We start from the raw sequence: 125,370 nt of genomic DNA on the forward strand, positions 1-125,370 counted from the left end.
ATGGCAAAGCTATTGAGGTTGCAATTTTTTACTTTGAATATTTATAGTGCCTGAGAGTAAAAACTAAAAAGAAAGGAAATTATTTACTTCCCCTATTATGTATTACATGCTTTGAGCTTAAAATAGTGGGCCGAATGGCAAAACTTCCACCCATAATTTTTTTTTCTTCAAATAATACAATTACACAAACTGTATAAGCAAACATCCTACATTTTTTGGTTTAATACTGTCAATTTTACATGAAAACAAAGGGAGCTTAAGTATCAATCTTACTAGACCATGTGTCAGGACTCAACCTCATCTCTTAGGATGAAATTAGGCTGATTGTAGAATGTAGAATCTTCAAACATTACACCTGATTCCAAAGAAAGGTAGTAGAAACAACTGAATGAGCTTAAACAATGGGGCGGAGGGGGCGGAGGGGGAGGAGAGAAGTGTTAGATTACAAGCATATTTACATGAATGACAGTACAACCCTATACTGCAATAGTTGTCAAAGCTGTGGCCTGAGTCTTCAGAATGTAATGATGTTGAATCATCCGAACATGATCTGACGGTGCATCTTGTCTTTGACAGATTAAAGAAGCTGATGTAGCAACCTAAGTCCTCCATATGAAGCAGGGCTATTCATATTGGGCAAGAGAATAGGACCAACAGGATCTGAGTCTGCTTTCTATTAAAATTACAGTGTGTGCATCCCCATAGAAAAACAAATGTTCTCATACACCAAAACCCAGGAAAGAATGAACTTGATTATGAGGAAGCAATTTGAGTTCATTTGAATTGGTAAAAACCACATCACTGCAGACAACAATTTGCGAATTGTCACAGAATATGTCAGCATTTTGAAGAGTGAAACCACGAATGATGGGTAATGGGAATCCTTTCTTGAGCTGTACATTGACATATGGAAAGAACACCGTTTTGAGGAGAGTTCGCATCACTGACTGCAAACATTTAAAATACTTGGTAAGCTTCATAGAAGAATTCAGAGAGAGAGAGAGAGAAAGAGAGAGAGAGAGAGAAAGTTACTAGATCAAAAGAGAGAAATCTACCAGGAGAGAGGGCCACTTAGACTGTCTATTCATTTTAGAGAATCCGATTCAGAAATAAAATAATCTGTTGGTTCAAACAGCAGCTTACACCAGTTTTTAGTGAACTGTCTAGTTTGAATCAATTCCTAGAAAACTGAACTGGTTCCAAAATTGCACTGATGCTTTACAGTGGGAAAAAAAAACATAAAAATCTAAATATGAAACAGATGATTCAAGTGAATATACTTGTGCCAGGGTATCCATCATCTACATCAGATCATGTCAGAAACATACTAATGGGCAGGCAGATTGAGGATACTGCCTACCCCTGTGCACACACTATACTGAGAGGAGGTAGGGAGGGATACAGATTACAAATTGTGCTTTCTACTTGCTACAAACGCTTCCCCCCCCCCCTCCCCCCCAACACACACACACACACAAAAAAAAAAGAAATGTTTTCATAAAATAGATTGGTATTTACTGGTAAAATCTTACGAAAATGCTTATCTTTTGTATGCACGTATTCCCATCTTTCTTTCCCTTCATCATTTTTACCCCATTTCCATTTTTCCTGCAAGCATGCACTTAGGTGTTGGGGAGGGGAGGTATTAACTAAGCATGAGCACATCAAGCATACCTGAATTAGGTACATGTGGAAGTTGCCGATTTTGCTCCATTTCAATGACATGGTGAAATCAACTAATCCAACATAACCAACAAGGTAATTCCCTGAGATGTCCACCGAACCTGAGGCACTAACTACCTGTTCCAAGAAACAACCTCTGTTCATTATGAACCACATTCATTTACATCCCTTTTTTTAAAAAACAAATTTCACAGCGTGAAAAGTTGCAGAAGATGATAAATACAGTGAAGAACATAAACAGACTCCTTGTTTGGCAAGAAGTAACATTAGTGCAAAAGATAGGGTTCTTGAACATGCATAAGTTGAGGCACCAAGTACAACAGTGTGCTTCAGTTTAACGGGGATCCTATATATTTGGAGTTACTATTGGATTTTAAAATAATTATTCTTTTCCAATGCCCAAACCACAAAGGTAGATTTGACATGGGAAGTAGGGGCAATTTAATGCAAGACCAACAGGATCTCAAGATAACAGTTAAATCAATCCAAGTCAATAAAGTCAACAGAAAAGTCAGCACTCTCAGATGAAGGTCAAACTCTAGGATTCAACCACAAACAAGTTGAATAGGTGTCCTTCAGATGATGGGAGAGATTCAATGGCCATATTAAGAGTAATCGAAGAAATTAAACTGAAAACAGAATTCCAGCAAAAAGAAAATACCCAGGTTGAGTTTTTGTATAGAATCAGATCTGCAGAGCAGATCAGACTAATACCCAGGTTGAGTTTCTCTTTTGGGTGCCTCTATGATATCCCAAACCCTGCCCTAAGTTGATGGACAGATCCCTCTCAGATGGGGATCAATTCAGGTCAGAAAACAGCCCTAAAACAGAGCTACCGCAGGGTGTTAAATCGGCCAAATTCTGCTGGAATCAAATCAGCACATTATTTCAGAAAGATGGATAAGGCAAGGTTGTGCCCGTTAATTAAAGAGATCGGGACCACTTGGAATAGAAGATCAAATAGAGCACAGCAGTAACAATCGATAAAGAATCTCAGGTCAGTAAAAGATGCAGAAAACAGAACATAATAAGAAGAGAGGGAATAAGAACCTATCTCAGGCTCAGGTATCACACCCACACTGTTTCTCAGAGTCTGACCAAAAGGCAACTAAGCTTCATTCAATCTTCAATTTGTCCCTGGCCATTGAACCTTCCAATGTATTTATAGCAACTAAAAACAAAGTCCTACTCTGAATAGTAGTCTTCCTTAGCTAAGGGTCTCTTTGGTATGATTTGTATTTGTATTCTTACCTATTTTCAAGAAATCATTTGTGATAATAAATTATGGGGTCTACAAATTATAATATCTTGGTTACTATTTGTACAATATATTATACAATTAGAAATAGGTTTGGTTATTCCTATTTATAGAACATATGCTCTAAATCTGTAACTTCTACTATTGTACATCATGGGATTCCTTCATTCTGACATTCATTCAAACACTCTATGGGCACTACCGAATTTCCCACATTGACCACAGTTGTACCGTCATACGCTTCTCCAACCACTCTCCAAATATTTCTTATTGTGGGAGGATGCTCATCCATCATGCCATCCTCTGTGGAAATGTTCGAGCACTTTCCCCACCTAATTTTTATTTTCATTTTGAGGTGGAAAGGATCACCAAAGGCACAATTCTGCCTCTATTTATTCTCATGATCAACACATTTTTAGTCAAAGCGGCTAACTGCTACTACCATTCTGGAGCTTTGTTCTGCAAGGCAACCTTGTGATGCAGATTCAATCTCAAAATAAAAGAAGAGGGGGAGGCTCGGTCTTAACCCCATTTGGGTAGAGGTGGGTTTAGGAGACAGTGTTAAGAGTTCCTCAATCTATGCTTCAATGATGGAAGCACAATGGAGGGACTCAGCACGATCTCCTTGGCAGAAGGTTCTTCAATTCAACTCTCATCACAGAGAGAGAGAGAGAGAGAGAGAGAGAGAGAGTAGCAAAAGAAGAACCAATGTTCTCTGGATTGATCTCTTTTTTTTATCCTTCCATCAGCATCCAACATACTGTTCCCATCTATTGCATTAACTGCCATAAGTATCTGTCTAACTGGGGATGATGCAAACCCGAGAGGGTAAGCAAGCCAAGCTTGAATCTGGAAGAGAATAATAGGTATGCAAATAGATAGCTATGTTGTAGAGCTGGAGTCCCACCAGTCTACCAGCCATAGGAGTCCCACCTGGGTTGCTGAGTCTCACAGCTCTTGTTTCTCACAAGGGTTCTCAAAAGAGGAATTTTTTCTTCAAAAGTCTGGGTGCTGAAACAGCAACCCACCATTCCATTATATAGCTTACGAGGAGGCTTAATAGCCTCTTGGATTACATCAAAAAGGCTGTTAGAATTCCATGACTAATTGGGGTACTCACACCTAGAAACTAAAACCCATAAATAGATAACATAAACCCAATACATTGTACCAATCCCCAAAACATTGAGACTAACCCCAAGAAAATTAGAGACTTGTTCCAAGACTTTGGAACTACAAACAAAGAAAATAATAAATCTGCCTAGGAATATGAAAAGACACTTAACTACCTAGATATATGAAATGAAATAAAAATAAGAGACTAAATAAAAACTGGGCCACAAAATGAAATCAGTCCATGTTTGAACTGAGCTTGAACTTGGGCTGGACTGTGGGCTGGTTGAATGCCCAACATCAACAACCCATCCAATATCCCACATACGTACAACCCATCTCTCCTTCCATGGTTGCTTCACACTTAGGGTTTAGCCAATCCAGAGAAAGGCCATGGAAGCATATGTAAGCTTCTGATCTCATGCAGAGCTTGAGATTGTCTCTGATCTCCCGCAGCAGTTGAGACACCAGGGAGACAAGATGTTGAAGTTAATTGCAAGCAAAATTGCAGACGAAGCAAAGGGTTTTTATAAAAAAAATAAAATTTACCAATTTAACCTTGATTTTGAATTGTTATAGCACGTGTTAATTAAACTCTAGCACACAAATCACAAATAGCTCTTTAGTTATCTGTGATTTTTAATTTATTTTAATTTGTAATAAATAGAACTAAGGTTCATAAACTATACCAAACACCTGTAAAAATAGAAATAGGTCAAATAAATACAAATAGAGATCATACCAAAGAGAGCCTAAGTAGCTATTACAACTTAGACTGAAATAAAATAAGACTTAAATAGACTTTCCTAATTGAACTAGGAATAAAATAAAGCACTAGACTCCCACGAGCTGGCTGGTCCAGCCAAGACTGGCTGCCTCAAAACTCCATGAATCTGGTCCACTTTAGACCTTGATTCTTGCTGCTTATGATAGACAACGATTGGACAAGTTTTGATCCTCTTTTGAAGCCCATTCGAGTGTCCCAGTCTACAACACAATTAAAAAAAAAACGAAAAAAAAAAACTACATACTACTTTCTTCTATGAGATCTCCCACAATGGGCAACACTCCTGTCCTGGAACCTTGGTTCTGTAGTTTGGAAATCCTAGATACTACTTCCTTCTATGAATGCCTGGGATCTCCCATATGGGGCAATACATAATGCAGAATTGGTTTGGTTAAACTCATATGGCTCAAACCAACTCTTGCGGTTCAAGAATTGGTTCAGATCTGGTTTTTCTAGATACCAGATTTCGTGGAGCTGTTTGGAGAAGTTTATTATGGCCTGCGGTAATAGGTTTCCTGAATTTCAGGAACCTAATCTCTTGGGGCCTAATTTGAACAGCTTGCGGCTTCAAGATCTTCTCCATATCATGGGTTATCTTAACTTTTATTGATAATTAGTCTAGTTGTTATTTCAGTTTAGGACTCTCCTTTTTTTTAGGAGGTTATTTTATCTATTAAGTTGTTATTAGATGGTTGAGCCAAGATAAAATATCTTCCAAAGCAGCTGGTTGATGGGAAAGAATTAAGGGTCAATTTTTGAGTCAATAAAGGACTGCCAACTCAGCCCTTCGATAGGTAGTTTAAAGTCTAGTTTTATTTTCTGTTTGCTTTTATTTATAGATACATTGTTAAGGGCTTAAGGCTCACAACCCCCACAACTTGATTGAATGGATTGAATTAGTTTATTTTGTTACTGACTTACTGAGGTTGTTGCCTCCTATATTCTCGCTCTTGTCTCTCCCTTCCCTATCCCCACATTTCCCCTCTCTTCTTCTTCCTTGCAACTTCTCTGTTACCAGTTCTGAAACTATTCTATCAGATATTGCCCGTATCAACCATCAAATCAGAATCTTTCCCTTCTATCTTTGAAGCAAGCCCATCACTAGCAGATCATCTCTCCGATCTGCATCAACACTCCTATCCCGAAACCTTGGTTCTGTACTTCGAAAGCCAATCCTTCTCCAAATCTTGCTCTCTAAAGTTAAAAAGAAGAGTTTCAACTAAGTCTCATCCCAAATAAATAAGGCCATTCAACTCAAATTAGAGTAATATTGGCATTAACCAAAAGTCATCAATACCTTTTCTCACCACTTCTCCCCTACTCATTTTAGATCTACCACTTGAGATTTGAGAAGCTCAAAATCTCTGCAATTCATGGTCTCGTCATAGTCCCAACCTTATGAAAATGTTAAGGGTTTTCCACGATTAGAAAACATGTCCTTTTATCTGGGTGAATGATATATATATATTACAAATTTTCTTCTGTAGTATATAACAAATATCATTAATATACCCCTTCTATCAAAACAAAGAAAATAATAGGGTAAATGGCACCCAAGGTACCTAAGGCTTTGACAAATTGTAATTTAGGTACCCAACGTTTCACATATTGCGTTTGGGATACCTAAATTGGGTTATAATTAACCGACTTACTCAGTTTTTTTTTTTTTTTCTATTTCCAATTTTACCCTTGCAAATAACCTTTTTTTAAATATTTTTTATATAAAATCTAATGGGACCCATATCACCCTCTCCTCTTCTTCTTCTTCTTCCTGCAACCCCACCGTTCTTCCGTTGCTGTTTCAGAAACCTGGATTTCGGATAAAGTTCTCACTTCTTCCTCTTTAAAACTCCAATCTCAGTAGTAAATTTCATTTTAGTTTCACCACATTTCGATTTCATTTCGCCTCTTCTTTCAAAAACTATGAACATCCCTTCCACAAGCTTCACTTCGTTTAACTTTAACCTCTGTTTTGATCAGATGCCCTCCTGATGGAACCCTTGAGCATAAAGTTGAAACAGAGAATTGGCGTTGTTACAGAAAGTACAATTGAGAGTTCTATTGCTTTCCTCCAAAGCAGTGAAGTGGACGGATTTCCTCTTCTGGGTCATCTCTCAACTGGTTCTATGCAAACCAGGGACAACCCACCATGGACAATTGAACGGTTGAATAGGGAGAAGCTCAGAAACCCAGTAGGAATCAGTAAGATGCAAAATCTACCTCAAAAAGAATCCATTATAGTTAGAACAATTAATTCCTCTGTCAAGAAATAAATCTCAGAAATTTAATGAATTTGCCTATTTTAGAGCAAGCAGCAAAGACCCGTTTTGATTCTTTTCTCCACAGAATGTTTAAAACTTTCCCCAGTCTTGGGAAAAAGATTTAAATAAAGGAGTACAGGTGAAGAGCAGCAATGGATGTGCATTTGTTGTTGTTTGCTTGTTTACTTGCCACTTCCAAATTGTTTTTGCTGCAGAAACGCCACAATCTTATAAGTTTTGCATATAAATGTTACTCTCTAGCCTCTACTAAAGGGCAATTAATAAATAAATTGAGTAAATCGGTTAGTAATGACTACTAATGACACAGGTAGTCAGGTACGACATCGTGCAGTGGGATTGGGTTGGGTTGCAGTAGGTGGAGGGGGCTGGTGGGTTTGCAAGAGGAGGAAGAAGAAGAAGAAGAGACAGTGATGTGGTGGATCCCATTAGGTTTTATATTAAAAAATAAAAAGTCATTTGCAAGGGTAAAATTGGAAATAGAAAAAATTGAGTAAATCGGTCAATTATAATCCAATTTAGGTATCCCAAACGCAATATGTGAAACGTTGGGTACCTAACCTACAATTTGTCAAAACCTTAGGTACCATGGGTGTCATTTACCCAAAATAATATAAAATTAGAGGGGAAAAAGGAGTTGCAAGTTTTGAACAGATTCAGAATGTTTTGTACAAATCAACAAAAATAATGAACTCAAGTGCCCTTAAAATCAAATTGCTACGTAGAACTAAAATAATTCCACATGTTGGCATAGTAGAGTGGAGCACCATCATCATCAATATGCAAAAATACCTCTTGCACATATGCATACATAAAGACCTTCAGGACACGACTTGGAATTTAGGGTGGGGTGCACATATGTGCATGTTTATCAGTTTTGTGTGTGGTGTCTGTGTTTCCTTGTTTTCATCTCTTTTTTTCCTGGGATCCTTCATTCTTGCTCCAGCTTCCAATTATCAGTACTTTAATTTAACATAAAACTGAGTAAAACAAATTTATATCAAAATGGGCTTCTGAAAAGGCATACTATCACAGAAAGTACATCTGTATAACTATAATTAAAATTAGACTGTCCCAGTATATTACTTGTCACTTGAAGAGCATCAAACTTTATATTCATGAATGGATTGATCGGATTAGATTGTTTTATCTACACAGGAACTGTTGCATTCTGGAAGCACCAAATGCTGTTAGTTTGTCTGTTGACTAGAATCTAAAGCTCAGTTCAAAGCACTGAAAACCATTATTTGGTCTATTGAAGTCTTATAAATGACTTCTAGTACCAAAGAAAATGAAAAAAAATGTAAATTATTTCAAATTGAATGAATTTTGATTTGCCAAATTTGGTGACATTGGGGTGTATAAGAAGAATGAAGAATAAGAAAGCGAGCTACCTCAAATGAATGCATGAAAACTATGTTCTGGGTTCCTGTCAATCAGCATAATAGTTTAAAGGATGCAATAAAATATCATCCAGACTGTTATGGGAGATGTAGTTTCATATAGAGCTGCAGGTCAAACAAGATGAGGAGGCATGATAAAGAGATACATACCACCTATTGGACAACTTTTTCCTAATAACTAAAACAAGTTATATTTCCCAACAACAAAGATAGAATGAGGTCACACTTGCTTCAGCCTAGAATAGAAAAGAACAGGGAAACAATGCAAAAGAATCAGGAATGTTTTGCATAAAGATCAACTCTTATCAAGCTTACCAGTGAGATGCAAGCAACTGGTATGGTTTCGTTGTTATTCAAAACATCAATTGTCATGTCTGAGTAAACGGTAGAATCAATATTATCGGATGAAATCTTTATAACTGGAGGAGAAGAGAAAGAAACATTCAGTATCATGTCATCGTTTGGGTACATCTTGTACAGTTGAGGAATAATATATTTCCAACTAGCGGTGTTCAAAAGGGACTGATTCGGTACTTTGTCCACAATCCAGTGCATCAATTCTGCCTGTTCACCATGAAGAATTATTAGTCCAAAGGTTCCAAATGCAATCTGTCTTAGACATGAATATACAAAGGTTGACATGGTCAAGTCATAGACCGGAAACCTAAACCTTGATTGATGCACAAATAAGACTCCTTCAGAGTATATTAGTAATTGAATACTAGATACTTATTAAGAAAATATTGTCTGTATACCAGCACGTATTAATCATAAACTAGCTTCATGACTCAAAGAAGTACTCGATAAACCAGTAACTATACTCCAGCAAGTACACAGGAATAGTTTAAGATTCGTAAACTTAAAAACTCACATTGTAGTATACGTTGGATACAGAGTTAAATACAGCTTCATCCAAGGAAATCTCAAGCATCTTAGTAGGACATTTACAGAAAGCTGGAAGTTGTGAATTCATAGAGTACTTTCCAGGACTGACAACCTTATCTGCTGCAGTGAATAGCCCATCAATCTCAAACCCAACAGAAGAATTACTAAATACAGGCTCATTAACAAAGGTGACATTCAAAGCAGCAGTTTCATCCACATGGATTTCTTTTGGAAGCGTTTTTAATAAGGAATCAAGCTTCATAATCCCTTCTTTAATCTTCTTAGTAATAGCAGTTTCCACTGAGGACCTTATTTGTTCTTCAAAAGCATCCACAAACCTGGGAAAAAGAAAAGACAATCAACCAACAAAAACAAAAAAAACAAAAAGTCAAAACATCATCAAATTTCTAAATAAGGAAATACAAAAACCAAAGGCAGAAAATGAAATCAACATTAGGCAAGAAATATATTGAATGGTAATAAGAGAGTAAACACCTTCTGATATCAAATTGGTAATTCAACAAGAACATAGGAAATACCATTTGACAAATTAAATTACCCTATCAATCACAAACCTTGTACTAACAATCCAGTCACCTTTAAGAAAAAAAGGAATAGCTTGTTGGATAATCTGTTCAAGCATCATTTGGGTGCCAAAGCTGTTTCAAAAAAAAACAAAATCCAGCACTAAGCTAACTTTAATGCTTCCTTTCATCCGATAGCTTAAATATTCAATCCAAGCTATCTCCATAAATTCCCTTTCCAGATCTACTTCAGACAATGCAACTACTTTATTCTTCTATGACTTCATGTGCAACTCTATGTTAGCATAAAAATATCAACTCTATGTAATGTAGATGAGGTTCAACTAAGAACCACTCTACAGGAGGATCGTTAATTGTTGCAGCAGATCATCAATAATGGAAGCAATTCAGAATTTGAAGGTAAACACCCAAAATAGAAAGAAACATGCTTGTTGGTCCAATTCTGATGGACAGAAGTGGAGATCAGGGTTGATCTGGAAAATAGAAGGTAAAACTCAAAATTAGAGGGTAAAGGCTGCAGAGCAATCCAGCCAGCAGTAGGGGCTGGAACTAGGATCGAGTGGAGGTCCAGTAGCAGTGAGAAACTCCTCCAAATCTTGGCCTATTCTGATCAGTGGATGTGGAGATATGAGACACAGAAGCTGCAGCACTAAATCAGATCACAGGGAGTATCAGCAGTCTTCAATCGATGGGTAATAGCAACAGCAGCCTTTGGATTGATTGGAATAAGAAGAGAAGATAGGAGACGGGAAAAGGGATAAGGAGATTCGGCTCTCACCAGCCAGGCCTGCCATAAATATGTAATGCCCTTAGAGGCCCCCCGACCAACAATCGGATAATAACACTTTGCACAAAAGGCATATCCTCATTCATCATAATCGTTGGTCGGGGGGGCCTCTAAGGGCATTACATATTTATGGCAGCTATGCTTGCCTTACAAGTAAGAGAAAATTAGAAACTTGCAAGAAAAAGAAACAAACTAAAAATAGAAAATTCTAAATGAAAGCTAAGCCTACTTTCTAAATCTGGAATTAGAAACTAACGAGCTAAAGTCGCTTAACCACAATATATCTAAGAGAATAATTCTAAAAATAGGAACTAAACTAAACTCCTAGTTGCCCCACACATAGACAAAATTGAGTCTTCTAGTAAAGTCTTCACATGATCTGGTCTTGGGCCCCACCAGATCTTCTAGTTGCATTCATACAAAGGTAAAATAGGTGTCTGTGACACTATTCACGTGAACAGTTTTTTGGCCTCCTCTTCTTCATGTTTTGATCTACATCACTATGTTAGCATACAGATATGTGGTTAAAGCACCCTGGATTCTCTATGAGTTGGTTGCAGATCAGATGAGTGGTACTTAGGTGGAGGTTGAGAACTTCAGTGCTGGACCTGCTGGAGCAATTTTCATGCTAAAATTGAAGGCACTGACAGTAGAGCTAGAGGAGAGGAATAGAACAGAATTCAGAAAAACATATATTCAAAAACGCTATTCTATTATCAGAAATAACTCTACTTAAAAGAAAGAGGAGAAAATGGGATGAATGATGAAGAAAGAACTGCAAGGCATATTTACCAAAGAATAGCTGGAATGGGCAATGCTAATGGAGGCAATCCTGACTGCTACATGCTATTTATTCAGCAAATTCCTTCCCGTAGAAGGACTTGAATCAGGCAATCCTGACTGCTACACGCGATTTATTCAGCAAATTCCTTCCCGTAGAAGGACTTGAATCACATCGAAGAGCTGAGAATTGATGAAGTTGAGTATGGAGACAAAGAAGCTATTGCATCCATGAGGTTCAGTTCTATAAAAAACAAATGTACCAAGTGTTATGCTTGGTACAAGGAAAAGAAATAAATATTTATTGCGAACAAATGATAGATGGAAGGGTGACAATGGTATTTTAGATTTGATGTCCCATAACTAACGCAAGATAATACAAATATCCTGATTTACTGAAAGGAGACCACTATTAGTGTCAATTTTCAACTTTTTGTGTGGCATATTGTACCTTAAGTACATGAAGCACTCATTATCATTCTCCTACAAAATTTATCTGTTTATCAACTCTCCTTATCAATCAATCTCAAGCCTTATCCCAGGCTCCCAGCTACTTGGAGTATGCTACATAAGCAAAACGTTGTTCCATCCTGTCTAAGCCCATATCATTAGTTAAAGGGTAATTTACACATACCACCCCTGAGGTTTGACGAAAGGATAATTTTACCCCCCAGTTTTGAAAAATTCTGCGTACCCCCCTGAGGTTTGCAAACAGTAACAAATAAGCCCATTCCGTCAGTTCATGACTAACAGTGTTAAAAATAAGAGGTGAACTGACAAAATTACCCTTGCAAGAAAAGAAAAGAAAAAAAAAACCTGCAACTCATCTTCCCCAAATCGATTGGGGAAGATGAGTTGCAGGTATCCTTAGTAGGGAACAACATGGATGCCGAGATGAGTTGCTGAAAGAACACCTGGGAGAGAGACTGGTTAAGGAGAGTTACAGGAATGATAGAAGAGGGGAAAGGATGGAAGGACATGCTGATCATGAAGTTGAGATTAGGGTTTCGGATCAGTTGATAGAAGAGGGGAAAGGGGAAAAACTAAGAATGAATCTTCCACTCCCATACCCGAAATCAATAATAACCTCTCTCCACTCCAACCTTCTTCTACCCATAATTTAATTCAATCCCTTCCCGTTCTGCCTGGGGTTTAATGCTTGGACATGTGCAGTTGTCTAATAGTACCTTTTTGGGGCGGACAAGTGGATCGTCAAGGCGAGCAGCTGTTTCTAGCAGTTGTGATGCAGTGATGGTGGGAAGTGAGTCTGATCCTTCTCATCCTCGAACAACAGAAGCAAGCCCACGAGCTTTCAGCAAGGTAGCAAGTGAAGTTCGCCAGTTGCATCCGCGGAGCATAAGCGCACATCTTCTAGCAGAAATCGTTCTAACATAAAGAACTATGAATCAACTCTGAAGGGTATTGAGGGCCTGAATCTTGACAATGATGAGAGGTTGCAAAGGAAGACGGAAGAAGAGGGAATTTTGACATAAAGATGTTTTTGAATTTTGGTGCCATTAATTGATCGATTAGGGTTGTGTGATTAGAAAAGTTGCAGAGGAAGAAAGATGGAAGAAAGGGGAAGGAAGATGGAAGAAGAGGGAAATTCTTCATCCACTGCTTTTCCCAACTTATTTCATGAAGATTAACTCATTTATCCATGAACAATAGATCTTTTTAAACTTATTCTGCATAAAACCTGCAACTCATCTTCCCCAATCGATTTGGGGAAGATGAGTTGCAGGTTTTTTTTTTCTTTCTTGCAAGGGTAATTTTGTCAGTTCACCTCTTATTTTTAACACTGCTAGTCATGAACTGACGGAATGGGCTTATTTGTTACTGTTTGCAAACCTTAGGGGGGTACGTAAAATTTTTCAAAACTGAGGGGTAAAATTATCCTTTCGTCAAACCTCAGGGGTGGTATGTGTAAAGTACGCTTAGTTAGACCATAAGAAAATTATATATATGCTATTATGGATATGATATGTGTGCTAGTGTGTGTGCTTGTATGCAAGTATTTTATGGATCATTCACCATAATTTTAGATTTTCCAAAACAACAGGCAATAAGAACATTCAATTGGGTTAATTTTGGTCTGACAGACATACTTAATAAGATACATCAAATTTGTGGACTCCAAACCCCTCAATGCGTACCACATGTAAATGCAAAGTTAGCCAGGACACCTTACCCTCCCATTTCGATGAAAATTTCCCCCTTATTAAAATTTGTTTCATGATTTTAACAGTCAAAGCAATCAATAGACAGGAAAAATCTTCATTTGGCTGCCACTCTAATGAAACATCAAGCAGAGTTCTTCCCAATTAAAGGGGGAAAAAAAAGGTAAAAGGAAATCAAACAAGATAAAACACCCATCTGTGGATAAAATCACACATTCCAAATGAGCATTATTTACCCTTGATAAAGCCAAGAAGCTCCACCATCCAAGGTGATAGAAATATCTTTCACATAAAATCCACATTCCATATTGGACAGCTCCAGAGTTCCTTGCCGATTTTCCAGGCCTAGAGTAAGCCCCACTTCTATGCCTTCAACCTTACCTAGAAGCATGACTCATCAATTCTCTTTATCGAAAGATTATTGAATATAAGCAAAGCACTCTATAAGAGGAAAGAGAAAAGCAAGCTTTAAAAAACGATTGACAGCATCATTACATGATCATCAGCCAAAAGAAATTCCATACTACACCAAATTAGAAAAGCAGAAATATTTCAGTACACGTCAAGGTGTTAACTTTAGATCCTTCTTGTTTAAACTCCAACAGCATTAATAGAGGACAACGAAATAAACATGATCATTCAACTAATATTCTGGCAAACTGGACTACACCAAGTCAAGCATACCGATTACGCTACCATCTAAATGTATAGAAAATGGATTTAGGCTAGGAAAGTTCAAGAGCCTTCAAATCAAATCTGAAGGGGCTAGATAATATCAACTTTCAAGTTTCAACATAAATACTGATTCGAGATAAGTAGATATGAGCCAATTACCATGCAACGGTCTAAGTTTTCAAGTTAGATTTTTCCACTTCGAAGGAAACACTAGTATTGCAATCACTTATGGCTTGATTAGGGAGCCTACAAAGCCCTCAATCTATATGTACAAGTCCATAAAAAGAAGGTAGTATAATATAAGGTTCAATCTAGTAGAAAGTTTCCAATTTTTTTCAGAACTCATTGTAGGTTTGAATCATTTGATGACGGACAATTCAGTATCTAGGGTCATTAACATTATGGGCAGGTGATGTTTTACCTAGTTCAATAGGTTTCATTGGGCTGTAAATACATGTTTTTGGGGAAAATATAGAACAACTAAGAAAAGTGTCAATGCCTTGCTAAGTAAGCTGTTTCTTTTTAATCATATAAGTCTCTCTATAAATACCGAGCAATAACAGGCAGCTCCTTTTTTTTTATTAAATGAAATGGTAAACTTGCTACATTTTCTCATTACTCAGAATTCTTCCACTACAGCTGTCCTTGAAAGATGACTACTTTTAGTGAAGTATCTTGAGCTATCTTCCATCTGCAATCGCTCTTCGCATCAAGCCCACATCAGTATTGGGAGGTCAAGACATAGCAAGATACTTGCAGTTCTAAGAATTCTATTGCTTACCCAGTGCTTTGATTCTCTCTCCCCCCCCCCCCCCCTATCTGTGTATTTTCAGTACAAAGCCAACTTGAAGGTTTAGTAGAGAATTTTTTGCACCATATCTGACAAGACAGAGGAGCACATTTAGTATTATCTCTAGAGAAATTTTAACAAGGGTGGGCAAATAATAGAAACGGTTGAAATTCTGTGAACACCTATAAGAATTCACATTAGAAAGAACACATTAAAAATTGGAACCAGTACATGCAGTCTAGCATCTAGAAATCTACTTTATGTAGAAAACTTTTAGTAACAATTCCAGTTGTATACCTGAACAGAGGCATGGCCGTTATCCGAAATAGTCACAGGATAAAGCCAGGTGCTGTAGGAAAAAAACCAATTCATACTCAAATTCGCAGTGGCACCAGAAGCAACAATTGACATACCAGTATCACCAGGCTTAACATCCGAATAAGGAACATCCACCCTATAAATCGTGATATTAGATAGACCAAAATGGACACTTCCCAAGAACGGAACTTTCACGAACTCCTCGATTTGAGGCAACTTGAGAGGCGTTAGAGAAGAAATCGCTTTCTCTATCAGTATATCCTTGGCAAAAGCAAGACCCTTTTCAGTGATGACTGTAGAAATCAAGCCCTCTTCAGTGGATTGCAAATGTGTACTTGCAGAAACGAAAAAGAAGGGCATAAGAAGGAAGAAGAAAGCGGTTGCCATGGAAAACCTCAAGAGAGAAACATAAAATACTCAGAGAAGAGTCGTCGCCATTAAATTCAGGAAGATACCCTTAATGATTGTAAGAGGAAAACCTAAGACTCAGTTGGAAATGAGAGCAGTAGCATTCAAATCAGATTATCAAATCGGTTAGTCAGCCTCAGATTTGCCGATTTCAGAGGAAAGGGCAGCTGATTATCCTTGCAAGGTATTGATTCCTATGACTGGTTTCCTTGGGTTTTAGTTCATAATAATGGTTTAGATTATTCATTATTTGCTTGCGCATTAGGACTTTTACCAGAGGAACACGTCACTTGACTGGAGAGACTGGATGGAGTTTTGGAGAGAGAGAGAGATAGAGAGAGGAACACGTCACTTGTCTGGAGAGAAAGAGAGACGGGATATCCAATGAGTGATTCTCGCATAACCGGAAAGTCCGATATGGCGAGGCAGCCAAACACCACCTTTACCATTTTCTTTCTGAACAAGGGCATTTTAGGTATTCCACATAGAATTTTAACTTCGCTTTTCAGACAGAAGGGAAGAAAGAAAAGGGAAAGTCGTCGGGAAAGGCCGCGGAAATGGCGATGCAGACTGGGGTTTCAACTTCTAAAGTTCTTGTTCTCGTTGGAGCAGGTTATAGGCTTTTCTCTCTCGCTCTCTCTGATTCATTTTCTCTTCATTGTTTTTCATTGATTTCAGCTACTTATTGGAATTTGATTTGGTCTTGCTTTTCTTGTTTGATTTGTTCTTCTATGCTGAATTAACTTGGAGTTTCACACTTCACTTCGAATTTAATTTGGAGTTCATTGAGAGCGGTGGGAGAATTTTTAGTAAACCATAATAAATGAACTTAAGGGCAAAAGTTCCAAAAAGTTCCCTTTTTTTCTTTTTCATCCGTTGGATTGAATCTCAACTATCAAGAACCTAAGAAATTTTATTTGTAAATACGACATGAAATACGAGAATTGAATAAGAATTAATATTGATTGACTGGATTTAGACACCACCCAGTTCAATTTGACGTATTGTTATCCTGCTTAGTTATCCTAATTATGGCCTATTATTGGGTATTCCTTGGTAAAGTTTTGATCTTTAGTTTTACCTTTTTGTGTTTAAATTTTTTATTTAAAGAACCAGGCATAATCTGAATGTGCTTAGTGCTTACAAAGGTTTTTCGACTTGATGCAAAATGTCTGATGGATCTCAGGTTAGGATTGTGGGGGTATCGAGAATTCAGCAGAAAATGAAAATGAATAGAGACTAAAAATAAATAAATAAAGAAGACACAATCAATTGGCAGGTGTTGTTTGTTGATATACATTGTTGTGGCCATTACTTAACAACTCAAGCTTTTAGGATAAGCCATAAGCGATTGTAACATGGTATCAGAGCCAGGAGGTTGGGTGTTTGACCCTTGGTAAATGCGAGGGGTTTGTGTTATGTGTTGTTGTGCCCCCTATGTGCCACGTGTAGAGCCTTGTTTGGGCGTTTGGGCCTGCATGTGTGGAGGGGTGTTCTGTGTTGATGTACATTTTTGTGTCCAGTACTTAATAGCTCGAGCTTTCAAGATAAACGGTTGTAACTGCTGGAATTAGTATAAGCAGACTTTAGGAATCATCACCCAGGTTATTAAATGTATCAGGCTATTAGGTATTGGTTCTGAAGCCAGATCATCAAGAAACCTTTATTTCTCAAACCTAATAGGAAAGAAAAAGAAGGTTTCATATAGAGCTTCACACTACCACACTCTATAACCTAAGAGAGTTGACTCCACTATGAAAAATAGAACTCTGACGTATTAAAACTAAAGTCAGACAAGCCCAATTAGAAGTGTGAAATAAATCTGAAATCAAACTAACTAGAAAAACTAATAATTATGATATGGCATTCAAACACTCAGGAAAGTATATTACACATGTTAAAAACAAATGCACAAATCCATACCCTTCTTTTGCACTCCCGTTGTCTGTATTTTAATGTATATTTATTTCTAAATAATCCAACTAATCAATTATGATTTGTAGAATTGCTAACTCAGTAACTCATTTGGTTTGAAAGTCATTTGGTATTTAGTTGTTAACATTAAATTAATATTAATTTTAGCATGCATGTTTGGAGGAACTCATTTACGTCAAGATGTTTTCATGAATTTGGATTCTTTGGTAGTTAGTCTCAATTTTTGTATTTGATGAATTCCAAGCTATACATATTTCAATGCTCCAGTGAAATCCACTATGCCATTGTAGAAGTTTTTTTAGGTAGGCCCCAAGGAGTGTTGAGCTCATGACCTCTTAATTGTGCAGTGTTGTTCGTTGCCAACTGAGCTACCCCCTTGGGTTTGCAATTATATAATTTAGTCTGTTATCAAAGTGAAACTTATCATAGAGTTCTCAAGAGCAACTGTATGACTGAGTTACTTTTTAAAGTTCGTCCGCGGAGTTTTTTTTTTCCTAGGTACTCGTAGAAAGACCAACCGTTGAGCATTAAACACAACCTACTTCTTATGGCTCGGGATAAATATATCTTCACCATATCCTAATAAGAAAATAAGAAGTGCTTCCCAACACTCTGGACTATTGATGCTCTCAATCCAAGCCTCCCCCCCCCCCCCTCTTAACTAAATCATTTATTGGCATCCAATCATGTGAAGTCATGTTTTCCTAACATTTACATTGCTGCCTTGTTGCACAACAAATGGAAGGAACTTCACAGTTAGTGGGCAAGAATTTCTTCCCTCGTTTTCTAAAGAAAATAATAATGAGTAGTCATGATCCTTGGATTAATCTCTAAAAAGAAAATACAACAACGACAACAACTGAGCTTTATCCCAACTAAATGGGGTCGGCTACATGGATCCTTGAAAAGACACAAAAAAGAAGTAAAACAGGAAGAGCACAACGACATCAACAACAACAACTCAGTGATAACCCACCTAAATGAGGTCGGCTACATGGATCCTAGCCCTCCAATCCGCTCTATTTGATGTCATACTTGAAACAAGGCCTAAACAAGGCATGTCTTTCCTTACTACTTCTCCTATGGTCATTTTAGGTCTGCCCCTAGCTCTTTTAGATCTGTCTTTCTAATCTCTAAAAATAAAATACCCTGCAAATTTGTGTAGTTGCCTGTAGGAACACATGTCAACGACTTTCTACTCATATTATTGTTTATTTTGTTATGTTTTTGTTTCTTTGCCTTCGTGTTCTCTATGATATATTTTTCTCTTTGTTGGTTTTTTTGTAGCTTCAGTTATTGGAATTGGTAAAAAGAAATGGCACATCCACACACCTTTTCTTTTTTATTATTCACATACATTTCTCTTTGAAAGCTGCCGTTGGCTAACTTCATTGATCTTGTTCTGTAATTTAGGGTTGACTGGTTCTGTTATTTTGAGGAGTGGTCGGTTGTCCGATGTAATTTTGCAACTTCAGGTAATTGATTCATTTCTGTCAATATTGGAGAGTCTCAACCATGGCAGGGAAGAACTACTGTTTTCATACTTTCCATTGTGTTATTTGTCCTCTGAAAAATATTAACTTCTCATTAAAAAAAAAAAGGATAATGGGAAGTACTTATATTATTTTAACATTTCCTTCTCAATCTGCTATGCTCCCATTAGGATTATATTACATAATTGTTAAGAATGTATTTATTCTGTTTAGTATAACCACTAGGGGTATTTTGGGTATTCAGTTGTTTAGTTAAGGGCTTATTTGTAATAGTTGTTATATCAGGGGTATACTTGTCCCTGATATTATTTTCATTAATATAAATACATTCTGTAGCCCATGGTTGGTGCATCCAGTCCAATTGTGAGCTACTATTCTCCTCTCTTAGCTTGTGGCACTTCCTTTTCTCTCGATCTTCTTCTTCTCTCTCTCTGTCTCTCTCTTCTACATTGTTAGCACTGATTTCCTATATTGATATTTTTCACAGACCATGGTGTAGAAATATGGATTGTTATCTGTGTGGAGTACTTGTACAGGATTGATGGATTTTTACCAGTGCTATCTGGTTATTACTTAGAAATATAATGCTTTTCTTAAAATTATTGTCTTCTTTACTAAGGCATGTTTTGGATTGGTTGCAAATGTCTTAACATTACACAGCCATCAGCCCTCCAAAGTAACACCAGTCAACCTCGTTTACCTGGATTCTTTTGTTATATGCAAAAGAATAAATTTTTTCATTTCACGTGAAATGTTAAGGGCACAATCAAGCTTCCTGCAGAAAGCATAAGTAATAAATACATTCAGAAGATGCTTCAAAAAACATGTTGCTTCTGGCATTTGATATTTTCAGATAATTGTTGAAGAAATGGAGAGCTTGTGTGAAATAGTTTAATGGCCAATTTTTCTAGCTTTATTTGACTGTCACATAGCTTCCTGCACCGTAGCCTGTTCAAGCCCTAATTAACTTGATATGTCCAGTGAGGCTATTGTTGTCTGTCTCTCTGTCTCTCTGTCTCTCTCTCTCTCTTTCTATCCTCAAAAGCTAGCCGTTAAGGAGAAGGTGCCTAAGTACCTATTAACCAACCCACATCCTCTTTCATATCCGATGTGGGACTATTCTTTTGCCGTATGCATGGATATCCCAACATATATATATATATATATATATATATTGTGGGGGGGGGGGGAGTGTTATGGTTTTCTTTAATGCGCTTTTCTATGAGTTTGTTGTGTTGTGGTGAACTTGGCTTCATAAGCGGTGAAAATTCTTATTTCTTTTCTTCTTTTTTGGATACTCAAAGATTCTTAACAGATTTGGCTGCATTCAGTAATATCTTGTTGTATTTGGATATGTCTGTTATCCTAATGAGTGGAGTGTTATTTCTTTCTCAGGAATTAATTAAGGGTGTGAATGAAGTAGAGATTTCACCTAACCGGTACGATACTGTTCTTCTTGCATCTCAGGTATTAATTAGATTCTTAATCCTTTGGGATCCAAACTTTTTCCCCCTCCTTTGGAACTTGTATTTTGAATCTACAACAGCCTATGGCATCTAATATGCTATTTTCTAACTTCATTGTTGCAATGCTTGTTCTATGATATATATATAGTTGATGATCTAAGTTTGTTTACCAACCAATAATTGATTATCATCAGTCTCCTGGTTGGACCAGATTTTCCGTGTTGCAATAATGGCAGTGGCATCATGATATAACTTTTATGATTTCTGAATCTCTTGTAGTATGAACACAGGCATGCATCCTCGAGTTTCCATAAGATCTCATATTTGGATAACAGTGAGAAAGTAAGATTTAGTGGTGTCCAACTGTGGGTGTAAATGTTTTGGTGAAGGTCATTACTATGTGAGATGGAACATTGATTTTAGGAGCTATTCCAGGCATTAGTACTGTAATTAAATGTTTCTTTGGGAGGAAATGCTAGCTATCAATAACTAAATGGGTGAATGTTTGTCATCTGTCTTCTGTTTATTGTATTTTGGTAATATTGCTGTACTCTGATGTGTATCTTATCTATATTTTCTTCCTTCAAATGCTAGATCTTGGATAGATATCAGAGCATATATGGATCCCAAGGGAGCTTCACTTGCTGATTTTAGTGCTTGGGGGGTGGGGGGGGGGGGTTGGGGGTGGTGGTGTTGCACAGATTCAAATGGGAAGAGTTCTCAAAAATTTCTCTAAAGTTTGGTAATAAATGAGAACAGTTACAAATCTGATACTCAAATTGTGATGGAAGCTTGTTTCTGGCTAAGATCTATTTTTTTTTGTTGGTTTGTTTGTTTGTTTCCAATATACCAGATCAACCTCTGTTTTGGAGAGTTTTTATGGTAATTGGGTCAGTTTTAAGTAACCATTGCTTGGTTTATAGATCCATATTTTTTTCCTCTCAATTATGCCTCTTCCATTTTGTTGCGTTTCTGCTGCTAGTTGTTGTGGATTGTTGAGTAGCGTGAGAGGTTTGTTGCTATTGGGTTTTTTCCCATGTCAGTGACATTTTGGTGTCTGACATTCCTGGTCATGGTGATTGCAGTTAAGTCTACTTATAATGACCTGGCCCCTTCTTCACAGGTGGTCCAATGTAACTTGTTTCTTTCTGTCCCCAAAGACTGCTGACGCAACCTAGATACAGTTGTGCATGCATATCTCAAATATCATATGCAGTGCATCTCACAGTTGAGGCAAGAATATAATCTGCTACCTATGTTTCTGAGTTAATGAGCTGTTCAGCCAATTCTGATGGCTGAAAACCAGAATTAGTAACTTAGGAGGTAGAGATCAAACCGGCCAACAGATGGCTACCAAACTTAAGTTGAGTGGAGGTGATGCTGATCAGGTCCTTTGCTCCAAATTACAGCCAATTCTGATGGCTATTGCAACCGCGGGTTCAAAACTTGTAAACAGTGTCTCCTGCGAAGCAGGGGGTAAGGCTGCGTACATTCGCCCCTCCCAGACCCTGCAGTATGAGGAGCCTCATGCACGTGGATGCTCTTTTTGTTGAGAATATAATATATGTTTGAGGGATTAAATGTCTTCCTTTAACTCCATCGTGTTCATATCTCGTATTGTCAGGAGTTTTATAGCAAACCCTAACCTGTTGTACAAATAGAATGTGAAAGAGGATAGCTTCTCCATGAGCTCTCTATCCTTATGCCTTTTTTATTCTACCTCTTTCTTTTCTTTTCTTTTCTTTTCTTTTTTTTTTTTTTTGTTGGGGGGGAGGGGACACAGTTACATTGTTTCTAACTTTAATGACTTTAGTAATGCAATCCCAAGTCCAGATAGCATTTGTCCAAGTTTTCAGAATATTTAATTTTGTTTACTCTTTCTTAACTAGTTATTGAGTTTTCTCAGTTTCCATGAGATATAAAAAATATTGTCTGTTCTATTAAAAAAACTGAATGACACTTTTCAGGTTTTATAATTAACATGCATAGTATTTAAAACTATTTTTTCCATAGCATGATTTGTAGACCATAAAAGTAGAAAATTAATGCTTACCAATTTTAAACTAAAACACATGCAAGCTATCCTTTGTTTTCTTTCTTATTTCTTAGTTATTTACACATGAAATAGGTGAAGGGAATTACTTTGTCTCATCTTGCAGAAATGTAGACCAAATGAAGAAGAGTTGGATTTGATGGGCGATAGTTTCATACCAAGTTACCTGTAACTGTAGCGGTACTAGGAATTGTTGTGGTTAATATCAGTGACGTGGTTAAAAGGGTTGCCTCCAGATTCTGTTGAATTGTGATCTTAATCTTGTGGTTGAGAGTTTGGTTCATGTTTTCATATCTCCCCCTTTCCCCTCGGTTCCAATAGAAAGAAACATGCGTGTCTGGTGCATATGAGAGAGAGAGAGAGAGAGAGAGAGATTTACCTTGATTCATCTTTGGTGTGTTGATATTTCTTTCGATTTTCTCTTTTTTATATCCTGTGATTGGAGAGGTTATTGTACAGCCTTGCCAGCAAGGTTTAAAGTATCCTTCCGTATCCTCCGATACTAACCGATATGTATCCTATTTTTAAGGTACCGATATGATACCTAAAAAATATTGGTATTAGTACATGTAAGAAACCGCATTCTTTATATATAATCAATTGAATGCACTTGTAGTGTCATACTTTGTTCTACTTTTTATACATTATATGTATATATTTTACATTTACATATTACTTATCCATAGTGTTTTATGCTTTAAAACTGCATTTTGCATGCATCCTAAGCATTTCCATACTATCTAGCATATCTTGTATCTCTCTGATACAATACAATACTTCTCTTAAAATCACCCTCCCAATTCGATACCCGATACCAATACTTTAAACCTTGCTTGCCAGTTCATTTCTATAACATGTGAAGGTTCAAGTTAAATTTTAAGTTCCCCTGTCTTCATCAAGTTATCTTGTTTCTGTTACATGGTGTCTGTTTTCTGTTACTTTCAGATTCGACAGTTGGCTCAGGAGATCAAGGAATTGGCATTGTCCAATCCTGTGACCATTTTCAATGGAAATACCGATTCTAGTGGTACTGGTATGTATGTTGATTATTTTACACATTTCATTGCCTGCTAGCAGTACCTCAGCAAACTCCTGGAATTTTGTGTGCAAACTTCTAGTGAAGACAGGCAGTCATGGTGTTTATGCAGTGAGTTGGGACCCACCACTCTATGGGCTGCACCCAGGGATAACTCAAGACATTAATCAGTTTTGATTGGATGACAGTAGCTTTCCAAATTATGCATTCTTGCTTTACCCCCTTAAACAAGTCTGGTTGACTAAAGAAAATGATTGGATTGGACTCTATGATCATCTGATGGTGCAGTTCTGTCAGACATCTTGTCAATGAAACACGAGGAATGAGGGGTCCCACTTCTTTCAGTGCATAATTTTAGAGGTGTGCAGCTACTAGGCTTCCCACGAGGTCTGTGCTGCAGAGGTCTGCCCACGGGTGCACTATATTTGCTCAATTAAAAATTCATGTTTCAGTCAGCCTTAGTTAGGATCATTAGAAGAGTTAGCTCGGGATGGCAACATGGCGAGCTAAAACTGGGGCTCCCCTCCCTAGCCCCTAATTTGTTGTGGCCTCATGAAGGTAGGGTTGGGTTTCATATTAGGAAAAACTCCAGGACCCCTGCCTGGCTTCAACCTGCAAGATTCTGCTCTAGTTAATCGTAAGAAGGTAGTCCCATGCATGCTTTACTGGATGGTGCAGTTGGGATTGACCAATATTTAATAGGGTCATGTTTTCTATTGAAAAAAACCCACTCGGTACCCAATCTGTTTCCATCCCTATGTTGGGTAGTGTGCATGATTCGTGTTGATGTGCATTTGAGATGTGTTTTGCAATCTTCATGTCCTCACAGCTTCTTTTCAGTCCATCAAAAATTGTATCAGACATTGATAACAGAAGTTTTCATGTTTGTCTTCTTCTCTTCTGCTCAGGGAAATTTGCATCTTACATTATGCCGGCTGCTGCACTTGGGGCAATGGGATATTGCTATATGTGGTGGAAGGCAAGATTCTATTATTGATGATCTTATGGACTTAAAGAGGCTGTTTTTTGGTATTTTAAGGTTCGGATATGAGTGCTACTTCCTTTTCTTCTTTAAATATGTCTATGTTTTTTCTTCTTCTCTGCAGGGATGGTCATTTTCTGATGTCATGTTTGTTACAAAACATAATATGGCCAATGCTGTTGCAAATGTGTCTAAGCAGTTGGAGCAAGTATCTGCAGCTTTAGCTGTATGTCTAGGAAACTGATAGTCCTACTAACTGAAGAATCATTACTCCCTTTTATATGAATTATTCTTTTATTTTCTTGATGAAGTTTCATTACTAACTTTACAGTCAACAAAACGGCATCTGACCCAGAAGCTTGAGATCTTGGATGTAAAGATGGATGAGGAGAAGGAAACGTCAAAGCTTATCATGAATGAGGTAGATTATACATAATTTTTCTGTTTCAAGGTAGAAACATGTTCACACCCATGTGTTTCTTATTTACAGGTATAATTATTTTATGCTGATTATGATATTTTAAGGGGCTTGATAACTTTTAATTAATCTGGTTCATACTACACGTCTCCAAGAAGCGATAAATATCTCCTACAGCTATAGTGGAAAACTCCCAAGAATTATCGGTGAAGGAAACTTTTGGATTCATTGGAAGCTCTTACTAACATGTTGCTCAATCTAAACAGAAAGGACAGTATAGACAGGGTCATGGAGGGTTTTTTTTTTTTGGGGGGGGGAGGGGGGCTGTGCCTCACTGAGAGGAGTTGGGATGGAATTTGAGAGGAATGGAGTTCGTCCATTAACTTTTTCAGTTTCTCATAAATAATTAACTTCAGGGGGAGCAGAAGATTTTTCGTCGAAAGTTGAAGTGTATGCTCACAGAAACTTTCATTTTAAAAGACATGGATTTATGTTGGTGCCTGACATGGAAATGAGGTGTCTGATATACCAATGGTAAAAAATTGACGACACATATAGTCGGCCCCTATTTGCAGCTATTCTATGTTTTGTTTCTATAGAAAATCTACCCCTTCTCCCCTCCCTTAATCTCATTTTCCTTTTTGGAAGACAAAATATATACATGAACTGTCCAGTTAGAATTGATATGCATGCTGGTGTCCGATACATAAATGGCTTTGAAATGACAAATAGGCGTCCTTAACACATGGATGTGAAATAGACATATTATAGAGTATCATATCATGAAAAGGTAAGTGAATATACTTATGTTTGCTCTTACCCTTTGAGAAGTGAAATGTGATTATACACTCTTCTCTGATTAGGTTTTGCAAGTGTGTGTTTGTGTGCCTTTGGGAGGGTGGGGATTTGGACCTACAAGTCTTAGTGCATGACTGATTGGGTCCTACCTTTGAGATTGAGAGTTGAATATGAATGGAAGGTTTGCACTGTTTCTGTTCTCGTGTTATTCAAATTAGGGTTGATTTTAATGCATTTACAACTTGTCTGTTAGGTAAATGAAGTGAAGTCAGATCTTTCTCTAATTGGATTTGATATTGAAACAATCCAGAAAATGGTATCCGGACTGGTAAGTTGAATACAAAAAAATTTGAGCATGCTAAAGGTAGAGTAGGCCAACAAGATGAGTGTCGGGCTGATGTTCTAGTTTTTGTTACACTGAGCAGGAAGGAAAGATTGGACTACTGGAAAGCAAACAGGTTGGTTATACATCCGTGAGATTGCAGTCATTGTGAATATTTCTCCTTTCAGTTTGCTTTACCCACTGAGAGTTTACGAAGTGTGATTGATTTCCCTTCTCTGAATATTGTGCAGGATGTTACTAATTCTGGTCTCTGGTATCTATGTCAATATGCTGGAGGCATTAAAGAAGGCCTCGGTGCTAAACCTTTGCAGGTTGGACATTTTATTTTGTTTGCATTTTTGTCACATTTTGAAATGGGATTGTTTTCGTCATCATTATTATTTTAAAATCAGATATAGGTTGCATGCACTGGGTACACCCTTTTTTATATAGGTTGCATGCCTTCTCTTATAACCTCAGAACTTCAGGACATGGCAGTAATGACAGATTCGTTAGTCAAATAAGGAAGATCCAAGTACAGAGGTGGAACCCTTTAAGACACAAATATGATGGGTGCATAGTGCATTAATTTCCAAACAAGAATCCAATAGAAAAAAACTAAATACTGATAAAGATAAGGTTGTAATCAAACAAAGGTAGCCTAACAGGCCTAGGCAAACCAAATCTGTGCGGAAGGAACCGCATACATGATACTAGAGTCTTCTCTTTGTTAATAAAGTTCAGGCCCTCACAAGAGCATTCAGTTCAGCAAATTTTTGGAACCCTATCCATGGTAAAGAAAGAAACAAGAAATGAGAGTACTTAATCAACAACAACAACAATATAGCCTTATCCCAATTATATGGGGTTGGCCACATGGATCCTTGCTCTCCAATCAGCTTTATTCGAAGTCATACATGATATGAGGTCTAAGCTAAGCATGTCTTTCCTCACCACTTCTCCTATATGATTACTTTAGGTCTGCTCCTTGCTCTTTTAGAGTTAAAAGAATAAGGGGCAAGCTAAATGAGAGGACTTATTCAAAAAAATAAAAAAAGACGGAAAGAAAAAAATGAGAGACCTGGTGGAGCATCTGATGAATATCACCATTACCAACACCCGACTCACCAGGGTTACCACAACTCAAATCATCAGGTTAGAGTTACAATTGCAGAATCGCAGGTTGCTTTAATTGTAGGCTCTAGTAGTGGATAGGAGAGATGTACACTTTAGCTTATGGAATGATAATTAAATCCAAGCTTTGACATTGACTCAATTTTTTGGTAGCTAACTTTGTATTAAGTGGTGTTAGAAGTTCTCATAAGGTTGGTAGTTGAGTTAAAGCTGCTTCTTTTTTTCTTAAGCATCTTTTAAGAAAGGTATTCTAAATTAATCCATTTGTAGATTAAGTCACTGCCTTTGCCCAATCATTGGGTACCTATATACTTAGAAGTTCACATAAGTTGTTAGTTTACTAAATCAAAGTTACTATCTTGACTCAATCATTTGGTAGCTAACATCCTGTAAGTAGTGTTAGTTCTCTAAGTTGTTAGTTGAGTTGAAAAAACTACTTCATCCCTTAAGCATCTTATAAGCAAGCTATTCTAAGTCAATCAATTGCTGGATGGCATCTTTCTGTTGGTGTTACAAGTTCCCATAAAATTTAATTAGTTGACAAACTTCTCACTACATTGGATCTTTTCTGAAACATAACCTAGAATCAGATCTTCATCCCCTATGCATCTTTTTTTTTTTTGTGTTTGGTAAACATCCCCTATGCATCTTATAGGCAAGCTAATTACTAGAGTCAATTACTTAATTTCAGGAATGAAATAGACATTTAGAAATAAGCCAATCAGAATGTTCATTCCTTCTAAATTAAGAACAAGAATCAAAATCCCCATACTGGAGAACATATTTGTCACTCAAAACTGATACATGTAGAATCAGATCGTACTACTTTGATTCTTCTGCTTAGTTGGTGATGTGTTATTATTTTTGAATGTGGCAGGATGGTAGTGTTAGACCTCCACCAGAACGTGCACCGTTGACCTATGAAGAGAAAACATCGCTCAAGGTACGCTGCAAAAGGAGTTTTTTCTTTTTCATTTTTTGTCCCATATCCATTTTTCTTCTTTATTCTTCTTAGTGGGGGCTCTTTTGTTCCCTAATCTATATTTATGTGCCTCAATTATTTTCTTCCAGGGACTGCAATTCATTGTTGAAACTACCGAGGCAGGCGAGGTAAAAAATTCAAAGACAAGCAAAGTATTACAAAATGATTGTGAAAACAAGCCTGTCAAAAACATCTCGATGACAAAAACAAGAATACACAGGCCAATTGGGATTTCTTTGGCAAGGGAAATATGAATTCTGCTTCTCAAATTCATAATATTTGATTGCTTTTGTGAATGAACCTGGTTGCTTCATATTTGATCCTATGGACTTGCTTGGCTCACAGGGATGCTCCATATTGACCGGGGCTCAATGATACCATGAGGTCAAGTTCTTTGACCTTGTTTCTGTGTGCTCTCCAATTTAAAAATGGGAATAACGTTTATTGATCCCAGGATTGTGATAAATACATGTTGAGAGAACTGGCCATAATGGCCTCAATTCTTGTTGTAAACTTATAGGAGTGGTGGTGTGTGTAACTTTAGAGGGGGGGGGGGGGGGGGGGGCGGGGGAGATCCATAGAATTTTAAAGAAATTTCATTGTTCGTCACTGATTGATTTCAAAGAGCTAGGGTTTAAAAAATTGTTTTGGAGGCCGATCTTGATCCTGATTCTGTCCAATCCAAATCGGACTGACCCTGTAAGGCACTGTTTGTTAAGCATTTTATGTCAATTTTGCATTCTCATATGATAAAAATAGTTGTTTATACTGTTCGTGAATGCACAATCGACCTAGAAAGCATTCCGAGAATGAATGCCAAACACAGCAGAGCAGGGTTGGGACATTGAACAGTCTATGGATTTAAAAACTGAAATTGGATTGGAGGAATCTGTGTATTCGAATCAGAATCGGCCAAGCCCAATCTCGATCCTGCTTTGGGAGAGCGGGTGATCCATACAAGGTTTTTAGGGTTCGGGTGTAATCTGGCCGATTCTAACCCATTTTGGAACGATCAGAATCTATTAGACCGATTCAGATACCAATTCCTTGTTTCAGAACTTTCATCTGATCTCTATTGATGTTGATCGAATCGGTTAAAAGCGGTCAGAAAAGTCAAAAAAGATACATGGAAGGGGGAAAGGAAGGACCCGGATCCTCTACGGTGCAGGACAGAAACAGGACTATGTGCAATGATTGTCTTACTCCCATTTGAGCAAGATGTTTGGACAGGGGTTTGGCTGTCATTCCGCATGGTCTGTGTTTGCGTATAACGATGCAGGACAGCCAGTACGCCGCAGAGAAATAATTATTATAGGCAACTTTAATTCCTCTAATAGGGAGAGGGGGAAGCGAATTGAAGGAGATAACGATTCCGCCGTAGAGGATCCAACTTGGGAAAAGGTATAGATTTCTCTGGTTCTCAGACTTTTGGAGTCCATTGGTTTGTCAAAAGGGTGTGGGTCCCTCTCCATCTTCTGTTTCCCTGCACAAGTACAATTTTGATACATGTGGCTCTCTCCATTAACTTTGCTCGGACACACACCACAACGGTCCACAGACTCCACCCATCATATCTCGTCGACGTCTCATTCAAAGTCGGCAGTGGAGAGTGGAGAGTGGAGAGTGGAGAGCCTTTCCAGACTTCCCGTTACCATCTCCACTGAAGCTAAGATCCTAAAAGCCTGCCATGAAATCCTCCCAGAAATCTCGATTCTTCTCCACCTCCTCATATGCCAGTGTCACTTACACGATCATCAACAAGAAGGATGACCAAAATACCCCTCCATCACAGGTCAAAACCGCCGAGATTCCCGTCGAGTGCTTTTCCGATGAAGTTCCAGTTCCGATCGATGTCCATCTCCCGGCCTCTCTCCAACCCTCGGAATCTTCAGCTGCCGTGAAGATACAATCGGCCTATCGGGCACACATGATCCGAACACTGGTCAAGAGGATCAGGGCCGTCAATAAGGAGGCGGACCGGTTGCAGAAGCTCATACAACGGCAGGAGACCGTCGATGCCATCCGAAGCGACGAACGGGAGAAGGTGAGGATGAACGAGGCACTCATGGCTTTGCTGCTGAGGCTTGATTCGGTGCCGGGAATATATCCGGCGGTGCGTGAGATACGGAGAGCGGCGAGCCGTCGGGTAGTGGGGTTGCAGGAGATTCTGGATGCAGTGGCGGACGCCAGAGTCCACGATGCCGACGGGTTCCTCACCAACTGGGATCAGATGATTGCAGATATGGAAGAAGACGTATGTCTGAGGAGAGGAGGGGAGGAAATGGAGAGATTTTGCGCGGAGAAGTTAGGGTTCCGATGCTTTGAGAGGTTTCTTCGTGGGGTTTAATTATTTCTTTCCTCTCTTCTCCTCTCCTCAGTCCTCCGCCGGACTCGTCGCAGATATGAAGAAAGCGTGTTCTAGTGGAAGAAGGAAATCCTGAACAAAACTACGAGTTTTTGATCTTCTTTCCCTTAATGCTGTTACCATCTACAAATATGAAATTACGACTCTCAAGTCTCATTAGGTCTCTCTCTCTCTCTCTCTCTAATGTCTTGGCTGAGGTTGTAAATTGTAAATCTAATGTCTTGGCTGAAGTTGTAAATTGTAAAATAATGGGAATTTAAATTTAAGGATAATTTACACATACCACCCCTGAGGTTTAACGAAAGTATAATTTTAACCCCCAGTTTGGATAAATCTACGTACCCTTTGAGGTTTACAAATGTTAATAGATACACTCATTCCGTCAGGTCATGACTAACAACGTTAAAAATATACTGTGAACTAATAGAATTACCCTTACAAGAAGTAAAAAAAAAAAAAAAAAAAAACTTACAACTCATCTTCCCCAAAATCGATTGGGGAGGGCATAGATGGGAAATCAATTTACACCTAATCGGCCCTAAGCACCACTTCAAGCTGATCAGTCTCAGCTTCTTGCACCCAATCGCAATACATCCAATACCCAAATTGGAAATCAATTTACACCTAACCAGCCATAACTTCTCCAAATTCCTTGCCTCTACTATAGTCGCTACAGTAGAATCGGTGAGCTCAGTACCATTAGATAGATCAAGCTCGACCAAAGACGAGCAGTTAAGAACCAAATTAGACAGACCAACGTGGGAGAAACACTTAGATCTAGATAGGTCAATGGAACGTAAGATCTAGTAGAGGCTTTAAAGAGAAGAATCGAATGGAGTTTGAATCCGATAATAAAGATCTTATCTCATTCGTTTAGGGACAGCAAGACAGAGCCCCTCTGCTTGTTAGGCCAATCCTTAGTGATATCACCCACCTATCCTCCTTTTTCATTTCCTGTTCTTTTGAGTTTATTCCAAGAGACAACAACATGTTAGCTGACTAATTGGCAAGGAAGGCCCTTTCCTTATCATGTAGGAAGGACTGGCCTATCTCTACTCCGTGGATTCAGTCTTCTTGTATTTCTAAGTTCATGTGCTCAACACGTTCTAATGAATAGTCTCTTCTTTACCCAAAAAAAAAAAAAAAAAAAAGAGAAGAATCGAATTTGGGATCTTCAAAAGAAGAAATGGGCCAACAGAGGTTTCAGATTTTTCATGGCCTCAAATCCAATCTCTTGTTGTTATTGTTGTTGGATTGATGATTGAAGAAGATCTAGCGGAGGCTTTAAAGAGAGGAATCTTGGGATCTTCAGAAGAAGAAATGGGCCATGGAGTTATTACCTAACGTGTCTGTGTGTGCTTTTCAGGGGGAGGCCATGGAGGAAGGAAGGAAGGACTAAGGAGGCTTTGGCGGTGCCATGGTCGCCGATCAGAAATAAATAAATAGTGTAGGTTTTTGGGTTCTCATTCCCGTATTCCCATGATCGCATCTCAAGTATTCGATTAATTTACTCGATTGTGTTTTTATTAGGTTTGTGGTGAAGATACCAGAAGGGATGGCGGCTAAACAAGCGACACTGCTTTTGTGTGCAGGGTTGATAGCTTACAGTCCATTGAGGCATTTTGGGTACAATCGGAGTGGAGTGAGAGGAGGAATTCTAGGCCTCGGGGGGGTTGGGCATATGGTGGTGATGATAGCTAGGCGATGGGTCACCATGTCACTGTGATTAGCTCCTCTAATAAGAAACGAGAGGACTGAATGATTTTGGGGAAGATGTCACAGGGCTTGGTAGACTCTGGTCCAAATCGCTTTCGGATCCTTCACTCGTTGTGCCACCGTCTCAATTTTGGGGAAGATGTCACGATTTTGGTAATTCTGTCAGTTCACAACATATTTTTAACGTTGTTAGTCATGAACTGACAGAATAGGTGTATTTGTTAACTAACGCTTGTAAACCTCTGAGGGTACGTAGAATTATCTAAAACTGGGGGTAAAATTATACTTTCGTTAAACCTCAAGAATGGTATGTGTAAATTACCCTAAATTTAATGAAGAAAATTACAAGATTATCTAAAATTAGGTTTCATCTTACCAAATTATCTATTCAATCCTTTATTTGACAAAATTATTCAAAATAAAGAAGGGTATTACAAAACGAACCAAAATAGTGCTCTTCCCTTACTTTCATATATATTTTTTGGGAGAAAGTTCTCTAACCGGGAGTGTGGTTGATGCTAGCACTCCCATGAGTCTATCTCTCTACTTCCCATTTGAAAAGACACCTCTGCACCCTTGTTTTGAGGAAGACAAATAGAGACATGGGAGTGCTGGTGTAGGCCACACTCCCGGACATAAAACTACTTCCCATTTTTTTGTTTTTTACTTTTTTGTACCTGAACTACTCTCTCCTCCTTCGGACTTGAGTTCCAACAGAGAAAATTTATCTCCCACAACCCTACTGTTGTTTCTCGTAGTGGCATTGCTACTGTGACCTTGCATAGAGTTTATTGGAGGGCAATGATCCATGTAGCAGACCCCATTTAACTGAGTTTCTCATGTCTTGTTGGTTCGCTTTTCTCTTACTTTCATTTTTCTCTTTTCATTTCTCTTCTCATTTCCTATCCCTCTTTTATCCATTTTTCATCCCCCCTTTTTTGTTTAGACCTTAGTTTCCCCTACTTTGTTTTGTTTGGATGTATGTAGTTGACCACATTAAGTTGGTATAAAGCTGAGTTTGTTGTTGTTGTTGTATTGAAAAATCAAGGTGAAGAGTCTCATACATGGTGGCCACGCTTATCAAAGAGATTTACTATCTTGATTCCCTTTAAAGTTATGTTTGCTACTAGTGTATACGACGTGTGTTTGACACTGAGCATACATGCATGTACAAGCAACCAAACCAAACTCCATGCATGTTGAAGGTTTTAGTACGATATTTGTTACCAACCTTGATGCATTAAACTTCCAATTTTTATGGAACATTAAACATTCAATTTACATAGTTTTTTTTTTGGTAAAACAATTTACATGATTGGAGACCCCCAATACCAATGATGATTGGTAGCCTATCTGGTCCCCATGTTCTCAGATGCTGGCCTGAAAGACAAAGCCCAATGTGTTCCCATAGCCTATTGTCGGTAGCACTGGTGTTGGAGAGCCAGGTGTGGGTAGCAGAGTCCTGGAGCAGGCCTGGCATGAGCTCACACTCCTCCCATCTTCGGGATCCGGTGTCGTACATCTCGACAGCGAGTGGGTTGTCCACAAAGTTACACATGCCACCAGCAACGAGGATACGGAAGCCGATGAGAGCGACGATGAGGACCTGAGGCCACACGCGTGGCGCTTTTTCCTAGTGCCCAGTGAAATGGTGGGCGTCAAAGGAGAAGAGACTAGTGAAAAGCTTGCAAACAAGGTGTTGGAAATGGGAGGATCAGAGTGCTGGGGAGGCGGAGGTGGAGCGTTGGTGTTGGTGGTGTATGTCACCGATGGAGATGCTAAGCCAAAAGTGAGAGGAAGGGTCGAAAGCACATGCTGAAATGATGTACCAGGGCTTAATACCTTCGGTGTGTGCAACGGTAGATTCCCCATCAGCATCGGCTCCATCCCCCTGTGAGACCTCTAACGCCTCCCACTGAGGAATATCTTTGAAGGCCCGACATCAGTTTCCGATCAAGATTTGAACAGAGCTAAGATGAGAGTAGGAGGCCGAACATTGATTTGGACGAGATCGGAGATGAGGCTAGTGTGAGGAGAAGAAAAACAAAAAGGAAAAAGGAAAAAAAAACATGCCACTAGGCAAAGGATATCACACCGCTGTGGCAGAGAGGCTACATCTTGAGTCGGAGATCATACAAACGTCGTGAATGCAAAGAAAGAAAGGGAAAAAAAGGGAGTCATACATACTCATGGAAGAGAGAGAGAGAGATAGAGAGCCGAATACATTGCCAATTTCCCTTTTTTTCCCTCCATGTGCCAAAGCTATAGCATGGTTTGAGGAAGTGGATGATTCAGGTACTGATTCCAGCCAGTTCAAATCAACCAATTTGTACTAAAATTTTAAGGCTCCATTCGTTTTCGATCAATTCCAATTGATTTAGGATGAATTAGAGCCGAATACATTACCAATTTTGTTTACTTGGACCATGGCTTTTATTCCTTACCTATAACCCTGTTATTGCATGGGAAAGAAGCATTTTGTTTATGGGAGAGGGAGAGGGATGAATATGCTAGCACCATATGCACATCTCTCTCTCTTCCACTCTTTGAAATGACTCCCTTACCCCTCAAAGGGAGGAAGAGAAAGATAGACACATAGGGTGCTAGCATGAGGTATACTGCTAGCATACCCAACATTTTTTTTCCTTTGTGGTTTATTTATACCTTATAACTGAAGGTTATTGTTGTTTTTTCATGCTCAAAGGGTCCATACTGACAGGTTTCAAAATATTGTGCTACTACAAAAGCACAAATTAAAGATCGATATTTCTCTTGATAAAAAAACCAATTTTCTTGAAGAAGGATGGAATCCATGGGCCGATTAACATTCTTTTTTCCATAAAAGTTCTAAATTAAAATTGAATCATTTAGTAAATGGTTCCAATATCCCAAATTGAAACCAATAAATGGATTTTATTATTATGCTTTTGATATTGGTTCGAGTTATTGATTTACGAGTTCTATACCTAAGAGAGAATGAACATATTTTTTGAAGCCAAATAATGATGTTAAGTTGAACCACAACATCTAATCTCAAATTACCTAAAATAAAAAATATTTTAAATACTAATCAGTTTTTTTTTTTTTAATCCATTTTGTTTGTATATTTTTTTTGATGGAACAGAAGAACATATATTTCTTAAAGAGAACAAAAAGTTTGTACATCATACAAAAAAGGGGAGATGGGGGTTCTACTAGTGAATGTAAAGAGAGCCAAAGAACGTAGGGTTCTAAATCAGAGATTGTTTTTATGGCTGATAATATATTTTGTTTATAAATTTATTCTAGTTGATTTTAACCTATTCAAAACCAGTGATTTATTAATTCAAAGCTAAACCATTTCACTAATTAAATCTAAAACCAAATAAATTAGAAAACAAATTAATTTTGGATAAAATGATTTCAGTCTGCAATTCACACCCTTTTTTTTCTCATCACTTCTGTTGGATCAATAAACCAGTCCTAAAGTCTCGTAGAATGTGTATCAGGCTAATCAAATCAGATTTGGATTCTGAAAACAATCTTAGTAGGGTTACCTTGACTGACATGACTCCTATGTCTAGAAGTCCATAAAAACATGTGAAAATACCGTCCTGTCCTACCCGTTATGAGAACGAAAAAGATATCTATATTCATATTCTTGCGTGCACTTTCATTGGCCCATGCATGGATTTGGAGGTTACAGGGCCACACAATGATCTCTTGCTCATTATTAAAATAGTATGGCAAAAGTTTTCATGCTCGACGATACGTGTACACGGCTTGCATTAAATGCAATCACATTGGTATAAATATCAATTTGAAATGACATAAAAACCCTCACACCCTTCACTTAATGGAATCAATGGGAGAATCTCCCGTGTACGATTATACGAATACCTATCCTCTATCTAGTAAGATTGGTATTGATATAAATATCCATTTGAAAATGACATAAATACCCCTACCCTCTATCTGAGGATTCCATGAGAGAATCAATCTCCCCTGTACGAATACCTATTTTCAGCTCAATTAGGAATCATTAACATTATTCACTTTGGGTTTGTACATGATTAATTGGAATTTAACTTGGATCACAAGGTCCGAAGACTTAACTATGCGTGGCCATCACGCTTCTTTAATACGAGTGTGCGTCAGTCGCGTTCTCCTTTTCCATCTCCAACTCCAAGTGGATTTCTCACGGTGATAAATACAGAATCCATCCCCCGTTTTGAGAGAAAAAAAAGAGAGAGAAATAAGGGAGAGAAAATCGGAAGAACAGATTTAGGGTTTGCAGGAGGAGAACAAGAAGAAGAAGCAGCAGTAGCGACAGCTATGCCGAAGAACAAGGGTAAGGGAGGTAAGAACAGGAAGAGAGGAAAGAACGAAGCTGACGATGAGAAACGTGAGCTGGTATTCAAGGAAGATGGGCAAGAATACGCCCAGGTTCTTCGTATGCTTGGGAACGGTCGGTGCGAAGCCATGTGCATCGACGGCACCAAACGTCTCTGCCACATACGAGGGAAGATGCACAAGAAGGTCTGGATCGCTGCTGGCGATATCATACTTGTGGGACTTCGTGATTATCAGGACGACAAAGCTGATGTGATCCTCAAGTACATGCCCGATGAAGCTAGGTTATTGAAGGCTTATGGTGAGCTCCCAGAGAATACTCGTCTCAACGAGGGTATCACTGCTGGAATAGACGAAGACGAAGATGGAGCCGGTGACGGTTATATTGATTTTGAGGACGAGGACATCGACAAGATCTAGGGTTTGCGATTTTTTTTCTTATCTTTTTTTTCCCCCTCTTCTGGAATATGTTTAATATGAAATCTTACAAGGATGAGTTGTGCGGGGTTTGCGTTCTGTAGCAAAATTTGAGGGTTCTTCCCCAGCCCCTCCTCTTGTGTGAATTTATTGCTGTCACATGTTCAATTAGGGTTTCCCCCGATGCAATTGGATGAAATGAAAATAATGGTAAACCTATCAATTTGCATACTTTATCCGTGGATCTTTTCTTCCCATCCATTTTCATTCGAAGTATCTTTCTCTCTTAATCTTCCCTTTTTTATACAATTACCTTGAAAACTGGTAATATTTGGTCACCTGGTCTTCTGGTTGAATTGATGTTGGAGATTGATGACACTGTGGTTTGTGAGAGTTTGATATTTTTGAATGCTTAAAGCGCTTTTTGATTATTAACACTTATACTTGAATTATGATGGAGATGGGTGTGGTCTCTGTGTTAGGTTGGTATATGGCTTATGGAATTAGAATTTTCTTTTCATTAAGGGACTGAAAACAATGAACTTATGGCGAATTTTTTTGGTATGGTCTAGTTTGTGTTTTTTTCTCCTTGTTTATTTTTTTTTTATGGAAATAGGTGTAATCTTGGAGTTAGGCTATTTCCTGGCCTAATTTGTGGTTTCGTAACATATTCATGGAACAAATTTATGTTTTGTTTGTCTCGGTTAATTTGTGGTTTCACTGTTCTGTGAGTGGATGAAGAATTTGATCGAATTTGGCCATGAGTATGGATAACTACAACTTCCCCTGGCCATTCATTTTGTTTTCAATTCATCATAGTAATGTTTGTATTACTCTATGTTCTGCAAATGTATTCATCGTTGAGCAAGGGAGGAGCCATGTCCATAAACATGGCAGTCACCAAGCAATCTAGGGCCAGTATAGAATTTTGAGCATGGAAGATGTTGCCATGTTGGGAAGTCTTTAGCCATGAAGGTTATGATTTCAGAAAGCCATGGTTATTTTAGGACCAAGATGTGAATGTTGATTATGGGGGAAGGGTTTTTGTCACCAAAATACATATTAGTTGGGATATTGTAATAGAAAACTAGGGATTGTAGTGTTTGATTTTCGGTGGCCCTAGTGCTCATGGAATTGAAACTAGGTCTTGTAGTGTTTGCTTACTGGTGGCCCTTGTGTTCATGGAATTGAAAACTAGGGATTGTAGTGGTTGCGTACTGGTGGCCCTTGTGCTCATGGAATTGGGTGTTAAGTAATAGTAGTAGTAGTAATAATTAGTTGGGTTATTGCTCTGGCATTGTCCTCTGTTTCCTTGTTGATTCCCCCTCTTAAAGCTTTAATTCCATTGTGATCCCGATCCGCGCCAATGATCGAATGTATCTTCATGCCTGAGATGTGGAGATGTGGAGTCTAATGATCATAGATAGCTTGGCTGTCCGTTTGTGAGAGCTGCTTGGTTAGGTAGGTACTCTTTCCTATTCTGTCTATTCTGTCCCTTCTCTTTGCTTGGTTAGTAATCTTCGTAAATGCATAGCTAGTTAGGACCTTCTCTCCTCTCTGAACAAGCAACAGGCCACTGAAGTGCTGGTTTCTTTGGCTTGCAAGAAACGATCTGATATGTAATTGGAGAAACTGGACTCCTGTAGAAGAGTTCACCTCAGCTCAAAGAGCCTTTAATGAATTCTGGGCAGCAAACACTCCAGCTCCACAAGTACCTCTCCATTCGTCTCCAAGCCACCGCATGACATCCTACTGATTCTCTCCACCAACAAATTAAAATCAATTGTGATGCCTCTCTCCATCGACTCATGCAAATATCCTCATCAAAATCTTTGTAATACTGAAGCCTTGAATGCTTCATGTTATCAATAAATTCTTAAAAAAAAAAAAAAACAAAATTGTGAGGAGGTCGCGCTGCCTATTTGCAATTGGAATCTACTGTCGTCATATGTCACTTGAGTTGATGCTTGAGAGTTGAGATGAGAGGGAGTGGGGTCGCATATGCAGTAGGGTCTGAATGGTCACTTCTTGTATGAAGAAGAATTGGATACGAAAATGAAGCCTTCTGAGCCTCAGATAATAGGACACATGACCTACCTTTTCGCAAGTTATGCGGTGCATATCAGTATCTTATTGTGGCTAGCTAGCTAACTCTATGCGCATCAATGGTTCTTGGTTTACACAGGGTGACATATTCATCAGGCCAAATGTTTGGTGGGGGTGGGTGAAATGACCGCCCTGCCTCCCCTGAATGGTCAAAATGTTCATCCCCTGTGTTTGGACGCAGTCTGCTCCCAGCCTCCCAGCTGAGAACAATCGCCCTTCTTTATTATTTTATAGGAAAAGAATTGTTGCGATGGTCGGTGTTCTGATCGCATGGGTTCCATGTAGATATCTTTTTTTTTTGTTATTATTTTCAAGCAAACTTATTGAAGTGTGCTCAATACAAGGCATCTGAATCACATAATACAAATAACATAGGAGTGGAAATAGGTCAATGTGTCTAGCATAGGGATGTAAACGGATCGGATACGGATCGGATGTGATCGAGCGGATATTCCCTGCAATACGGATACTCTAACGGATTCGATGCGGATCGGATTGATTTTTGACCATCCGTTTACATATCTGCCTTGTGTAATCCGGACCTTCCTCCCCCTAGCGGATACAATTCTCTCTCAAGCCATATCTCTTAGATCATGATTCTCTTTTCATCATATTCTAGAACTTGTTTAATCTTCAAAAACCCTAAAAATCATTATTTACTTAATTTTTTATTATTAAGTATTTGGATTTTTTTTCGGACGGATTTTAATCGGAGTATTCGGATTATTTTCCGGATATCTCTAAACGAATACGGATGCCCCTAAACGAATACGGATGCGAATTCGGATTCGGATTTCGGTTATCCATTTACATCCCTAGTCTAGCATGCCCAAGACAGAGGGCCCTTCGTTAAAGGGAGTCAACAATGCTGGCCTGAACTGAGTAGCTAAATAACAGATGTCTTGAATGGAGGTACTCGCCTCAATAGGAGGAGCTGCTTGTAAGTCGAAGATTAAGGACATGTAGACATGGTTCTAAGTAGGGGTGTAAATGAATAGCTGAAATCCGTTTTCTTATCCGTATCCATTTAGCACTATCCGAGTCCGTTCGATAGCTAATCGGATGCGGATCCGGATGCGGATGCGGATATAGCACTATCTGAGCCAAATCCGATCCGTTTACAGCCCTAGTTCTAAGTATTGGTATCATATTGTCCGTATCGGGTGATGCGTATTGGTTTTGTTAGTCGTTGATATCGATACTGTGTCAATATCATATCGATAGCACAATACGGACAAGGGGAAAAATGGTTTGAAAATCATATTTTAAGGAGATTAAGGGGTAATTTTGTTCGATACAGTCAATTCAGTTGATACTGTATTGATATTGTATTGTTTTTCCAAGATACTGATACCCGTTCCGATACTGCGCACTAAAACCATGCATGTAGATATCATTCACTACATTATCATTGTTGCGGTGTGCATATTTCTCTTTATATTTGACTAAGGGTGTCAAAACCTAGCCCGAACCGTTAAAAGCAATCAAAATCGACCAAAACAACATTAGCCGAACCGAACTGATTTTATTACATTGGTTTTGGATTGGAGTATGATGGGATCGGTTGAAAATCGGACCGACCGATAATAAACCGAAAACTTAACCGAATGAAACTAATAAAAAAGCAATGAGTATAAGGTTATGAATAATTGAATTGATTTCAATATTAGTAAGCAAATTTATGGTTGTAAGAGGAATTGTTACACATCAATGATGAGGTTATGAAAATAGGGAAATTGATTTGTAATAATGCTTCTTCCATTGATCTTCTTTTCAAGTGTGACCGGTGCTTGCTTTAGGTCTAATATCAGATTGATTTATTTCTATCCGAGTCTTGCCCGCTACGAAATGAATATGAACTTGTGGAATATGAGGTTAATGAAATATTTTATGTAGTTGAAAAGAGAAAGAGAAGAAAATAGGCACAAACTGAACTCAATCCATTTAAAAAAACCGGTACCAAACCAAATCTAAACTGCTATCAATCCGTTATCATAAATCAAAATCGATATGAAACCAAACCGCACCGAAACCAAAATCGAGCCAAAATTGAAAATTCCTTATTGGTTCGATTTCCCTAAAAATCACATCAAAACCGAAAAAATCGACCCGAACTCGCACCGAACTGACCGATTGACACTCCTACATTTTACATTGGCATTATGGGAAGTAGAAACCAATTTTCATACTTTGTTGTTATTATTTTGGGAGGGGGATCGATGCCCAGCTGTGTGGCCCTGTCAATGGGAGTGTGTGCATGGGAATCCAATTAGGTATGGGTTGGTCATTTCATGGTGCCCTGGTGTAGGAGGATGTTGTCGGGAAGTTTTTTTTTTTTTTTGTTTCTCATATTATTTTTGCTACTGGGCAGTGTTCTTTTTCCATATTAATTTTTTGGTTAAAGAATGCTAACCAGTCGTGTAGCCCCTACACCAATGCAAGGCTAATGATAGATAGCATGCATGAAGGCATTGATTTGGATGAAAAATTTTCAATTCATTGGGGGTTGAATAAATTTTTATTTTTATTTTTTTTGGAGAAAGAGAATTTATTAACTCTGGAACAATGGGGAACGAGAGAAGAATTCACTGGGTGTCATTTTGTCATACAATTCTGTTTTTTTAAAGAAAGTTTGTCATACAAAGCTTTACCCATTCAAAAAAAAACCAGGGGGAAGAGAGACTGTCTTTGCATGATTTTAAATATTGGCATGGATTAGTCGACGGGTTTGTTTCCATTTTTTAAAAGAATTGTTTTTTTGGCCGTTATTGTATTTTTTTAAATTGTGATATCATACAAACCACACATCAATTTCAAAAGGTTAACCGACTTTTGACCTTTTTGGTCTTACCAAAGATTAATATTGGCCAAGTATATGAATCAATACCAATATTTTGAAACCGTGTGACTTGACCTTCATCCTTGGGGGATATCTAGTATTTAGAGTTTACATTGATTAGTTAGTGGGATCTTTATCGCCCCCAATACTGGACTGGGGGCGGTCAAGTGCCATCGTGCGGTTGGGCACCACCCATGTGTGCACGGTGGGACCTACTATGCACACATGGGCAGTGCCCCAGCCGCATGATGCGCACTTGATCGCCCCCAGTCCAATATTGGGGGCAATAATTTTCCTTAGTTAATGCTCTTTCGACTTGCATCCAAATAGTGTTTTACTCCTAGATGTTTAGTCAATTGTTGCACCTCAACCCAGTTTGGAGAGAACCAGTTAACTTCGAGTTTGAGTGACATTTCACCCTTATCCACAATTCATATGCTGATTCTTCAACATTGGTCGGTTCAGACTTGAAATCTTACTCTCATTGTCTCTACAGAACTTATTCTCATTTCTGGTTCTTTGATTCAAACAGTTAGATGATTTCTCTCCTTATCTGCTTATCTGACTAGGTCGGTTGGCAAAGTGAATGCAGTGGCAGTTCAATGTCAAAGATAAGGCTGTCGATGGACACCTCTTTGGCTTAGTATTAGCCACAGTCTACCTTTCTTCTATCACAAGGATTTTTAATAGTGAACGGAGGAAAGAAAGATTTGTACCTAAGACTCTACGTCTCTACCCAAGGACTCAGGGAGGGACTTGGATCCTCTCTTATGCGGGAGGGGCACCATTGTTCATCAAACAACTGGCCTGTCATGACTCATGATGCGCACCGATATGCATGTTGGTATGCACATCATACCAGCCCAGCCGTTGGATGCACACTCATACCCCTCCCACATGGGAGAGGATCCTTTCCCCCTTGGGAGTGGCTTTACTCTTTTTTTTTTGTAAAGTAATTGAAATGCTTTATTTAGTAATTGTTTGACTAAAATGAAACATCATCCCATTATACGTTTGGGATGGGTGTGCATTGATCGTGACTTGTGAGTTGCAAGCCAGCAAGAAGTTGGATCATCTGGACTCATGTCGGTCGAACATTTTCTTGGGGAGGCAGCAACAGCCTAATGCCTTTACACATACACAAACTGCGATATGGATGGGTTACTGTAGGACCCACCCCTGAATTATTTATCTGCTATTCTAATACTCATGCCAAAAACCATAATTCATAATTGCGGAGTACATAGATCTTAGCATTGAACTCCTCTCCTGGGAGTACCCGGGGGCATTCAACGGTTGGGTTGTATCGTATACATTTTGAACAGATAGATCTGTGCATTGAGCTCCTCTCCACAGGGATCCCTGAAGAGGAGGAGCCGGATCTTGGTATCCAAACGGAATTGGTTAAATGGTGGAACAAAGTAATAAAAAATCTGAGGCAAGCGCAAAATGGTGTATACAAAGCATGGGGGAGAGAGAGAGAGAGAGTACATGAAAAAATTGAATCTAAAAGGTCTAGTATGTGTCTATTTCCTGAGATTGAATTGGCACATTTTCATGGCATATGGCATAATTAAGTATGTGCCACATGGATTCCAAAATAGATTGTGGATTGGGATCCTCTCCACTTAGTGGAGAGCCCAATGAGGCATCCGATGGTTGAGTTGGTCGTCAGGATGTGTGCGGCACAGCCCAACCGTTGGATGTCTTATTGGGCACTCATTGGATGTGACACTCATTGGAGAGGATCCAAATCCATTGATTGTCTAAGTAAAGTTTACTTTTTCGATCTTTCGATCTCTTTACTGTCTTCTAGAACATTAAGGCTAAGTTTGGATATCAAGAAAAGAAAAAATTCAAATTTTTTTTTTTTTGAATTTGAGGAGAGAGATAGACACATAAAACTAGGGATGCCAATTGATCGGGCTAATCAGGCTTCCACACTTTAGGACCTCGCACCATGACTGGCTGGTTTAAGTAATCGGTTCTCATGTGCTAGGCATGGTCCTGTTTATAAATAATTGGTTGGGTACCAGTCCTTAATTGGGCTAAACAGGCTCATGACATGTTTATCTCTAAACGGGCCATAAACGGGGCATGGCTTTAAACATGTAAGGCTGGGTAGGGCTATTAGTCAGACGGTCTCGATCGGGTGATTGTTGGGTTGGACCTTTGAACCGGGGACCACCGACTGTTATTCAGACCGAGCTCAAACCCGACGTGTTTACTAAACGGGCTGGGCTGGCCTCGGGTTTTCCCAATGCGGGCCTGAAATTGACACCCCTATATAAAACAATCATTGCATCATCATTATTTTTATCTCATTATGTTTTTTCTTTTCTTTTCTTGGCATCCAAACGTAGCCTAAAAGTTTGTATAAATGGAAAATTCTATCATAATAATGGGAAAATGATGTACATACTATTATAAAGAAAAGGGATCGTTGGTAGGCTGTGTGGCCCTTGTAGCAACATGAGGGAAATGAGAGTGCATGTGGGGGCATTCAAGAGGGGTGGGATTCAATATAAAAAAAAGAAAAAAAAAAAACAGGGTGGAATTGTTCAATTCAGTGCCGATGGGCAGTACTTTCGCCTTTCCTATGCTTAGGTGCAAGCGCCATGCATCTCTCCATCGCTATTGTCCACCCGCAGTCACCCTCCTATCGTGCCCCGTCGGCCCTGCAACAAGTTGTTGTGATCAGCCCCTTTCGCCTATACAATATACAGTCTGATCCAAAAATTCTCATTAAGCTATTGTTGATTCTTGAGATCCCAATACGCACTGACATTGGCCCTCCTGTAGCCCTATACCGGGATCTCTCTTTTGCAAGCCCTCGCACCACCGGCCATGAACCCAAGCAAGCAAAGAAAGAGTGTAGAACCTCCATGGGTAGTGGGTGTTAGATTAAATCGATCCGAATAGGGACAAAATCCCAAAAACCAGGATCTCCACAGGGCGTTCAAGAACACAATCAAATAAATAATAGAAACATTGATAGAACCACCAACCTTGTTTCGCATCCATAGTGATGATGATTGCAGCGAAAAATAAAGAACAAGATCTAGGTGCTTCCCCTTTATTCCCAAAGTAACTGGCTTGACGAGAATAACGTATGCACAGGGATGATGAACACTAAATATCTCCCTCTCTGTCTAGAATGCACTCCACAATAGAGATTGAGAATAATTTGTTGTTATGGGTAGAGGGGGGACCTAACTCTCCTTATATAGTAATTTTTATACGGTCTGACTCATCACAGTCCCAATAGGAATCTATCTGCCCACACTAAAGCCAGTCCACATAAGATTCCTAATATAACTCAATGACCCCCTTAATTAGACCAGTACCATAATTAGCATGAGTTTTACTTTATTTAATATTAGTCCATAATAAGTAATATGGAATTATATTCCAAATATAATTCTAACAGTGGGTACCTCTATGATCAAGAACAAGATTAGATGGAGATCAGAGTAAGGATCGGGATTGGATATGAAATCCGGAGAGTGCAATCGTCATAGTTGTCATTGGTAGAGGAGGACCACGAACGGAATTGAAGGCAGTCCCAGAATAATTTCTAACTCCTGAAGGTTGTGATAGGAGAGGCCTTTGGTGTCGGATTCTTCATCTCCGATAATGTCAAGGAGTGGAATGATGACCAGTAAACCCCCACTGAACCTTGTAGTCCCCTCTACATTTTGTGTAACCAATACTTTCAAGCATGGAACTAAATCTCAGTAGGTTTCGATCGGGACAATTCGGTTTCACAGCAAACCGGAACAAAACCTTAGGGGAGTTTAAAAAATACCAAGTTTCAACTGGTTCAACTAGTTTCGACAAAAAAAATACCAAGTTTCGACTAGTTTCGACTAGTTTTGACCACCCCATCACCTGTTGAGTTTTATCCAAAAAATACCAGGTTTCAACTAGTTTCAACCAATTCTCAATTTCTGTCTGGTCAAAACCTACGTCGACACCATATTTTTTATCCTAGCTTTCAAGCTACTTGAGAGGAGTAGTGCCATGACATGATGGCATGGGGTTGAAATCACATTTATAAACCTAGGATCATTTACTTACACGTAAAATAAAATTTGACAAAGAAACGACCAGTGTTTTTCTTGAAAAGAATGGGCAGTCAAGAGATTCCTTTTTGTTTGCATGTGTAGAGAACTTTTTCTACACCGATGCCTCCATGCGATTGGGGAAGTAGGGAGAGTGACGTTACAATTTAGATTGAGAAAGCCGATTGGAGGGTGCAACCACGCTTGACGGATAGATGGGGAAGGTGTTGCTTGGTGCGATTCCACCCTGGTCGATGCCACAAATTCCTCAAAGGCCTTCTGGGCGTAACTGAACGGATTATTATCCTTTCCAATTCCTAAAGCTCGACAATGCGATAGTGCTAGGTGGAGATGCTGACACGTGGTAGCTCGGACATCCAATGGTCCAAGTTCAACATAGGCAATGAGCTCGGACCGTTGGACGTTCGAGTTGCCACGTATCGGCATCTCCACCTAACACTACTGCACTGCCGAGCTTTAGGGAATTGAAGAGAATAATTTTCCTGAGTGATAAGGATGTAAACGGATCGAATTCTGTCAGATAGTGTCATTATCATATTCGTATCCGATTATATTCGGACGGATTCAGATAACATCCTATTGATTTTCAGACGGATTCGGATAATATCCTATCCGTTTACATCTTTACCGTTTTGTTGATGAGGGTTAGGGTTGAGACTTGAGAGTTCAGCAACTACCCTTTCTTCTACGCTTCTTAGTCTTTGATTTTCTTACGTTTTCTATGTTTGATTTTATCTTGTATTTATTTTAATAGATATGTGATTCCGTGTATCACAATGCATAAAACAATATATATAAACCAATAGAAAATCTAAAAAAAGAATCACATTATTTTAACTTATAAAATTATAAAAATAAAAAACTTAATTAGATAGACGACACAAAGATATATTTTAGACATTTTATTATCGTCGGATTGCTAAAATCGAATAATAATTGGTCGGATAGGGGGATTATCATATTCGTATCCGATTAGTTTTCAGACGGATTCGGATCTCCTAAATGGATACGAACGTGGATTGAATACGGATTTTCGAATATCCGTTGATATCCTTAAATGAACATCTTGGAAGGAGACCAGTCCTTGCGGTTGAAAACCTTTTATTACTCCTATATTATATAACTTTTGGGATGTGGGAAGGCTAGGTGTATTATATCTCCCTAGAGTCATAGACCCCGCAATGGCGGGAGCCTCATGCACTAGGTATGCGGTATGCCCATTAAATTACTATAATTTTGGGAATAAGACAAAGGGCAGTTACAAGAAAATACAACTTCTCCCTTCATTTTGGTGACAACAGGATACGATATATATATATATACGGTTCGGCTTCAAATTGACCTTATAACTTATATACATTTAAACCAACCAAACCAAACCAAACCAATCGATTAACACCCGTATCTTTATGTGGACTAGGGTAGAACGTGTTTTTTTTTATCACTCAGAGCCACCCAGTATCCACCAATATCCGTTGACATCCTTAAGTGAACACCTTGAAAGGAGACCAGTCCTTGCGGTTGAAAACCTTTTATTACTCCTATATTATATAACTTTTGGGAAGGCTAGGTGTATTATCTCTCCCTAGAGTCGTAGACCCTGCAATGGCGGGAGCCTCATGCACTAGGTATGCGGTATGCCCATTAAATAACTATAATTTTGGGAATAAGACAAAAGGGCAGTTACAAGAAAGATACAACTTCTTCCTTCATTTTGGTGACAATAGGATCCAATATATATACGGTTCGGATTCGAATTGACCTTATAACTTACATACATTTAAACCAACCAAACCAAACCAAACCAATCGATTAACACCTGTACCTTTATGTTGACCAGGGTAGAACGTGTTTTTTTTTTATCACTTAGAGCCACCGAGTATCCACTAATAACCGTTGACATCCTTAAGTGAACACCTTGAAAGGAGACCAGTCCTTGCGGTTGAAAACCTTTTATTACTCCTATATTATATAACATTTGGGAAGGCTAGGTGTATTATATATTTATATCTCTCTAGAGTTGTAGGCCCCGCCATGGCGGGAACCTCATGCACTAGATATGCCGTATGAACATTAAATAACTTTAATTTTGGGAATAAGACAAGAGGGCAGTTACAATAAAGATACTACTTCTCCCTTCATTTTGGTGACAATATGATACAGATTGATTGTGAGAGTACTGGCGCAGGCCACACTCCCGAACATATTTCTTTTTCCTATAACTTATATACGTTTAAACCAATCAAACCAAACCAAACCAATTTATTAACACCCGTGCCATTATGTGGACCAGGATAGAACGTGTATTTTATCAGTCACTGAGCCACTCAGTATCCACCACAATTTAAAGGTTGTGAAGTGTTGAACTTTCCCACTGATGGAGTTGTTTAGAAGGAACCAAACAATAAGGTGGAAGGGCATCTCCAGGAAGAGATATTCGGTGGGTAAGATGTCGAAGGCTTCATCCACACCTCGACCTCAGTCTTCGCAAGTAACTTTGACGCAGATTAACCAAAGAACTCAGAAAAAGTTTTAACTTTCAGGCAAAAATTAAGCTCCCAGCCTTGCGTGCTACATGCAAGGCTTGTGGGTTTGTACTAGATTACTAGTATGTAAATTGCAGAAAGAGTCCCATGGCTGAGTAAGTCACACGAAGGGATGGAAGATCTATGGAGGGAGAGAAAAGCTTATCCCCTCTTGGGTCTTATGTCTATAGGTGTTATTCTTTACCTGAATTTCGGCGACAAGCTTTCATTCCCGATTCTATGGCAGCCAAAGATGAGTTTTGTCGGTACCAACTCCACCCGATTTGTCATCAACGATGATAATGGCGAACAATCAATATTCTACGTTAATGGGTGGAATTCGTACTGGTTGATGGAGGAAAGTGTGTGGAGTACTTCGAGGTATAAGGTTTCTGAGATGCTCAAGAGAGGATCCCAGATGGGGATGACTGTTTGTCGGACATGGGCATTCAGTGATGGTGATCGTCATGATTCTCTTCAGTTCGCACCTGGGTTCTTCAATGAAAAGGTTTTCCAGGTACATCGAGGTCTTTCAAGTTTCAATTCTACCTTCAACCCCCTCCCCCCAAGGTGTTAGTGATTGTAAAATTGAACTGCTTCGTTCTGCCGACAGTTACCGAATTTCCTGTTTTCTTCAGTTTCAGATCTGTTGTCTCTTAATTTAGCAATTGTTTCCAGAAGGAGATTTTTCTGAATAGTAGGATTTATTACAGAAACCTGCAACTATGCAATCGGGCGTATCATTAATTAGTAATTCAATTGATAGAGGAGATAACAGATGCTGTGCTGTCTAATTGGTTGATAACATGTCGAGACATGGGTGAGACTTGGATTTTCCTTGATTTTCCAGTTCTGGTGATCAAGTTTGGCTTGGGTTGTCATGAATATATAATCATAAAAAATTCTAGAAGAGAGAGAAGACTCGATTGGTGCCTGGTTTATCAGCTGGAATCGTCAAATGTCTGACTACTAATCTTGGGGACTAATCACCCAGTGGTTTCACCAATTTATGACATATTTTCGATCTCAGGGGTAAAGTTTGAATTTCAGGGGTGTGGGGGGTGGGGGGGGGAGAGGGGGTTTCTTTTTGAAGTATCTGTATGGCTCTGCTAAAATTATTTAGTATAGCCTTTTTCATATTGCTGACAAAGGTGTGAGCATGAAGGAAGTGGGGGCAATTGCTGGCTAGTTCCACTTATGTCGACTAGCCATGTTCTTACCTTCTAAGAAAATGGAGGGGATTTGTCCAACTTGTGCATTTCTTATTGTCTTTTCCATTAATGAAGTTGTCTAAAGTTGAACTAATGACCACATTATCCACCTGGAGAGCCAAGAATACAACTCAATTGGACTAAGCTCTATTCCAAGTAAATGATGACAACCAAGAATAGAAATGGGCCACAATGCACCTCCCGAACTTCCCTTTCGTTGTGTATAACCTGTCTCTTTTTTTTTTGGGCGTATGTCTCATCCATTACGGCAGTCTTATAAACTGGTTTTATTCTTTCAGTTGCAAGAAGCACAGTATCTTGTTCATTTAAATGCAATCCCTCCCCAAACACCCACAGAAATTTGTGTGGAAGTTTCACATTGTTTTGTTACATAATCAGCTCTACTTTTCCATTTTCATTTTCATTGATGAAGTTGTCTAACCTTTGGACTGATGAAGTCATATTCGTGAGTTTCAGTTTGGTCACAGTGATGGAAGGGGTAGTTTTTATGAAGTCAATTTAAAATATTCCCAAGGTTGCTATTTCTCTGATCCTATATGCCTTGATTTGATATTATTTGAACTCCTAAAGTAATTTATTTGGTTTATCTTTTTTTTTTTCTTCCAAAAGCACCTTAACCATTAGTAGTTTTTGAAGCATCTTAAACCTTTTGCCACTTAGAGTGGTATATCTACAAAAATATTTTGCTAGTGTTGCAATTTTTCCATTGCTTTCCCCATTCTATGTGATGCCAATGGTTATGTAGCAGAACTCATTGCACCATATGCCACTGGTAGTGTCACCAATTTAATCTGCACCATTTTATTTGTATTTGGTACATCTGGACATAAACTTTGGTAGCTTCACTATCTTATGAATTTTGATACATCCTTATTTCTGGATCATAATTGACTGACTCCATTTGCTTTTAGGGCTTGGATTTTGTGATAGCTGAAGCAAGGAAACATAAGATAAGGTTAATCCTTAGTCTAGTAAATAACCTGGACGCCTTTGGTGGAAAAGCTCAGTATGTAAAATGGGCACAAGAAGCTGGAGTCAATGTCTCATCCTCGACTGATTCATTTTTTTCACATCCAACTATAAAGAGATACTACAAGGATTACATTAAGGTATGTTTGTGAACATTGGTTTGCAAAAGTATAGGAATATATTTTACTCCCTTGCTTGAAGAAGGATCTGCATTCCAAATATTTCCTACTCGTTAAGCCATCTCTGTGATACTTCTCATCAAACAGTGGATCTCTACCCTTTACTGTAGTGTACTTGTATCAAATAACCCAAAAAGTATGTGATGATTGTGGAGGAATGTGGGGACATCTGAGAGAAGTAAGTTGCATGAGAATTTGATAGGAGGTGGAAAACTCCTCTCTTAAAACCATCAGGTAAAATAACACGTAGACCACCTTCTAAAGCTTAATTAGTTATGTAGATTAACGCAGAGATGTCAAGATCCACTTAGATAAATATTCTTATTTGATGCTTCCAGGTCAGCATTTTGTCTAACAAATTTCATGCTCAAAATGTGTTTTTTGAATGTTTTAAGGTTTAGAGGTTAAAGTTAGCTGTCTCTATAGTTTGCCAGCTTTAGTTTTTATGCATGACTCTGCCAAGTGAATTGCTTGATTCTTTGACCGATTTGGCTTCCCCTTAGTAACTTTACTGTGTTCAGTCATGCATTTTTGTTGAAAATCAACTCAACTAAGACTTGCATGCTTTATTAAACCAAGAATTATCAAAAACAAAAAATGTTAATTTGGTTCACCAGAGATTTCTTTCATTGTACTTGATGGATAAACCTTGTAGTCACTGCATGACCCTCTAAAGTTGTCTCAGTTTGCGTTAATCACTTTGGATGTGCTTGATTGTTGATGGATGGCTTGAAAAGAAAAAAAAAGACAATTTTATCTCTTTTTGCTCCTGTTATTGTTATGAATTGTCATCCCCTTGTACTTCTGTACTTACAGCTTTCATAGTATTAATGTAGTCTTAACATTCTCTTGTTGTTAAAAAGGGAAATCTCTCCTAAAGCCCTTGAACTTCATAGTTCCTTCTCAGAATTACAAATCCTATGAGAAGTGAAAAATAATCTAGCAATTGCCATATTTTTCTCTTCTACTTTGAACAACAAAGGTTTGTCTTCCTTTCATTTTATACAAAATGTAAGCTTTTATATTTCCAAATCAAATTTGGTTTTTGAAATATTAATTTAGATACTTGGATTACGTGAAGCCTTGATCATGATCCAAAGGCATGATTGGTACCTAAAAGCCTCATCCACTCAACGTTTATTATTTTGATACATGTTTACCGGCTATGATGTATGGTGCAGAATGTTAGGCTGTTAGGAAGCATCATGTAGGTAAACTCAGTGTATCGGAGATGAGGATGTTGAGATGGATGAGTGGCAAAACTAGGAAGGTTAAGGAATGATCATATTAGAGCTGATTTGGGAGTAGCTCCAATACATGATAAGCTACGAGAAAGTCATTTGAGGTGGCATGGTCATATTCAACGGAGGCCTTTGGATGCTCCAGTATGGAGTAGTGATTTGATTTAGATTGAAGGAACTAAAAGAATTAGGGGCAAACCTAAAATGACCCTAGGAGAAGTGGTGAGGAAAAACATGCATAATTTAGGCCTTGTATCAAGTATGACCTCGAATAGAGTTGATTGGAGGGCAAGGATCCATGTAGCCGACCCCATTTAGTGTTGTTGTTTAGAGCATCCCCCCCCCCCCCCCCACACACACACACACAAAAAAAGAAAAAGGAAAAAAAGACTAGTGTAGTATAGAATCTGTTAAATCATAGAAGTAAATTTATGGACAGGCATTAAATTTACTTGTTATAGAATGAATGGATCAATTGTGATCTTGTTTGCATTAACAAGTTTCAATTATACTAAAACTGAACTGTAACACCATGCTAGCACAATCTGTATTTTTTATTTTTTATTCATAAAATTTTAGAGAATTTGGGCCTGACTCTTGAGTCAAGCCCAGACCCTGGTGATCCCCAAGTGAGCTCCATCCCATGCTTTCCAAGTTTGAGTCAAGTTTCCATGTCAATACGTGAGATGTGCATCATCTTCCTATTCCTATGTCTTTATTTTAAGATTCTCTCTTTGAAATGTTGCAGGCCATTGTGGCAAGAAAGAACTCAATAACTGGGCGGAGATATTCTGAAGAGCCAGCAGTATTTGCTTGGGAACTCATAAATGAGCCACGCTGCACATCTAGTTCGTCTGCTCCTCTTCTTCAGGTGCAAAATAGTCCAAACCCCAACGTCTTGGTTTATATATTTGACCTCTTGTTGCTGCAGACATTTAGCATACCCTGCAAATGGTACTTCTAATCAGATGATCAACATATATTCCCTTGGGGCATTCTGCATATTTGACTTACATTTAAGATCCCTTATCACACAGACCAACCCCAGGTGGATGATTATAACCATCCATCTAATAGGTTAGTTCCTTGACAATGTCATCCGATGTGGTTTATCTTTGCATGGGGAAATGGTGGATCCCACCTTCCCATGTATGCCATGCCCTTTAGTAGGTTGGCGTTTTATGCTACCCCTATTCATACTTTATATGTTCTTATGTCCTTTTTCTATGATTAATTTTTGGTGGAACAGACTTGGATTACAGAAATGGCATCATTTATCAAGAGTTTGGACCAAAAACATCTGGTGACCGTCGGACTCGAAGGGTTCTATGGACCAAAAACAACTGAAAGATCTGGAGTGAATCCTGGGGAATGGGCAGCCTTGCTTGGATCAGATTTTATACAGGACTCAGCAATTGAAAATATTGATTTTGCTTCTGTTCATGCATACCCTGATAGCTGGTCAGTCAATTTTCTATGACTTGGTTTGAGAACAAATGATGTTTTGTCACCAATGAACCCAACCGTGGTAGTGTACCACAACCGTTACTGATCTGAAACTTTCAATTAGGTGAGGTTTCAGTTTAATTTGATGCAGCCTTCACAGCGGAGGATCTTAGACTTTGTAGAACTGAACTTGGATGGATCCCCAAATGAGAGTTTAGGGTACAGGTGAACCAGTTAATCATCTTGGCCCTTGCAAACGTAGTGGTGGTCTCATATTGTAATATGCCTCATCTAAGAGGCTTCACAAGAGGTTCAGATCAGTGAATTGGTGGGCCACTTAGGGTTCATTGAGGATTGTGGATTGGTTTCATCAAATACTTTTACCATCTTTTCTTATATCAATGACATCTTACCATGACCCTCTTGCAGGATCTCTGGTGCTGATCTGGAAGAAAAAGCACATTTTCTTTCACGTTGGGTGGATTACCATATACATGATGGAGAGAGTGTGCTGAAAAAACCAGTCCTTTTCACTGAGGTTGGCTCTTCAATGCACAGAACAAATGATACAGCTTTACTGAAGATTATTTATGATAAAGTATACGAGTCAGCAAAGAAAAAGGAGGCTGGAGCAGGAGCCTTAATTTGGCAGTTTCTCGTTGAAGGAGTGGAGAGCTATAGTGATCAATTCTCCCTTGTAGCATGGGATCATCCTGCTACTTATAAACTGATTTTAGAACAGTCATGCAGACTGCGAATCATGTTTGAGAAAGGTGAAGCAGACAAGAAAGTTAACCATGCAGATCTTTGTTTTGGCAGTTAGGCTGTTGATGGATATTGTTAAATTGATTGTTATTCCAAATTTGTCTGCATTAAATGAGAAAGAAAGTCCAAAATGTTGAGGGACATACCTTTTTTCTGTTCCTGATGGCTTGATGGGGATCTGTTATGAGAGATTTTAACAGAAGTATCAAGTTCATGTGGGGAAATTTGAGCTGAGATGGGTTCTATATGAAAATGCTCACCAACTAGTGTTAGCCAAGCTTATTATTTTACTGGTATTGCTTCATCAAAGGTGTAAATGTTGTAATGTGATTATTTGTTGTAACATACAGAATGTGATTGTTGATATATACCAAAATTAGGGGTGTAATGATTGGTTTGTTATTATTTGGCATTGTAACTTCTACACTTCTCCCATCTTTGTCATCCTTCTGCATTGAACTCAGGTGTATATGAATGGGTATTGATCTACTATTGCCAGGATGACTCCACTTCATTAACACTAATGGTGAATCGTCACTGTCAAAAAGAGCGTCCCAGTGCATGAAGCTCCCGCTACTGTAGGGTTTGGGAGGGGCAAATGTACGCAGCCTTACCCCGTTTCACGGAGAGGCTGTTTTCATGTTTCCAATCCACAACCTGATGGTTGCAATAGAGAAACTTAACCGATGTGCCAAGGCTCGCCCAATAATGAATTGTCACTGGCAATTAACACAAATTTATGTGCTACGGGTTGCTTTTATTCATATTCTGATAGATATTCAAGAAGACCATCATAGCATGAAGCAATTTCTGTTAAGACATTATTTCTCCTTTCTCTTGAATTCAAATTATTTTTACATTCTGTCATAAATTCAAGTTCACCAAATTAATTTCCCCAGCCCCAGCTCCGGCTCCTTCATTTTTAAACCGAGTAATTGTCACTGATGAGGAGTTTGTTACCTTGGTTGGATGTGTTGGGTACTGGTATGTAGGCACAGTTTTTTGTCTTGAAACAATGCAGGTAGAGCTCTCTCATGCCTGGTCACGCTGGATTCTCATTTTTGATATGTTGTTACTCACTGCACTGTCATCCCAGTCTTCCTGCAGAATTCATGTCCCAGAAGATTTGTTTCAAGATGAATCACTGTGACATTCAAATATTAAAATTAATCCACCTAATCATACATTTCATCAACTTTATGGAAATATTAGGTGCACTCCACGTCAAATAATTCAACCAATTAAAGCCTGTCATCATGATGTTGCCAAAGTTTCATTCTTCGACTCTTTAACTCAGCAAGTATATCATGGTTCAGTTTTAGCAAACTTAATTCTAAGAGTGAAATGCTGCCCTGGAACCAAAACAATATGTGAATATAAAGTCTATGGTGTCTCTACAACTAATGCTTTTAAACTTTTTCATTAGTTGGTTCTCTACCAATTCATCTTTGCTCAATTTCTTGGGATGACTGTAATGGTAATTGATTTGGCCAATCCATTGTTCATTGGTATCTACATCTAATAATCGAAACATTAAGAAAGAATTGATTGCTTTCCTTCTTTTACCTTCAACTTAGACACCTGACTTCGGGCTTTCTGCTGCACTCAATGCTGGACAGTCACATTTTCCTCCCTGACTGTAGGAGTTTCCTCAGAGTTCCCTGCTTGAACTTCCAACTGCTGTACCGAGTGACTCACTACTTGGACTTCCAGAGATGGAATGGTTTCTTTAGTGGATTTGTATTTAACTAGATAAACTTACAATGATGATAATGAGGTGAAGAATTATGGAGACACAGATGGAATGGTTTCTTTAGTGGGAAGAGAGCTAGCACCTCCCTCTATCTTTCTTCCCACAATAGGGGCAGATATGTTATTTCATGAGGAAGGAGTAGAGATAGACATAAGGAGGCGCAAGCGTATGCTACACAACCTGGCAGCGTTATTTCGGGACTGATATGAATGCTAGGCCTCCCAAGGTTTAAGTAAACAGAATCAGCAATTGGATTGGCCTCAGCCGATTCCGATTCCAACTTCAATTCAGCAAGAATTGTTGGTCGGAAATCGACCTATATCTTAGAAATTTTTCTTGGATCGACTGATTCGGATTGACAGGAATTAAGATAGGGCTCAGCCGAATCAACTAATATGATTGTTCATCCCATCCATGTGACTCTTATCTTCTCAAAAGTCCAGTTCATGCGTAGATCAATCCACCAGGTAATGGAAATTTTTACCTGTACCCTACAGGGTAAGAGTAAGAGTAAAGATCCTTTACATCCCTCAGAGGGTAGGGTAAGGCCTACAGAAAAAGCCTTTCATATTGACTAAACAGATTAGCTTGGTACAGTGTTCTTAAGAAGTTGTGCATCAGACATGAGTATTGCACCTCTGGCAAGAGGTGCAAACCCCCTTGATCTGCCACTTTGTCACTGAGGCATGTACCTTGGTGTGTTTATGGTTGGATTGCCCTGCTTTTGCAAAGAAATCATTACCCCTTCTGGCACATAATAACAATTAATTGGTATACAAGGAAAATAATTAGGCTCAGAAAAGGAAATGGGTAAGAGCATTTAGGCTCTGCGCATGAATTCCTGCTCTCATATCCAACCATCATGGTAGAGTCAACTTGGGTTCCTTCCAACTATCTTAAAACACATACACACAAGCAGTTCAAGTAGGTTGCATCATTCAATGCTGAGAATGAGAGTAGATATATTCATCCCCACAATTCCACCTTCTTCAACTTAAGAACCTCAAGAATGGTCACTGGTCATCATCTTCCTTTAAGACCTAGACTGGCTTGGTCACAAAGGTATGATTCAAACTTCAATCTACTCTTGTTTGTCATGAATCCAATATGGTTTGTTACGTCCATGGCCAAAACTAAATATGTTTCACTATGTAAATCAGAGAAAGTTACAATGAAGATCTCTCAAGAACACCCAATAACGGCGCTACTGTTCTCTCCCAGAAACCCTAAATCGAAAACCCCAAATCTCTCTCTCTTTACAACAAAGCGGGTATAGAATATAAATACTTCTCCATCGAATTGGGTTGGGTTGAATCCTCCGTTACCATCACAGATCTTAAAAAAAAGTTCCATTCGAGTCTGCACCAAAAATGTCAGAGTAGTAGAGAAACAAACAAACAAACAAATAATATAGAAAGGGATCATACACACAAATATTTGTGGTCCAATTCACACACCGGGTCTAATTAGTTAGAGATGTTTTATTTCTTTTATTAATGACCAAACAAGATACATGTTTCTATATTTAATAGAAAATAACAAAGAAAAAAACAATGACGCGTTAGGCGCCTTTAAAAACTATAAAGTAAATATAGAGAAACAATCTGAATAAACTTATCAAAGTTGTTAAATCAGACAAATTAAGGTGGTGAATTGACTCTCGTAGGGGCATGCACTCAATTGGCAAGTCATCAACCAATCGAACTAGCGGTTGTCTGCACATGTTTCTTTATTGAGTTGTGTAAAAGCATTTAAAGGTACCAAATTTGATATTATCATACTGTACCTTAATGAGATTATAAGGGACTAAAGGTGTCACCAATGGGAACATTATCTCCTCCAGTTTTCTGCCCGGTCAGTTCCCCATTCCTCTAATAGGAGATGGTGGACCCCATCTGGGCAGAGTGTTTGGGCAAGGGTAGGGTGCTCATTCCAGTCCCCCCCTTATTAGAGGAACTGGAGAACTGGGCTGGACAGGGACCTGGAGGTGAAAAAGATCCGTCACCAATGTCACAAGAAACTTGACCAATCTTCCTTACAACTCCAATATAAAACATGTATTGGGTCATTACAAATTCCGTCAAATAGTAGAAAGAAAAATAAATCCTTATAGATGATTTCATAACGAATTCATGAGATTAGCATTTCAAAATCATTTTCTGATATTGATTGACATAGTAACAAATTCATGAGGTTAGTGAGCTAACGATTTAGCCTTGGGATATCAACAAATCAAGCTGTAACTGCATGAGATGCTTAATGACTTATACAAACAAACTTATATATATATATATATATATATATTTAAGGCATACTTTTCGTTATCAGTACCGATATTCGTATCGGTCTCAATCGATATCAGTACGTATCGGTTGGATCAATCTGTATTGATCTGATTTGAGATTAAAAAAAATTCCATTAGTATTAGGCTCCGGCAATACCGGTACTATCAATGGTTACGATACCGGCTGAAATTTTGCTACTATACTTGTAGCAGGAATGTTAGTGCTACAAGATTGGAAGCCAAGGAAATGTTCCTTTGGGTTCATAAATAACCTCTTAGGTTTTAGTATTTTCTAAAATACCCGTTAAGATCCTATTTTCTTCGCTGTCAGCTTTTTAGCAGGAACATTACAAGTGTAGGAGCAAAATATATTTTTTCTTTAAGGATGCCATCTTTATTTCTAAGCAACAAGTGAGCTTGAATCATAACAAACTTATAAACAGGTACGGTGTATGTCAACATAAAATATATGGAGGCAAAGGGTTGAAATTTGCATACCTTCTGGAATTTGAAGAAACCACAGCAAGAAGCACTGAAACTGTGAAGCATCAGCAGCAGATCTTGGGTTTGTGTCCAACTCATTTTTTTCCACAGCTTTATTGAGCCTAATATTGCAAGCTTCTTGTCATCAACAACTTCTTCAGATGACTTTGCCTATGCTGTCTTAAGTTCAAGAAAGCTGTGGAAAAATAGAAGCTGACCCATTTTTCTTTCAGCTAACCTTGCCATGCTCTCTCTCTCTCTCTCTTTGGTAGAGAGAAACTTGGATGAAACCCATAATCTGAGGAATCAGAAACCCATTGGAGTTGCACCAAAAAAAAAACCCACTCAATGATTTTGAAGGGAAAGATGGAGAACTCCAAGCCCCAACCATATAAAGAAGAAAAAGAAGAAGAAGAAGAAGAAGAAGCAAACCTTCTTGTACTGGACTTTGGACCACTACTCACTTATGCATGTACAGTTGAACCAACCTCAGGAAGCTTACGGAAGTTGTACTAGAAAGAGTGAAGGAATTGAATTGAGATTTGAGAGGAAGTGAAACTTTTGAGTACCATAGAGCAGTACAATACAGTGAGAAAACAGTATCAGATTGAGATTTTGAATGGTCTGATTGGATGGGTTGAAAAGACTGAAAAAAAGGAAGAAAAAGTACTGTTTGAAGAAACCCATTCTTCATGTCTTCTTTGTGTTGTTGGTCTGTCTCACCTCCTTCAATTCCATCTTTTCTTCTTCCTGAAAATAATGAAAGAACCACTCTCCCCATACGCTGTTCATGATGAGTCCTGAATCTTTTTATTAACTGGGTTACGAGAGAGAGAGAGAGAAAAGATAGAGGGAGTGTACAATTTGTAGTAGAAAAAGCAAGATATCTAAAATGATGCAGAAATAATGGAAATCGCAAACAATCACACAATTCAAAATAGTACGAAACCAATGCCCAAAATGACGATTTGCAAAAAAAAAAAACAAAGAGAAAGAAAAACACACACACTTACAAAACAAGATTTACGTAGTTCAACCCTAAGAAAGAAGGCTACATCCACGGTCGAACGATAGTACAAATCCAATATTCTCAGAAATAAAATATAAAACCCTCTTTACCATCTCTCAAAGAGATAACAACATTATATAAGAAAACCCTAACCCCATAATGTACATACACGGCCCTCCCCCTGAAAATCACACGGTTCAGACCAGAACCAAAATAGCCTGAAATACAAATCAAATGAAAGCTCTCGACGAGCTCTACGAATATCAGCTATGGCACTGATGAATGCACTTTTTGGCCATTCTGGCACCTTTCTAAGGCGAAACGGTCCACCGAAAAATCATCACAACACTTTTTGGACTAAGACCAGGCTTCACCAATAACAAATAGGGTTACAACCTTTTGTCCTCACACCTCTCTTAGATTAATCATAGGAAAAAAAAAAAACTCGCATGCTACAAATTTATAGCAAACCCTATACAAAAAATTTAACGAAATACCAATATAGCCCCCTCTTAATGGCCCTTCGAAAATAGAACACTTAAGTAAGCCATGGACTACAAGACATCAAACCGCCCCCCAACAATACCATATATCCATGGATTCCAAGCTTATAAGGAAGATAAAAGGAGAAAATTTTACTAAGAAATTTTTGAATATCTACCCATTTCCATCCCAGCTATGTGCAGGTAAGAGGGGAATGGAATGGGTTGCGTGGGTCTCAGAGTGAAGCCTTACAGTACTTTTTTCATTGCTTTCAGTGCCTCTGTCTTATAGACATACAAATGGCTTCATATTTCAAATTTTTAAGGGGAAAGAGGCCGAGAAGGAACCAACCATCATCTGTCTTTAAAGTTCCTAATTAATTACTACTATTGTTGGTTGGTTCTCTTTCTTTTTGGCATTCCTCTCTCCCACAGGGAGGCCACAGGCCACAGACCACAGTCCCACTGAAGGTGTACGTATACAATTACGCATGGAGTAGGGATTCCGTGAGAAGGATCTGCTCTGCTAAGTTGCAAGTTGGTTGTCCAGGCCAGTACTCTCTCTCTCTCTTTGAATTCTCAACTGTGTTTGTTCTGTGTACTCTGGTAGTAGTTGGTAGTACACGTGCATCGACATCCATATAGTAGATGTCATGTATAACCTATAAACAGCCTTGCTTTACTGCCCAAATCATAAATTACTTTCTTCTGAAATGCATTCATGATTATTCATGATGCCATGGATCGAGCAAGCTAGTAAGAGGTTAAATAGGTTACCAATAAAAAATAAAAATAAAAAATAGTAAGAGGTTAAACATATATATATTTATTCATTTTAAAAAAAAAATTTCTCTATGGAGGGAGTGTACGCCGTCATGTACTACTCATGCTCAGACACAGTGGAGGTGCGAAATGACCGATTTCATGAAGCATTCATGTATGGTTGGGTGATCTGGTTCATTACAACTCCTCATTCGGGTTTTTATGATAAGGGTTTATGGATGGAGGAAAGTAGCTAGGGCATTAGCTAGGCCATGAGGTTGGATCATGGTTTAAGGTATAAGTATTGTATCATTCGTATCAGTATTCTAAGTCACCGATCCCAATACCGTGCTAATACCATATCAATGAAACGGTACAAACAAGGGGAAAAATTAGTAAAACAATAACCATTTTTTAAGGAAAATCAGGGGTATAAACTTATTCGATACGGCTGATCTGTGTTGAAACCATATCGGTATCATATTGGTTTTGCAGATAAACGATACCATGCACTAAAACCACGGGTTGAATGAATGTCCAACGGAATGAGGGAACAAATTATAAAACCAATTGATTTTGGCATGCGTTGAAGCTCTACGACATACTATTATTTTCTTGTTGGAGAGTTTAACCCAAAACCTTAAGGCATTAAGTGGAGAGATCTCCTCAAATATATAAAGACATACGCCAAAGCGACATAATCAACAAAACAATATAGGACTATAATTCTACAACTCCCAACATCTCAACAAAACCCGAGCCTCAAATCCTTAATGGATATATTCTAGCTCTACCTCGTGGGTGTCAATGGCAAGGCAATCCTTAATTTTGAAATTCAGGTATTGGGTACCATGGAGAAGATGCTGAGTCCAATTCTCATCATGTGTCGGCCCTTTTGGAATCCGTTACGATACCAATACAGATTTGCACGGATCGTCCCATATCAGACAGTTTTACCCCTAATTTTTCATAAAAATTAAATATTTTGACTGTTTTACCCTGGTACGTACTGTTCCACCGATAAGGGATCAACCAAGTATTGTGATTGGTGTCGGCCAATACTGATACGGATCACCCAAAATGGCCAATCCGATCTCGATTCTTAAAACCATGATTGGATGAGGGGTAGGTAATCTCTGGTTCAAACTTAGAAGATAATCACTCGAGAAAAACATTTGTCACCTTCTTAGAGAATCAGAGGTTGCCCACCATTTCAAAAAGAACAGTCTAAAATACCAGTCGAGGATGAGTAAGTAAGAATGCTCAAAGCTTTCTGGTTATCATTGCTCTCCTATACTTGGAAGGCTTCATAAGAGACTTCAACTTTGGAAGAATAAATTACTTTCCTTTGGAAATCCACTCTAACTTCTTCACAGAATTTTCAACATTTTTCTTGAGTGTGTAGATAGCAAAAAACAAAGGATATAATAGTCTTTGGGTTGAAAGCGATTCTACTTCTGTTGTAGTCAGTGTGAATAACCACATTATACTATGGATGTTTATGAAACAGTGGTTTTTCTTCAAGCCTTTCTTGGATCAATTTGGATCGTCTACAGCGCAGCTGCCCGTCCTGCCTGTGCTGCGCAGACACAGGATCGCGCACAAAGACCACCTTACCTCTTCCCGAGCACCTTACCTGAATGAGGGTAAGGTGGTCTTTGCGCACGGCCCTATGTCTGTGCAGCACAGGCAGGACGGGCAGTTGCACCGTAGACGATCTAGATCCTTCTTGGACACCATCAAGTGGAAAGCTCACTGCTTTAGATGAATATTGTGGCGGACGCACATGCAAAAAAGAAAAAAAAAAAAAAAAAAAAAAGGAGACTTATCAACAAGCTTCATCCTCTTGGGTCTCCTCTCCTAGATTTGTCCATGATGATCTTGCTTGGGACTTTTTATCAAAAAAATAAAATCTTGCCTAGGACTTCCAAGAAAGACCTGATATGGATTTGTACATTGACTGATAGGTAGGTGGAATTTGCCCTCTATATTTTTGAGTTGTCTCTAGATTCTTACTGATGGTTATGTCGTAGGTGGGCCCTTGAATAAACTTTTATTAGGTTGTCTATACTATTGTTGATGGCCATGCCGAAGGTGGACTGTTAATCAATCTTGTATTTTTCCTATCTAGGTATGCTTGGACATTAAATCTTTTGTACATTCTTTTATAATCTATATATTTTACTAACCTTTAGCACCCAAAAAAAAAAAAAAAAAAAACAAAACTTATTATGCTAGTTTTGCAAAGCTCCTATATTTACTGTTGCTCTGAGGTTTTTGGTCTTTCAAGTTGTATTTCTTCAAAGATTGAGTCTCTTATGTTTTCCTTCTTTTGTAAATGTCATAATAATCCAAATTTTCTACATCCCTTGAGTTGGGCTTAGGTTTGTCTTCCAAAAAAAGAGGGGGATTTAGACCTCCGTAGAGTAAAAGAAATCAATATTGCTGACATTGTTAAGCTTATCTGAAAGATTGCTACTAAACAGAAGAGCATTTGGGTTAATTGGTTTTACTCTAGATAACTCAAAGAAGATTTCATCTGGACTATTCCTGGCACTATAGATGCTTGTTGGGCTTGGAGGAAAATCTTAACATACAGGTTCCTTGGTTTTTTAACATGTCCAGACTTCCATTGATGATGATTCTGTTACTTACCTTGATAATTGATATCCTGATGGTGTGCTAATTATAAAATATGATTACAAAATTAGGTATGATGCAAATTCACATTGGTTCTCTAAAGTTTCCTCCATTCTCTGGGATGGGGTTTGAAGTCCTGCCCTAGCATTTCTCATTATCTCAACATCAAAAGCTCCTCATGTTCCCTAGTTTTGGAAGATTTGATTTAGCACGATGATTTCAAAACAATATTCCTTTACTGTTTGGAAAGCTATGAGCAATTATTTTCCCACTCAAGAGTTCCTCTTCTATTGGAATTGATTGACCATTTATTGATGATTTCAAAACATTCCTCTCTCTGTTGTAATTTCATTGAAAATGTTGACCATTTATTGTTTTCATGTCTTTTTTCCAAGTCCATTTGGGGAGGTATTGTTAGATAATTATGGTTGACTCCTAGAATTATCATTCTCTTTGATAGAGAATGGAAGTCGATCTCAAACACTTTTAATGGTAAAAACTATCTATAACACTCTTGGTAAGTTTGCTTTTTATCCAATGAAACAAGAAAATGTGGACTTCCTCTTCATGCAACATCAAATAGATCTAGGACAACTATTTCTTTTGAGGTCAAAAACAAAATTCTCAAAAACAAAAAAAGTTTTATTGTTTATTCTTTTTTTTTATGGTATAGTTGTTTGTTCTAATACTAGCAGAAATATACATCTTGTCTCTTCGTGGGACCTTCCACTTATTCCCCCTAGTTTTGTTGTATCATCAATTATTTTTTGGAAAATTTACACGTACCTCCCATCAGGTATCACATAATTATAGAAACACCCATCAATTTTGGATAATTACTCATACCCGCTACTTTTAAAAACGTTAACAAATACACCCATACCATTAGTTGTTCCCGCTAGTTGCAAATTATAAGAGGTTTTAAGCCATTTTATGAACAATATACCCTTGATAGCGTAGAATGACGACATTATTGTCTTCTTCACCTCATCTTCTTCTTCCTCGTTCTCACCTTGAAATGAGGGAAAGAAGCTAGAAGGTCGCCGATAATTACAGCGCATTTCTTCTCTGTCATGATCGAAATACATGAACCTCTTTGGAACTGTTTGTGGATTCGATCGCAGTTCCAGAACCATGGGTTATCCCTATCATATCGAGATGACTAATAGTAGAACAAAGAAATGTTCTCTGCTCAACAATAAGGTTTCGATTTGAGCATCCAAATGACTGAATCCCATTATCATAAACAATATCCATGAACAATTGAAAGAAACAATCGGATGCTACTAGCAACAATCATTGTTTGTAAAAATTACAGAAGATCAAACGCCAGAGGCATTTACCATAATAGTTCATAGCAATCCAAATATTCATAGAGAATTATTATGGAGATATGGATGGAAACACATAGGTCAAAATCCCAAAACTCTGTTCTGGAGGTATAAATTTTTGTTGTTTATTAGATTAGATAGTATCCCAAAACTCTATTCTACAAAAAAGCAAAACCCATCAAAACCCAAGTCCCTAGAAAGCCCAACTAGAAAAGAAAGAAAGAAAGGTGGATGGCACACGAGCCAGCGTTACATAGGTCTCTCCAACCTAAAAGAAAATATTTTTAAGGCTTACCATCTACATCTTGCCGTGTGTCTGTTGAAGAAGCTTTCTATGGTTCTCTGTCATTAGGGTTATTCAAGAATAGAGAAAGGGAAATAATGAGAAAGATGTTTCTTTTAGCAGGAAGGGCAATTTGATGAATATTTACTTTATTCTAATGTTTTTAATCTCAAGTTAACGACATAGGTGTATTTGTTAACTTTTTAAAAAAATAGGAAACATGAGTAATTATTTAAAGGGAAAAAGTTCTCTGTCCGGGAGTGTGGCTTATGCCAGCACTCCAATGAGTCTACCTCTCTCCTCCCCATGTGAAAAGACACCTCTGCCCCCTTGTTTTAATGAGGAGAGAGATAGACACATGAGAGTGTTGGCGTAGGCCACACTCCAGTACAGAAAACTACTTCCCTTATTTAAAACTGACAAGTGTTTTTGCAATTACCTAATACCTCAAGAGAGGTACGTGTAAATTTCCCTTATTTTTATTTTGGTTGTTTCTACTCCGCCCCTATTTTGGTGAATCTCCCCTTATTTTTCAGATGTTTTCCCCTTCCCTTGCTCCTTTCTATCCCTCTCTTCTTGGGACTGGGCTGGCTGGTTAGGATCTTTGCCCTTGGTTAACATCCTTGGCTCGTGAGTTGTAATGTTGTGTATCATTTTTTTTAATATATTTTACATTTATCCTAGGAAAAAAACAAAAAAAAAAAGAAAAGAATAGAATTTGCCCTCTGCACAAGCTAGAACTTTGGAATATAAAGAAGGGAAAAAGATCTCTATCTGGGAATGTGGCCTATGCCAGCACTCCCATGAGTCTATCTCTCTCCTCCCCATGTGAAAAGACACCTCTACCCCCTTATTTTAAAGAGGAGAGAGATAGACACATGGGAGTGCTGGCGTAAGCCACACTCCCGGACAAAAAACTGCTTCCCAGAATCTTCACTTTTGAATACCAAAGCACACAGAATCTCACTTCCACCTACATCAGCATTTTCTCCATTTCCCTCTCTTCTTCAGCGAGTGAGAGGAGATGCCACAAGACAAGCAGCCATTTTCAATCCATTGCACTCAAGCATGTTGATTATGTGGATGGTTAGGGGAGGAGGCAACAGAGCACTAAATGAGCGCTGCTTTATAAATTTCCTTTTTACAAACAGAAAAGATGAGAAGAAATCAGCTCCAGGAGAGAACCTCAAAATGGTATGTACATGATCAAAAAAGGGTTTCAAGAACATTACATGACAAAGAGATTGAAGACCTCCCAACCCCAACAAAGGGGAAAAAAGAAGACACAGAAAACCTTCTTACAACCAAGAAAGAAAAAATAAATTAAAATTCAGTTATCCTAAGAAGTGAAGGCTAGAAGAACAATCTTCGTGAGGCCCAAGATTTAACAATGGATGCTGCAGCCGGTGACTGCTGAGTGAAAGCAGATCCGGACTTGCTTTCTTGGCTCCCTGCTGCTTTCTCTACCAACTTGGCCGCCTTGGGATCTGTCAATAGCATCTTCTGAAATGACTGTGAGAAGCCGGTTGCAATAATTGTCACATGGATTTCACCTTTGTAGCGGTCATCCACCACCGCCCCAAATATTATGTTCGCTGAAGGATCTGCCAAACTAGTAACTACCTGGAAAACAAAAATGAGAAATGTCAAGCTGTGCTCAGGTGTCACAGATACGTCAAAAACAAATTCTTGGCCAAGGCAGCAGTAACTGAAGCTCATATAGAGTTTCCTTTCCTTTTAATGATGATCATAATTTGAAAAGAAAAGTATGACAATAGAACTCATGAGATTGGAATCAGAAGTGCCTCGGACCAGGGAATGAACTTACTATCAAAAAAAAATTTAGTGCAATTCTAAATTTTAGAGGTAGAACACCTTAAAAACTGAAATGACACCATAAATTTTTTTTATGCATGAGCTACATTAAAGAAAATGCTTACAACACCATGAGATATGATTCACTGGAAGAGGTCACAATAACTAGAAACATAATTCACAGCCAAATATGTGGAAACCAGCATCAGCAGAGGAGAGTTTCTCTAAATCAAGAATAACTAGTCCTACTTTCGTCTTTTAAGGTGATGTCGATTCTCTTTTTTTTTTTTTTTTTGGTAATGTCCAATTTTTCTCTTACTTATAAATAAAATAGAAATAAATTGCTTTCCACTGAAACATATAAAACAATATTGGATGTATTCTGAATTGTTGGGGGTTTGGCAAGATATCTCACTGACTGAGAACGTTGAATTCCCCAGGGAGGAAATGACATTGCTCAACTTCTACTATAGCCAGGCCCAAAAAGGATGGTAAAGCCTCAAGAGACCGACCAACCAAACCTGGAAACAATGGAACGGATAAAACCTTTCATGATCTGGTTGGCATTACACAGCAACCTGAACCTGATGACAATCTAGCCAGACACAACCCAACCAGGGGGTTTAGTAAGTAAAGCTCCAATCGATTCTGTTAGTTCTGAGTTTGGGTTGGAGTTTCCGACACTTGGATGTCACAGAAGCCTGAATCTGTACCTGAATCATTGCCACGTTCATGGCCTAATATAAAAAATACTCTGACTGAGCCTTTATTCTATCAGAAAATATGAGCATAGCAGATGACACAGAAGCATGGAATGAAGACTTGTGAAGTACAAGAAAAAGTTCGCTAAGCACCTGAGATACTCTATTTACTTCTTGCAAGGTTATGTCCTTCCCTCCAGTGATATTATACACAACTCCTGTAGCAGATTGTATTGATGATCCAAACAGAGGAGCTAAAATTGCTTGCTCAGCTGCTTCTTCAGCACGATTCTTGCTGGAAGAAACCCCCACTCCAAGCATTGCAGTTCCAGAGTCCTTCATGACCGCCTTGACATCTGCAAAATCCACATTCACCAGTCCAGGTATCTGCAAGATAATTGGAAGTAACTTTCCAACATAAATTGGACTGTTGATAGGGGGAAATTTTGTTAAAGGAGAAAAGCATATTCTGCAAACCACTGACTGTGATAATGTCAGAAATCCCTTGGACTCCTTGGCGTAGAACATCATCAGCGAAAAGGAAAGCATCCTGAAGGGGCATCTGTTCATCAGCAATATCCAATAGACGGTCGTTGGGAATTACTATAAGAGTATCAACATTTCTTTGTAATTTTTCAATAGCGTCCAATGCCTGAAGAATTAAAAAAAAAGATCTTTTTCAGGGGGAGGGGAAAGCAAGAAAAAGATTCTCTGCTTAGGGCAGCTAAAAACATAGGAAAAATGAACTTCCATCATAATATCAATTTTATACTGTATTCCCTACATGACATGTTTGTAGCACAGCACAGATCACTCAATCAACAAGTAACACCCACACAGATCTGTAAACCCCAAATAATGATCTAATTGGGTGAATGAAAACCATTCAGGGGGGAGGGGAGAGAAAAGGGAAAAAGGTTATGTATCCATATTCTCTAAATTGTGGCTATGATTTGCCAAAGAATGGAAATTGTCAGATGGTTCAGTCTGATATTTAACTCTCCTGCACTGGCTAAATTGATTAGATTGCCAAGATTAAAGCATGAAATATGTATGCAGAGATTCTTTTTATTTCACAACGCATATATGTATAGATTCTTGTTCCCCCCCTCCCCAGGTTTATTTCTGTTAGATAAATGTATGTTTCCTTCAGAAGGGACATGATAGGTGTTGTTAGTAATACCACGGTAGTACCCTATCATCCCCCTTAACGACGGAAGTATCCAAGGCAGGAAATAAATGGAGAAATACACTTTGGGAGAACAATCCCCCCCCCCCAACCCAAGAAATGGCAAACTTAATTTGTGTTTGACCATATGGTCCTTGTATTTTCTTTTCCTTTGCCTTGTCTAAGGCTTCTGTATTGACTCTTAGTTTCTTGCTAACTTGGCTTGCCTCCTGCCTTATTGGCTTTGTATTCTTTGGTCTTTAATAAATTGTTTTATTCACCAAAAAATACCCCCCCTCCACCAACATGGAAAAAAGTTAGGAGCAGAATAACATGACAGACTAAGAAAAAAAAAAGCTAAAAAACAGAAATGACACCAGTGCTTCTTAAGAATGGAGTAAGATGGTCACAATAAAATTAGTAGAGAACTACCGATGTGCAATATACTATTTTCAGTGAGGTGGAGTTACATTTTGAATACCTCTGAAAACACCAAGGCAAAAGCCACCATTACTAATTTTCAGAATGACACCACTCCTTTTCAACTCAACTCAACAACAATAAGCCTTTGCAACTAAATGAGGTTGGCTAACAAATCCTGTTTCACCATTCAACTTTATTTAAATCCATATTGTTGTTAACCCAAAATTAATTTGCATTTAGAGAAGAAAAATCCTGGGAGACTTATCTCATGAGCAATGTTGGGTCATAACGGAAAAGTTTCACAATTGGGAGTCTGAAAAGAAAACAAAGACATTGCTGTCGATGACTAAGTGATCCGATCAGAGAATTGGGATGTTGATGTAGAATGAGATATTGGGGATCTAATTTTGCTAGCATTATTGTAAACCATGAATATTAAATTTGGAGCAAAGCAACATTGGACAACTTAACTGAGGAATTCTCAATTACAATTGAGCTACATTAGGGATCAGCCTTAAGCCCTTATCTCTTTGCGCTTATGATGGACAACTTAACCAAGAGGCAAGAGCATTCAAGACAAGGTCCCGTGGTGTATGCTCTTCGCCGATGATATCGTTTTGGTGGATGAGACAAAAGCAGGGATTAATGCTAAGTTAGAGCTATCGAGATCAACCTTTGAAACAAGAGGTTTTAAGATTGGTAGAACGGAGACGGAGTATATGATGTGTAATTTTAGTCACACTATGATGGATACTGACATGGTGCAAATTAAGGAAAGAGAGATACCACAAAGTGATTATTTTCGATATTTGGGGTCAATCATAAATAAAGAAGGTGACATAGAATATAATGTTTTACAACGAATTAAAGTGGGATGGATGAAGTGGAGAGGTGCATCCGGAGTGCTGTGTGACCAATGCATTCCTCTAAAACTTAAAGGAAAGTTCTATAGGACTGTTGTACGGCCGACTATGATGTATGGGGCAGAATGTTGGGCAGTTAAGAAGTGTCATATCAAGAAGCTATGTGTGGCAGAGATGAGGATGTTAAGATGGATGTGTAGAAAAACAAGGAAGGATAAAGTAAGGAACGATCATATCAGAGCTGACTTGGGAGTTGCTCCGAGAGAGTTGTTTGAGGTAGTATGGTCATGTTCAACTGAGGCCTAGGGATGCTCCAGTAAGGAGGAGTGATATGATTCCGATTGAAAGATCTAAAAGAGCGAGGGCAGGCTTAAAATAACCATAGGAGAAGTTGTGAGGAAGGACATGTATAGTATAGGTTTTGTACCATGTATGACCTCGGATAAAGCCTATTGGAGGGCAAGGATCCATGTAGCAGACCCTATCTAGCTGAGATTCTCCTGACTTGCTGGACTGTGCTTCTTTCCTCTTACTTTATTTGTCACTTTTATCTTTCACTTTTCTTTTATTTCCCATTGTTCACTTATCATTGTTCATTTTTCCCTTCTGATCTCATTTCCCAACCCTCCTTTTTTTTTTTTTGGTCTAGACCTCAGTTTTACCTACTTTGTTTGTTTGGATCCATGTAGCCGACCCCATTAAGTTGGGATAAGGCTGAGTTTGTTGTTGTTGTTGGAGCAGAGCAACATTGAGGTAACATTAGATAGATTTCAGGAATAGTTTTGTATAGTTAAAGTGAAACAAATGGGATCAAAGGAAATACTAAAATTATGTAATATTATATATCCAACATTGAACATAGGAATTTTTTATGTGTCAGTGAAAATTCTGTCATCAATAGCCCAATGCCAAAGCAAACCAAAAAAGGCTGAAAATAGGAGGGCAGATGCACAATAAGAATTAAGAAATCACTATGATATACAATATAAATACATGCATGGATGTATGTATGTGCCTACAGATCAAAGTTAAAATGCATAACATATAACAACCAAATGAATTATTAAAAGAACAATAAAAGTTGAGCTATATTTAAGAAAGAAAAAAAGAGAGAGACCAGAACGCACTTGCCTGAACAGATCTCTTACGTCCTTCAAAGCTAAAAGGGTAGGTAACCACACCAACGGTCAAATAACCTGCTTCCTTTGATATCTGGGCAACAACAGGAGCAGCACCAGAACCAGTACCCCCACCCATACCTGATGTAATAAACACAAGATCTGAGCCCTTGAGAGCATTTGCTATTGCTTCCTTTGATTCCTCTGCAGCTTGTTCTCCCACAAGAGGATTACCACCTGTACCTGCATCTCTATTAAGTGATTCTAATCAATAGTATATTCACCAAAGGAGGGGGGGTATGAAATACGGAATTAGCATTATAATTCATATACTACCCCCAAGTTTACAATTCTAGGAAACCTCTTTAGTCTATTGGGAAAGTTCGAGACCTAGTCCACGAGTCAATTGCTCGCCAATTTGAAGAAGGTTCTCTGCAGAAGATTGTAATAGAGCCTGAGCATCCGTGTTTATGGCATAGAACTCAACACCCTGATATTAAAGTACTCAACATTAAAATTCATATAATTTCTCAAAAGCTGCACAGATGTTTCAACGAAAAAAATGTGTCACAAGTAAAATCTCTTAAGAGCTCCTCCAACTGCAGAATGGCTTCATAGAAATTGCACCTTTGAATTGGAGAATTTCACGGGCATTCCAGTACAATAAGCACATCGATGAAAAGAGAGTTGTTTCAAAACTGAAATCTAGTCAATTCTAGTGAGAACATAAATAAGAATCAGCCCATTTATTGACTAAAAATTCTAACCTGTACTCATTCTAGTTAAATTTGCATCTAAATCTGCATCTTGCAGAAGAGGGTCAACTAGATTGATTTCAAATACATCAAGATGTGAAATGCTGCTCAAGAATTTAAAAAAAGGTTTGAAGCGAACACCTCCTTAAGCAAAAAAATGGAAAACCCAATCACATCTTCCTATGAAGAGAGAAAGTATGAAAGTAAAACATCACAAGAAAGAGGAAAAATAAATGGAAATTGTAATGTCTATCTAAGCCCACAAAAACTGCAAAAAAAAAACCCACCAGCAATCCGCTTCCAATCATGCGATTAACAGCATTATTTCCTCCACCACCAATACCCACTACCTTAATCTTAGCTGACTCCGTGGGAGGGAAGGCAGAAGAAGAACAGAAGATACCACAGTTGCTTCTACTCCGTGAGCTTCTTCGACGAACACTCGGAGCAGCAGCAATATGGAGACCATCACGGGAGAGCATCATCTGACGAAACCCAACAGTAACCGAAGAAGATGAAAATAACTGATTAGGGTTTGTGAGGTGAAGCGTAGCCATCCCTGCAACTTGTCTCTGGGATCAAACCACCGGTGACAGAGAAGCAAACATAAGGTTAAAACCCAAGCAACCAAAGTAACTGAAAATAGGCATGTGCCTCAGTCCTCAGCAGATTTACCGAGTCCGAGTTACGAATTGCGAAATGAGATCCTACTTGCTACGATAAAACACGACTTTTATTCTTTTTTTTTAGGTATGAAGGAGGACTATTTATTCTTGCGTGTCCAGCCCAAGGTATCAGAATTACAAAGATCCGTTAACCAAGGAGTGGAAAACGGTCAAGGTATCTCACACGCACAAGACAAGGCCTTCCTAGCCAAGGAGTCAGTCACGCTAGTAATCTCCCTAAAAATGTAGGAGAAAGAGCAGGATCTAAAAAAAGTGGAAAGGTGCTTGATGTCCTCTTTCTTCCTGTTTTTTCGGTAAGATGGTGTTTGATGTCATCTACAACATCAAGGATCTCCAAAGGGGGGGGGGGGGATTATGAGGTAACAAAGTAAGAATTTAGCTCGTCTCCAAGGAGCCCAGTATGCCTAGGGTGCTGGGTTGTGCCGCACACATCCCTAGACGTGCACCAAGATGTATGTGGGACAACACAACTGTTAGATGCCCCCTAGCAGCACCCTGGGCGCTGGGCTCCCTGGAGACGATCCTCATCCACAAAGTAATGAGCTCCTTGCAGTTTGACAAAACACAACTTAAATACTTAGAAGAGTGTTCTTTAGCTGGTGGGGTGGGGAGCCAGCCAATGAGAAGGATGTCATTTGAATGATACGGATTGGTCGTTGAATATGGTATTTTTTCTGTTTTTACATATTCGAGAGAGAGAGAGAGAGAGAGAGATGTATGTGGGTAACCTATCCAACTAGTTCCAAACTCTTTTCCTCTTAATAATCAGAGAAAAAATGTTTGATTAGCTTATGCAGGGTACAAGTAAGGGATATGATGGTCTTGGGAGAATTTCTCATTACTCTCGACATTTCTATGTTAGTGAAAAACTTTTGGATCCACATCCTCTACTTCCATTACTTGTAATTCCATCCTACTTCCAAGCCCTATGAGAGTGTCAGCTGGCCTAACTCATATCCAACGGTTGACATCAGTTAAATTCAAATTTTTTTGAATTTCACCCATGTCATGATTGAACCACCTTAAACCCCATTCAAACCGGATCATCCTTAAATCGAACCGAACCCAATCTACCCTTAAACCAAACTAGGGTCAAAACAATTCAAACAAAAATCTCCAAATAGATTTGCTCGTTCTTCTCTTCCTCTTCCCAAAAACGCAAAGCAGAGAAGAAGCCCATAACCACATAAGCTCTCAGGAAAAGACTAATGGACGGTCTAAACTAAAGCTTTTCGGATTTGCAGAGAAGCAAACGGTGTAGAGGAGAAGATTCAACTAAATTCTGGAGAGAGAAAGGCGATTCAATTGGGATTTTACCACAGAAGCTTGTAGGAATAGTATGAGATATAGATGGAGAGAAGAGAGTGGACTAAGAGCAAGAAAAAGGAGAAATCCAATTTCCTCTCCTCTTTGCATTTTCCTACTCCTGTGTAAGGTTCGCTTTTGGACTTTGAAATTCAGAAGAGAAGAACTTTGATGGATTTCGGGGTTGAAAGATTTCACTAGTTAAACAGAGAAAATGTTGTAAAACAGAGAATCCATTAATAAGTTCTACTTTTTTTTTTCTTTCTTTTTATCTCTTCTCCAGTTACAACTTCTGAATACTTCTCTGCTTTCACTGCTCATGTCATTGGAGGGTCATATGATGAATAAATGTATGGATCTCTCTATGGAGCTGAGTTGGTCCCCAGTCCTTACTCTTTATAACATGATGTGACCTCAACAATGGTGATTATTCGACTTTTCTGGGGCCAAAACCGAAAGTATATTGGGGTGGAGCAACAAGTCAAAAATGTATTTCATCGTTCTAATCAGATTTCCAGAGATTCGTAGCCTCTATACACTGTAGCCTGGGGTGACCCTGTGAAATTAAAAAAAGAACGAAATGATGCAACTCGTTTTAGGGCTTTTCAATCGAAATGAAATGGGGATTTCTGAATAAGAGATGAGTTTAGTTTGATAGCATTTTTGGGAGGAAGAAGAGAAGAGCGATGGATGGATGGATAAACCTCTAGGACTTCTCGTTCGAAATGAAGAACGATGGATGGTGACAGATGGTGAGGCAATTTAGAGTTTTAGAGCAACTCAGAGTTTTAGGTCGTCCAGTTCCTTCCGCCACACTTCCCTCTCACGGTCTCGGCGATTTCAGCTCGTTTTAGGGCTTCTCTTGCTCTGCTCTGCATTTTTGGGAAGAAGAGAGAAAAACGAAGGAGATATTTGGGAATTTTGGATCCAAACCCTAATGCTTGGTTTAAGGGTGGGTTGGGTTCGGTTTGAGGGAGGCCCTTTGAACCGGATTGAGTGGGGGTTTAAGGTGGTTCAATCATGACATGGATGAAATTCAAAAAAATTGAATTTGACTGATGTCAACCGTTGGATACAAGTCTGTCCAGATGGCGCTCTTATAGGGCTTGGAAGTAGGATGGAAGTACAAGTGATGGAAGTAGAGGATGTGAATCCAAAACTTTTAGTTCTGTGTATTGTTAAAAAAGATTGGGTAGGGAATATCTTTTGCCCACAAATGGGCTTCAAATGCATGAGTAGAAAGGTTATCTGTCTTTCCTAAAGCTATTAGAGCTGGTTTGACTCTTCTACAAAAGGAATTGGATATGAAAGAAGTTGTCAGTTATATTCATCAGAACCGAATTCCTCCCTTCGAAGTAGCAATTGATATATCTGATATTAGGAAGCTTTCAGCCTCTTTTGCTTCTACTTGTCAGATAAATGATGTCCAGAAATGGGATTTGCAGAAGAAAACGAAAAAGAAGAGAAGAACAATCACACAACACAAGAATTTTACGTGGTTCACCCTCAAGAAAGTAGGCTACATCCACGGCCAGTGATAGAACTGGTTTCCAGTAGTTCTCTGAAGCAAGTTACAAAACCCTCAAATCTCATCCATCTCTTTCAACGAGATGAGGACACTTTATAGAAAAGCCCCAACCCAAAAAAGTATAGAAATGCCCCTAGAAGCTCCAAAGACCCACCAGGTTAGGGTCACACCTGAACCTAACATATGTCGATATACATATCAAATCGAAAAACTCGACAAGCTCTATAGGACTCAGTGCCTTTGGCGACAATGTATGCATTTTTTAGGCTATCCATACGCGTTTTGAAGCTAAAACGACCCTTCGAAGATTTCCCACAGCACTTTCTGGACTGAGATCAGGCTTCACCAATAACACTACCTCCTTTAACTTTATTCCACAGGTTATGAACAATATTTTAGATGCCCTGACTAGGAAGCCTATGTCTATCATGTGTTTGACAAATTGACCTATCTCCACTCCCTGGCTTCATGATCTTTGTTTATCTGAATTTTTTGGTTGTACAAATGCTAATTATCATCGATAAATCTCCCTTTTACCAAAAAAAAAGAAAAAAAAAAAAAAAAAAACTTGTGATCTTTTAGTTGTGAGGTGTTGGTCTTTACCAATTGAGCTACCCGTTGAGGTTGAATGGTGTTTATGTTGGTGATGGAATTTTGATCCAGTTTCTATTTTTTTTTTTTTTTGGGTGATTTGATCCAGTTTCTTATTGAGGTAAAGACGTGGAATAATTCGTGCAAGGGAATCAAACCTTGTTCCCATTTTGCTTAGGAGACTTTTCTTTGAACCACGATGAGGGAAACATTGAATCTATTATTATTATAACGGGAAAATTACACTGTCGCCCCCTAAGGTTTGTACTAAATACAGAGCGACTCCCTGTGTTTCTAAATTATACAGCCACACCCCCTGAGTGGACCCTTGAGTGGATGGAGTTAAGTCTAAAATTTAAATGACAATTTTACCCTTCAATTAATCATATTCTAATTTTTTTTCCTAACTTTATGGGACCCACCACTATCTCATTCTTTCTTCTTCTTCTTCCTGAACCACCGCCCCACCACCGCTGCAACCTCTGTCTACCATCGTCTACCCTCTTCCAGTAACCCCATAGAAAACGAAATCTATGGCCATTTCTCCCTGGGGAAAACCACCCTCTTGCACGTGTAACCCCTTTATTTTTGCTTCAGTTCTGTTTTCCCAGGAAAAAAAAGGAAGGAAACCCAAATAGTCTTGAATCAGAAGGGAGAGTATACAAAGAAGGAGAAACGTTGTGCCTTGGGGACCCAAAATTCAGTTGGATTAAACGATGGGGGATACAAAAACTATTAAATCAAGTTAAAACCCCTATATAAATTTTCTATATAATGATCGATAGCCCTCCATAAGAAAGAAAAGAGCATGAAATCACACGGATGATGGAACTCTTATTTTCATGCTTCACCCAGATTCAACAAATATGGATTTTTAGAAGGAGGGAATGAGGAAGGACAGATGATAACCAAAACCAAGTTGAAACTCTGGACCGATTGCAGAGGGGATAACAAGGAATGAAACCAAAGAAAACGAAAGTTGGAAAGAAGTTCTAGCTAACCAAGAGAATATTAAAAAGAGGAAAAAAAATCCTCAAATGAAGATCGGGAACAACTAATCGAAGAAGCGAGCAAAAAATCATACAAACTTGGAGCTGCTCTTGATCGTCAACGGACGAAACTTCTTCCACCACCTCATCAACGGCTTCACCTTCACTCTCCTTCATTTCCTCCCTGGATTCTCCATTCACAACCTGAACACTACCATTGACATCTTGTCTAGTTTCTTCCCTTTTATGATAAAAAAAACCTTGACTTCCTCAATTTCTTCTTTTCTCCTCCCTCTCTCTATCATTTTCTTGGCCGCGACTTTCTTAAGCTCCAAAGCAACGTTTGCTACAGAGTGTTTCTGCATCTGAAGGATCGGGATCCAATTCAATCGCCTCCTATGTATCGCAGCAAAAACCGATTCATACTTAGCACCATGGCCGTCCATCAAGTTGAGTCAGGTGGTTACAAAGAGCGTTGATAATGGCATTGGCCGCCGCGAATTGTCCCCTAAACCATGTGATAATGGCGTCTCTTGCGAACATCTCCAACGGCATTTGTGCTGCCGGGATAGGCATCGTTGAAGCCATCAGAGCTTTATCGGCCGATGGTATTGGGTTGGCAGCCATCGCCATCTGAACTGATTTTTGTCTTCTCCTGTCCTATCGTACCGTGTCATATCAGAGAAAGTAAGACGAGAAGAGAATAGAAGTCGTTCAAGAGTAGAGAGAAAAAGAGAGGAGAAGAGGAACAGGAGCAGAGAGAGAGGACTGAGCCAAGTCGTCGGTGATGGCCTCAGTAGATCGCCATAGCAAGAACTTGAGGCAGGTCATCGTTGATGGACTGGAAGATGGCCTGAGGTTGATCGCCAGAACCCTAAACCTTGATTCAAGTAGCAAAGAAAGGGGTGTAAAGTTTGGACTGCTCTATGGGCAAAATGGTAAGTTCACATCATATCAAGGGTATATTTGTCATTTTAAGGCATCAATGGCCAACACGTCAGCAACTAACGGAATACTTTAACAGAGTGGGGCTGAGTGTAACAAATACCCTAAACTCAAGGGGTCTAAGTGTGTATTTTGAAAACACAGGGGGTCACACTGTATTTAAGGCAAACCTTAGGGGGTGGCAGTGTAATTTACCCTATTATTATTCTTCGACACCCATACAATTTAGGCATGTAAACGGATCAGATTAGGCTCGGATACAGATCGGATGTGATCGGATCCGGATATTCCCTGGTCGAATACGGATACCTCTAAACGGATTCGGATGCGGATCGAATTCCTAGACCTTCCTCCCCCTAGCAGATACAATTCACTCTCAATCCATATCTCTTAGATCATGATTCTCTTTTCTTCATATTCTAGAACCTGTTGAATCTTCAAAAACCCTCAAGATCATTTACTACTTCATTTTTTATTATTTAGTATTAGGATTTTTTTTTTTTGGATGGATTTTATTGGAGTATTTGAGTTTTTTTCCGGATATCTCTAAACAAATACAGATGTCTCTAAATGGATACAGATGCGGATCAAATTTGGATTTTCGTTTATCCATTTACAACTCTAATACAATGCAATGATGGCCATTATTGAAGGAATCTCTGCTTCATTGTGGCTTGAGGAAAACTCGGTCCTTCTATTTATATCACCAATTTTTTTTCTTCTTGTAGCACTTGTCATTGTAACATAGAAAAAAAATTGTTTCAGTTTTAGAACATGGTGTAAATTTTACTTTAATTGTTCATCAAACAGTGTCTCAATGTATATTCACAAACTTCAACGACAACTTAGGGGATGAAATTTAAATAGAAAAGTAATTTAAGATGAGCAATCTTTTCCCAGAAGAAAAAAAAACATGCAAAATAAACTTCATCCCAAACCTGCAACAATACAGGGTGTTGACTTCTTTGAAGGCCATAACTCAACTCAACTCAAGTCACCTTAATTTTTTCCCAACCGAATGAGGTTGACTGCATGGATCCTTTTTCTCCATTTAGCTCTATTAAAAAGTCATACTTGTTACAAGTCCTAAGCTATGCATGTCTTTCCTCGTCACTTCTCCTAGAATCATTTTAAGTATACCCCTGCCTTTTTTTATTCCTTCAATCTGAATCAAATCACCCCTCTATACTGGAGCATTCAAAAGTATTACACATGTCCATGCCACATCAAACAACATTCTCACAACTTATCATGTTTCGGACCAACTCCTAAAGTAGCTCTAATTTGTTTAATTCCTTATTTTATCTTTTATAGTGTTACCACTCTTCAATCTCAACATCCTCATTTCAATTACACTAAGTTTGTTTATATGCAGGAAACGCCTTAGGCTTTGAGATAGGGGAAAAGAGTCATTGGAAACCAAACTGAATTGCCTCTGCTATGCCATAGGGTTTCAGAGCCAAACCGAACCCAACTGAAAGTCTGACTATGATGGCCCAGCCAAGACTAACAGGGCAGGTTATTCTCCTATTTGACGAACCGCTCCTTCGCCATCCCTACCAAGATGGAATTGCTGGGAACTCTACAGTCCTCAGACATGCAACGCTTCGCCATTTTCCAAAGGGGGTGGCAAGTTGCAACTTGAAACCCCATTAAGCTATAACACCCAATGCTCATTTAAGTAAGCCATCGAACAATATGCTGCAAATGGTTGAGGTTAACATGTGATTTTCTCAAAGGCTCACTCTGGTGTTAGCAATGGAAAGTGAATTTAAGGATGCGATTATAAACTCTGGGACATCATTATTATGATAATATAACATAAGCATACAAGATTTATTTCAGAGCTATTACTGTATAGCAAAATGGTCTCATCTGTGAGATACAGAGTTATTTGGGCGAATCTAAACGACTATAACACTTCTTGATTAATCATACATCATATGGATTGGTAACTGCATGCTCTTTCATTCCTTCGGAGAAGAAGAACTCCGAGAATAAAAGCTACAGCCACTCCAATGAAAACTAATGCCCATGAATATTTGCCCAGCATTATCAGTTCCTGCACACACAAATCCAAGCATTGTGAAAGTGATGAGAACCAATTTCCTGAATAATGGAGCTTTTCTTAATGGGAAGTACAGTGCTTACATATTGAAACTCAACCACATCCTTTCAACCTTCTACCTAAGACCACATGCATATAACCCTTAAAACCAAAGTGCCATCCTTGGCTCAGTGGTAAGATCTCTGGCTGTTGATAGAAGAAACCAACTGCCTTATGTGGGGGGGTGTTATTGGGTGGGGGGAATCATCCCTGTACCAAAAAACACCCTTAAAACCATTTTTTCAGTCTGTTTCAAACCCACACTTGGCTAAGCTCTTGGTTATCCACCCAGTTCTAAACTTAAGGCCAGAAAATGCCTTCCCAACCCATCAGAAAGGTCAGACTGGTCAATCAGACCCAATAAGCCCTGGTGTGTTTCAAGCCCACACTTGTCTGCCTACTTGTCTATTTCTCGTCTATCTGCCATCTCATTAATTTAATATTTCATATGAAAGCCAGAATAAATTTGTGTCCAAACATTCATAATGCGACACAGCCTCTCTGTGAAACGGGGGTAAGGCTGCATACATTATGACCCTCTCCAGACCCTGCAGTGGCGGGAGCATCATGCACTGGTTACGCCCTTTTTTATTCATAATGTTACACAATTCTACTTGGTGTGTGTGTGTGTGTGTGAGAGAGAGAGAGAGAGAGAGAGAGATGTCCATCATGATAAATAAAGTAGAGAGGGACAAAAAATGTCTCACATGAACTGAAGTTTGTAATGAAAGCAACGGCTTTGGTGGTGAGTCTGCAACCAAAATGTAGAAGATGCCCATCACCCCTGTATGCTTTTGGGTGCTGTTGTACTTGGATTCCAAAATCAAAGTCTCCCTTTCAAATACCCTAACTGTGCCTGGTTGAGGATAGCATGAAGACATTCCCACAATGTAACCAGCCTCATTACCTGGTTCTTTCCCTTCTCCATAAACTGGTAAAGAAGAACATATAACTCGGCCATCCTAATTCCATTTACATGGACCAAGAGAGAGAAGTGGTTTTATTAGTAGATAGAGATCTTAAGATTACTTATTCAGGGGGAAAAAGAAATTTTGTTTCACAAGTAAATTTATGGAAACTCCATTAGAAATAAATGAGTGCATAAAAAAAGGGACACATTGAAAAGTTAAGCAGTTTAAGACCTGAAGGAACATGAACTCCACATTCCAAAGGGGTTTGGTTGCAGCTATGCACCCATTGAAATAGATTTTTGCAGACATGACCATGAAACTAGTAATTCCAGACAACAAATATTTTTCCTATAGAGGAGGATTGGAATATTATTTTGTGCAGAACTTTACCTAAAGAGAAGATTGCAATTATTAAGTCTATTTTGAACTCTGCAACTGAGTCAAGCGACATGCAAGCCAATTCGAGAGAGGGGGGGGGGGAACTCCTGCAACCAATTACCACATTGCCAAGCAGCTTATGAATCAATATCTCAGTTGTATACCAACTTGGTATCATAAAAATGAATTGGAGGCATTTCTAACAGTAACCCATTAACAGGTGGGATTGGACAGCAATATGTATAGTGGATACATCTTGATTCAAGGTTGTTGCCAGTTCTGAATTTAAATTTCCAGTTTCCCTCTTCAATTTCCACCTCTGGAGTTATCTTCAGGTGCTCTTCCTCTTCTCTTCTCTTTCTTTGTTTTCTATCTTTATCCCTATTCGAAAATCTTGACTTTTATTGCTCTTGAACCATTATTTCTCTTCTTCGGATTCAATTAGCTTACTTGTTCCTCCCTGGGTTCACGGTTATCTGTACAGAAATACGTTATCAGTTCCATATTTGGGCTGAATCAGTATCACTGTCAAATGGAATTACTTTTGAGCTGTTCAATGATTTTGTTTGCGCTCTGCTTCTTCCTTGTTAACTATCGCTGCTTTCAATAATATCTTCATGAGATTACTTCCAAAAGAACAATTTCTTTTCCCCCTGAGAACCAATGAGAACCCATCTTTGGGTTCTCACCACAACCAACTGAATGAAACCCTCCATTTTGGTAAATTGGTAAGATTTGAGTTGGTTCCAATTCCATTCAGAGCCAAATCCGACTTTATTTCACTAAATTGATATTTCCCCATTTATCTCAGGTGTGAATTGCTGGAATCGCAGGTAGGGTGTGTGAGTCCTTGTAATCGCAGTGGTTGCAGGGGTGTGTGAGTTGCTGGAATCACAGGGGTGTGTGGATTTGAGATTTGTGCTCTAATTTCACAAAAAAATGATTGGGAAAGAGGGGCGGTGGAAAGACTTTCGCCGGAGAGTCGCTGGGCAAGGGGAGGTCCGCCGGCAAGAGATGGTTTTCTTCACCTTCGCCGGAGCTGGTGTGTAGCAAAACCCTAGATCAATTTAGGGATTTTCGTTTGGAGGAGAAGAAGGAAAATAAGGGTAAATAGGTCTTCAATTAAGTCACTGAAGTATAAAGAGTAAAGCTGTCTTTTTACTTTCCAAACTAACAGCTCAGTAACACTGTGAGCCATCAGAGAGTTATACATAAATGGTGAAACTACGCGGGGGGGAATTCTGTTATTGTTTCAAACACCAGGGGGTGTACATGCAATTTTCTCTAAACAAAATAAAATAAAAAAAGTCTTTAATTACAAGAATTACCTCTCCATATAGAGTTGAACCGACTCCCCCTGAATGTTGGTGGGCAACACCATAGATAACAGCACCCCCATTGGGCATGACAATGCTTGTTTTCTTGGTATCTATACACCCACTATTTCCCAAACCAGTGGCACCACAGGACTCAACTTGATACTCTACCTGCACCAAAATCCATCATCAATGTTCATGTTAGAGCAAACACCAACCAAAAACACGAAAGAAAACAAAAACAGAGCAAGATGACACAGAGATTTAACGTGGTTCACACACCAGTATGGTGTGCTACATCCATGGGCGAAGGCGAAGATGATTCATTATGCAAATCGGAGAAAAATTACAAGAGAGATCTCTCAAGAACACCCAAAACGGCGATGCTGCTCTCTCCCAGAAACCCTAAAACGAAAACCCCAAATCGTACTCATCTTTACAATAAAGTGGGTAAAGAACATAAATACTTCTCCATCGGATATGGGTCGATCCATCGGGTTGGGTCGAACCGTACCATGGGGGCTTCGCCCACGCACCCCCAACGAGATCAGTGATGGGCTCCGGGCTTGGGCCGATCTGCTACCATCACAGATCTCAGAAAAAGTTCCATTCGGATCGCCACCAAAAATGTCGGAGCGGGTCATTCTTCGAAACGGGTCCAAGAATTCGAGACATACATAACAGTTCAGAAAAAAGACAAGTATTAAAAATGAAGAAGGCATATTTATTATATGGAATATGGTGAAATATAAACTACTGACCAGGGCCTCTCATATAAACTGGTCTGATCTTCCAAATATGAAGGTAAGATGTAATGCCATTAGTTAACCTCTCCAGTCTGATAAAAATAAATCCTACAAAAACAAATGAGAGTAGTCATTAAAATACCTGGCAACCATGTAAAGCACCAAGTCTTGCTGCATCACTTGCCCTCTTCCTGGTATCAGTAACATCTAGTATATAAATCTTAACAGGCACAATAGTGTCTTCCCAATCTACCCATTTCACAGTGTATCTCAAGTAGAGGCTTCTCTTGATACTCTCAAAACCTTCTTGCACTCTGCACTGTGTTTGATCATAACAACAAAATAGGCCTCCCGTATACCCTGGATCAATAGGCCGGCCAAACTGATCCCTTGTGATATTATAGAGATCACACCTGCATTCTGTGCATCCCAGCCGATCCACCACACCACGTGTATCAATTGCATGAATATTGAGCAACCATCTCTCCTCATAACCATTAGGAATTTCCATTGGATTCCCAACTTCTATGCCATATGGATCTGGAATGTAAGTCTTTGTTTTGCGTGTTTCAGATCCAAAACCAAAATACTGCCCCAGAACATTTCCCTGGCATACTCCAGAGTTTCTTACTACAATATTCTTTGACAAGTGAAGCTCCTGATTGCCATTACCCTTAGGGATGTAATCTCTTTCTACAACCCAGTGGTGGAGATAAGTTTCACGCAGAGGCACAGGATTTCCCCTATCATCGACCACTTCACCATAAAATTCCTTAATTGCAATATGGCCTCTTGGAAAGTCGATATTATGGTAGAATTTATTCTCCACTTTTCCTGGTCCCAGCACAAACTTTGGCGACAGGAAAATAGCAGTTTTCACCCCATTTTCGTTAGCTTGCAACGTTAAGGCCGAGAGTAACATTGCCAGTATAAGCACATACCATTGACAACAAGGGAGCATTTTTCTGTGAAGTCAAAGATCTTGAGTTAAAACATACATTCTGCTAAACTCAAAGAAAAAATTCATAATTGAAGCATGAAACAGAGCAAAAACACAGTGAATGTTTTTTCTACAAAAATTTGTATTAACCCAAAAGCAGGTGGTAAGACTTTGTAAGTTAATTTACTGAAGCAAGGAGAGTCAGATGGTTTAATTGAATACATTGTGTTCCAAAAAGTAGATAATTCATTAATTAAAATTCAATTAATTTGCAATTCAGTAAGATTTAATTTGTGGTACTATTCATAATAATACCTTTTAAAATTCACAGAAAAGGAATATCACAATGATAAAAATAAGTAAATAGAAAGTGATGAAAATGGAGTTGATTCTCTTAAAATCAATAACTTAATGAAAAATAGAAAAGAATGACATAACCAAAGATCATAATCACATGCCCTGCAACACAGCATTGCAGCAAATGAAGAAATATCAAGTGCGGGGTTAACATTGGGCCAAACAACGATTAATCAGGGAACCCTAAGTTTTTGAGTTCAAGATAAAGAGTAATATATAAGATAAGCTTAAATATTCAAAAGGGTTTGGTAATTCTGCCACTCGCACCGATAAATGGAGATTGGCATTAGAACTGAAATATAATCAATAGCAGAAAAATAGAAGGGGAGATAAAGAAAGAAAATACTTTCCAGTGTAGTTAACACAGACACGGCTGAGCACCAAAATTGCCTAAAGAGAGCGAGCGAGAGAGAGAGACAGAGAGAGAGAGAGGCACTGAGATTGCTTTCCCTCTAGCTTTACTTATACCTCATTTGGGTGTCATCTCATACGGATACGCACGCCATTACTTCCTGTGGGACTAAATTCGAAGTTCATGCCAGGCGTCAGGATTTGGGTGGCAATGATGACTTCATAGATGACGTTCATGGTATTGATTTTCTCAGACAGCTCTCTCTTACCCATATATATAAATGTAAAATGCTTTTGGAATTATGAAGAAGCTGCCAATCGGAGTGTGTCCTTGCTTCGAAAGTGAAATTAGTACTGTGTCAATGGTTCCCCTCCCCTTACCCATCACCACCACTGACGCTACTATCATAGTTCGATCTCCACTGCAATTATTGGAGACCCTACACATGAGGACGGGTCGTATTGAGTTACTTGTTAACGCAAACCCCAAGAAACATGAAAAAATAAAATAAATATAAACAAGGGTATCACAAATATATTGTGGTTCACACACCAATTTGATGTGCTATATCCACAGGCAAATTTAATGTGATATATCCACGGATGAAAGCTGAAGATGATTCACTATGTGATAGAAGAAAAATAAAATGGAGATCTCCCAAAGAACACCAAAACTCAAAACAAGAACTCCCCTTAGAAAACCCTAACATGAAAATGGCTAAATCACTCTTCTCTCTCTTGCTTACACAACAAGACAATAAAACAAGGTAATACTCCTCCGGGCTTAGACCCGCTCAAGCCATCCACTACCATCACAGACCTCACAAAATCTCCCTTGAGTCGCTACCAAAAAATGTTGGAGCGGGGAAAACTTCGAAACGGATACAAAATTCAAGACACATATAACACCACCTATTTAAGCCCACTCCATTGAGAAATACCACCCAATGCTCATTCAAATAAGCCATCGAGCAATATGCTGTAAATGGCCGAGGTAAGAGGTGATTTTCTCAGAGGCTCACTCTGGTGTGAGCAATAGAAAGTGAAGTGTTTCTGAACTCCAGGGAGAAGGAGGTTGTGATTATAGACCAGTATAGGACATCATTATTATGGTAGTATAGAAAAGTATACAAGATTTATTACAGAGCTATTACTGTCTAGCAAAATGATCTCATCTGTGAGATTAAGAGCTTGATTGGTGGGCAAAACAACTATAACACTTAGTGATTAATCATACATCATATGGATTGGTAACCGCCTTCTCTTTCATTCCTTCGGAGATAACCAACACCGATTATTACAGCTACAGCCACTCCAATGAAAACTAATGCCCATGAATATTTGCTAAGCATCTTCAGTTCCTGCACACACAAATTCCAAGCATTGCGAAAATGATCAGAACCAATTTCCTATCAATGACGAGGCTTTTGTTAATGGAAGGTATATTGTGATTACATTGGCATACAAATTCACATTCTTCCAAACTTGTAGCTAAGTTCACCTGCATAAACTTTAAAACCAAAGTGCCATCCTTGGCTTGGTGGTAAGGTCTCCAGCTGTAGATAGTGAATACCAAGGATGGAATCCTGCCGTCTACGGGTAGGGGTTGGGTTGGTGGGGTTTACTGCATGGGGGGGAATTATCCTTGTACCAACAAACACCCTAAAAACCAATTTCCAGGCTCTTTCAAGCCCACCCTTGGCTAAGGTCATGGTTATCCACCCAGTTCTAAACTGAAGTTCAGAAAATGACTGCCCAACCTGCCAGAAAAGTCAGGCTGGGCCAATCAGGCTCAATAATCCCTGGTGAAGTTGACACTCAAAATGGCAAAAGAGGAAGAATGGCATTTCTGCTTGTCTATTTCTCATCTGTCTGCCACTCATCATCAATTTAATATTTCATATGAACGCCACAAATGAAAAATTATGTCCAACATTCACGGAGAAAGTTTTCCTTCATGCCCTTCACTGTTCCCTGGCACCCACCAAGTGCAATTACGGCCATTGGTGAAGGAATTCCTCCTTCACTATGGCTCAAGGAAAACACAGTCCAACATTCAAAATGCTACACAATTCTACTCTGTGGAGGTATGTGTAAGAGAGAGAGAAATGTCCATCATGATAAATAAAGTGGAGAAGGGGAAAAATCTTACATGAACTGAAGTTCGTAGAGATAGCATGGGCTTTGGTGGCGAGTCTGCAACCAAAATGTAGAAGAGACCCATCACCCCTGTATGCTTTTGGGTGCTGTTGTAGTTGGATTCCAAAATCAAAGTCTCTCCTTCAAATATCCTAACTGTGCCTGGTTGAGGATAGCATGAAGACATTCCCACAATGTAACCAGCTTCATTACCTGGTTCCTTCCCTTCTCCATAAATTGGTAAAGAAGAGCATATAACTCGACCATCCTAATTCCATTTTCCATGGACCAAGAGGGAGAAGTGGTTTTATTAGAAGATAGAGATATTACGATTATTTATTCAGGGAAAAAAAACAATTTTTTCATGATTCAATTAATGGAAACTCCATTAGAAATAAAGAAGCGCATAAGGAAAAAAAAATTTTAAAAAAAGAAAAAAGGTAAAAATCAAACAGTTGGGCTGCTTAAGACCTGAAGGAACATGAATTTGACATTCCAAAGGGGTTTGGTTGCAGCCATGCACCCATGAAATAGATTTTTGTGAACATGACATGAAACAAGAAATTCCAGACAACAAATTTGTCTAATTCAATCCTATCGAAAAAATTTATCTAATTCAAATGTGCGGAAAATACCTATAGAGGGGGATTGCAATATTATTTTGTGCAGAATTTTATGATAGAGAAGATTGGATTATTATTTAAGTCTATTGTGAACTCTGCAACTGAGTCCAGCCAAATGCAAGCCAATTCAGAGGGGGATGGGGGGGAACTCCTGCAACCAATTCCCACATTACCAAACAGCTTATGAATCACTATCGCAGTTGTAATTTCTGACAGTAACTCATTAACAGGTGGGAAGGGACAGCAACACGTATAGTGGATACATCTTGATTCTGGGTTGTCGACAGTTCTGAATTTAAATTTCCAGTTTCCCTCCTTTATTTCTGATGCATATCTGAAGACCTACCGCAGGAGAACCAAGAGAGGCCAAGCTTAGGCATGGTCTATTATTTTTAGTTCCTTTTATTTTCCAGTTTTAAGTTTGTTCTTTATGTTTTGTTGTTTTAAGTTGTGTTGGATCAGACTGGTTGAACCATGGTCCAATTTTAAGTCATGGTTCAATTTTGGTTCAGTTTACGATATGTTTCTTTATTTGCTTTTCAGTACACATCACTTTTAAAATCGACATAGGCTACCAGACTTTAAAAGGAATGGTGTTATTTACTGTTGAAGTTGGCTAAGGGGTCTCCCTAACCAACTCCTACTCTTTCTCTTCTATTGTCAATAAAAGCAAACCATGAGGCCCATTCTTAGCCCATGACTTTAATAACCAAGAAAAGTTGTTGCTGTTCTCTTCCTTGCGTGGAGACTCTCCTTGTTTGATCAAGGATCCTTATGTATGCTCAAGGCTGGTTAGTGTTTGATCCTTCCAACCACCTTGTGGTGAAAAGCCCGAGTGTTCTTCCTTACTCTTGTTCTTCTTCCTCCATTAACAAGTAGGTATGCTTGTCTTTTTTCTGCAATTTATATTTGGATCTGAAATTCATATGCAAGTGTTTTTTCACATGAATTACAGTTGGAATCTAGCCATCACATCACCCTCAATTTTTGAGGAGTTGTTCTTCATCCTCAAGGAGACCTTCGACCATAATTTGATCTTGATCGGACCTGCTGATCTGGAGATGATAAAATCTCCCAATTCTGCCCCTGTTTTCAGATTTACTACCATCTATCTAATTGCTCATCAATTTACTGTTTCTACTGATTTATTAATGCTTATATATGTTTTGTGATCAGAATCGAGTGGCCATCATATTTCTGTTTTCTGAGTTTTAATCTGAGTTGTGAATTTACTGTTATACCCTTCTCCTAGTACCATTAGGATTGGTTCATAACTCCAGATCCAACCCTTGGATTGAATTGATATTTTCTGCAAGTGTTCTACACCCTGAACCCAGAACTCGACCTGAGTTTTGAGTTTATCTGACCACCTGTTTCTGACTAACGCTATTTCTCCATAATCTGGATTTTATTCTCTGAGAAAAGATTTTGTTTCGTTACTGTTTTGAGTCTTCAATTACAGTTTACATTACTTTCCCTTAGATTATGGACAGGTTCTTATAGACTGTTGACTGATTGATTAAAGGAATACCTTTTTTTTTTTTGGTAACGATTGATTAAAGGAATACACTGTAACAAAGGAGGTGTTTTCACCAGATTTTGGTTGTAGTTGACAAAAGTTTCTCATGAGAGAGATGAGAGAAAGAGGAAACAATCTTTCTAACCCCCTTTCCCTTTTTCCAGGTTTACTGAGGAATGCCAATCTACCTCCATAAGCATAGGCAATCTTCCAAATTACATAATTAAGATGTACACAAGCATATTTATGGAAATAAAAGCAGGCAATAACTTAGTAGTCTGAGAATGGTTCTCATCTAGCAGCCTACCTAATAAAAAGACAGGAAACAGAAAGAAGTATTCATCTAGGAAAAAAGTAGAGGGGAAAAAATAAAGATAAATAAAATTAATAAGAGTCTCTGAATACAGGAATAGAAGTAGATGCCGATCATCACCTCGCCATATAGAGTTGATCCGACTCCCCCTGAATGTTGGTGGGCAACAGCATAGATAACAGAACCCCCATGGGGCATGACAATGCTTGCTTTCTTGGTATCTACACACCCATTATTTGCCAAACCATTGGCACCACAGGACTCAACTTCGTACTCTACCTGCACCAAAAACCCATCCAAAACATCAATTAACGTTCAGAAAAAAGAAAAGTACTAAGAATGAAGAAAGCATACCCATCATATCAAATGCTGCAGACAGCTTGTCTACGTCGAGTGGGACCAATGGTTCTCATGTTATTGATTATTATATTCTGATACTTCAAATGGATACGAAAAAATTAGAGAAACTTATAGATTTTTCTCTTTTCATTAGTACTTTGTTTCCTGAAATTTATTAAGATTTAGATTTTTTCACAGTAGAGTTCACTTACAGTCTTCTACTTCTACTTTTTTCTGGGGTTGTGCAGTAATGGTAAGCTTTTCCGTAAAAAATAACCCAACACTTTATGCAAACTCATGTATTGCAGTTCAGTAAAACATTTTCCCCTCTTTCTAATAGTATCTTGATCATTGCTACTTTTGGCACCCATGGAGGACTCTATCCCCATCATATGGCTGAAATTCTTTCCTTCAGTCAATCATGTTCAAATGTACTTATTGGTTATGTACAACCAAAAAAATGACAAAAAACAGAAAAATATAAAATAAAATTTATAAAGAAATAATTGTTTTTCCATAAAATATTGCACGGTCAAAAAAAAAAGACAGCCTTAATGGAAGGTTCTTTTACCATTAGATTTCCAAACTATAGGCCATTTGACACATGAAAATAGAAGCATTGCTGTAGATAAATCATATAATGGGCTTATTTTATTAGAAATAAGTGTTGTATATGTGTTAGGCCTTTGGTCAGATGGGTTTTCATTGTAATAGGTCACTTTAATGGGCCTAAATAATGGGTAGGAGGTAGGAATACAGGATTTTCTTTATTAGGTTAGTTAAAGTTGCTTTATTTAAGTTTAAATCCACCTAGTGTAGAAGGTTTCCTTTTAAGTTTCCTATTGGATATTTCAGTTTGGATTGAAAGGTCACTTAGCTAGGGAGTCTAATGTAGTTCTAGATAGGGTAAAGCCCTACTAGAAGCCAATTAAACCAGGAGCAATAACAAGGAACTAAGGGGCTGTTGGTTCTACAGTTTCAGTAAGACAGAATTGCAGTTTTAGGTCAAATCTAGGGCTTAGGTTAGGATAATGGAAGGGGGGCTTAGGGGGTATGGCTAGGCAGGTTTATAGGACTCTAATAATGTAGGTATTATAGAGTTTTAAGTGTTTTGAAAATTCTGTAAAACTGGGCAGTAAGTCAGGATCGACTAGGGGTTTTGGGGAAATTAATGAAGGATGAGAGGATTAGGGTTTTGATGGACAAATATGGCTGAGCAGCAAGATCTAGAGTTTAATGGAATTCAAGCAAAAATAAAGGGGGATCAATTGGGGAAGGGAGTAGAGGATTAGAAGAAGAAATTAATGAACAAGTTGCAGCAGAAATCCACTACCAGCAGTTTGGACAGAAGTGAAGGATAGAATCACCTTCGAATTGGGATCCTCCCGGCCGTCACGGCGCAAGGAATCGATCGGAGTCCACCAATCCCTTTCCACCTTTATAGAACCATAAGGATGCACATTCACAAGGAGCACAGGAGCAGCAACAATGGCAGCCAACAAGCAAAAGATTTTTTCATTAATCAAATTCGTGTTCAAGGCTTTGCCCCCTTACAACCTTATATAAAAGACTCAAAGATAGACTTCTACTCTAAAAAGGAAAGGCCTAACCCAATCCTTAACCTATTAGGTAACTTAAACTAACTAGGAAACTAAAATACTAAAAGAAATAGACTCAAAACCTGGTTGGGCTTATAGAATCCTAATCCAGCCCAACTTACATCACATGACCACTTAAACAAGTAACATGATCACTTAAGTGATCACATGACTACTAATTACATAAAAATCAAAACTAAGGAATTAAAACAGCTAATCCCGTAAGCAACCTAATTACCCATATTTTTTGCCCATAAAAGTGGCCTACATAGAAAACTCATGGGATCAAAGGCCCAACATACATATAACCCAACCCTAGACTTATTTCTAAAGAAATAAGCCCATTTCGGTGATGAATCTGCATCAGAGTCTTTTACTTTAAATAGACTGATTGTAGGCTATTTGCCATCCAAAGATTTGAGGAATGAAGTTTATGGTTGTTGCCTCTTTTGCTGCTGAAATGGTATGCTGCTGTGAGATTCAATGAGTGAGAAATTCTTGTGATAAGAGAGATTCTGATCTAGGCTTGTTGGTGGGAAATCAAAGGTCATATTGCCCTTTTTTTTTTTTCTTTCTCATGTAAGTTTTATTTTTATCTACCGTTATTTGTGATTGCTGAAGTTTGATTTAACTTGAGATTGGAAAGGATAATCATCTACGGTTACTTCTGTTCATATGCTGTTGGTATTGAGATTTAATCACAGAAAAAAATCACCAACATAGAGCTGGGAGCAGCCGTGTTTTGGGCCCTATTTTGCTGAAGTCTATATTGGTCACACCAGGGAATCTGGCCAGCAGATTTCCCTCATCTCTTTGGGTATTAAAGGGCCTCCCAGCAGTGACCTTTGACCAGAGTTGAGGCTGATCTGAGCCTCTGATCTGCTGTAGTGATAAATCTAAATTCTGGTTTTGGGATTTCATATCATACTATTTTGACTGTTGACCTTAATCTGACCAATGAATCATTGTAGTATTTTGGGGTTTATTGATCCTAACATCTTCCTACCTTTGACCAGAATCTGAATCCCATCTATAAAGGTTGACTTTGACTGTATTAGTTGACCTAATTTCTGGTTTAGGGTTTTTCCTAAGATCCTGTTACAGGGGTGTGTAATCTGAACCTAGGGTTCATCTTACCTATCCCCCACCAAGCATCCACACTTGCAACAGAGAAATATGGTAAAATCCAAACTACTGACCAGAGCCTCTCATATAAACTGCTCTGATCTTCCAAATATGAAGGTAAGATGTAATGCCACTAGTTACCTCTCTAGTCTCATCAAAATAAATCCTACAAATACAGATAAGAGTAGTCATTAAATACCTGGCAACCATGTAAAGCACCAAGTCTGGCTGAATCATGTGCCCTCTTCCCGGTATCAGTAACATCAAGTAAATAAACTTTACCAGGTACAATAGTGTCCTCCCAATCTACCCATTTCACAGTGTATCTCAAGTAAAGGCTTCTCTTGACACTCTCAAAGCCTTCTTTCAAGCTGCACTGCACTTGATCATAACAACAAAATAGGCCTCCCGTATACCCTGGACGCAAAGGCCGGCCAAACTGATCCCTTGTGATATTATAGAGATCACACCTGCATTCTGTGCATCCCAGCCGATCCACCACACCCCGTGTATCAATTGCATGAATATTAAGCAACCATCTCTCCTCAAAGCCATTAGGAATTTCCATTGGATTCCCAACTTCTATGCCATAAGGATCTGGGACGTAAGTCTTTGTTTTGCGTGTTTCAGATCCAACACCAAAATACTGCCCCAGAACATTTCCCTGACAAACTCCAGAGTTTCTTACTATAATATTCTTTGACAAGTGAAGACCATCATCATTACCCTCCGGGACTTCCACACCCTTGGGGGCGTAATATCTTTCTACAACCCAGTGGTGGAGATAAGTTTCGTGAAGAGCCACAGAATTTCCCAACTCATCAACCACTTCACCATAAAATTCCTTAATTGCAATATGACCTCTTGGATAGTCGATATTATAGTAGAATTTATTCTCCACTTTTCCTGGTCCCAGCACAAACTCCGGCGACAGGAAAACAGCAGTTTTCACCCCATTTTCATTAGCTTGCACCGTTAAGGCCAAGAGAAATATTGCCAGTAAAAGCAGATACCATTGAGAACAATGTTGCATTTTTCTGTGGAGTCAAAGATCTTGAGTTAAAACATACATTCTGATAAAATCAGAGATAATTCTTAGTAAGCATATTTTTGTGAATCTAAAAGAGTCAGATGATTTAATTGAATTGATTTTTTTTTTTAAATTATACTTCATTACTTAAAACCCAATTATTTGCAGTTCAGCAAGATTTAATTTGTGGCAGTATTCAAAATACCTTTATATTTCAAAGAAAAGGAATATGAGAATGCTAACATAAAGTAAATAAAAAGAGATGAGTAATTTAAGAATTTGAAGTAAAAAAAAAAAATTTTGCACCCCACCCAAAAAACCCCAACAAATAAGTAAGAAGTAAAAATACAAGAAAAAAGGAGTGGATTTTCTTAAAATCAATAACAGAATGAAAATTATAAAGGAATGGTATAACCACCCAACCAAAGATCACAAACACATACCCTGCAAGACAGGATTGTAGTGAACACACAAATTGCAGGTGAGGGGGATACAATGGGCCAAATGACCAGTAATCAGGGGTCCCTTTTGTTTTTGTGTTCAAGATAAAGAATAATTAACAGTGAATTTTTTTATTTTTTCAGGGAAGACAGAAAAAAAGTAAAAGCCTTAGGATGGGTCCTTCTGAGGATTCAACACTAACAGTTAGGGATTCAACACTAACAGTTACAAAAATCTCCGGTTATCAGAGCAATATTTTTGAAAACTAAGAAAGTTGGTTACAAGGAAAAGAAGGGAAAAAACTTAATATTGAACAGATGTGACAGGAAGCCGAGTTAACAGAAACATGGAGTCGCAGCCCTCAAACCAACCAAGCCTAATCAATTGATTTATAGAAGAACATAAGCAGTATAAAACGAGAGTTATCAAATAGCTACTGAACAGGGGAGGAGAAGAAAGCAGAAACCCCATTGCTTATTAAGAAACATGAAAAGAAAATTATGTCCAGTCGAACATAATTTAAGCATGGGATGCAGAGAAAATCAAATTCTAAAACGGGGTTTGTTAGTTCTACCACTGACAGCAACAAATGGGGACTGGCGTTAGAATTGAAATTTAATCAACAATGGAAAAATCGAAGGAGAGATAAGAAAGAAGATACCTTGCAGCGTCGTTAACACAGACACGGCTGAGCTCTAAAACTGCCTTAGACTATGCAGAGACAGCGAGCGGCCGAGCGAGAGAGAGAGAGAGAGAGAGAAATAGAGACCTTTCTCTCTGGTTTTATTAGTTTACAAAGATGCGACCCATACGGATACGTCATTACGTCCCTTGTGTATCAATTTTCAAGATTATGACACGCGTCAGAATGAGGATTGGGGGTAATGACTTCATCCATGACGTTCATGGTACTGAACTTTTTCAGATAAGAAGATGGCGATGGCGATGGCCCATGACTTTACCCGTAAAAAGTATTGGAATTATGAAGAAGATGCCAAATTGATGAGTGCCGTAAAGCGTTCATGGTTGGAAAATTGGAATTGGGTTGTCGTTCATGGTTTTCCCCTTCGCGTTCCCACCACCGTCATTGACTTATTCTACTATTATCCCATCTCTGCTGCAATTAATGGCCACTCAACGCATGAGACGTCGTCGTCGTCATGTGGTTGCATCCGGATTCTCCAGACTCCATAGATACTCTAGCCCAGAGAGAGAAGACGACGACGAAGAAGAAGAAGGTGGAAGCACGCAGGCTAAGACAGATGATACGACCGTCTGCCCATCACCAAATCCAGAACTCGTTGAAACTGGAAACCAAACTGAACCACCATTGTTCTGCCATAGGGTTTCAGATCAAAACCGAACCCAAATCCCTACCAAGATGGAATCGCTGGGAGCTCTTCGAAACATCTCAAACGTTGGTAATACACAGCATAGTTGGAAACCAGGTTTTTCCGATTCAAACTCGTCTTCCTCAAAACCTGGCGGACGAGTCCAACATGTTCAAAACGTGTTTTTTTTTTTCGGTAAATACATTTAATAATTAATATTACCGATAATGGGAATGACCTTTAGACTTTTTCCTAAGGAAAAATTAATGGATTGATATTAAATATTTCATTTCTAAAAAAGAGTCAAAACATCATTGTTAGTCTATATTATTAAATGTGGATAAATACATTAATATATAATTTTTTTTTTTTTTTCAGAAACAGATTAATACAATCCAATCCCAGTTTTATGTTGCGCAAGCCTTTATGAACCTTCAATAGACTTATAGGCTGGGCTTATTGCTTTTTGCTAGATGGCCTCTAAAATTTATTCGCCACTAGGGATAAGACTGGACACCCCTATTCATATGTTCGTCATACTATGTGTATTTAAGAATGTAGATAATGTGGCATAAGTGCAAGTGTATGTATTGTGTGTGCATTGAACTAAATCATACAAGAATTATGTATGTCTGTTAGTATCGGTTTATATGGAACAGAATTCTTTAAGTAATATACGATTGCTCCCATGACCTATGGGATCCTTTTCAATGTGGTTACGTAGAATGAATTTTGGAACACCAACGATTGATGTCTCTCTGATTATAAATCGGTGTGCTGGATTTGCATTGTTTGATCATATTCAAATGAGACGCCCAATATGGTATGTACTGCCTTAATTAGGAGAGTTAAAGGAGAGAAAATAACTGTAATTAATTTGACACAAATCCAAATTCGGTGCCCTTTTGGTAAAGTGGAGGCAAGAGGAAATTATCCGGGCTAAACCTTAAGTCAAATTATGTGGCTTCCACTTCAGTCATGAGTCATGACTCTTTGCTCCCTCATCAACCAAGCAAAGGTCAGTCCCATCATGTAGATGAGAAAGAATACATGGACTTAGGGATACCATTAATTCAGTCTGATCTTCACCAATTTGCTCAGAGAAGATTTCATTATGGAGGCGAAGCCCAAATTAAAGGGTAAGGATTACTTAAGAACCTTTCATGAAATTATCATCTTAAGTCACTGAGATAATGATCTCAAATGGCTACCCATCCTTCCGGATTATCTTTTCTCAATTTTTTTGAGGTAAAAAAATTTCTACTAGTTATATATTGAAGTCCTTTGTTTTCTCTTTTATCTCTGTGAAAGCAATGTTGTGGTCTACAACTTCCATGTTCCTGAGTTACTTACATGACCCAAATCAGTCACACCCAAAGTTTGTCCCCCCTTGATCAAATACAATGAAGTTCCTACTTTGGTTCCAGACACACACTCAATGGCTCAAGCAGCTGTTTGGTTTGTCATCATGGAATGTTCCTTATGCTTTTCACAGTCCTGTGTATTGTCTCCCCTATTGGCCGGAAATAGGAATTGCGGCAAGGACCTAATGAGAATCCTGATAACATTGGATCATATGTTTGCCCTTGTTGCGTCAAGAAATCCCTCAACGGTCCTTCGAGTGCCGTAACCTGGAAAAGACCCTGGGTGACAAAGGAGAACCGGTGTGGTTCCGGCCTAGGACTCTCCGATACCTAAGTTAGATCTCTCTGAGCAAACAGATGAATAGTAGTATTCAATATGAGTTAAGATGTCTCCTGATGGGGTTGTGTACCTTATTTTTTATAGTAGTGTATGGCGGTGTGGAGAGTCCCAGTTGATGTAGAGTGTTTGCCGTAGGTGATAGAGTCCCTGAGTAGCAGGGCTTATCCTTGATAGGTGGTCTTTCCGTGAGACGTGGTGTCACGGTAGACCTGGTAGTCATCTTCCGAAGAGACGTGGTGTCCTTGATAGACTTGGTAGTTGTTTTCCTGTAAGAAGTAGTGTCCTGATAGACTTGGCGTCCTTGGTGGATAGACCTCATCTACGTGGTAGATGGGGTTTCTGGTGCATGAGTCCGTTCAGACTACGTGACTCGATAGGCGGTGGCCTAGAGTCCTTGGTGATGCGATCTATGCCTTGTTGATGGTGGCGGTGACTGTCGTGCTCGAGGGAGACTTGCCCGGGGATGACGTGTTCAGAGAAGGGGTCCGCGCCCCAAGGGGGTTGGCTCCCAAGGGTGGCCGCGCCCATGGGTGTTGGTGGATGGTGCTTCACTGACTCTGTCTTGGCCCACTCTTCTGGGTTGTGCCACGTGGCGATCTCCGATTGGTTGGTGTGAATTTGGGTTCATCAGCCCCATTGCGCCTATCATTTTGGTATCTCATACAATTTGATGAATCCTGTTGACAGTAAATTCATAAGAAGTAATTGGGAAAATGTGATGACTCACCTCTGTGAGTTTAACGAGGTTTCCAAAAGATAAATTCCTCCAAGTTTATGGATCAATCCTTCAATGCCTTTACCAATGTTGAAATAGATTAGTTCTCTGATTACATTTTTAGAACACAAGGTGATAATGTTGATGAAGAAAGTTCTTCGTATGTCCTCTGATATAGGTTCAAGCACTGGCTGAGATGTTGTAAGTATCTTGCCCGAAGGCATTAAACTACAATCATTAACTTGATGAGCATCATCAGTCTTGCTGGTTGACTGAAAATGAATCCATCACTTAGCTCTGGTTAGAAGGGCATCTTTTGATTGTACATATTGAAAAATAGCCCGAATGTGTTAAACTACAATCATTAACTTGATGAGAATCAGTCTCGCCGGCTGACTTAAATGAATCCAACACCCAGCTCTATTTTGAAGGCCATTTTTTTAAGTTGTACATACTGCATAGTAATAGTCCAGGTTGATGGACAGTATAGTGATTGTAACCGGAAAATTACCTCGAGCAATAAAATCAAAAAATTGGATTTCCTCAAGGATGGCATGAGCAGTCTTGGGCGGACGCATCCATGGTGAAATATGGGCTTCAAGAAATTCGGAATTTAGCACTTTTCCTACATTGGCACCCTTCCTCCTAATGGTCCTTGCAATTGAAGTTGCATCTAGTTGAAGTTATTTGGACTTAACTTACTTTTGTACAAAGTCGGAGAATGATCATACTAAAGACGTTACTAGGTCCAGATCTGAGTCCCTAAGCACTTTAGATTTTCCCCTTTGTTGTTCTCTTTTGAAATCTCACTCGATGTATTTATCTCATCATTTATTAATGAATCTACCTCTTTTCCTGTACATCAACTCTTTTTTCCTCTTTGCCTTCATCCGATGATGAAGATGATCTTTGTGATGATCCCACAAGAGAAATGAAGCTTGTCTAATTCTTGAGTGTTTAAGTCTTGATAGTAAAATGTCTTGAGCTTTCTACACATCTGATCCCCTTCCAACAAGAACAGAACTTAGACAGAGATTTCACCTGATTGAGTCTATCAAGGAAGGTCATATTTGGTCACTAGCAATCATAAATAAATCTTAGAACCTTATGAGCTGCAAGTTCCCCTTTTAGGCCTTAGCCTTTTCTTGGTAAAATTTATATGGCCCACTTGTAGCATACCATTCTAATACGTTCAATTCAGCATAAGGAGTGAGCATTTGACATAATGTCAACTCTAAACCATGATGCACAATTTCTCTCATGAAAAGCTCTTAACAACTGTCTGAGTTGTGTCCAAACTGATCCCTATTAGGATCCGTAGGCAGCTTGATAAAATTGTTATTAGTAGAAGTGGTAGTTGGAAAGAAAAAAAGGGCACAAATCTGAGTTCAAAAACTGGGTTTTGATAGGGAGGGGCGAGTCATCCGAGGTGAGTCAGAATTTTTGAAAATTTGTTCAAGAGTCGTGTAAATTGGGGTGAGGTTAAAAAAAACACAAGAATCAGTCACAACTCATCAGAGTCGCAACAAAATCAATGAGTTTGATCATTTTCTCATTAAACTATTCCTCTTGAGTAAAATGGTAAAAACCCTTGAGTCCTTCTGTTCGATAATTCATTGAGAGAAAATGAAACCCTAAGTCTCTTTCCAGCTTGTCAATGGCTAACAACCATTAGTCTTTTGATTGGATTATCAAATCATTCCTAAATTAAATGGTGTACAAAGTGGACTAGTATAGAACCTTTGTACTACAAGAAGAATACATATCTATTTATTCAATCACGTTGGTCTTCATGAATGAACCACATCCTTTATAGGGGGTTAGGGTGAGGGGGAGTATTCCATTTCTGTTTTTCCATTGATGAACCATTATACACTTATAAACCCAAAAAAAAAAAAAATTTGACAAAGAATGAATTCGTAACATATACAACAAATGCTGTAAGAAATTTCTATCAAAAATATTTTCAATGAATAAGATCAAATTCATTGATATGTTTTTTCCTGTATTCTTCTTATATTTTCTGATGGTTTTATTAATTTATATATATTTATTGTATTTAAAAAAAAAAAAAACCATGAATCACCTTAACTAGGTTTGACTGCGCCGAATCACCAAGTTTTTTGAAAGGCACATCGAGTCAGAAAACTTGGTTTTCAAACTATGACCTTAAGGAAATCATTTTTTATTCTAAAGTTATAAGCCAACTTACATTCTTGATTTCTGACTATTATCATGTTAGCTAAGTTTTTAAACATGCTAATTAGTAGCTTTTTATCTCACTCAAGCCATTAATAGTAATTAACTATTGTAAGGTTTCCACTCCAATAGCTCAAATGTTTTCTGAAATTCCAAGCTGAGTGATCACTTAAATATAATTAAACAATACTCATCTCAAATTCCTTAAAGTTGTTAATCTTGAAAATCTTAATTAAGCCAAGAAAAATCAAGTCACACTATGTCATTAATTAGAAATGACCACTTGCTAATTGTGCTACAATCACCAATATTCCAAAAGTTAAAATAGAAATCAAAGGTACGAGCTTAAAGTCCAGTTTATATATAGATATTCATTGATTATTAATGCCCTTGTATTCTAGAGATCTTTATTGATCACACATTGGTTCCCATAGTTTTTGACTATTTAGGCAGCAAAAGTAATAACTAAAGTCAATATAGGGGTGCCATTAGAGAGGTTTGAACCGGTTAAGCTAAATGTAGCCAATGGTCTTGGGCTATATATCCCTAATTATCAAATGGGCCCCTCTAGCTAATGAAGATCATGATTTGAGGACTTAAGATGAGCTCAATAGTGCATCACCATATCACTAGCTATGGACAGGATTTGGGTTACTAATGTTGGGAATAAGAACTAAGAAGTCCCATACAGAGTCAAACGGCCAAGTAAAGAATATACATGTGAGATATTGGTAGGTAGCTCAAGGGGAATGGTTTTTGTTTTTTTTTTTGGGTAAGACAAGGGGTATGGTTTAACTATAGGTAAGGTGCAAGTCTATTCTGTGGACCTATTGACATAGTAGAAGGATAGGTGGACTAGATATCATTTTAAGCACTAATGATCCTTGAATCCACAAGATTGAAGATAAGAACAAAAATGACAGGTTTCAATAGATTTTTAGATGAAGATTACAAACCCTAAAAGAGACCTTATATAATAGATCAAAGTACAATTAGAAATTCAAAAAAAATGCACCTATATTCAAAATTAAAAAGTTACACTAAAATTCAATAAAAAATTGTGCCAAAACTTTGAAATCCCAGACAGCCAAGAAAACAAAGGGGTATTTTGAGCGAATGTCTTGACTGAACCGGGCTAGTAGATCTTTGTGCGCCATTTCTGAAAAGATAGTTTAATGGCAAATCAAATGAGAACTAACAAAGTTATGCCGTCTGAAAGTTGATCCTGAGAGTTTTAGTTTTTTCTATCACATCGGGTTACTTTCTGTCAATCCAGAGAATCTAAGAATGATGATGATGATGATGCATGTGACAAGAGGAGGAGGTTTGTTTCTAAACTCTAGCTAGAAGAAATGAATGGATTAATAATTATTTTTGTACTTTGCAATGTAGATGCTAATAATAGGGGAGGGGGGGGGGAGAGAGGGGGTCAGTTTGAATTCGGATCAGCTACCCACATGGGGATGGGTGGGGACAGATCTGACCCCTCCATGGGGCATGGATCCCACATCCTAGAGGTGGGTCTCACACCCCTATGGATGGTTCAGATCTCTCCCCATCCATCCCCATATGGATAGTCAACTTATGGGAAAGAGGGGAATTTTTTTTTTGGGAGGGGGGGGGGGGGGACTTAATCATATTAATTATATGTGTTAATCTGAATTAATTATAATTTTGTTAAAATTTTAACATTGAAATTAGGGAAATTTCATCAACAACCTTTTGGAAAGCTGTAAAACAAAATAAATTGGAAGGTGCACAATTTATTTGGATTGGAACTGGGGTTGAGGTCTTCAACGGTGGTAAGGGTGGATGGAAGTCAGCTGGAATCATAGTGGAATTGGGAGAAAATGTAATTAAGCTAGTAGTAGAAGAAGAAGAAGAAGAAGAAGACATGTGGAGTAATATGACTGATGCGTGTGTGATAAGGCCTAAACCGCCAGTGATCGAGGATCCGATATTACATGACAAGGTTGAGTTATATGACTCTCATGATCGGATTTGGTACATGGGACAGATTTTAGAAGTACGGGCCCGCCAGGAAAATGTAAATGGCAAATGGATCCTCCTCCCATCTTCTAGTGGAACATTGTTATTACCACCGCCAGTAAGTACCTTCTCCAGGTGTTTTTTGAGGCTAAGCTCGTTTCTGCCTTTCTTTTATAAGCGTTTTTTTATTTTTTTATTCGTTTTTTTAAATTTTATTTTATAAAGTAGTGCTCTGAAAAACTCATTGAGTCATAATTTGTTTTTTTTTTTTTAAACAAATCGATATTCAAGTTTTACAACTCCTCAATTGTGAAGCAAAATAAATAAATCCTAAAGTGTTTAAAGAAATAAATGAAAGCAAGTCAACAGAGTAGCCAAAAGTTAAATAAAAAAATTCACCAAAATTTTTACATCCAAAATAAATTTCTGTTATGTTTTTTATGCAAAGCAAATTTTGTGGATCCATATGTGTGCCTTTTTTCTTGTTGGTTTTCTCGAAAATTTATATTTTTTTAGAGGAAAAGTAAAAGAATGATTACACAACCATTTGTCTCAAATTGAAAAATGCTCAATACAGGCTAAAAGACTTTAGAAAAACCAAAAACACAAAATAAGATTATGGTTTGATCTCTAAAGGGAACCGATTTTGAAATAATCTGTACTAGGAATAACCTTTCCATTCTTTGTTGGGTGATATTTTACCTAAATTCAACAACCATTTTGTATTTAATTTGTTTTTTTTTTTTATTTTTAAATGCAAAACATATACTGTCATCTTCTACCTTCTATATGTTGTTTAATTTTTCGTAAATTGCCATTTCGAGATTCTTGATCCAAATCCAAGATTACAAACCTTGCTCACAACCCTAGGGTTACTCACAAACATTTCAAATTTCAAACAGAGTAGGATTTTCCACATGGCGAAGACAGCTTTGAACTTTTGTAAAATGGATAAAAATATAAAATTTTAGAAAAATGTTTGAAAACAAATGGATGGATAAACATGGAACAACAATTGATAATAAATGGGGAGGTACAAGATTAACCATATCCACCTATCCAACATGGCAAAAGTAGATGTGCCATGGATGAAGGTAACCTTCCCAGGTGGGGCATGTAAATAACTTTCATGCATTGAGTATAAAGAAGCATAGAAGTGTATCTAAAGTCAAATTTGGTTAATGGCTACTTTAAATTATGAAATTTGTTTAAGGAAAGTGTTAACTTAGTCAATTAAGAACACTCTGGACAAGCTTGCAATACAATTAATAAGGTTTATATTGATAAGCAAACTTTAAAAGTTTGGTTCGATAGAGGATGACCCTAGAAAGGGAGAAAAGAAGTCATATTTTTTTCTTCCATAAATTCATTTCAGAAACATATACACCCATAATTCTCAACACTTGACTTTGATTGCATTGTGCAGATAAGTTCATCAAAAGAGGAGGAATTGCCTCACAATAATATTTCAAAAGATATGGTGGATGAACAACATAAAACTACCTTCCCAACTACAGAAGGTAAAGGAACTAATAATGGCTGTAAGACTATATATATAAATGATGTTTAGTTTCTTTCTTGAACTATTTAGATTCTAATGCTTTGAATTGTTTTCAAACAGTTGGGATACCAAATGCAAATGTGCTTGTTGATAACACATCTTCTGTCAAGCATAAGAGGACTCGCAGTAAAATAGACAGTACTTGGTTACATTGTGCAAATTTAGGCGGCCCAACCATAAAGGAGATGATTCTTCGGTGTAACTATTGTGGAACAATATACCTCGGTGGTGGGATTCACCGGATGAAGCAACATTTAGGACATCAAAAAAAGGGGGATGCAACACCTTGCCTAAAAGTTACTGATAGTGTTAAGGTTCAAATTCATAATGAGCTTAAAAAGGTTCCAGCATGGAAGAAAGTCAAGCAAGGCAATGCCTCAAAAGAGATCCAAGACAAACACCACTCATCTGCCTCTACAAGAAGTTTTGCCAAGGTATGATGAAAAGCGAAAAAAATTAAATACTTAATATATATTACTCATTAATTTCTGGCCAATGATAGGTCGATGTTGTCAAAGCTTCTTTAGATTTTTTAAAGAGGGAAAAGAAAAGAAGAGACCGAGAGAAAGATTCATTATAGATGATGACTATTCACTACTGATATTTAATTGCTCTTTAAGTTGTAAGTGATTATATATGTTAGTTGTTTGTCACCCATAACAGCTTCGTGCTACTTGAATATTAATTAGTATCACAATTGGTATATATGTGACTTTCCCTAACATAACAAGACAGTTTTACCCTCTTATAGTAGTTTATTTAATGAAAATGGAATAAAAAGGGGGTAAATATGTGATTTAACCATTGGCACATATCTTCAACTATTGTGCAATACGTAATTGGACGAGCTGTGCTATTTAGTCTATTGGAGTTTTGAGTTTTTATGTACCAACTAAAATTTTGAATTTTCACAGGTATAGCAGTTCATGTCTTTGATCTGGTTTTGAGGTTTCACATTCTTTGTATTCATTCTTAGGTTGACATGCATGGGGGTATCAAGTACTATATGACCATAGTACTTCATTCTTAGCAGTTCATGTCTTTGATCTGGTCTATTAATGTATGTATATATTCTTTTGAGATTGCTTGATAAGACACACTAGGTTAGGCTGCTTATATTTCTAATTTAGTTTTAATTATTTTCTTCTAATGTCATTTTTTTTTTTTTTTTATAAATTCTACACTTGGAGGTATGTCCCATTAAAGGTAAAAGTAAAATTTTAAAACTCTTTTTATTTTACTTTCAACCACACACCTGACACCTTATTGAAGAAGTTTCCTTTATCGTATTTCATTTCACTTCCCAACCAAACACCTCATTAAAAAGTTTCACTTTGTTGTTTTTTTATTCCACTTCATTTGTTAACAATTTTTCTGTTGAGGAGTACGTCGATGAAGGAAAGCAGTTAAATATTATTTAATCCATAATATGAACATGTTAATATTCTTTTTACTTGGACATTAAACATTTTGAATAGTAACTATATCACTGACACAAAAATGATGCCTTCCAAACATAGTTCATTTTTAATGTATATTTGCTTTGCAATTATGTTTAAATATTATTATCATTAATTGTAGTGTTCATTAAGATTGCTTTAACTGGCACAGAATGTTAGCATACAGGTTGGTTCTATACAAGGACAAGGAATAGAAGATACAAGTCTTGTTGTTGAGGAAGGAAAGGAGAAGGCTGGCCTAACTGGCATTAATGTTGGACTTTCTGGACTACTTGTAGACGACCAACAGAAACTTGTTGAAGAAGCTACTCCTCTGAGGAATATGAATGTCAATTCTATTGCTGCTAACCATGAAATGAGCAATGAGACTATGGTTGATAATAATATGGAAGAAGCAATTGATGCTACTACAGTCCAAAGGGATCCAAATTAAAGAAGAAATTTCTAAAATTACTATTGATGGAAAAGAAGATAAATTTCAAAGAGATTCTACCCAAGAGTTGATAACCAGCAAGGACAAGGCCACCACAACAACTACTATTGCAACGATTGAGGTTCATGAGACATCTCCCTCTAAGCAAAGGATTGAATTAAAAGAGAACAATCAAGACACTCTGGAGATAAATTCTGATGAGTTGAAGAGTGCCCAGGAAATGCAATTTGGAACTCCCTCTGTTTTTTATGAAACTCAATATGAAAAAATACAAGGGCATATGATACCAATCTATTTACCACACACATTTCATTGGATTTGCTCTCATCATGGTGATATCTTCAAAAATTGTTCCCATGAAAGTGAGGATATACGTAATATTTTTATAGATCAAATGTGTGAGATAGTTCAACAGATTCGAGCTACCAATTATGACAACATCTCTGAAGACATGATCATTGAATGGTACAAGGCTTGCTCAGATTACAAAGCCCAAAATATTTGTAATGATTGGCTAATCAGCTTGGTCAAGGCACTCGAAAACTGTTTTGACTTTTGAGGAGAAAAAAATGGCTGAAACAGAGGCCATGAAATTGGAAGATATTGTGAAGGAGAAGATTGAAAATGAGATCAGAAAGATTGACATGGATATGAAAAGTGAGAAAATTGATTCAATTTGCAATCGATACGGTGATATATTTAAAAATTGTATTATTGCGCGGAAGGATACACATCTTCGTTTGGAAGATCAAATGTGTAAAGTAGTTCAACAGATTCAAGCTACCAATTATGAAAACATTTCTATAGCCATGACCACTAAATGGTACAAGGTTTGCTTAGATCTCAAACGTATGAAAATTGATAATGAATGGCTAATGAGCTTGATCAAGGAACTCAAAAATTGTTGTAAGGAGAAAATGGCAGTCGAAAAAGAGGTTTTGAAATTGGTAAATAGTGTCAAGGACAAGATTGAAAATGAAATAAGAAAAATGGACTAGGTGATAGAACCATTATCTTCTAACTGGAGAAAGCTCGCTAATGAAGATGTTGATGTAAGTACAAAGAAACACATTATAATTATGAAGTCAAAATTTCCATGTCCTACTCATTATGTGCTAAATAGTCAGTTATAGTAACTTTATTATAGTTAAGTTAAATAAAATTGACAAAAAAATTATATAAAAATAAAATTTCTACTACGAAATTCAACATCTGGTTCTGTTCTTCAAAACTTTACAAAAGCTTTTTTTAACGAAAAAATAAGAAATTTGATTACCTAATAGCTTATTGCAACTTATTATCTTCTTTTACAGGACAGATTGAAAGAGAGTTTGTTAGAGATGCATGTGTCAGAATGCCATGAACAGCTTGAAGTCCAACACACTCACCTAGATAGCAGTATGGTGGAGGTATAAATGCTATCCTCCTCCCTTAAAAGAGTACATTTTCTTTATTTATTGAAACTAAAGTTGTATTATATAATTAAAAAATAATTATAAAAGATATAAGAGTAAGAAGTTTAAACTACGGGTGCAACAGGGCTGGGTTGGGTTGTTGAAAACCTAGGCTTAGGCCAAGGTCCCCAAGGCTCAGCCTTGCCCTAGATCAGGTTGAGATATTTCAGCCCAGCCCCAAGCCAGGCCATGCAAAGGTCAGGGTGGGCCTGAATTGACCCTGTTTTGTCAGTAAACTATTGGTTAATCATAACAAACTGCTTTTTGATAGATAAGAGTCCCACAGAGAGTTGAACTCATGACCTCTTACTTGTAAAGTGTTGGTCCATGCTAACAAAGCCATCTCCTTAGGGTTAATAACCAATTTTGAAAATATTAACCATCTCTCCCTCTTATTCATAGACTATCAGCCCCTTCTTCTCTACTTATTTTTTTTGTTAAAGGTTAGCAATGTGTGTATTAAAATATATGAGTAGGTGTTACAAGAATGACAGGAAAACAACCAAAGTGAAAAACTCAGAAGAATGCCATTTCACCTTCGGCATTGCCATCAGCAAAATAGCAAACCCTGGAAATCGATACAAAAGATTGGAAAAATTCCAAAGCTCAAGGAAATAGGAATAAGTAAATCTATAGGAAGGGCGGCGAAGCGCGTCCCAAGAAATTGGCTGAGCAATGAATCGAGGGGTGTCGTTCCAAATATTTGAGACTTTCACTTTGCTGTGTGATTAGCCAGGGCATCAGCAGCCTCGTTTGTCTCACGAAAACAATGGGTGATACGCCATTGTATAGAGTCCAGGAAAATAGAGACTGACCACCATGTCTGCAAGAAATACCAAGGGATCTTGCGAGAAAGAATAGAAGTTACCACTGCCACCAAGTCGCTCTCAATCCATATATAGTTTGTCAATATTTAGAACCTTGGCTTGTGATACTCCAACAAAGAAAGCAGCCATCTCAGCTCTGAAATTGGTTCCCACTCCCTGATAAGATGCAAAGCTGCTGATAATTGAACCAAATCGATCCCTAAAGATTCTACCCGCTCTTGAGGATCCGGGATTACCAAGAGAAGATCCATCTATGTTTAATTTCCACCAACTTGGAGGGGCTGCCTCCAGTACACCTCTACTATATTTTTCGTAGGAGGCCCAGCTATTTGAATTTGTAACTTTCTTGCTAAGATCAGATCTTGGACTGACTTGCCTGGTACCCAGCGAATATGTGAGCAATCCGTGACCTCTTTGAGGCATAATTTCACCACTTGCGTAGGAGTTCTTCTCAAATTTTCATACTTCCGCCTATTGCGCTCCATCCAAATTTATTGGCAAGTAATTATCAATAGTACCCCCATATTCTAGACAGGGGGACTACCTTAGTCTTTCTACACCACCAGGAGAAAAATAGCTCAATAGAGGGGAAACCACTCCAATTTTCACTAAAGAGATAGAGCATTTCTCTCCATACCTGACATGAGTAAACACAGTTCAAAAACATGTGATTTTTGGATTCAGTAGCAGCCAACCAGAGCTCGCATCTGGACACTAGTGACACCGCTTTTTGAGACACCTTATCATCAGTAGGAATCGCCCCTTGCACTAGCCTCCACCCAAACACAAATGCACGAGGTTGAAGATCTCGATGTAGATCGCCCAAATCCAATTTGGAGTAGCAGTCCTCAGTTTTAAAGCTTCCCAGGCTGATTTAACTAAGAAAGCTCCAGACTGGGAATGGTCCCAAACAAGCTTGTCCATCTTGTCTGTGGCAATAATTCCCAAATCTTGGATTTTTGAGAAGACCTGTTGAAGGGTTCATGCATTCGGAAGAGTCCAAGATACATCTTCCATAAAATCAGAGACTGTAGCAGACAAGGAGCGGAGGATCTGGGCCGGGAACAACAATTTCTCAATACATTGATCCCTAATCCACTTATCATACCATAAATGAATCAAGCAACCATTACCAACCACCCAACGCTCGGAAGCATGGACAAAATCCCTCACCATTCTGAGACCAGGGAGAATAGTGGATGACCCAACAGATTTCTTTAATGATCCATCTGACTTAACAAACCTCCCGCGCATAAAACCTGCAAAAACCGAATCTTCATTCTTAATAGCCCAAGCAAACTTGGCTATCAGAGCCAAATTAAGGTCCCTCAGGCGTCGAATGCCCAAACCCTCCCCCCCCCGTCTTTTTTAGCTTACACAGACAATCCCATCGAACAGTGATAGTCTTCGAACGATTCGTAGCCCCTGACCAAATAAAATTGCGAACCCATCTCTCCATCACCTCAATAGATGCTGCAGGCCAAAGATATATTGAGAAGTTATGAATTGGGATACTTCCCATCAACAATCGAACCAACTCTATCAGCCCCGCCATGGACAGCAGACGCCCCTTTCAAGCAGCAAACCTTTTTTTGGATTGATCCACTAGAGGTTGAATGAGATCGCGCTTTATTCTGCCTTTCATCAATTCCACACCTAAGTACCTTGTAGGGAAGGTGCAGATCGGGATTTGGAGCACCGTAGCCAACCGCTATCTTTGAGAAGCAATCACTCACCCTAAGACATCCTTGCTCTTTGCAAGATTAACCACCTGGCCCGAACAAGCCCCATAGGCTTCAAGAAATCGCTTGACCCATTTCACATTTGTCAGGTCTGCCTTCATGAATATAAAGAGATCATCAGCATGAAGAAGATGAGAGGGAGTAGTCACCTGACGATGACCAGGCAGCGCATTAATCCACCCCCTATTCCGCATCGTATCAAGACCTCTGCACAAGACCTCTTCCGATAAGATAAATAAAAGAGAGGACAATGGGTCACCTTGTCGCAACCCCCTTTCCACACCAAAAAACCCCACTGGACCACCATTAATCCACACCGAGATCCTAGTTGAAACTAGGATTTGATGCACCCAAGAAATCCAAAGTTGGGAGAAGTCAAAAGCACTGAGAACATCGAAAAGGAAACTCCACTCCAGAGTATCAAAAGCTTTTTGAATATCCAGTTTCATACCTAGATCGCTGCCCCTGCACTTTGCCTCCATCAGATTAGATAACTCTGAAGTGACCCCTATGTTCTAAAAAATTACCTTGCCCCGCTGGAAAGCCCCTTGCTCTGTAGAGATCAACTTATGAAAAATAGAAGAAAGCTTGGTCGCCATGATCTTAGGGATAATTTTAAAGAAAAAATTTCCCCAGCATATCAGTCGGAACTGCCCCACCTTATTGGCATTCTTGATCTTTGGGATCATGCTCAAGAAATTGCTATTCACCCCTTTTGTAACAACACCTTCCCGAAAGAAATTTTAAATTCCTCTATAGATATCCATACCAACAAAATCCCAGCAAACTATGAAAAAAGTCCCTAGGAATCCATCCAAGCCTGGGGCACTGGTAGGGTCCAGATAGAAAATCGCTTCTCTAATCTCCTCATGAGATGGAATTTTGGCAAGCAGTTCATTGTCCCCCTCAGAGACCAAAGAGGGAATTACCGAAAGTAAATCATCATCTCTGGCAGATACCCCTCTTTTGAAGAAGGTTTCAAAATGAGTTGCCATGCAAACTCCAATCGCCCCTGCATCAGACAGAACTGAGCCATCATCCTTTTTTATCTTCCGGATAGAATTTCTAGCACGCCAGATCTGGTGGATAAATGGAAATATTTAATGTATCTGTCCCCATACTTTACCCATTTATCCCTAGCCCATTCACTCCATAGCTTCTCTTGAAGCCCAATTGCATTATCATAATCTTTTCGAGCTTCCACTTCATTGTCAAATAAAGCGTCTGAAAAATCATCAGCCTCAATTTCACTTTGGATGGATTCTAAACAGGATTCTGTGCGAGAACCTCATGATCAATGTTAGGGAAAACCCTCTAGCCCATTCCTAGAGGGGCCCTTTAACCTGCTTCGACTTTTTCACCACCACAAAAAGAGGGGAACCAAACACTAGTGCCACCCAAGATTTTTTAACAAAGCTTCGAAAATCATCATGCTCCACCTAGAAACGCTGCATGCGAAAAGGAATATTGGAAGGGCGTGGTTAAGTGTCACAAAATACCAATAAGGGGGAATGATCAAAAGAACCCCTAACCAGAACTCACTGCACAATGTCAGTATAATGTTGCCACCACTCATCGTTGCAAAAACTATGATCCAGAACCGCCAGCACATTCCCAACTCTTCTATTATTTGTCCAAGTGAATCAGTTGCCCGTTGAAGGGATTGGTATAAGAGTTGCTGAGTCCACCATAGTAGCAAAGTCCTCTGCAGATTCCATGTTGAAACGCTCTGGCCCTCTTTTTTTCATTCGCATACATGTACGAATTAAAATCTCCAATCACTAGCCATGAACAAGCAACCCTTGCTAAAGAAACCAAGTCCCACCAGAGTTGTCGCCTAGCCGCTCTCAAGTAGCTAGCGTGAACAACATAAATAAAGCTTTTAACCCCATTAACCTCAACCTGGAGAGAGATGTGCTAGTTGGAGTCAAGAATAACAACCGGCCTTGATAGCCCTTCTTTCCATAGAAACCAGATGTTTGGCAAGCCCTCATCTCTTTGGTTAACAATAAAGTTAGAATTCAAACCAAGCGAATTGAGAAACCTTCTGGGGCATCTGTCGACTTTTATTTTAGGCTCAACTAGACATAGAAAGTCCAGTTTGCAGTCCTTCACGATCAGATGCAAGTGGGCTCTAGCCCTATCTTTTCCAACCCCTCTAATATTCCAAAAGATGCAACAATTATCACAGAGAGTTGGAGTTGTCGAGACCCCTGTCAAGAGCGCCCACTTGTGAGGATGTTTGCAGCGCAGCAGCGACTAAATCAACCTCCACAATGTTCTTGCCTTGACGGTGCCCGCCAGTGATGATGTTCGCCTATTCAATATGCTTCTCGCGCACATGTTGACGTTGAGAAACAACAGTGAATGGAGCTTCAACTCCCACCTCATCCCTTTGCCCAGTAGTAGAATGGGTCACAACCACCGTTCTCCCATTGTCGTGGCTTGTAATGGAAATGGGTGAGAGAACCACCTCTAACCTTCCTTCTTCATGAACCACAGATGAGCCAACCCAGTTCAGTTCAGCCGGTCTAGACCTTAGAGGAGACCTAAAGCGCTCCTCATCGTGCACATTGTTGAGTAAGCAAGCCCCACTACCAGGATTTTCTAAAGATGCAATGGCAGCAGAGTTGGAAAGAGAGTTCAAGACTCTAGAAAGAGATAGAGTCTGATTTGGTGTGATGAGGGAGTTACGTAAATTCCCACTATCAAAACCCTCGGATTGGTAGTTTCCAAAAATGGCTCCACCAAATCTGTAACCTATCCCACAGAATCCGTATTCGAATGAACTTCATCTTCTCCAACTTGTACAGCCGCCAACCTTGCCGGAGCTGCTCTTGGACGCCACTGTTGACGCTGCCGCCAAGAAGGCAATGGAGGGTCCACATAGTTGGCGCCTGGAATCCCAGCTTCGACCGGCTTATCATGCATATGGTTGGGGCAAACATCCACCCTATGCCCGTAGCGGCGACAACCAGAGCAGCGAGAGGGAGGATCCTCAAAGATTCCATTTGCTTAAACACATACATCTTTGAAGATCCCTCCTACTCCCTCTCAACAATGACCTCTTCAAAACGGGGTAGAGAGTCATCGATGTCAACGCATACCCGTGCAAAGTGACCGTAGTGAGAATCCTTAGTCCTTTTGTCAATAGCAATAGGTCTCCCCACTGCCTTAGCAATTGATAATAACACATCTTTATGCCAATATTCTTGTGTTAAATTCGGAAAGCGAATCCAAGAGAGCCTGTGCGTAATAGCTTGGTCGTCAACCTTGAAAACCTTTTGCCATTGCTGGAACCTCAGAACTTGTCCATCCACACGGATTGGACTTCGTCTCCACATGCTGATCATATCCTCCGAATTGTTGAACCGAAAAATAACAAAACCCTTAGCAAGAGACTTCACGAAAACTTCTTCCCATAGGCCCCAGGTCTGAGAGGCTTCATGTATTTTCACCATCATTGTGAACCTAAAGTTCACCCTCCCCAGAAGTGAGAATTTAAGCTTATCAAGTTGTGCCATATACGCTGCCTAGGGATCTTGATTCGCGTGAGAGAGCCATCCTTGACTGGTGATGGCAAACCCTCAATCTCCAGTAATGAAGGTTTAGTCACAGAAGCATAAGTCGCATGTGATGCCATTGCCTCCTTGGTTTGCTAATGTAACACTGAGAAATCAAGGAAGTCTCCTAGGTCAACCACATGTCGTTCGCCGGGGTCTTGGGCAGCACCTAAGACCGTACCTCCTTGGGTCGCACCTCTAGTCATCCAATGGATAAGATACCACTTCGTTTTACCCAGAAGAATCTTCTCCAATCATAAATTTCTACAAGCTCTGCCAACCTCCTTCATACCCACCTCACTAAATACCTTCTTCTTCTCTACTTAAATTTCCAATTTTGGACTAAAATTGCTTGCATTCGCTTAGTCTTTTCTCTTCCCTTTGAGAAAAAGTTTTTTTCCCCTCCCCCACCTCACCACGAATCGTTATGTTCTATGATTCCCTGACCGGTGCGGTTCCCTAGTACCTCTCACAAGAGGGGGGTGGGACCCACCCGGGGCACCTGACCGAACACTCTACCCGGGTGGGGTCCACCCTCCTCTTATGAGAGGCACTAGGGAACCGCACTGGTCAGAGAACTGCATATAATAAAAATTGCCCCCACCACCCACACACATTCAATCTTGGCCCACCCTGTGGGCTAAAATACCGACCCAAGATCTATTGGGCTCAGGGCCGGCTTCTGGTGGGCTTAGGTTCACCGAGCCAAACTTGCAGCCATAGTTTAAATTAAATTATAAACATTTTTCTTTTCGGCCAATTTGAAAACTTCAAATAAAATTATTCCCTCAACAAAAGAAAAACATTTAAGTTTAAAATTTTTAGTTCTTCATTCATTGTTTTTTATACTAGTGGGGAAGGAGTACTCATTAAAAGAAAGAAAAAAAAAAAAAAAAGAGCGTCTCAGTGCATGAGGAGGCTCCAAATACTACTGTTTCTATGTTTCAACTAGCAACCTGATGGTTGCAATAGCACAACTTAACCGTTGCGCAAGGCTTGCCCACTGGGAGTACCCCATTAATTACATTTAAAAAAATCAGTTTATGCAGTCTAGATGAAGTATCCATGTTATGTTACAAATACATGAATAAATAAATACATGCATTTTAACCATATATACACCAAAAGTTTCATCAAAATCTCAGTTAAAAAAATTAATGAAATAATAAAATTTCATTTTCGAGTAGCATACACAAATGGCCATTGGAATGAAAATTTTAACTTCGGTTTTATTGATAAGAATTTGTAGTCCAAGTTCTAGAGTTTAATTCGTGATTGGCATGCATAGAGAACCTCATGAGCTGAGCTGGGCGTTTTCCTACAATTGAGAACTTGATTCTTTTATTAGATACTTTGTCTAGGTTCATAATAGGATAAATACAATAATATTGAGCTGGGGATCGCTCATTGGTCAAAAACTTAGCAGGCAATGGGAAATCTAGTAACATATGCTACATTTAAATTAAAATGACATAAAATACAGCGGAAGCAAAAAAATCTTCAACATGTGGGAGAACGATGGGTAAGAAAATAGTATAATTTAACAAGTCTTCGGCATGGGTTGGTGTTTTTTTTTTTTTTTTTTTTTTTTTTTTTTTGTATAGAGTGATGACTTCACCATCACATACCCTATTTCTATACATTTTAATAGAACTTCTTCATTTTATCTATGATTCTTTGTTTTTGTTATTTTAATGACATCAATACATGATACAAGCTATAACGGATTTTTCATACGATAAAACAAAGGAAATTAATAGTGATTGTTTCATCCACTATCTGATTTTACAAAAGTCATCTATTGAGCTTTTATTCAAAATTTAGTTTTGGCATTAAATATCAAGTAACATTTGATTCACTGAAAGTGCTTCTGATTATATGATATAATTTTTGTTCATAGACAAAAGTTTTGGTAGACATAGGATCCTTTTATGCAACTCAAAAGGAACTCTCTGCCTTGCAAGATTGAGAATGGATTCAGAGTCCGGTAAGTTCATTACACCATATTATTACTGCTAACTACTATATATACTTACAACCTCATAATTTTTTTCACATGTAGGTTGTTGATGTGTTTGGGCAAATGCTAATCCTCAAACAAAAACAATTACATGGAATTGTATCACGTCATGGTATATTGTACTTTTGTTTATACAATACTAAAACAAGTGATTAAAGCTAGTTGTATGAATTTATTTATTTTTTCTTATTATGGTAGGATATGATTGCAAAAGGAAGCACCAAGACAATAGAAGATCTGGAAAGTTTCTATGCATTTAAGAAACTAGATTACCGCTTGATTGAATGCGACCTGGTAATTATTTCAAGAGTACTTACCCAATCTTCCATGTTAACCTCTTTACCTATTTTTGCGTGTTGGGCTAGCTTTGGATTAAGTATGCTTTAGTGTTGTTTTGCTTTCAATTGTGTGCAGCTTTTCATCCCCATGTGTATAGATAAACATTGGTTTTTATACATGATAAACTTAAAAGGATAAAAGATTACATATTCTGGATTCTATACAAAGAGCAAACACTCCGGATGATCAACAAATTACATACAAAATAATGGTTTGCTCACTTTCTATACTAAATTTTCTCATGGTTCCATTTCAAAGAATTTTTTTTTTTTTTTTCATTTCCTAAATGATTGAATCTTTGAGTGATTTACAACAGCAAACATGCGAGGATATATTAACCTTGCTAAATGATGGGAAGAGTCTTTCAATTTGTGAATTAGATCTAGATCGTCCTTCACTTCCATCACAGACAAACTCGTATGCCTTTTTCAATGTTGTGTTTTAACTAAATTACTCTTTTCTCGTTTCATTATATGTCGATAATCTTGAGAAATCTTGTTATAGGGATGATTGTGGTGTTTTCATGTTGAACTTTATGGAATGTTGGAATGAGCAATGGACTGAAAATTTCTCACAGGTATGGATATGTTTATAATCTATGTGTATGCTTCTGTAGTTTTAAATTTAATTCGAGTAACTTAATAGATCTTTTCTTTCAAAAATGTAGGATGACATTAAAACTTTTCGAAAGGTGATCAGGGAAGACTTGTTGCAATTCACAGGAAACAGAGGTAAAAAGGATCTTTGACGATGTATGTCATTGTTTTTACCATAGATATTATTTGCATTTTTACATTAATTAGTGTACCAAGTAATATTTCTTTGACTTTACCCAAAAAAAGGTAATATTTGTTTGAAATACATATTAACGTTTATCGACTTTTGCTTAGGTATTAACCAAAAGGCGTGAGTACTCCAGAAACATTGAGTGAACACTTCATGGTTGATCAAAAGATAGATAGCATTGAAGCATTGGACTCCTCACTAATCCGTTGCTCCTCATGTATCCCTCTTTTGTAGATTGTTCGTGACTGTGGAAATGGATGTGTTCGAGGAGGTATTTGTCAACAGTGGATATGTGGTAAGTTGGTGGATAAAGAGGAATCGGACCTTATGAAAGGCTTCTCCTGTCTCCTCTGTATGCTTAAATTGAGCCCAGAATTGACTCCCGACTGCGTGCTGCACTGGCAGAACACATTGGCATCAGGGGGGGAGGGCGCAGGGTGGTCATTTCACTGTCCCATGTGAGGGGAAGACAGCCAGGCAACATTCTTTTTTCCAACAACATAAATATAGAATTTTATATCTTCTAGCATTCTTAGAGAGTTTAAATTTTTTTTAATCGATAATTTAATTGGTTCAGCTAGAATTCTCATGTTCCATCAATGAAACAATTGTGGTTACCAACCATACTACGTTTACATGTTCAAATTGCTACTGTACAACTCCTACTTGTGACGCTAATTAAATACTACTACTAGAGAGTATTGTAATTTACAAAAACCAATTTCAGAAGCAATATTTAAACCCACATTGGGACCTGAGGGTCAAAAGCTAGAGGTCAAGAAAATTCAACCGAGGCAATCACCTCTGCCTTGTTATATAACCAAACTTGTCTTTTGCGGAAAGATCCTATAATTCCAACAATAACAATAACAACCCATTCTTATCCCAATTAAATGGGGTCAATTACATGAATCCTTTCAAAAACAAGGTAGGAAAAACTGAGATCCTCATAAAGGGCAAGAAAAAGATCCTATAATTCCGCTCACCGAAACAAATGTTACTAATGGTTGAATAACTAAAAGGTAGTTTAACCAAGGAGCCAATTTGACTGTTTGGGTTCAACCCATAACAAGTCTTTTATTGGATCGAGTTGCTAATACTCAAGCAGTGAGTTGAGCCAAAGTTCTAGCTTTATAGTGCCTAATGGAGGAGAGGACTCACCGCAATGGAGAAAAGAAGGAGACCCATCTGATTCGACTTCTTCTGTATCCTCATCAGGTGACTCTACTTCTAGCATCTAGCATCAAAAGTGGGACAGATCAACATCTGGTTGCAGATCAAGGTGTTCACCATCCGACCACTAGTTATTATGGTTACTACTACCCAGGTTTTTTTGTTTTCAGAAATTTAATTCTTTCCATTACAGGCTAATGGAGTTGAAGCTGAGTTAATTTTCTTAAATATTAATTCTGCAGGGTACAATGGGGCATACCCTGAATGGGATTACTGTAGCTATAATTTTAAATGCAGATTTAATTGGTTCAGAGATGATACTATTAACATTAGATCTGACAATGCTCACTGGTAACATACAAGGGAGCTGCAATAAAGGGAGATAAAATTGAAGTTTTAAGAACCAATTGAAATAAAGAACAATCGAATTTTGATCACTGCTATCTTTGTTGAAACAGAAATTCTTCAACTACAGACTGTTGGTTAAATCCATTATAATGATTGTAACGATAGCCTTCATTCTTAATTTCTTTTCTACTCATCATTAAGGCTATTTGTGTTTGGATAGTCTACCATTCCATTACTTTTTCCTTGTGAATTTAGCAAATAAAAAGTAATTTCTAACAACCTAAGAATTCTAATGCAAGACCTGATTTACCATAGTCAATTATACCCAGTCTCACAATAGGATCTCAAAAACATAGTAAAAAATAACTCAAAATCAACCAAAAAATCAAACTTCAATAAACAATCACACACAATGAGGATAGACGCCCTTCATAAGGTAGGAGAGAAATAATGAACATATTGAAAGTAATTGAAGAATTTAAATTCTGAAAGAGAAAACCCAGCTGATAGTAAAACTAAAATTAATTTAAATTCAAGAGTTGGATTGAGCTCAAACTTGGATAGTAAAACTAAATATCAAAACCACCATATTTCTCTGAAACCAAAACATGCAGAAATCTAGAGATTTTGCGTAGAATCAGATCTGTAGAGCAGATCGACCCAGTTGCTCTCTTTGGTTCCTCTTTGATATCCCGAAGGTAATTAGGTCCTGATCTGATAGAACAGTTTAGGTTGAAAACTGAGAGACAGAACAGAGCAACCGCAAGTTGTAAAATCAATGAGTTCTGTTAGGAATCCAATCAGCGCAGTATACCAGTCAATAGCAGTTGATAAATAAGATTTAAGCCACTGGATTTAAAGAATCAAACAAGTCACAAGAGTGTTAATCCATAGAGAACTTCAGACCAATAATAGTTGCAGGAAAAACAAAGCATAACAAGAAAAAAGGGGATAAGAACCTATCTCAGGTCACACCCACAGTCATTGTTTGAGCCACCTACCAAAAACAACGAAGAAAACAAGGTCCCTGGCCCAGAAACAGAGTGAGAAGGACATAACAGTAGGGGTGTAAATGAATAGTCGAAATCCATTTCCGTATCTGTTTAGCATTATCCGAATCCGTCCAAAAGCTAAACAGATGCGGATACGGATAGACTATAGATATCCGAAAAGTTATATTTACATATAAACGGATAAAATATCCGTGTCCGTATCCGTTTAGCTGTATCCGAATTCGTTCGAAAGGTAATCGGATGTGGATCCAGATATAGCACTATCCGATCCGTTTACATTCCTACATAACAGTAGATATCCAATGACAAAATTGCCCCTATATTTAAATCGATATGCTCAGCTCAATCTTCCTTCTCTAATTTAGAAGGGTTCTTTCCCTTCGGTGGAAAAGCAATTTTTTTTTTGTTAGATTAGATTTTGCTGAAAAAGAAATTAGAACTAATTAAATGGATTGTTATCCTCACATTTTGCCAAATGGATTGTTGTATATGCTACGAGACAATTAGGTTGTAATATACCTTTAAACGAATTGGAAATTAATTGCGAGTCAATCTAGGTGTATACATACAAATTACAAAATTTTTGAATCTCTGCATTGTATGAATGAACTTAGCTGATTTCAGTAATTCTCTCTCTCTCTCTCTCTATTAATATATACACACACGGTGGATTGTGAAGGAAAGAATAGTTTTAGAACAAGGTAAAATGCTGAAGCAGAGAGGAATGCAGATCTATTTTTCATTGAGAATGGGGAATAGAAAGCATTGTGTAAAAAAGAACATGTGCTTGCAAGAAAGTTATAAAACAGGGATACACTAATATAATAGATGAGCTGCTGACAAGGGTAATTAAACACACAGTGAAAGAAGATATTCGATGCCTCAAATCAAATACCACCGGTACAAACAGAAGTACTACAACGAAGTAAAGCAGGGCGGCCAGCAGAGAGAGGCTCTATAGAAGCATCAGCCCCATAGATACATAGAAAGAAATTACAGCAAAACCAACTCCTGCTTGAATCATCACTTTAGCAATGGATGGAAACTTGTGATGCGTAAGCACTCCAATGAAGTAAATCAGGGCGGCCAGCATGAAGGTGAAAAGACTGAAGCGGAGCATGGAAGGAGCATGTGGGCGTGCTTGATAGTAAAAGACTGAAAGAGGTGTTGCAGCTGCTAACCAGACACGAATATCCATCTTTGCACTCTCGATATGGCTGGTGTTAGAAGAGATAGCAGGATCAACATTATTGGGATTCATGAGGTTGGTGGTTGGGTTGGGTGCCATTGCTGCTCGTTGCGCTTGCATTTCTATATCATTAGAAAGAATTGAAAGAGATGGAGGGGCAGGGCTTAGAGATGATATAATAGATGAGAAGATAGAGAGGAGTTTAGTGGCATTGAGAGAAGATAAGTTAATGAAGGATCTTGGAGAGGCTTCCCTCTTTTTGTGCTCAAGACCTATGCTATGATCGACTATTTATAGGGAGGAGAGGGATGGAGGGATATCAACCCGATAATGAACCAATCAGATATCCTTCTCTATCTGTACGTTCACACTAGACTTAAAAAGTACGGATGGATATCAACCCGATAATGACGCAATCTAGCTCACTTCCATTTCTCCATCCCTGCCTATATGAATATACAAACCCAGACCCTTTAGTCACAGCTTGAGCTTGCAAGATCTAAATAAGAAAACACATATGGAAGGATTTTTCAATTCTGCATCATCGTCTGCATGTCCTCCATCTCTGCTTCCTTTTGATGTTGATACTGAAAACCAAGCAACACCAGCCATGGCTGATCACAAACCCGAATCCCGACATTAATGTCAGTTCTGCTTTGTCTTCTGGAGCCGCCGATCATATCAAGTTAGCAACGATGGATATCGGTATCTGGTTAGCAGATGCAACACCTCTTGTGATACTTTATTATCAACAGCGTCCACAGGTTCCCCCGATGCTCCGATTCGGTCTGTTTGCCTTCATGCTAGCTTGCCTCCTTGATGTACTTGTTAGGTATCTTTTTACACCACAAGCTTCCGTCCGTGGTTATACTGATGGTTCGAATGGGAGTTACTTTTGCTGCACATTCTTTCTTTCTTTCTGTCCATGGAGATGCTGCTTTTATAGATCAACTCCATGGAACCAGCAGGTTGCTCCATCCAATTATGTCGTTTGTGTCATGCCATTGTGGTCGTCTACTACTACTACTACTACTAGTCTTCTTGTCGTGGTTGAATGAGGATTGTGGCTTTTCTCTTATGGGTATATATATATATATACACTGTAACTTGAAATGGTACGTTAAGAGTTCTTGAAAGAATTATCCGGATTTAATTTCATATGGTGATATTTATCCGGATCTAATTTCATAAGGTGAGATTATAGATACATGAATTTGTATTTTATGCCCATTTATGTTAAATAGAATATCTGATCATATCCTACTCGAATTCGGCTCAACCTATACAAATGAATACATTATGCATCACCAATTCCTTTATTTTTATCTAAAATGACAAATATAACCTCTAATTAATGGGGTTGAAAAAATAACAAATAAGGGTAATTGCGACACTTTTGTAGGTGTAGATTTGACTTTCGTTCCTAAAGAATATTTGTGAAATATATTAGGGACAGAAAATTGTTATTCAGGAAAAAAAAATATTTTCCGTCACCATAGAGGCCTTTCGAATTTACATTAGCCCAGGACATATATTTTCTTGGGAAAATTACATGATTTCACAAAAATGGATTTTGGTTTACCAAATTACCTATCAAATCTTTTCCTTAGGCTCCATTTGTTTAGGTGTTTTACTTCGAAAAATTTTATGTGGTAAAAGTTTTTCCAGTATTTGGTTTTTCGATGGAAACAAACATCAGAAACCTTTTCAACATGTAAATTTTTTTAGATAAAAATTTTCAGATAGAGATTTACGTTGAAACAAAAGGAGCCTTAACAAAAGCAAAGATGCCAATTACAAAAGGGAGTGTCTGAATGAGACACCCTTATAGTGTATTTAGAATTTGACACCTTCTTTTTAATTGTCATTTGTCTTATTCTCAAATTTTTTTTTTTTAAGATAAGAGGATAAATGGGTTTTCTAAAATAAGTTGAAAGTGACATATCATTATGTCATTAACAAACAGTGTCATTCACATTTTTTGAGTACGCATGTGAAATGACATTATTATCCTCATTGGACAAAAATTGTCACACTAAAAGGGCAAAAAATAAGAAGGTTACAAATATTTGAGACCTTGAGGTGTATCAATAAGAATATTCCATTACAAAACTATCCAAAATAGTGTCCATCCCTCACCCACTTATTATATATATATATATATTTTTACCCTTACTAATGTGTTAATGAGAGAGAGAGAGAGAGAGATAGAGAGAACCACAGTCATTTTTTTAGTACAATTTTTCTCTGACTAGAAAACCACTCTCCCTCTTAAGAGAAATCGTGCTCTTTTCCTCTTATCTCTATCAGTTGAGTGTATGATCAAGAGAACGCAAAATTGTACGTGTGCAATTGGACTCATTGTGAAAGGGCTAAGATCGCGTTGAGGATTTGCATCTGTGAAGTTTCAGGTAGCGATTGAAACTCTATTTTCATTAATGAGATTGAATGGTTTATCCCATCAGTTGCAAAAATCCATTTTGTTTCCGTGGGATCGTATCAGAGATCCTTTCAGTACTATGGTTCGATTTGACCCAACCCGACTTGGAGGAGTATTACCTTGTTTTATTGTCTTGTTGTCTAAGAAAGAGTGAAGTGTAATTTGGGAATTTTTTGTGTTAGGGTTTTTTGGGTATAGAGTTTTTGTTGCAACTTTTTTGGTATTCTCGAGAAATGATTGCATTAGATATTTCTTCTTATCTTCTTGGATGTTGATTAATATAATTCATAGTTAGAATATGGTTATAGGTATGCTTAAGCTTTTCAGAAAGTAAGAGCATGCATTTCCTTGAAGCCCTTAATGAGTAGTCTTAGCATATTTTTAACAAGGTCACTTGGTGGTGTCTCAACCACTGGGTTTCTTGGACCTATTACTACTCTGTCAAGGGACTACTCAGTGTCTTCGACTACTTAATTAATCAGATAGTTGAAACTTGGCTTCCTTATGGGTTCCCAAACAAGCCATATATTTACTTAGCAGTGATTTGTTTTTGTACAAGTTGCCGCAACTATATTTGTTTGTTGCAGGTCTGTAGACAACAAAAGCAGAGTACGAAGCGACCTTAGTGTATTCGATGCAAAAAGTTTCAAGCCAATCTCTTACTTTCCTCATCAAGGTGATTTTTTCTTAAATCAGAATGATTGAAATGGATAGTCGTCATGATGAACACCTATTTGTTTTTCTTAAGTAATTAGTCCAATGTACTTAAGGTAGTTTAGTGTTGCAGAATCGTAATATTATTGATTGGTCAACAGAATGGGGTTGATCATGCATTGAACTCACCAGATCCATCTACAGGTGGCTTTAGCTCAAGATCTTGCTCACTCTGTCCCTCTATCATCAACATCGACTGGATACTGCAAGGTTGGAGGGATACTGTAGAAGTTTGTCTTGGAGTTCAGTGTTTTCATGTTAAGGAGATTCTAAAGCCCTCATGGAAGGAAGGACAAATGAGCAAGGAGGCTCACAAGACCATACTGAAAAAATTAGTAGATAAAGTGATTGGTATTATTAACGGGCTCATGTCCCTTATTCACAAATTAGTTCCTACTGTTAGTTTTATGTTGTTAAGTGACTGTTGGATGTATTAAAGGCCATGTGTCTTTATCTTAAGGGGTTGTTGGCCCATCCAGTTCCCGCCACAGCAGGATAGGAGTCAAATCCAGTTTTACGTCGTTAAGTGATGAAGTCTTTTTTACCCTTGGATATGAAAAACCCAACATGGACGATATGTTCATGAAACTCTCTCTAACGGCGGAGTCTCATTCCTCACCTACGTTACCAGATGAGATAGGTCTTTCTTTAATCTTTAGGGCATGCTCAAGAATCATCCATAGGTGGTTCTTCCAAACTCTCTCTAATGGCGGAGTCTCATTCCTCACCTGCGTTACCAGATGACCAGCTAGACACTTGTGAATCTGAAAAACCGGACATTCAACCAACCCAACCAGATCTGTCGCAGCCTACGCCTGCTCCATTGTCTTTGTCGTCGTCGGAGTTGTCTTCGTAGCCACCTACGTCTTCAGCTGTTGCTTCTGTTCGTACTGTCGCAGAAACTCCTAATTCAAATCCTACTTTGATAACTCCACCGCCACCGTTGGTCCAATCATTCGTGTCGTCGTCAATTGCTCCTGGAGTTTTCCCTTCTTCGGCTCCTTCCTTCCGCCCTGTGACGCCAGTTCCTCTAATCTGCCGACCCCTCAGTTCTCTCCCTTCCCTAATTTTCAAAATCATATCATTCAGAACCCCAATATACAGCCTCCTGGAGTTAATCCTGTTTCTATCATGCTTCCCGGTGCACCGAGCGGACCTGGTTCGGTTACGGTGTCAGTGTCTCCCTTGCGACCCGCTGGTATGTGCCAGACCCCCCCTAGTCAACCTCCTCGTAGCTGGATAATGGATGATTTTGAGAATGGGGGAATGAGGGATGAGGGTCGTCGCCTGCTAATGTTTGATACAGGGAAATTGTTCTGCTATTTCTACTGAAAATTGAAGTGAAAAGAAATGAAATTGAGAAACACAAGAGAAGAAATTGCCAAGAAACAAAAGATTTTTAGTAAATACAAAACTGCCATGACCTAATTTAAACCCTTTCCTACGATTTCTCAGTGGGACACGAGGGTTTTGGATCAGACCTGCAATTTTTTTGC

At 38.4% G+C, this 125,370-nt stretch overlaps 9 protein-coding genes across 14 annotated transcripts; 4 read left to right on the plus strand and 5 right to left on the minus strand.

Annotated features, from left to right (window-relative positions):
- Positions 1-226: 226 nt before the first annotated feature.
- On the minus strand, positions 227-15,968 carry LOC122642192 (putative BPI/LBP family protein At1g04970). Its single transcript, XM_043835621.1, has 6 exons — positions 15,463-15,968; positions 13,937-14,076; positions 9,395-9,746; positions 8,839-9,087; positions 1,675-1,800; positions 227-947 (listed from the first exon to the last, which is right to left on the minus strand). Exons 1-6 carry the CDS (start codon positions 15,868-15,870, stop codon positions 720-722), a joined length of 1,503 nt encoding a protein of 500 aa, XP_043691556.1. The 5' UTR covers positions 15,871-15,968; the 3' UTR covers positions 227-719.
- Positions 15,969-16,411: 443 nt separating this feature from the next.
- Positions 16,412-28,869, plus strand: LOC122642193. Of its 2 annotated transcripts, none has more exons than XM_043835622.1 (12): positions 16,412-16,503; positions 19,240-19,301; positions 20,715-20,786; positions 23,784-23,871; positions 24,783-24,853; positions 24,981-25,082; positions 25,188-25,277; positions 26,326-26,400; positions 26,498-26,530; positions 26,646-26,726; positions 28,406-28,471; positions 28,600-28,869. In XM_043835622.1, the coding sequence occupies exons 1-12, from the start codon at positions 16,449-16,451 to the stop codon at positions 28,762-28,764; spliced, it is 960 nt and encodes a 319-aa protein (XP_043691557.1). In that variant the 5' UTR covers positions 16,412-16,448; the 3' UTR covers positions 28,765-28,869. The 2 variants fall into 2 exon arrangements, with proteins under 2 accessions (XP_043691557.1, XP_043691558.1); XM_043835623.1 differs by having other exon boundaries at positions 23,784-23,865.
- A 1,259-nt stretch (positions 28,870-30,128) lies between these two features.
- Positions 30,129-30,884, plus strand: LOC122641567 (BAG family molecular chaperone regulator 5, mitochondrial). Of its 2 annotated transcripts, XM_043834843.1 has the most exons (2): positions 30,129-30,165; positions 30,200-30,884. In XM_043834843.1, coding segments are annotated over exons 1-2 (660 nt in total). In that variant the 5' UTR covers positions 30,129-30,163; the 3' UTR covers positions 30,858-30,884. The 2 variants fall into 2 exon arrangements, with proteins under 2 accessions (XP_043690778.1, XP_043690779.1); XM_043834844.1 differs by lacking the exon at positions 30,129-30,165 and having other exon boundaries at positions 30,182-30,884.
- Positions 30,885-36,830: 5,946 nt separating this feature from the next.
- On the plus strand, positions 36,831-37,439 carry LOC122644052 (eukaryotic translation initiation factor 1A). The gene has a single exon (XM_043837654.1). It carries the CDS (start codon positions 36,906-36,908, stop codon positions 37,341-37,343), a length of 438 nt encoding a protein of 145 aa, XP_043693589.1. The 5' UTR covers positions 36,831-36,905; the 3' UTR covers positions 37,344-37,439.
- Positions 37,440-48,955: 11,516 nt separating this feature from the next.
- LOC122642040 (mannan endo-1,4-beta-mannosidase 6-like) lies at positions 48,956-55,103 on the plus strand. 2 transcript variants are annotated; one of them, XM_043835437.1, is made up of 5 exons: positions 48,956-49,412; positions 51,039-51,236; positions 53,265-53,387; positions 53,766-53,977; positions 54,315-54,608. In XM_043835437.1, exons 1-5 carry the CDS (start codon positions 49,029-49,031, stop codon positions 54,475-54,477), a joined length of 1,080 nt encoding a protein of 359 aa, XP_043691372.1. In that variant the 5' UTR covers positions 48,956-49,028; the 3' UTR covers positions 54,478-54,608. The 2 variants fall into 2 exon arrangements, with proteins under 2 accessions (XP_043691372.1, XP_043691371.1); XM_043835436.1 differs by having other exon boundaries at positions 48,958-49,412; positions 54,392-55,103.
- Positions 55,104-66,876: 11,773 nt separating this feature from the next.
- LOC122642041 (cell division protein FtsZ homolog 1, chloroplastic-like) lies at positions 66,877-73,265 on the minus strand. Its single transcript, XM_043835438.1, has 6 exons — positions 72,885-73,265; positions 72,233-72,332; positions 71,856-72,085; positions 68,755-68,922; positions 68,424-68,657; positions 66,877-67,377 (listed from the first exon to the last, which is right to left on the minus strand). Exons 1-6 carry the CDS (start codon positions 73,152-73,154, stop codon positions 67,108-67,110), a joined length of 1,272 nt encoding a protein of 423 aa, XP_043691373.1. The 5' UTR covers positions 73,155-73,265; the 3' UTR covers positions 66,877-67,107.
- A 7,157-nt stretch (positions 73,266-80,422) lies between these two features.
- LOC122642042 lies at positions 80,423-95,375 on the minus strand. Of its 3 annotated transcripts, XM_043835440.1 has the most exons (6): positions 95,341-95,375; positions 93,603-94,440; positions 90,462-90,620; positions 87,900-88,154; positions 86,944-87,111; positions 80,423-80,547 (listed from the first exon to the last, which is right to left on the minus strand). In XM_043835440.1, the coding sequence occupies exons 1-5, from the start codon at positions 95,343-95,345 to the stop codon at positions 86,986-86,988; spliced, it is 1,383 nt and encodes a 460-aa protein (XP_043691375.1). In that variant the 5' UTR covers positions 95,346-95,375; the 3' UTR covers positions 80,423-80,547; positions 86,944-86,985. The 3 variants fall into 3 exon arrangements, with proteins under 3 accessions (XP_043691375.1, XP_043691376.1, XP_043691374.1); XM_043835441.1 differs by lacking the exon at positions 80,423-80,547 and having other exon boundaries at positions 86,816-87,108; XM_043835439.1 differs by lacking the exon at positions 80,423-80,547 and having other exon boundaries at positions 86,816-87,111.
- Positions 80,459-84,385, minus strand: LOC122642043. Its single transcript, XM_043835442.1, has 4 exons — positions 84,258-84,385; positions 83,366-83,527; positions 81,456-81,710; positions 80,459-80,706 (listed from the first exon to the last, which is right to left on the minus strand). Exons 2-4 carry the CDS (start codon positions 83,441-83,443, stop codon positions 80,581-80,583), a joined length of 459 nt encoding a protein of 152 aa, XP_043691377.1. The 5' UTR covers positions 83,444-83,527; positions 84,258-84,385; the 3' UTR covers positions 80,459-80,580.
- LOC122643645 lies at positions 84,233-85,021 on the minus strand. The gene has a single exon (XM_043837250.1). It carries the CDS (start codon positions 85,019-85,021, stop codon positions 84,233-84,235), a length of 789 nt encoding a protein of 262 aa, XP_043693185.1.
- Positions 95,376-125,370: the final 29,995 nt, after the last annotated feature.

The sequence above is a fragment of the Telopea speciosissima genome, chromosome 10 (assembly GCF_018873765.1).
Source record: "Telopea speciosissima isolate NSW1024214 ecotype Mountain lineage chromosome 10, Tspe_v1, whole genome shotgun sequence".
NCBI lineage: Eukaryota > Viridiplantae > Streptophyta > Magnoliopsida > Proteales > Proteaceae > Telopea > Telopea speciosissima.

Excerpts from the sequence above, each read along its gene's own strand:
- LOC122644052 (XM_043837654.1), top strand. The coding sequence starts at position 36,906 with ATGCCGAAGAACAAGGGTAAGGGAGGTAAGAACAGGAAGAGAGGAAAG.
- LOC122642042 (XM_043835440.1), bottom strand. Across the intron at positions 90,621-93,602 it reads GTGCTTTACATGGTTGCCAG|GTAGAGTACGAAGTTGAGTC; the intron begins GTATTTAATGAC and ends TTTTTGGTGCAG. Across the intron at positions 88,155-90,461 it reads GATCAACTCTATATGGCGAG|GATGGTCGAGTTATATGCTC; the intron begins GTGATGATCGGC and ends AAATGGAATTAG.
- LOC122642193 (XM_043835622.1), top strand. The coding sequence starts at position 16,449 with ATGGCGATGCAGACTGGGGTTTCAACTTCTAAAGTTCTTGTTCTCGTT. Across the intron at positions 25,278-26,325 it reads CAAAGCTTATCATGAATGAG|GTAAATGAAGTGAAGTCAGA; the intron begins GTAGATTATACA and ends CTTGTCTGTTAG. Across the intron at positions 28,472-28,599 it reads AAGAGAAAACATCGCTCAAG|GGACTGCAATTCATTGTTGA; the intron begins GTACGCTGCAAA and ends ATTTTCTTCCAG.
- LOC122642040 (XM_043835436.1), top strand. The coding sequence starts at position 49,029 with ATGGAAGATCTATGGAGGGAGAGAAAAGCTTATCCCCTCTTGGGTCTT. Across the intron at positions 49,413-51,038 it reads TCAATGAAAAGGTTTTCCAG|GGCTTGGATTTTGTGATAGC; the intron begins GTACATCGAGGT and ends ATTTGCTTTTAG. Across the intron at positions 53,388-53,765 it reads CGTCTGCTCCTCTTCTTCAG|ACTTGGATTACAGAAATGGC; the intron begins GTGCAAAATAGT and ends TTGGTGGAACAG.
- LOC122642041 (XM_043835438.1), bottom strand. The coding sequence starts at position 73,154 with ATGGCTACGCTTCACCTCACAAACCCTAATCAGTTATTTTCATCTTCT. Across the intron at positions 72,333-72,884 it reads TGATTGGAAGCGGATTGCTG|GGTGTTGAGTTCTATGCCAT; the intron begins GTGGGTTTTTTT and ends CTTTAATATCAG. Across the intron at positions 72,086-72,232 it reads GCAATTGACTCGTGGACTAG|GTACAGGTGGTAATCCTCTT; the intron begins GTCTCGAACTTT and ends ATAGAGATGCAG.
- LOC122643645 (XM_043837250.1), bottom strand. The coding sequence starts at position 85,021 with ATGTTACTCTCGGCCTTAACGTTGCAAGCTAACGAAAATGGGGTGAAA.
- LOC122642192 (XM_043835621.1), bottom strand. The coding sequence starts at position 15,870 with ATGGCAACCGCTTTCTTCTTCCTTCTTATGCCCTTCTTTTTCGTTTCT. Across the intron at positions 9,747-13,936 it reads GCTTCTTGGCTTTATCAAGG|GTTTGTGGATGCTTTTGAAG; the intron begins GTAAATAATGCT and ends TCTTTTTCCCAG. Across the intron at positions 9,088-9,394 it reads TATCCAACGTATACTACAAT|GCAGAATTGATGCACTGGAT; the intron begins GTGAGTTTTTAA and ends CATGGTGAACAG.
- LOC122642043 (XM_043835442.1), bottom strand. The coding sequence starts at position 83,443 with ATGCCCAATGGGGGTGCTGTTATCTATGGTGTTGCCCACCAACATTCA. Across the intron at positions 81,711-83,365 it reads GTTCAACTCTATATGGAGAG|GATGGCCGAGTTATATGTTC; the intron begins GTAATTCTTGTA and ends AAATGGAATTAG. Across the intron at positions 80,707-81,455 it reads CATTACAAACTTCAGTTCAT|CAGGAACTGATAATGCTGGG; the intron begins GTGAGACATTTT and ends GATTTGTGTGTG.